At 36.8% G+C, this 144179-nt stretch overlaps 11 protein-coding genes and 1 pseudogene across 17 annotated transcripts; all 12 read right to left on the bottom strand.

Annotated features, from left to right (window-relative positions):
• Positions 1 to 3400: 3400 nt before the first annotated feature.
• Positions 3401 to 5786, bottom strand: LOC126715813 (uncharacterized). Its single transcript, XM_050416614.1, has one exon. The coding sequence runs from the start codon at positions 5533 to 5535 to the stop codon at positions 3589 to 3591; it is 1947 nt and encodes a 648-aa protein (XP_050272571.1). The 5' UTR covers positions 5536 to 5786; the 3' UTR covers positions 3401 to 3588.
• Positions 5787 to 25183: 19397 nt separating this feature from the next.
• On the bottom strand, positions 25184 to 25588 carry LOC126705384 (uncharacterized). The gene has a single exon (XM_050404384.1). The coding sequence runs from the start codon at positions 25586 to 25588 to the stop codon at positions 25184 to 25186; it is 405 nt and encodes a 134-aa protein (XP_050260341.1).
• Positions 25589 to 30033: 4445 nt separating this feature from the next.
• On the bottom strand, positions 30034 to 30375 carry LOC126707516 (histone H4-like; annotated as a pseudogene).
• A 2433-nt stretch (positions 30376 to 32808) lies between these two features.
• Positions 32809 to 43075, bottom strand: LOC126715812 (flavonol sulfotransferase-like). 3 transcript variants are annotated; one of them, XM_050416612.1, is made up of 2 exons: positions 42551 to 43075; positions 32809 to 33381 (listed from the first exon to the last, which is right to left on the bottom strand). In XM_050416612.1, the coding sequence occupies exons 1-2, from the start codon at positions 43017 to 43019 to the stop codon at positions 33086 to 33088; spliced, it is 765 nt and encodes a 254-aa protein (XP_050272569.1). In that variant the 5' UTR covers positions 43020 to 43075; the 3' UTR covers positions 32809 to 33085. The 3 variants fall into 3 exon arrangements, with proteins under 3 accessions (XP_050272569.1, XP_050272568.1, XP_050272567.1); XM_050416611.1 differs by lacking the exon at positions 42551 to 43075 and adding an exon at positions 35516 to 35744 and having other exon boundaries at positions 32809 to 34188; XM_050416610.1 differs by lacking the exon at positions 42551 to 43075 and adding an exon at positions 35516 to 35741 and having other exon boundaries at positions 32809 to 34200.
• Positions 43076 to 65993: 22918 nt separating this feature from the next.
• Positions 65994 to 67312, bottom strand: LOC126715811 (DNA repair protein XRCC3 homolog). Its single transcript, XM_050416609.1, has one exon. The coding sequence runs from the start codon at positions 67210 to 67212 to the stop codon at positions 66313 to 66315; it is 900 nt and encodes a 299-aa protein (XP_050272566.1). The 5' UTR covers positions 67213 to 67312; the 3' UTR covers positions 65994 to 66312.
• Positions 67313 to 69386: 2074 nt separating this feature from the next.
• Positions 69387 to 74543, bottom strand: LOC126715810 (uncharacterized). 3 transcript variants are annotated; one of them, XR_007651932.1, is made up of 7 exons: positions 74169 to 74543; positions 72984 to 73098; positions 71911 to 72585; positions 71531 to 71657; positions 71227 to 71290; positions 69917 to 69983; positions 69387 to 69807 (listed from the first exon to the last, which is right to left on the bottom strand). XR_007651932.1 is itself a non-coding variant. In XM_050416607.1 (6 exons), the coding sequence occupies exons 1-5, from the start codon at positions 74249 to 74251 to the stop codon at positions 71265 to 71267; spliced, it is 1026 nt and encodes a 341-aa protein (XP_050272564.1). In that variant the 5' UTR covers positions 74252 to 74543; the 3' UTR covers positions 69387 to 69807; positions 71227 to 71264. The 3 variants fall into 3 exon arrangements, 2 of the variants coding, with proteins under 2 accessions (XP_050272564.1, XP_050272565.1); XM_050416607.1 differs by lacking the exon at positions 69917 to 69983; XM_050416608.1 differs by lacking the exon at positions 69917 to 69983 and having other exon boundaries at positions 71531 to 71642; positions 74169 to 74540.
• A 3267-nt stretch (positions 74544 to 77810) lies between these two features.
• On the bottom strand, positions 77811 to 89919 carry LOC126715809 (uncharacterized). 3 transcript variants are annotated; one of them, XM_050416603.1, is made up of 12 exons: positions 89766 to 89919; positions 88750 to 88842; positions 88124 to 88252; positions 87527 to 87827; positions 87184 to 87302; positions 86182 to 86314; positions 83488 to 83564; positions 82595 to 82792; positions 79090 to 79279; positions 78764 to 78942; positions 78447 to 78547; positions 77811 to 78339 (listed from the first exon to the last, which is right to left on the bottom strand). In XM_050416603.1, the coding sequence occupies exons 1-12, from the start codon at positions 89778 to 89780 to the stop codon at positions 78189 to 78191; spliced, it is 1686 nt and encodes a 561-aa protein (XP_050272560.1). In that variant the 5' UTR covers positions 89781 to 89919; the 3' UTR covers positions 77811 to 78188. The 3 variants fall into 3 exon arrangements, with proteins under 3 accessions (XP_050272560.1, XP_050272562.1, XP_050272563.1); XM_050416605.1 differs by lacking the exon at positions 82595 to 82792; XM_050416606.1 differs by lacking the exon at positions 77811 to 78339 and having other exon boundaries at positions 78692 to 78942.
• A 9209-nt stretch (positions 89920 to 99128) lies between these two features.
• Positions 99129 to 101565, bottom strand: LOC126715808 (AAA-ATPase At5g57480-like). The gene has a single exon (XM_050416602.1). The coding sequence runs from the start codon at positions 100927 to 100929 to the stop codon at positions 99364 to 99366; it is 1566 nt and encodes a 521-aa protein (XP_050272559.1). The 5' UTR covers positions 100930 to 101565; the 3' UTR covers positions 99129 to 99363.
• Positions 101566 to 114456: 12891 nt separating this feature from the next.
• LOC126715807 (protein YIP4b-like) lies at positions 114457 to 118941 on the bottom strand. Its single transcript, XM_050416601.1, has 3 exons — positions 118220 to 118941; positions 115160 to 115234; positions 114457 to 114888 (listed from the first exon to the last, which is right to left on the bottom strand). The coding sequence occupies exons 1-3, from the start codon at positions 118730 to 118732 to the stop codon at positions 114628 to 114630; spliced, it is 849 nt and encodes a 282-aa protein (XP_050272558.1). The 5' UTR covers positions 118733 to 118941; the 3' UTR covers positions 114457 to 114627.
• A 1185-nt stretch (positions 118942 to 120126) lies between these two features.
• On the bottom strand, positions 120127 to 129327 carry LOC126715806 (mitochondrial outer membrane protein porin 4). The gene is made up of 7 exons (XM_050416600.1): positions 129161 to 129327; positions 127292 to 127372; positions 126432 to 126499; positions 124009 to 124119; positions 123767 to 123853; positions 121627 to 121835; positions 120127 to 120779 (listed from the first exon to the last, which is right to left on the bottom strand). Exons 2-7 carry the CDS (start codon positions 127338 to 127340, stop codon positions 120473 to 120475), a joined length of 831 nt encoding a protein of 276 aa, XP_050272557.1. The 5' UTR covers positions 127341 to 127372; positions 129161 to 129327; the 3' UTR covers positions 120127 to 120472.
• Positions 129328 to 132648: 3321 nt separating this feature from the next.
• On the bottom strand, positions 132649 to 134121 carry LOC126715805 (hydroxyproline O-galactosyltransferase GALT3). Its single transcript, XM_050416599.1, has one exon. The coding sequence runs from the start codon at positions 133958 to 133960 to the stop codon at positions 132911 to 132913; it is 1050 nt and encodes a 349-aa protein (XP_050272556.1). The 5' UTR covers positions 133961 to 134121; the 3' UTR covers positions 132649 to 132910.
• Positions 134122 to 136130: 2009 nt separating this feature from the next.
• Positions 136131 to 141584, bottom strand: LOC126715804 (dolichol-phosphate mannose synthase subunit 3-like). Its single transcript, XM_050416598.1, has 4 exons — positions 141419 to 141584; positions 139233 to 139370; positions 139025 to 139132; positions 136131 to 136460 (listed from the first exon to the last, which is right to left on the bottom strand). Exons 2-4 carry the CDS (start codon positions 139329 to 139331, stop codon positions 136401 to 136403), a joined length of 267 nt encoding a protein of 88 aa, XP_050272555.1. The 5' UTR covers positions 139332 to 139370; positions 141419 to 141584; the 3' UTR covers positions 136131 to 136400.
• Positions 141585 to 144179: the final 2595 nt, after the last annotated feature.

The following is a 144179-nucleotide window of genomic DNA, read 5'->3' as shown; positions in this document are numbered from 1 at the left end:
ATTAGGACTGAGTATATGAAAAACACGACTCCCCTGGCCCAGCCTGAATGATCACAGACAGTTTTGACTGGATGGTCAGCAGGCAGTCACAGGTCTTTAAAAGCGAGAGAGAAAAAGCTAGGTGTTCGAAGATCTCATCCAACAAACCCGATCCCATCGCGCATGTCGGACACCTGACAAACCTCCTGCATGTTCAAAGATCTCATCCAACAAACCCGACCCTAGAATCATCTCTCTTCATGTGTCCCAAGTATAGTTAGTTAGATCTATCTTGAATATTAGGACTTCTAATCCAAAAGAAATATGCAGGAAGGTGATTTTTATTTTTGGAAAAAAATATACAGGATGTTTTTGTTCTAACTTTGGCCAGAAAAGCACCTAAATAAGGGGTGCAAACACAAGTACGAAATCTGAGGCCCCAAAACACAAAAGTTAATCCTACTGGAGCATCAATCCAACCCAATCAAGCGATAAAGTAAGCGTCATAGAAGGGAGGAAAAAGTAGAAAGAGATGCCTCTTAACATTCCACTCAATGACATGTAACGATAAAAAGTACTGAGAACCTAGCTTACCAGATCTAACTCATGAATCAAAGGCACTGTTATACTTGTCAAATGGTGTAAATATATGCTTCTTAGAGTACACAGAGAATACTCTAATCATAGACTTCTATCCCTATTGGCCATTCATTGTATCAATGTGTGTGTGGGAATTAAAAAAAAGGGGGGGGGGGGGGGATCACTAGTTAGAGCATTCACAGCAAGCTCAGTGAAGTTTTAGGCTTTTTGCTAAATTAAACCTACATTTTCTATTTGAACTATACTATTCACATACACATGCATCACTCTCTATTTATTTCTCTATTATATTTATATTTTATTTTCTTCTCACTCCAAAATAAATAAATAAAATTAATAATAATTTTTTCTCTCTTCTCCACCTTCCATTTGACAGAAACAATTCACAAATCATGGTCTACCATCACAACAAGCAAATCCAAACCCACAAATCACACACTCAAATACACCAATCTAGACTTAGACTACACAAGCTCAGCCACCTCACACCGCCATACATGGTATGTCCAACAATTAAGCAACCCGATTAAACACATTTCCAGCCACAATCAAACCATTCACTCCCATAAATTCTTTACCAAGTCAAATCCTCAACCAAATAAGCCACGGCAACCACACAATCGCTGAGCCTCACCTGAACCGCCACAAGTTAAGGCCCATAGCCAACAAACCCCACAAGCTTCAATCAACTGTCACCAAAATCCAAACCCATCTTCGACCCAACCACTTTGAAATCCCAAAAACAAATCACCACCCTCATTGTCTATCTTCACAGATTTGAAAGAAATGAACATCATGTTCAAGATGATGGACACTGAACATGAAGCAAAAACCTATAATTCAAGAACTAAAGCTAACAGATTGTAGGAAATCAGAAATAGAAATACACTGCATAAAACCCGAAATACAAGCCCATTGAAACAAAGTACCAAAAGGAAGAGATTTTAAGAGATCTAAGGGTCTCTCAATATCTTCACAGGTAAGGGTATTATGTTCCTGCCAAACTAACCACATTAAACATGCCAGAACCATATTCCATGTAGTTGACAGGTGCTTCCTAAACCAATTCCTACATGCAAAAAGAAGAGAACTAACCGTCTTCTGCATTACTCACTTTATCCCAAATACGTTGAATACTTCACTCCATAAAGCATGAGCAAACTTGCGAAGAAGATGGTCCACAAATTCCCCATCACAACAACACAAGCAACACCTATTAACAAGGGACTAACCTCTCTTAACAAGATTATCAATGGTGAGTATCCCACCCCTAGCTGCTATCCATAAAAAGAAAGACACTTGTTTAGGCACCTTTACACACCAAATGCTCTTCCAAGGAAAAACATTAGTGAGAAGACCAGACAACAAATATATATATAACATTTGGTGAGCTATAGTACCTTAGTTGGGCGAGGTAATGTAGCAATTACAAATTTTGGCCAGTCACAAGCAAGTCTCATGCAGCATATTTTTATGCCGGTCTAGCTAAATGTTGGCAGGACAACCCATTTATCTAGCCTGTTGTGAATGCTTTATATTGAAACTATTGGCTCTTGAGCTTTAGTTAAGTGGTGAGGTGGCACTAGGGCAGGTATTAGCTTCAAGTTTTTCTAAACCAATAAACGTGCATGTGTGAGCGCAAACACACACAGAGATACATTTATGTAATGCCTTAGAAACCCACAATTTTTCCTGAAGTTTTGTAACTCAGAAAAAGAATGGATCATCCTCCCTTTGGTTTGCCTTATATTTCAACATACTCACTCCCTCAACCCATTTCATCACTATTGACTAAACTTCAGTCTGGAGATAAAGGTATTTAAAGTATTAAGTTAGTAAAATGTATTTGAAAGACCACTGAAGATTGATTCCATTTGATTCACCTAGGCAACATAACCAACAACTTTGTGGAAACTGAAAAGATTTATCATCTGATTAAATGATTGATTTGGATGCAAGGGATGGCATACAAGGATTTGACATAATTACAACCACAATCCATGTTCACATCAAACAACCTAAAAAGGCACCAGTATAGTCTGCTCTGCCTGGAAGACAGAAGGCTTCAAAAATGAAATGGCATTGCACCCTGAACATTCTCTTGTCCCCAAAACCCATCCTTGTGTCACTATATATTTTTGTCTCCCTCCACTCAGAACCATTTAAATCACAATCCAAACTCAATTTTATACTAGTTCGCAACAAGCACAAGGAACTGCAGTTACCCATAAAAGAATGCTCTTCCAGGGACCAAAAAAAAAAAGCATCAATATCTAGGCTAAAACAACAATGAAGACACTGGAACAGCACCGAAACCCAAAACAAGCACTTCAGTGACTGGAATACCATGGTGGAAGAAGCCTAGTAAAACCTCCATAGTAGGAAATTGGATCAAACATATCTGAACACCATCCAATCCTCAATACATCACAAAGAAAATTTTTAACCGATCTCTCAAAGTGAATTACCACTGTAAATATCATTTTCCAAAATCTAGTGCTAATAGATAACACTTGGTATATCAAACTTATTCGATGACCACTTGACAACATAATAAATTGTGATTTGAAAAGTTCTTCAGAAACAGAACTACCTAGTATTAATACCAGTATTTCAACCAGACTATAACTTTTTAATGATACTTCCACATCCAGATTTATGGTTTATCAAAGCATAGTTTAGTTAGTCACCATACCCTAAAATGTTGTACCTAGTGCACAAAGCTTCCACTTTTTGTGGAGTGCCATATGATATTGAAATTATGAACTTATATTAAGAACAGACCCAAAAAAAAAAAAAAAAAATCAACAAGACACACACATAATGAATAATATCCATTGAGAAAGCACAATAGCTTATAACACAAAAACACAAACAAATCACATAACTCTGAATCTAAGTTACAAGCTTGAAATCAAAGAATGATACACATGTTAAGACCATACACCCCCTTGAACAAAAGGCATCAAAAAAGAAGTACAACAATAGGTAACCAATTTCATTGATGGCTCAATTGCACAAATATATCCCACTCTCAAACTTGTGACTAACCTCGTAAAAGTCTGTCTTACCCTCAGAAGTAGGCCGTAGGCAAACCCCAGACAATGATCTAGCTCCTTGTACTGAAAACTTCACATAACAAACAACCTCAATCTCTTCATCTTCCTCAATAGAATCCACGGGCATCCTCACCCTCAACCGTCCAGGAGGAGCATTCACTGGAATCTCGGAAACATACCATTTCAATTCTCTCTCAGACCTATTCAACATAGCTTTTGGAGACACCTTCAACAATGTAGGGTCAACCGGTAGTTTCAAAACAAATGTTACATCACACAATGGTGTTAGCAATTCGGGACTTGAAACATATTGTATCATCACAGAAAGTAAAGTCCCGGTATGACGTTTTACAAGCCGAACCCTCAATGGCAATGGAGTCAACCTAGGTTGCAAACTATACTTCAAAATGGGTATAGGCTCATCCGAAGCCACTGTCCTTACATGAAACATCCCATTCCCGAGACTACTAACACGAGAACTCTGCATAACAAATCTCTTAACAGCATTTACACCCTCCACCCGGAATGAAAACTCGGTTTCTTTATCACCAGACACTTTGGTTGGCAATGTTTTCAAATAAACCACACCCATCAATCCTATTCTAGCAAGCAATGATTCTCTGAACTCAGCACTAATTTCTTCCACAATGTGCATCTCCGGACCCTTCTGTTCTGTTTTCGTCACCAAATCCTCAAGTGGAGTCTTAGCTCCACCAGCAGCACCAGCTGCCACTGGTGCATCACTAGTATGCAACAATTCAAGCCCACCAAGCCCTTGAGGCTTATCAACTTTTGTGGTAGCCAAAAACTCCGAGGCATCCAATCCTCCACCAAAAGGAGCATTGAATCCTTGAAATGCATCATCCAAACTTGCCTTCTCATTGCTATACTCAACTCCACCATAATCCCCTTCGAATCCCTCAACTCCAATGTATGTAGATTGTGTTGCCTCCGCCGGAGGCAATGTAGTAACCTCAAGACCCGACAATGCCAGCGTTAAATCCGTGGCGGACGGGTCTTTGTTCTTCTTAAACCCACTCACAAGCTCTTGCGGCTTGTTAATGGCTTCACTCGCCGCGAACGGGTCTTTCTCAGCCACAGGCGCCTCCTCCTGTGGCTGTTCTTGCTGCTGATCGGTCTGCGCCATTGGCACGAGGCTTGCCACGACCTCGTCCCCGGCCGCAAGCGTCTCCGGCGGCAATTCAAAGCGGGCGTTCGAAAACGATTCCACGCCCGCTTCGTGATCGATAGAATGCGGCTCCAGATTAGTCCAATTATCGGCGCCGCGGATCTTGCTCTCGGTGTCGAGTGCGGAGTGGACCATCTTAGCGAGACCATCGCTGTGCATCGATCCGAGCATCGCAGCGAGGCGGATACTGCTCACGCCGCGGAGGACGATGTCGAGAGCCATGTAGATCTCGGCGTACTTACGGCTGAGCTTCTCCGGAGTCACGTCGACGCCGCGGCAAGCCGTGACGACGACGCTGACGGCTTGGTTGACGATGTGGATGCACTCGAAGACGTTGACGGAGGACTTATCGTCGTCCTGATCGGCGGTGGTGATTCCGAGCACGTAGATCGAGTTCACGAGACGGTACACAACGCGGTACCGGCTTTCCACTCCGACGATGAGCTGGCCGCTCGAGGCGGCGAGAGGATCGTCGCCGAGAGAGGCGATGGAGTCGGCGTCAGCATCGGAGGAGGTCGTAGCTGACGTGGCGGAGGGGTGGTTGTTGTGGTGGTGGTGGTGGTGGTGTTTGGCAGCGGCGAAGGCTTGGCGGGTTTGGCGGAAGGAGGAGAGAGCTACGAGGGCGCGTGCGGGTGGGAACCACTCGCGGGTCTGGAGGAGGATATCGGATCCGTTAGCGGGTTGGAGAGAAAGAGCTAAGCAAGACATGGTGATCGATTCGGATCCGTGTAGGGTTTGGGTTTGGATCTAAGTGAAAAATGAGAGGAGTTGGGTGGGGGTTTTTGAAGGAAACGAGATTGAGATGATTTTAGTGTTTCATTTTGATAGATGATACTACTATTTCTGTTTGGTGTAGAGATATGAAATCATTTCAATTTTTTCAGTTGGGAATAGAGGAGAGAGAGAGAGAGAGAGTCGGTAACTCGGTTGCATTCAGTAGTGGAATGTGGAAACTCTGAAGGGATGACGAAAAGATTGTTATGGGCCGCTATAGGATAACAAGGCTTATCTATGATCAGGCCCACATTAAAAGCCCAGTAAGTTCTGTTCATATTGGAAAATAAAAATACAACCTTTTTATGGGAGCTTAAACAAAACATTGTTATATTAAATTTTATGACTTTTCCATTGAACTTCTAATTTCATATATTTTGCTAGTATTATTAAAACCTTTTTAAATACCTTTATTGAACTCAAAAATATTTTTAGGTACTGTATTAATATCAATTACACTTAAAAGAAATAGAATGCAATATCTTGTGTTGTTTTACTTAAAATAATTAGTTTTAAAATTTATGTAATTTGAATATACAATTACAACTATTCCTTGAAAAATTATATGGATTAAATATATAAAATTGAAAATTCGTGTTCAATTAATATATAAATTTGTGTACATTGTATGAAAAAAAAATTGTATGCATTTTGTAGGGACACGTTTCGCAACGAACCGCCGTAGTGTTGGGTTCGCACGTGAATGGGCCCAGACAATATCATTTGTAGAGAGTGGGTTCGAAAGGCTAGGCCTCGGTTACCCAGCGGTGGGTTTTTGTGGTGCTCATATGTGATTGAGGTGTCTTCACCCTTGGAGTCCTTCTCTTGGAGGTGGACTGGGAGGCCCTTCCTTTTTGGCTAGTCTTCCCAGCCTCCTCTCCAGATTACTTATTTTTTCTTTTATACTAGCCTGCGTTCACTTTCCTTCGTCCACGTGTAGGGTCGACCTTTCCAAGACTGATACTTGTCCCGTCAGTCCAAGACCAAAGTTGTTGGGAGTGGTTGATAAAGCTAAAGAGTACGGCTCTGTTAGGTGCAGAGCTATGTATGGGGAAGGTAATAAGGGCAGCCTTTCTTAGATATTTTAGATTTCCTTTCAAGTTTGTCCCTATACCGTTTTTGCCCCTCTTCTTGGTGGAGCTTTGGGTCAGCCGAGGACTGCACTGTCCTCGGCTGTTTCTCCGGGCCAATTTGTGCTTTACGTTATTGAGTTTGGACTATAACATTCTTCGGCTTGGGCCTTAAGGCTCCCCATGAATAAGTGGGCCTGGCCCATAAATTGTTGGGCCCCACAATAGCCCCTCAAAACCCTGCTGTCCAACATCCTGGTTGGAGAGGGGGGTTTTGGTAATACCGAGCCTTTATTATGGCTCATTTAATTCATCCCTTGACTGACGCTGGCGACTCTTCACCTGCCCAGGGAGTGTACCGGTCTACAAGATATTCCCCTTAATTTGCGCACGATGCGTTTATGCCGTTTGGTTATCCGAAGCGCGTCTTTAATATCTTCCCTTTACGAGACCTCCCAGATTCAACGGTTTTTGATGGCGTGGGGGAATGAAACAGGCGTATCTTTGTTTGCAGATTTCCTTAGAGATCTGAACACATTAAGTACTCTCCTCTTCGTCCCCTATATAAAGAGAAGAAACAAGAGTTGTTTCTCCCACAGATGAATCCCTTTAATCCCCCCAAAATTCGAAACCCTTAGATTCCTTCCGGAGTTTACTTTTACTCTACGGTTATACCTTAACCTGAAACACACTCACCGTAGTGATAAGCAATGAAAAAACCATTCCCCTCCTAGAAACACCATGTTCTAACGAAGCTCGAAATGGCTCGGTCAGGGCAAGGATGGCGGAGACTCAAGATTTGTCTCGCCTTTCTTTCAGCCAAAATCCGAAGCAAGGGCTCGTCACGTCACACTTTCGGCATGACTGAGCCGAGGACACACATTATCAGTACCACCCGCTCCCTCATGAGCATATCTAACATGACACCAGTCTGTTAGGAGTCAGGACTGGGGCAGGGACTAAGTGCCCTTGCTTCTTCCTCTCTTCGTTCACTAGCGCTTCCCTTTGCCTCTCTTTCTTCCTTCTCATCTTTTCCCTCTTCTTCTCCTCCTTCTTTTACTCATGTCCTCCATCTTCCTCATTCATCTCCTCCATCTTCCTCATTCATCTCCTCCATCTTCTTCTTCCTTCTCCTTCATCTTTTTCTAAAGAAGGTTCTTCTCTCAATATGAGCAATACTGAGGCAGAGATTGAAGAGACTTTGAAGACGAGTTTAAAAGACACCTGACTGTTTACTTATCTGTATTGCGGACATTATTGTTGCTTCGGCAGTTCACCTTTTGTATAGGCTTGTTTAAGCCCCTCTTTGTACATTGTAATAATTTTTCATATTAATAAAAATTGTTATTATTTTACTTCGCATGTTCTGTTTCTATGTTTACAAGTTTACAAGCGCTGCTCGGCACAATAATATAGCATTTGAATCAATGACAACTAAGGTCAAAATACTTGCTAATAAAAAGACGTCACCATAACTTTAATAGAATTATTTGACACAACAATGCCTATCTGTGAATAACGATACTTACCCAAAACAATGCCGAGATTAGAACTGGATGCTCTATGCGGTGTAGGAAGTAATCATCCGAAGACATATCACCCGCAAGAATGAACAGCCCCCGTAGGCTACCGAATAGTGGGGCGTCCCACCATCATCCTAACACTTTTATCGGCCTTAACATTTTACAGTATTTGAGCCGAGGGTTTTCCCCATCCGAGTAGTGGGCGTCCCAATAGGCTTGAGTCCGAGGACTTTGCAACGCCTTGGTTCTGTCCAAAACCTAGTTTTGTCATCCAGGTAGTTGGTTTCCCCATAGGCTTGAGTCCGAGGACTTTGCAACGCCTTGGTTCTGTCCAAAACCTAGTTTTGTCATCCAAGTAGTTGGTTTCCCCATAGGCTTGAGTCCGAAGGCTATAGTTCAGTTTCTCCCTTTCCTCAGGTATTCCGCGAGGTGCCGAGCAGTAGGTTGTCCTCGGCAACGGCTATTCCTCGGCGTGGGCCGTTGTCCCTTGGCCCCCATGCAGAACAGGCCTGGGCCGCGAATTCACTAGGCCCACAAGTTAAGAGGTATTTCTGTAGTCTTTGGTCACGCGGTATTTTTTGGCGTCCCAGTGTTCGAGGTGCACCTTCCCGAGACTCCTTTAATCCCATGGTCGCAGGTGGCGTTGGAGATTGAGCCGGAGCCATTTTGTCTGTAGCGTTCCTTGGGACGCTGCATGAATTAAATGCCACCACCTTATCTTTTTAAATAAATAGGAGAGAAAGTTGCTTCACCTACGCACCAATCCTTCAGTTTCCAGTGCTATCCCCCCTTAGCATAACATGTTTGAGGCGAGGGTTGGGGAGAAGGAACTCTCTCCGCCACAGAGGCGCCGTGTCCTCCTGAGACTCAGAATAGTGAGGTACGGGCAAAGGAAGCATAAATTCAAGAGAACATTCCGCTTCGACAGAGGGGGAAAGGGTGTTTCTCCCTCTTTTAGTCAAAATCCGAAGCAGGTTTTGTTCATGCCAGAATTTTGGTGTGTCAGAAGAAAGATTCTCCACCATCATTGCCTCTGCCCTGTCGCAGGCAAATTTTTGGTGAAGGCTCCTCGACTTCCGATTCCCTGCACCTTTCCTTCAGCGGTGTGAGGCTCAAGTTGGGTTTCTTTTGCTGCCTGAGTTATGGGCATGTAAAAGCATTGAGGAAGAACAAGGTCTTGGAGCAGTAGCCAACCTCTCCTCTGTGCCACTTCATCGGCTTTATCTTATTCTCTTGTATCTTTCTTTTTGGTTATGTGGTTAGCTTTAGAAGCCAACCTCTCGTCTGTACTGCCTTTTCGGCTTTGTCTTATTCTCTTGTATCTTCCTTTTCAATTATGTAGTGAGCTTTGACATAAGCTGATTCCAGCTTTTCATTGTACGCTGTACTATTTCTTTGTTTTAGTAAAAATGGAAATTTATTTACTTGTTTTGAATACTGTTCTTTTGGCAACACCACTTTGTGAATGGGTGTGCTCCATGTGTGTGTTTCTCCTCAGCGATATTTAGAGCAAGAACCCTTGAAACACAATCCAACTAATTCTAATTTACCGACACTACCAGGCATAATAATAACAATTCATAGTAAGTTAAACTTAGGAAACTAACCGAGATAACGGTTGAAAGTTCTGTAATAAGTGCGAGAATACTGTCCGAGAACGATAAATTCTAAATAATTCATCCGAGGGGGTGACCGGGCATTGAATGACTTCGATTATGCTTTTGGAAACATGTTGCTCCATTCCGTACTGGTCCCTTTGGTGTCGAGGATCCGAGGGCAAACTAGAGAATCCGTGTAGTTCAGGGATTAACCCAATTGTTAATGGAGAGTTTTCCTCGGGGAGATTCTAAGGTCTACGTAACGTAGTTTTTCCTTTTAAGTAGTTGGTTTCCCCAGAGGCTTGGGTCCGAGGATCATACAAGGCCTTGGTTCTGTCCAAAACTTGTATTGTCTTTGTAAGTAGTTGGTTTCCCCAGAGGCTTGGGTCCGAGGACCATACAAGGCCTTGGTTCTGTCCAAAACTTGTATTGTCTTTGTAAGTAGTTGGTTTCCCCAGAGGCTTGGGTCCGAGGACCATACAAGACCTTGGTTCTGTCCAAAACTTGTATTGTCTTTGTAAGTAGTTGGTTTCCCCAGAGGCTTGGGTCCGAGGACCATACAAGGCCTTGGTTCTGTCCAAAACTTGTATTCTCTTTGTAAGTAGTTGGTTTCCCCAGAGGCTTGGGTCCGAGGACCATACAAGGCCTTGGTTCTGTCCAAAACTTGTGTTCTCTTTGTAAGTAGTTGGTTTCCCCAGAGGCTTGGGTCCGAGGACCATACAAGGCCTTGGTTCTGTCCAAAACTTGTATTGTCTTTGTAAGTAGTTGGTTTCCCCAGAGGCTTGGGTCCGAGGACCATACAAGACCTTGGTTCTGTCCAAAACTTGTATTGTCTTTGTAAGTAGTTGGTTTCCCCAGAGGCTTGGGTCCGAGGACCATACAAGGCCTTGGTTCTGTCCAAAACTTGTATTGTCTTTGTAAGTAATTGGTTTCCCCAGAGGCTTGGGTCCGAAGACCATACAAGGCCTTGGTTCTATCCAAAACTTGTATTGTCTTTGTAAGTAGTTGGTTTCCCCAGAGGCTTGGGTCCGAGGACCATACAAGGCCTTGGTTCTGTCCAAAACTTGTATTGTCTTTGTAAGTAGTTGGTTTCCCCAGAGGCTTGGGTCCGAAGACCATACAAGGCCTTGGTTCTGTCCAAAACTTGTATTGTCTTTGTAAGTAGTTGGTTTCCCCAGAGGCTTGGGTCTGAGGACCATACAAGGCCTTGGTTCTGTCCAAAACTTGTATTGTCTTTGTAAGTAGTTGGTTTCCCTAGAGGCTTGGGTCCGAAGACCATACAAGGCCTTGGTTCTGTCCAAAACTTGTATTGTCTTTGTAAGTAGTTAGTTTCCCCAGAGGCTTGGGTCCGAGGACCATACAAGGCCTTGGTTCTGTCCAAAACTTGTATTGTCTTTGTAAGTAGTTGGTTTCCCCAGAGGCTTGGGTCCGAGGACCATACAAGGCCTTGGTTCTGTCCAAAACTTGTATTGTCTTTGTAAGTAGTTGGTTTCCCCAGAGGTTTGGGTCCGAAGACCATACAAGGCCTTGGTTCTGTCCAAAACTTGTATTGTCTTTGTAAGTAGTTGGTTTCCCCAGAGGCTTGTGTCTGAGGACCATACAAGGCCTTGGTTCTGTCCAAAACTTGTATTGTCTTTGTAAGTAGTTGGTTTCCCTAGAGGCTTGGGTCCGAAGACCATACAAGGCCTTGGTTCTGTCCAAAACTTGTATTGTCTTTGTAAGTAGTTGGTTTCCCCAGAGGCTTGAGTCCGAGGACCATACAAGGCCTTGGTTCTGTCCAAAACTTGTATTGTCTTTGTAAGTAGTTGGTTTCCCCAGAGGCTTGGTCCGAGGACCATACAAGGCCTTGGTTCTGTCCAAAACTTGTATTGTCTTTGTAAGTAGTTGGTTTCCCCAGAGGCTTGGGTCCGAAGATCATACAAGGCCTTGGTTCTGTCCAAAACTTGTATTGTCTTTGTAAGTAGTTGGTTTCCCCAGAGGCTTGGGTCCGAGGACCATACAAGGTCTTGGTTCTGTCCAAAACTTGTATTGTCTTTGTAAGTAGTTGGTTTCCCCAGAGGCTTGGGTCCGAGGACCATACAAGGCCTTGGTTCTGTCCAAAACTTGTATTCTGTTTTTTAATTTATCTACTTCCTAAAGGTTAGCTCCTCGAATAAGGTGGGGGAAGCTAGCTTGATGTTTAAAGCCCCTAGACTTGCCATGCCACTGGCATTACGAGGCATAGCCCCTAGTGGGAACTTGTGTCGGAATAACAACAATGTGTCGCCGGTCATAAAGGCATCGTCGTAGACCCTTGTTCGACAGAAGCTCAACTCCACCGCCGCTCGAGCTAACGCGCAAGCCTTTCCCACAGACGGCGCCAATTGTAGGGACACGTTCTGCAACGAACTGCCGTAGTGTTGGGTTCGCACGTGAATGGGCCCAGACAATATCATTTGTAGAGAGTGGGTTCGAAAGTCTAGGCCTCGGTTACCCAGCGGTGGGTTTTTGTGGTGCTCATATGTGATCGAGGTGTCTTCACCCTTGGAGTCCTTCTCCTGGAGGTGGACTGGGAGGCCCTTCCTTTTTGGCCAGTCTTCCTAGCCTCCTCTCCAGATTACTTATTTTTTCTTTTATACTAGCCTGCGTTCACTTTCCTTCGTCCACGTGTAGGGTCGACCTTTCCAAGACTGATACTTGTCCCGTCAGTCCAAGACCAAAGTTGTTGGGAGTGGTTGATAAAGCTAAAGAGTACGGCTCTGTTAGGTGCAGAGCTATGTATGGGGAAGGTAGTAAGGGCAGTCTTTCCTAGATATTTTAGATTTCCTTTCAAGTTTGTCCCTATACCGTTTTTGCCCCTCTTCTTGGTGGAGCTTTGGGTCAGCCGAGGACTGCACTGTTCTCGGCTGTTTCTCCGGGCCAATTTGTGCTTTACGTTATTGAGTTTGGACTATAACCTTCTTCGGCTTGGGCCTTAGGGCTCCCCATGAATAAGTGGGCCTGGCCCATAAATTGTTGGGCCCCACACATTTAATATATAAAATTTATATAAAATTGAAATTTTATGTACTTTGAATTACATAATTCTGTACATTCATTGAAAAATTGGTACAAAATTTTATACAACCTTATATGCTTTGAATATTAAATAATTGTGTACAAAATTGTGTTCCTTAAAATTTGTGTATTTTGAATTTGAACGTTTAGAATTGTGAACTTTCTTTGAAGTTGTGTATTTGCAAAATTGTGTAAACTATGTTTAGAATTGTGAACTTTCTTTAAAGTTCTGTGTGGGGCCAGAGAATTTATGACCTGGCCCACTTTCCATTAGGACTCAGGGCCCGTACCGAGGAGAGTAGTTGCCGAAGACCAGTAGTGAAAGACCAAATGGCCTAGAGATGCAGCCGAGGATGACCCTGTCCTCGGCATCCCAAGACTTCAAAGGGAAGAGCGACATGTCGTCAAAGGCAGCCTCCAAAGCGCCCCCAGAAGAAAAGGCGTGTAGAATGGGACTCACATGGGGGTACAGAGTGGGAGCGGTTCAAGGAAAAGAGTTAAAGACGTCACTTTCGCATTGAATGCGCCCACAAACGTCCTAGCCATTTTAATGGGAAAAGACTCCTGAACAGTGTGGTTTCGGTTATTGCAACTAACAGAAAGTAGGGGGAGGCGGCTGATGGGACAGGTACTCGAATAGGTATCTGCCTGATCAACAAATGGAGGGTCAGGATCAACCGAGAAGGGCTATATAATGTAAAGGCTTATGCGCCAAGAAGAAGGAGGCCAAAAAACCAGGGTACCCAAAAAAGGGAAAGGAAGAATAAGAACATTAAGCTTCATGGACAAGATCCACGGACAACCTTAGCTCGTCTTTACGTGTCTATCATGAGTACCATGGCTAACCATCGTCCGGTGACCAAGGCCTAGCCTTTCAAACCCACGCTTTACAAATTATATTGTTTGGGCCCTTAATGTGCGAACCCAATATCATTTTGGGGTCGTTACAAATTGAGTCCTTACAATTGGCGCCGTCTGTGGGAAAGGCTTGTGCGTTGGTACATGTGGTGGTAGGATCAAGCTCCTGTCAAATAAGGGCCTGCGAAAGCCCCTCCATCACTTCTAACAACCTGTTGTTGTTGCCTTAATATAAAGTTCCACTAGGGGCTACGCTTCGAAGCACCAATGGCACGAGCAGTTTTAGGGGCTTCCATCGTCAGGTCAACGCCCCACACCTTGGCCGAGGGCTAATCCTCGAAACTTAAAAAAAATTCTAAGTTTTGGATAGAACCAAGGTATTGCATGGTCCTCGGACTCAAACCTATGGGGAAACCAACTATTTAAAGAAAATTCTAAGTTTTGGACAGAACCAAGGTATTGCATGGTCCTCGGACTCAAACCTATGGGGAAACCAACTACTTAAAGGAAATCTAAGTTTTGGACAGAACCAAGGTATTGCATGGTCCTCGGACTCAAACCTATGGGGAAACCAACTACTTAAAGGAAATCTAAGTTTTTGACAGAACCAAGGTATTGCATGGTCCTCGGACTCAAACCTATGGGGAAGCTAACTACTTAAAGAAAATTCTAAGTTTTGGACAGAACCAAGGTATTGCATGGTTCTCGGACTCAAACCTATTGGGAAACCAACTACTTAAAGGAAATCTAAGTTTTGGACAGAACCAAGGTATTGCATGGTCCTTGGACTCAAACCTATGGGGCAACCAACTACTTAAAGGAAATCTAAATTTTGGACAGAACCAAGGTATTGCATTGTCCTCGGACTCAAACCTATGGGAAAACCAACTACTTAAAGGAAATCTAAGTTTTGGACAGAATCAAGGTATTGCATGGTCCTCGAACTCAAGCCTATGGGGAAACCGACTACTTAAAGGAAATCTAGATACCAGGCTCGGCCTAACAATATACATGACATCTCGGATGATGCCTATATCTCCCCAGAAGTATGTTCAGACACAAGTTTAACGCCCTATTGGCACGGGTAAGTTAGAATTCCGGGATATGATCCCAAATATATCATATGCACAATCATTCACACATGTTAAGATAACTAGTTCAAAAATCATGAGATTCGTAGCAATAGTAAGTATCGGCAAGGGCAACTAACATGTAATTTAAAGGAAAAAGAAAGAAAAGAATTTCATAGATGTGGTCAATAAGTTCAACTACAAGCAAACTATAAAGTTTTCAAAACAAAAGGGAAACTAGTTAATAATTAAGTTAGAAACAAATACAAAGATTGGCCAGGGCTCCTACTTCTTCAATTTCGTTTTGGCCACATCATGGGAAGGCTGAGCAGGACTAGCTTCGGGGCCCTGGGAGACATCCCTTTCTCGGGAAGGCTGGGCAAGATCAGTTTTGATGCTCTTGGGGACATCAGTGAGGGGAATGGTTTGTAGGGGCTGAACATAGATGGCTGGCTCCTCGGCACCAGAGATCTGAGCACTGACCGTAGGCTCGGCACCCTCTTTAGCCATTTCGGGATTCAGACCTCCAGGTGCTTCCGTCGCATCATGAGGCTCTCTTCCTTCAGTCGACTCGCTAGGAGGGATGGTGATTTGAGTAGCTTCTGACTGAGCAACCCTTGCCTCGTGTGGATCGCTCATAGCCTCGGAGCTGGCGGAGGCGGTCTCACGAATGGCTGGAGGATAAAATATGCTCTCCGCCTTCCACAAGTCGAACGAAGCTTCCACCCTAGCTCGTTTGAAGGCCTCTTCCCAAACCTGGGAGCAGTATAACTTGCATACTTCAGGGATTTGAACTTTAAGGGAGGCCTGGGTTTCAGCCACCCCCGCCTCGTAACCCTCCTCCTCGGCCTTGTCCCTAGCAACTTTGGCCTCAGTTATGGCAAACTCAGCCTCCTGCTTGGCCCTTACGGTTTCGTCCTTGGCAAATTCCACCACGCCTTTAGAATTATTTGCCTCGATCAGTTGCTTCTTTAAATCGCTGATCTGCTCCTTAGCAATCTGCAATTGCTCCTCGGCAGCAAGTAGGCGCTTTGTCTGTTCCTCGGCCTGTTTTTGGGCACCAGTCAAACCTGTCCCGGCACTATCCCTAGCTCGGGCAGCCTCCTTTAAGTCCTCCCTAGCCTTCGCGAGGTCAGCCTTAGACTTTTTAAGGGTTCGCGCAGTATCAATACGTTTATCGCGCTCAAGCTCTGCGGTCTTGCTCTGCCCCTTAACTTCTTCCTCCATCCTATAGGTGGCCTGGATAGCCTGTCGAGTGAGACAAATACATTGTGAATGAAAATCTGGGAGCAAGAGTTGATAGAGTCTTAGGTTTCAAGAGTCTTACCATACCCAAGTACCTCTTCGCGCTGAGGAAAACCTCCTGCATCCTCATATTCTTCAACTCTTCCACATCAGTAGGAAGCAGCATGGTTCTCCCTAACGCGTCGGCCACATAACCGCCATCGCCGTCTCCAAGGTCCCTCATAGACGCGTTTTCCAGCAATGGCTCCTCGTGGAGTATTGGGGCGGGAAGCTAAGCACTCGGCGTGGATTAGGTTTTGGTCCCTTTCCCTTTGCTTTGGGTGGATTGGGTTTCGATCCCTTTCCCCTTGCTTTGGTGCCCAAGCTTTAACTGTTTCTGAACTCACGGGGCTTCATCCCTCTCCTGAGAGGATTAGGACTTTCCCCCATCCATGGGCTCCTTACCCTTGGGACTCCTCTTTCTCTTTGAGTCAATGGGCTCCGACCGAGGAGGCAGAGCTGATTGGGAAGGAGCAGGAAGTTTGGGATAGGGAGATTGTGGTTGCGACTTAGTAGAGGAGGACCTGGTTTGGACGGGTTGGGGCTGAGGTGGTGGAGTTGGAGCGTTGGATTACGGTTTTCCTTGTGCACCCTTCCCCAGCTGACCCTCGATGAGGTCGAATAAGCCGGTTGGGGGCTTTCTCTTAAGACCCATCTCGGTTCGGGAGGATGTTCCTACTGACAATAGTTCTGCTTCGGACAAGTCAGGGTCACCCAGATCACCAGAAGGATCCTCAGATGGGTCAACTTGGTCAAATGCCCCAAAACCCTCCTCGGACAGACCCAAATTACCTTCATCCTCCGTTGCCTGATGAGACGACGAAGAGTCCACCAATGGGATGCCCTCTTGGATAGGAGATCCTTCGGAGATCAAAAACCCTTGTTCGACTATAGTAATTTTCGGAAGCCGATGATGGTTAGCGCTGACCACGTGCTTTGGGTCGGCAAATGACTTCTGAATGGGATCGTACCGTAAGATTTTTTGAACGGCTCTGACTTGACCATCCTCGTCATTTACAAAAACTGCCGCTTGAAGAACAGTCTCCAAATCAACCCGGTTAACCAGATGAAAGTGTCGGTGAAAGGTGTTTGGATCTGCAAAAAGAGGCATGTACATGGTTAGTAACCGAACCACACCAAATTAAAATGGCGCAAAGGATTGGCAACCGTCTACTCTCTATACCCCACCTGGTTCTCCCTTCACCATTGGGCATGAAAGGCCATCATGCCATTCTCCGAATACGATAAAAAAGTCCTTATTCAACCTCTTGTTGGAGTCGGGGAGGCACTGGATTAGTCGAACCCTATCATCTCTCGTCTTCATGTAGTAGGATTTGTCCTTCAAATTTTGGAGATTGTAGCACCAATTTATGTCATGATGGGTTAGTCTTAGCCCCATTTTTTCGTTTAAGGCATTCACACAACCCAGAATCCTAAACATGTTGGCAGCGCACTGGGTGGGAGCTAATCGGAAATGCCTAAGGTAACTCTTCATTACCGGCCCCATGGGAATTCTCATACCCCCCTCTACGAAGACGAGAATGAGAATTACCACCTCCCCCGTCCTTCTCAGAAGATGCCACTCCCCCATCTTACAGTGCCTTAGACTTACGTTGGGGGGAATCCTATAATTGACGATGAACTTTTCCATCGCCTCTTCAGTATTAACCAATTTTCTTAATTTAACCATATCTAAGAGCTACTAAACAAACTCAATGGATGACGGGAGAAGGAGAGGAACAAGAGAAAAATAAACCCAGAAAAGAAAAAGCACAAGTTAGTGAAGGTAGAGAGCTTACAGAAAAGAGGAAAGGTGCCTCGGACAGGCTTTTTGTGCTGGAGATAGACTTGAATTTGGATGAAAGTTTGGATGAACCCAGGATATATGCGCTAGAACTCTTAAGTACAAAAGTGAAGAGACAAATCAGTTCCAAAAATCATTTATACCTCCCATCGAAAGTAACTACACAAATTTTCCTGCCCATAAAGGCAAGGAAATCTCCACTGTTAGATCACTATCGCGCCATTGAACGTGGGAAGCACAGAGCCGCCCGCATTTAATGAAGACACGTTTCACCTTCCAAAGGCTCCAAGAACGTGTCTCGGGCAGACGAAGAATCTCGGAAACCGATAGGTGACAAGGATTGACAAGTTTTGACAGAGACCTGATGTCATCAAAACCCTCATATCCGTCCGAGGATCCGGACAGCAGGATTTTGAGGGGCTATTGTGGGGCCAGAAAACTTATGACCCGGCCCACTTTCCATTAGGACCCAGGGCCCGTGCCGAGGAGAGTAGTTGCCGAGAACCAGTAGTGAAAGACCAAATGGCCTAGAGATGCAGTCGAGGATGACCCTATCCTCGGCATCCCAAGACTTCAAAGGGAAGAGCGACATGTCGTCAAAGGCAGCCTCCAAAGCGCCCCCAGAAGAAAAGGCGAGTAGAATGAGACTCACATGGGGGTACGGAGTGGGAGTGGTTCAAGGAAAAGACGTCACCTCCGCATTGAATGCGCTCACAAACGTCCTAGCCATATTAATGGGAAAAGACTCCTGAATAGTGTGGCTTCGGTTATTACAACTAACAGAAAGTAGAGGGAGGCAGCTGATGAGACAGGTACTCGAATAGGTACCTGCCTGATTAACAGATGGAGGGTCAGGATCAACTGAGAAGGGCAATATAATGTAAAGGCTTATGCGCCAAGAAGAAGGAGGCCAAAAAACCAGGGTACCCAAAAAAGGTAGAGGAAGAATAAGAACATTAAGCTTCATGGACAAGATCCACGGACAACCTTAGCTCGTCTCTACGCGTCCATCATGAGTACCATGGCTAACCACCGTCCGGTGACCAAAGCCTAGCCTTTCAAACCCACGCTCTACAAATTATATTGTTTGGACCCTTAACGTGCGAACCCAATATCATTTTGGGGTCGTTACAAATTGAGTCCTTACATTCTGTATTTGCACAATTGTGTTAATTAAATATAAAAAATTTGTATACTTCGAATCTACATACACATAATTGCGTACCTTAAAAAAAAAGTGTGTTCTTTAATATAAAGACTAATTCAATACGCTTCACTATTTATAATTGGTGGCATTCTAGCTCTTAATCCTGATCATGTGAGCAAGGCATTAAAAGGGGCGAGACGAACCAAGAACTCAACTATGATTACCACTTGCAGCATGTTGTAATTATTTCTCAAAAAAAAAAATAATAATAAGGAGCCATCGATTCTACAATTCCATGTTCTTGGGAAATCAATTCTTTAGCTTAAAATTTAATTCTCAAACCAGAGATTCAATTCAAGCAAAAACAAACATTAAAATCAACAAGAATAACAAAATTGATTATAAGAATTTAACTTCTTTTGATGATGTGTAAATCATCAATCAAGTTGGTTCGTCCAGATGAAACTGAATCCTCCTCACTATTCCTGCAAAATGCAAGACAAAATCTCTCCTAAGGTGGTTATCGGTGTGGTACCTGCCACAACGCCTCTGATGCCAAAGTTAGTGTATAGAAGTTTTTTGAGAGAAATAAGAAAGTTCTAAATATCAGAGTATCTATGTAAGAGTATTTTTGGGTGAATCTATGTACCTTGTTTGTCTCTGATGAGTGTGTATATATAGCTTCATAGTTTCTAGCTGTTGGGGCCTTAATTGTGGTTTTAGTGCTCTTCCTGTAACGCCTTAGGGCTTATTAATGCGAGTTTTGATGAGCCTCCAACGGTCTGACAGCTAGTTGGTATTTGCCTAAGGTATTAAATCCTCTTACTAATGACTCGCCTACCTTCGTCCATGCCGTGTTGAGGTGGACAAATGTATTTGATGAGGTCGTCCAAGGAAAGAGAGTTCGTTAGTCCCATCAGTTGCCCCCCAAGTTCTGTGGTCGTCGTGGTGTGTCAAGACGACCATCAGAAGATGAAAGGTTTTCTGACCAAACATGGCTCTTGGGGTTTTGTTCCACATTTAATGCGTAGTGGCAGTGCCACGCACATCATGGCCACGTGGCGTGTTCTAACCAGTAGAGTTAATGCCCCATTTGTGTAACTCTTGGGTTTTCCATTGACTTTCAGTTTTTTGTGCTTAGTTTTTAAACTTCCTTTATTTCCTCTTTTCCCTTCACTTTTTCCAACTCTCAATCATTACTCCATGCTTCTTCTTCTCCAATCTGTTCTTGTGATTTTCTTCGAGCTTTTGCACTCTGTGGTTGCTTCCTTTGAGGTATGTCTCGCTTTTCCCTTTCCTTCGCTTTTTTATGGCATAGATAGATTGTACTTGGTTTCTGATTTCTTTTCTGTTTTGGGGCTTTTAGGATTGTCTTCTCTTTTCCTCTGTTTTCTGGTTTTCCATGGTTAGTAGCTTTGAAGTTAGGATAGCTTGCCCCTCAATTTCATTCCCCTTTGCGCGTTTGGGGGCTTCTTTAGGTGTTTCCTGTAGCTTTTTCCATTTAGTTGAAAAATTTGTCTTTGAGGGTAGTAGTTTAAGCATTGCATTGGCTGATTTGCTCCCCTTGCTCTGTCAATCAATTGATTGGTTCGAGGGTTTAGTGAGTGAGTGAGGAGTAATGTCTGAGGTGAGATCGAGTGAGCCTGAAACTGGGTTGTTGTCTAGTGACAATCTTGTGGAGGTGGAGGAAGACACCGCAGTCTCCATCCCTTGGGAGGTTAGGGCTTTCCATGCCCTTGGGGAGGTGTGTAGTCTAGACGATGATACATTCTCCAGGTTCAAGGGTAGGTTCCAATTTCCTGATAGGATTAGGGTTCATCTTCTTCACGGGGAGGAACGAGCTTGTCACTTTTCGCCCGGGGAGGTATGCTTCTACGAGGTTGCTTTCCTGAGCGGGCTTAGATTCTCCGTTCACCCTTTTATTATGGAGCTTTTAGGCCATTTCGACATTGCTCCCAGGCAACTTATGCCCAATTCGTGAAGGATAGTGGTCAGTTGTATGGAGATATGGCTGGCTACTACTGAAGGAGATATGATTAAGGTGGACGAACTTGTTTATTTGTATCGTTTAAAGGAGTCCAAGGAACATGGGTACTACGAACTGATGCCTTAGGAGAGAAAAACTGGGATCGTCCGGGACCTGCCCTCGTCATTCAGATACTGAAAGTCCTGATTCTTTTTTATGTCCAAGGATGAATGGGAGACTCCCTTTAACGAGGTTTGGGGTGATCTGCCTAGGTTGCTCCGTTGGTGGAACCCCGAGTCTAGGTGCATTGTTATTTCTACTAGTCCTTTGTACTTCACTCTTTTCGTGTTCATTCTGTCGTTACTAATTCTTCTGTTCGTTGTCTTGTGCAGTTAAGAGATGGTCCAAACTTAAAAGCAGGTACAAGCAATGTGTTGAGGCTGCTATTGAGTACGCGAAGTCAATGGACGATTTCGACGATTTGGTCGATCCTTGCACTTTGGCTCTGTATTGCCTTGGCTCGGAGCCTTTCGCTTTTATCCTACGCATTATTGAGATTGAAGAGAAGAAAAGTAAGCACTTTATTTAATTTGTCATTGATCCTACCTTTTTTTTTTTTTTTTTTTTTTTTTAACAAGTGTTTCCTTTTTGCAGGAATGATGACTAAATTTAATCAGGACATGTATGCGAAAATGAGGACCAAGAAGAACGAGCCTTTGTCCGATCTCGAGAAGAGGACAGTGCGCGTCATAGAGAAGGGGGTCTCTGTCACCCTAGTTGCCTCCAGCACTAAGACGACAAGGACAGCTTCTCTAGCTACCTCGGTCAAAGAGATTACTCCCATCCGGAAGAAGCCACGTGTGGCCGACAAGGGGAAGGAGAAGGCTGCTTCTCGCTCGTCCAGCATTTGGGACGACGCTAGATTCGCAGTGGCGAGGGCACACGAAGTCATCACTACCGAGGAATTGAAGATCTTTTCTGGCACGCCCCCCAACGAGGTTGTGGGTCATCATATCCACAAACTCATCTAAGTAATGTACTTGTGCAATTTCATCCTTTTCTTTCTCTTCTTTTTGCATCGTCCTGAGAATTTTAATTTTCTTTTTAGGTACTGGGGGAGAGTCTTCATATCACTTCGGAGTACCTCACCCAGGAGACGAAGGTTGCATCCGCGGTGTCCAAGGTGGAGGCTTTGGAGGCAGAGAACTCCAAATTGAAGAAGGATCTGATCATTGCCATGGACAAGGCCAACACCATTAGGGAAAAGGCTAGGGTCCTCTTCGATGATTTGAGGGCAGAAAGGCAGCTGACTCTTGAGAAGGACGAGCAGCTTTTGGCCGTAAAAGAAAAAATCAAGACGATTGTTGCGAAGCCCGTGGAAGCCTTCCATATGACAAAGGAGTACAACACTGTGCTCTTCAGCTGGTACTTCAAAGGTTTCGAGCTCCTGAGGCGATACCTCGCCAAGCATCCTATCGGAGTGGATTTTGAGAACCTGGATCTTGAAGAGGTGGACAAAGAAATGGCAGCTGACGAAGCCTCTCAGTCCACAGCTCCTGAAGGTGATGCTTCTGGGGATGCTCCTTCGCCTCCTGTTGGTGATGATGCGGCTGCTAATGCTTGAACTTGTTTATTTACTTGCTTCATGTTTTGGCCTTTTTTTTTTGTAATCTTCTCTTTGGGTGCCCGCTGCGTTTTAGGCTTTTTGGGTCTACTTTTAGAACAATATTTTCATACTAATTTAAGAACAATGTTTTTGCCCAGTGTTTATGGGCTTTTAATTATTATATTGAAACAATGTTGGTTGCCCGTTCTTTTCGGGCCTTCAATTATATCAGTAATTCTATACCTACTTATTTACATTCATGCCTTGCATAATATTGAAACAATGTTGGTTGCATGTGATCTCTGTCTGCTTCGTTCCTTTAGTTATTTCTTTTGTGTCAGTAACTTGCATTGTTGTTGCTTAGTTAAAATTTTTGTTTTGACTCATACTCATTGACGGGGTCTTGCTCCATCAGTAACTTACATCTGTCGAGGAGGAATTTTGTTATTTAGCCAATTTTTTGTTACTTATACCCATTGAAGGGATTTTGTAATTTTTGACATCGTCAGTAACTTACATCCATCTAGACGGAATTTTGTTACTTAGCCAATTTTTTGTAACTTACACCCATTGAAGGGATTTTGTCACTTTCGACTTCGTCAGTAACTTACATCCGTCTAGGCGGAATCTTGTTACTTAGCAAATTTTTTTTTTGACTTATACCCATTGAAGGGATTTTGTAATTTTTGGTTTCGTCAGTAACTTACATCCATCTAGGTGAAATCTTGTTACTTAGCCAATTTTTATTTTTTTATTTTTTTTTTGTGACTTACACCCATTGAAAGGATTTTGTAATTTTTGGCTTCTTCAGTAACTTACATCCGTCTAGGCGGAATTTTGTTACTTAGCCAATTTTTTTGTTTTTTGTTTTATATGCAACACACTGGCTGAATAGTTCTTTTATTGCTTTATTTCAAACATGAATACATTCGTCCATTACATCTACTGATGGTACTGCTTCAAATGCTCGATATTCCATGGTTGCAGCTAGGGGTATCCAACAGAAACTGAGACTCGACCCACCCGCCCAATCCGTCTGATCTGGCCGACCCGATGCTGGTGATGGTCGGTGGCGGGTCTCCGCCTCCAAAACCCGAAAACGGCGGGTCGGTTGGTGGGTTTTCTCCCCAAAACCCGAAGAAACCCGACCGAACCGAGATATGACCAAGTCTCAGTCTCACGATCTGCTCTTTGCCGATGTCTACCCTCCGCCGATGCTGCTCGTCGTCGATCTCGGCCTCTCCATCGTCGATCTCTGCCTCTTTGTCGTTGATCTGTGCTCTTCGTCGTCGACGTTCGCTCTTCGTCCTCAACGTCCCTAGCTCACCTTCGCCTCCATCTCTCAGATTCGTCTTCGCCTCTTTGAAATTTTCATCTCTTAGGTTCGGTTATCTATGAAATTGCTGTCTATTATTGTTGTTTTTGTTCTTTGGATTTGTGGATCTGTTCTTTGGGTTTGTAGATCTTCTCTTTGGGTTTGTAGATCTGTTGATTTTGTTCTTCAAGAATCAAAGTTCAGTGTTTGATCTCTGTATTTCGGTCGAAATCAAAACCGACCGCCGCCCACCCGAGCCCGATTCGACTCGACCGGTGGCTTTTGGCGGTCGGCGGCGGGTCTAGAACTTCTCCACCCGTTCAGATCGGGTCGATTGCGGGTTGGGCACAAACTCGACCCGGACCGACCCATGGACAGCCCTAGTTGCAGCTGCTTCCTTCCATCCAACGTCTCTAGGTGATAGCTGCCTTGCTTGGAATAATGGGTGACTTTGTAAGGTCTTTCCCAGGTTGGGTTGAGCTTCCCCTGAGTTGGGTCATTGGTGGCAAGTGTGACTCTGCGTAGGACGAAGTCTCTAATGTTGAGTCGTCTGAGCTTCACCCTCTTGTTGTTGTATTCAGACATCTTTTCTTGGTACTCCACCATCTTGTGGGATGCTCCATCTCTAGATTTGTCCAAGCAATCCAAGTTGATTCTTAGTTGATCGTTATTGTTGTCTTCGTGGAAAGCTTCTCGTCTCAAGCTAGTGATTCCTACTTCGACTGGAATTACTCCTTCAGTGCCATAGGTGAAACTGAAGGGGGTCCCTCCTATTGAGGTTCTTGCTGTAGTCTTGTATGCCCACAAAACATTGGGCAACTCTTCTGGCCATGCGCCTTTTGCCTTGTCCAGCCAAGCCTTGATGATCTTGAGTAGGGTCCAATTCATCACTTCCGTTTGGTCATTAGCTTGGGGGTGACCAGGGGATTAGAATTGATTCTTGATTCCTAGCCCCGAGCATAATTCCTTGAAACCTTGACTGTCAAACTACCGCCCGTTATCTGATATGATCGTCTGTGGTATCCCGAATTGGCAAACTATGTTCTTCCACACAAAGTTCCAGATCTTCGCCTCTGTTATGGTTGATAGTGCTACTGTTTCAACACATTTTGTGAAATAATCAATGGCAATTAGTAAAAATTTTACCTACCTTTTACCTTAGGGTAATGGGCCAATGATGTCAAGTCCCCACTGAGCAAACGACCACGGGGAGGATATTGTTGTCAATTTCTCAAATGGGATACGTTGGACGTTTCCAAACCTCTGGCATTTATCGCACTTCTTGACCAACTCTTTTGCATCCTTCTACAGAGTAGGCCAGAAGTAACCTATTCGGATAACTTTGCCAATCAGGGATCTTGGGCCTGCATGATCTCTGCAAATTCCTTCGTGGATCTCCATTAGAATATATTTGGCTTCCTTGTTGACACACCTCAGGTAGGGCATGGAGAAGCCTTTCTTGTACGAGGTATCGTTCAAAATCCTGAACCTTGCTGCCCTTTTCCTGACCTTCCTTGCCTCTTCAACGTCTTGCAGGAGCAATCCTTCTTGAAGGAATGATAAGATCGAGGTCATCCAGTTGCTTTCTCTCTGGATTATGAAGGTGTGGACTTCTTCGATATTGGGGCATCTCTGGATTTCAATCTTAAGATCTTTACTTATTGGTCCTGCTTCTGTCGATGACTGTTTTGCCAGCTCGTCTGCCCCCATATTCTGGCTTCTGGGGATTTATATGAACTCCACCTGATAAAACTCTTGTGTCAATAGCTTCCTCAACCTTAGGTATTTTTGCATCCTTTCCTCCTTTGCTTCGAATTCTTCCTTTATCTGGCCTATGACGAGCTTTGAATCGCTTTGGAGAAGCAACTTCTTGACCCTTAGTGCCTTCCCGACCCCTAGTCCTGTCAGTATTCCTTCGTATTCAGCTTCGTTGTTGGTGGCCGGGAATGCTAACTGAACTCCATACTTGAGTGTCTTTCCTTCAAGGGTGATGATTATAACTCCTACTGCCCCCTTCTTTCGGACTGACGAACCGTCAGTCTGAATCGTCCATCTTTCCACCTCGTTTGTGGCCCCTTCCTTGTTGGGAATTGTAAATTCGATGATGAAATCTGCTAGTGCCTGCGCCTTGATAGCTGTCCTAGGGTGGTAATCAATGTCGAATTGGCTAAGCTCAATAACCCACTGAATCATCCTTCCTGCAGCCTCGGGCTTGTTCATTGACTTCTTTATAGGTTGGTCCATCATCACGAGGATAGGGTTCGCTTGGAAGTAGGGGCGTAGCTTGCATGAAGCTACAATCAAAGTGAATGCAATCTTTTCTATGCGTGGGTATTTGGCTTCTGCCCCTTGGAAGGCCTGGCTGACATAGTAGACTGGGTGTTGTCTCTTGTCTTCTTCTCGAATCAAGGTAGCGCTCACGAATGTAACTGATATTGCCAAGTATAAAAATAGGTTTTCTCCTTCCTTGGATGGGTTCAAGAGGGGTGGATGGCTCAGGTATTGCTTGAGTTCCTAGAAAGCATTCTCACACTCGTCCATCTAGACGAAGGCCTACTTTACTGTCTTGAAAAAGGGCAAACATTTGTCTGTTGTTTTTTAGACGAACCTGTTAAGCGCTGCTATTCTTCCTGTAAGCTTTTGAACTTCTTTCACGTTTTTGGGTGACACCATCTCTAGTATAACCCGTACTTCTTTGGGTTTGCTTTTATTCTTCTCTGGGACACCATGAACCCTAAGAACTTCCCTGACGCTACACCAAAGGCGCATTTGCTAGGGTTTAACTTCATTTGATATCATCTGAGAGTTATAAACATCTCTTAGAGGTCGTCCAGGAGAGCAGACTCTTCTTTACTTTTGACGAGCATGTCGACCACGTACACCTCTATGTTTCTCTCGATCTGTTTACTGAATATCTTGTTTACCAACCTTTGGTAGGTTGCTCTTGCATTTTTCAGTCCAAAGGGCATCACCTTGTAGCAGTAGAGCCCTTAACTTGTGATCAAGGCGGTTTTCTCCTAGTCTTTCTTTGCTATTTTTATCTGGTTGTACCTCGAGAATGCGTCCATAAAGGTCAAGAGCTTATGCCCTGCTATGGAATCCACCATCTGATCTATCCTCGGCAGGGGGAAGCTGTCCTTTGGGCAGGCCTTGTTCAAGTCTGTGAAGTCCACGCACATCCTCCATTTCCCGTTCATCTTCTTTACAAGGACGACGTTGGCCAGCTAGTCCGAGTAGTAGACCTCACGGATGAAGCCTGTTGCTAGTAATTTGTTTACTTCATCCATGATCGCCTGGTTTCGTTTTGAAGCATACACTCGTCGCCTTTGCTGGACGGGCTTCTTCTTAGAGTCCACATCTAACTTGTGTTGGATAACCTCTGTGGATATGCCTGGCATGTCCTCGTGGCTCCAGACAAAAATATCCAAGTTCTCCTTAAGGAATTGGACTAGCTTCTTCTTCGGGTCTGCACTCATGGTCGTCCCTACTCTGGTAGTCTTCATTGGCTCCCCGTCTACCAGCTGCATAGTTTCTAAAGCTTCCACCTTCTCTTCTTCTTTTTCCTTGATCATCCACGTTTGGTTTTCCTTGGCTGCCAACATTGCTTGGTAGCACTCCTTAGTTAGTACTTGGTCTCCTTTTACTTTATCTACACCATTTTTCATTGGAAATTTCACCTTCAAGCAATAGGTGGAGTGGCTACCTTCCAACGGTTGAGTATGAGCCTCCCAATGATCACATTGTATGAAGAGGGACAATCTACCACCAAGAAATCCAACTGATGAGTCAGCTATCGCGGATAAGATCCTACTGTGACCGTTAATGTCACTATGCCTGTGGGGTACACCCTATCCCCACTGAAGCTGACAAGGGGGGGCTCAAAAGGACGTAGCCTTCCTGGATCTAGCTTTAACTATTGAAAAGTGGAGAGGTAGATGATGTCTGAGGAACTACCATTATCCACAAGAATTCTCCCGGTATTGAACCCTTCTATCATGAGCATTATGACCAAGTGGTCATCATGAGGCTGCTTCACTCCCCTGGTATCTTCTTCCGAGAAAAACATGTCCCTGTCCGTTCGTCTTTGCTTCAAAAGGGTATTCTATAGACGCTGTTCACCTGCCTCTGATATGCTTTCTTGAGGGATCTGAATGACCCTCTTGTAGATGGCTCGCCTGTGATTGTCTTTATCTCCTCATTCACATTTGGTGGACGTTGGGACGTGTGGTCCTCATCTCTTGGTGAGGCTTCAAATTTGTCCTTGTTATCGTCTCTAGACCTACTAGGCTCCCCCTTCTTCACAAACCTCAGTAGTTTTCCTTTTCGTATGAGTTCCTCTATCTGCTCCTTTAGGTCCTTGCAGTCCTCTGTGTAGTGGCCGTGATCCTTGTGGAAACGACAATACTTCTTCTTGTCATGCACATTGAGTGATGAATGTAATGGCCTTGGCCATTTGAGGGAGTGCTCATCTTTAATCTGCGCCAAAATTTTGTCAACAGGCAAAACTAAAGGGGTGAATTTTAGCATTCGAGGGGCTTCTTCGTCTTTCCTTTTACCCCCGTCGTTAGTCTGACGATTTGAGCGCTCCCTTTTTCGCCCTCTTCGGTCGTCTTCCTTCCTTCCTTTTTCACTGGACTTCTCTATGTCCTTTATCGCGACTAAGGCGTCCTCCGCGTTCATGTACTTCTGTGCCTTCAGGAGTATTACTGCCATCATCTTTGGAGGATTCTTCACGAGTAAAACCATGAACTCCTTGGATTTCAATCCAGCTTTAAAGGTTGTTATCTGTACCTTGTTCATCAGCTTTATCTACCTCTAAAGTTTCTCGAGTGAAGCGCTTCATGTACGACCTCAGGGTCTCTTTCTCTCCTTGTCTGATGGTGAGTAAGTGGTTTGCTGGCCTCCTCGGGTGCTATCCTTCGATGAAGTGGCGTAGAAAGGAATTGCCCAACTGCTCAAAGTTGTCAATGGATGATGTTGGTAACTTTGTAAACCACTCCCTTGTAGCTCCTTTGAGAGTGGTGGGGAAAGAGCCTAGTGTCGTCTTGAACGTGTTAAAGTGGTCTAGGGGGTCCTTAAGTCCGTTAAACGGTTCAAGCTGAGGCAGGCGAAATTTTGACGGCACTAGGCATTCCAGGACTGCCGCCGTAAAAGGTGAATCCGTCGTCCTGACCATTCTATCTAGGCTTCGATCTGTCTTCCCTTTAATGGCGTTCCTCAACTTGTCCATCTCCTTTCTCATTTCCCAGAGAAGATCTGAGTTAGGTTCATCTAGAGTAGTTGGTCTTCGACGGTCGCTCCTTTTATGACTATCTCCCTCGTCTTCTTGATTGGTCCTAGACCGGCTCTCCTCTTGTTGAAGCCGCAACCTCATCTCCTGGTTTTGCCTGGTAAGTTCTTCCATGATAGCTGCAAGTGTCTAGATTTGCAGGGCTAATATTGTAGGATCTTGGTTTGACTCCATCTGAATTTGGGAAGAGATTGGAACTACGCTTTCGAACCTAAGTGCGAAAATGTCGTTCCCATAGTTGGCGCCAAACTAATGATGCGTAAATCGTCAGTCAAGTTGGTTCGTCTAGATGAAGCTGAATCCTCGTCACTATTCTCGCAAAACGTAGGACAAAAGCTCTCCTAAGGTGGTCACCGGTGTGGTGTCAGCCATAACGCCTTCGATGCCAAAGTTAGTGTATAGAAGCTTTTTGAGAGAAATAAAAAAGTTTTGAATATCAGAGTATTTGTGTAAGAGTATTTTTGGGTGAATCTATGTACCTTGTTTGTCTCTGATGAGTGTGTATATATAGCTTCATAGTTTCTAGCCGTTGGGGCCTTAATTGTGGTTTTAGTGCTATTCCTGTAACGCCTTAGGGCTAATTAATGCGAGTTTTGATGAGCCTCCAACGCTCTGATAGCTAGTTGGTAACTGTCCGAGGTATTGAATCATCTTACTAATGACTTGCATGCCTTCGTCTATGCCGTGTCGAGGTGGACGAATGTATTTGATGAGGTCATCCAAGGAAAGAGAGTTTTTCAATCCCATCATCTTTCATATCAGAAATATGATTACATCTCTAATAAACCCTCAGAAATTAAGGAGATAGACTAAAAAACAAACCTATCTGAAACTAAAAAGAAACAAAATAAACCAAACCCTAACCCTAACCCCCAAAACCATAGAGAATCCTACCCTGCCTCTTCAAAGCATAAACAACATCCATAGCAGTAACAGTCTTACGACGGGCGTGCTCAGTGTAGGTCACAAAATTGCGAATCATGTTCTCCAAGAAGATCTTAAGGACGCCACGTGTCTCCAAGAAGATCTTGAAGACGCCACGTGTCTCCTCCTAGATGAGCCTGCTGATACGCTTGACTCCGCCACGCCTGGCCAAATGCTGTATGGCAGGCTTCGTAATTCCCTGGATGTTATCCCTCAAAACCTTACGGTGCCATTTCACACCACCCTTTCCCAAACCCTTGTCTCCTTTTCCTCTTCCTGACATTTTCTTTCTCTCTCTGGTTCTTTGTTTTTGAAAGACCGTTTTGTTGTTTTTGTTTTTGATGGGGAAATGGGAAAGAAGGTTGGTGGGTTTATATAAAGGAGGGAGGTGGTGGTGTGGCCGTTCAATGAGGGAGCGATCCATGTGAATTATAAGTATAGGGTTTATAGCCGTTGGATTTTCAGTGATTGGATTTTATGGGTGGAAATTTGAAGGTGCAGATTAAGGAGTTTGTTTTTTTTTTTAAGTTTTGGGGAGTGTAGGCACTTTTGCTTTTAGTGGGAATTTTTTCTCTGTGAGAAAACACACTTTTTGAGAACCGAAGGAACACATAAAATTGAAAATTGAGCAAAAATACCACGTTTGGTTTTGCTGCAATTTTGCATTTTGAACACCACCAAAATAAGTAAAAATAATCAGTTTTGAATAGAAAAGGGGAGCGATGCGTCCGTATCATTTTCCCAATATTTTTTCTAAACTAGAATTGGCAATTTGAATGATTTTTTTCTCATTCATTGTAGCTAGTAAATATGACACTTAATTTTTTCACATCCATAATAATAAGTAACAATGACACTTAAAATTTATTATAATAGTGTAGTGAAAAAATTATAATGGATAAATTTTGTATATCCAACTCCAAAAATCACTAACATCAACCCATATAAACTTGTGTAAAATGCTATATGAATTACTATGACCATGTAAATATACATATCTATTATTTACATGCAAATATATTTTTTAATACTTTTTTTCTCTCATATATACAAAAAGAGATAAATGATCTAAGAAGTAATACAAATTTGATAAAAAACAATATAAAGGAAAATGGTGACAGTAAAAGTACTATGAGAAATTAAGAAACAAGCTTTTTTTTGGAAATTATAATGCAATATGTATAAAAAAATTTATTATAACTAAAATATGTAATAAAAAAGAAGAAAATCGAATAAAGAAAGGGAGAAAAAAAAGTAATCAACTTTTTTGTTGTAGCAAGAATATGAAATGAATGGGAGATAAGGGTAGAGTAAGTGATATGAAATTTAGAGAATAGAAGACAAGGAGAAGAATGGTAAAAAAGAGGAGATAATGAGTTAGATGAAGATTAGCACTAAGGTGAAAAATTAGGGAGCCGCTCCTCTCCTGTTTCAAAGTCTCCAATTCTTTCCTTTTTTTTTTTAGATTAAAGACACGTGGAAACTAAACAATCTAAGGGTCTAAACAATTTCATAGCATTATTTTTCTTTCTTTCTCTCTTTTTTGCCCCTCTCTCTTCCTCTATCTCTCTCACTGGTCACCAAGTTATTATGCAAATGAAGAAGAAGAAGGAGGAGGTTACAAGGTAAATTCCTTGGCTCTAGCAAGTGTGGACAGAATCTTTGGAATTTCTGCACATTGGAATTGTTGCAAATTTTGCTTTAACTCCCCCACTAACCCTAGAATTAGATTTTGTTTTTCCTTCAAAAAGAAGGGAAAAAAAAAAAGCTTAAATCAAAACTTTAGCTAGCTAGCAAGAGTCCCAATCATGGTGGAGAAGATCAAAACCACACAGAAGAGAGGCCAATTGATCTCAGTTCTTCATCCTCTCCTTCTCTGCCTTCTTCTTCGTCTTTGCCTAAATCCTGGCTGATTCGTTTCACTCAAAAATCCACCAGATTGATCTCAGTTCTTCTTCCTCTCCTTCGTCTTCTTCTTGTGCCTTCGTTTGTACAATAGTTTGGTGTCTCATGTAAGAGAGACAGAGAAAGAGGAGAGAGGGGCGAAGAAGACAGAGGAAAAAAAAATTAGATGAAAATTGTATTTGATGTGTCTATGTTATGACCCTTAGATTATTTAGTTTCCACGTGTCTTTAAAATGAAAAAAAAAAAAAAAAAAAAAAAAAAAAAAAAAAAAAAAGGAGAGAACTGGAGACTTTGAAACAGGAGAGGAGCCGCACCCGAAAAATTATGGGGAAGAAGAAGTAATGAGCAAGAAGGATTGGAATTTTGAATAATAATAGAGAAGAAAGGTCAAGAAACCAAAATTAGTTACAATCTTTATTATTATATATTATACAAATTTAATATTATAAAAAAGATGAGAATTTGTGGAAAAATAAGTGATGTGGTGCAATAGAAGTTTTGTAAAGTTAAATGCAACATTTAATTATTATACATAGTATAGTTGTCAAACGAAAGACATTGAGGTTTCAGTGTTTCATAATAATTTTGACATTAATATTTTAAGTGTCAAGTTAAGAGAATAAGAGCCTTGTAGCTTAATTAGTTTTTTTTTTTTTGAGAGATAATTACAATATGTTGCTAACCTTGCAACTTGAACCCTTTTCCCCGTAGACCCCCAAGCACTTTGTGCATAGGGAGATGTCAATTCAGCTACAAGGCCTTTGGCTTGTAGCTTAATTAGTTGATATCTCTTAGTGTGGTCATCATATCTAAGGTTCAAATCCTTCCTTCGTGTTGTAACTATCAATTTATTAAATTAAAATAAAATAAAATAAAATCAAGTTTCAACTCTTACAAGACACTAGAAAATATATTAATAATGTAGTCACCTGCAAGTGACTAAATTATCCATACAACCTACAAATGAAAAATAATTTTTTTTTTAAAAATGGTGCCATACATATCCTTCAAATAATGAAAACAAAATAGAAACAGCCACAGTGCTAGAATATATTTAGTCGTCGGATTGTGATGGAAGTGGCGTTGCTCATCTACTAGATGGGGGTGGGACGTTGAATGTCAAACCCGAACCAGTTAGCTTTTGCTCGAATATTTGATCGAGTTGCATTGCCATTTCATGTGTGAGATGATTCTTCCAGTCTCCAACCTTACCTTTCCTAAAAAATGTATTGTTTTTAATCTCCATCGTATTGACTCCATTTTTCTCCAACCATATCATTCCATTTTTACTCACCTCCAAACTAGACATGTTCTCAAAATTGCATAGGTCTATAATCTTTTGCACCACACCTTTATCTTCTTCCTCTAAAGAGAAAGGGTAACCTATGAATTGGGCAATTTTCTTTATCCAATATCCAGTTTCATTCTTCAAATCTTCATACTTTAAAAACAATATCATCTCTGGTGATTCAGAGCTTGCTCTCCAGTACCCTAATAAATGATCCCAATATGGTCCACAAAAAGATAATCCTTGACAAAAGAACTCAAATGCATCCTCCAAAGGAATATCTCTCATGGTTGGGAATTCCTTATTAACTAGTACCTTGTGAATAAAGTGCCATGTAGACACAAGTACATCCTTTGGATCCCTGCCTATGTAAATAATTTTACAACCAGAATCTATAATAGATTTTGGTAAGGAAGTATAGGACATGTGTGTAGCCATAAGTGGAACATCTAGATTCAATTTTGGTGAGTTTGAGCGAAAATCAGTCTCAATGAAGGGTACACACTCATGTGATAATCTTGTGAGTAAAGGGTTAGTAGGCTCACTAACTTGGGATTGTGTCATAATGGCAAAGATCAAAGCCTTAAGCCAAGTTGTGCCAGATTTTGGAAAACTGCTCAAGATCACTTGGTTGGGTTGAGGCTTGAAATGTTTTTCAGCCCGTAACATCCCTTCTAACCAGGCTAAAGAGTACCAAAAACCTTCATATTGGTAAAGATCAGTCAAGGCAACACCCTTTTTTCTTGGGACGCTTGACATGATCTCTTTGAGTTTGTTATCGATTTCTGAATCAAATTGATACTCTTCTCTCTCATTACTTTCTGGAGCATGGCTCATTTTGGAAGAGGAGGATTCCATTGGTTGAAAATATAGCTAGCTCGAAATATATTGGAAATGTATACCTGAAGTGAAAACTGAATGAAAAAAACACCATTATAAGAGCATCCACATTGGTGGAGTCATAAATTTAGCTATTTTGCATCACAAAAAGTTACTTTATTGATTTTACCTTCTCACTTTACAGAACACCTAGCATCAGTAGTTTTATTTTAGCTTTCAACATAATAAAATAATATAAACAACACAATAAAATAATATATCTACTACAATAAACAACCATCACAACCATTATTGAAGTTATTTATTTTACCTTTTCACTTTACAAAACACCCAGCATCAGTAGTTTAATTTTAGTTTTCAACACAATAAAATAATGTAAATAACACAATAAAATAATATATCAACTATAATAAACAACCATCACAACCACTATTGTAGTGGGTTTGACCTGCTATTTTTCTTCAGATTTGAACACACTAACATGCAAATTTGCAAAAAAAAAAAAAAATCAAAAAATTGACAAAATTCCAATTTGCAAAACCCATAAAACAACCCAACATACAAATCTAAAACTGAAGAGAGCTGAGAGTCATTAAAATAGCGTGAAAGAGAGAAAAAGGCAAAAAAAAAAAAAAAATGGTGAACGTGTAAAAGGGAGAAAATATATGGAAGTATAATAAAATAAAATTTTTTGCTTTAGCTTTTTGCTACAACGCACATCTATAGATAGATGTGCACTGTAGTAAGAAGCTAAAAAAAATTGCAGCATGCTTTTCAAATATTAGTGGTACTAAAAGTGGTGCTAAAAATACCAATATAACTTTTAACACCACCAATATTAAGAGTATCCACAATAATAGAGCTAAATTTTAGTTATTTAACATCTACAAAAATCACTTCATCTATTTTACCTCTTTGCATCCAACATCAATGAATCTATATTTTTAACTATTTGATTAAAATAATACAAATATCTGATTAGAATAATAATAAAATCTTCCACCACAAACTTTATCAACCAACCACAACCACCTCCACCATCAGCCACAACCACAACCACAACCACAACCACCACCAATCAAAAAAAAAAAAAAAAAAAAAAAACAGTAGCCAAGCAGCCAACAAAATACAAATCACAACCACGATCACTACAAATATTATTGTATATCATTCAATAACAAATTTCATGAACTATAAATATATAAATTATATAACACTGCAACAATATACCTCAGACCCAACCAGCCAACAAAAAAGAAGAAGTCACAGACCCATTCTCAGCAATATATCACGTTCTACAACAATATATCACATACCCACAATGATTCCGATTCAAAATCGAGGCAAGCGAGAGGTGAGGTAGAGACAGTGAGAGTTTGAGAGACTTACCGACTGCAAGGAGGAGGAGCTCTTGTCGTGGGTCTGTGACGACAAGGTCAGAGCAGAGACTTCGAGAGTGAGTGAGATGGGTCTGCGGCGTGGGTCGGCGGAGTGGGTCAACGGCTTGGTTCGACGGAGTGGATCAAGGGCGTAGGCCGGTGACGTTGAGCTTCGAGTGGGCCGGTGACGGTGAGAGAGAGAGATGAGAGTTAAGTGAAAACTGAATAAAAAGAACAGCATTATAAATAGTTAAATTGCAAAGTAGAGTCCAAATCAAGTTCTTAATTTCCCGGCCCCAAAATTTAAGATCCAAGTCCACCCAGTTAGGTCGTCCGCCAAGACAATGATAACTCCATTATTTCTTCTTCACGATTTTACTTGGCCACCAAGAGCTCCCTCTCTTAGGCGTCCCCAAAATTTAAGATCCAGGTCCACCCAGTTAGGTCATCCGCCAAGACAATGACAACTCCATTATTTCTTCTTCACGATTTTACTTGGCCACCAAGAGCTCCCTCTCTTAGGCGTCCGTTAACATATTTTTACTGAAACGGAAAACTGTAACTAAATAATTTTTAAATGTGTGAAAAGTGTTGTGGAACCCATTAATAATCTTGCATAATGAATTCATGTGATATTACTATTCACATGCTGGAAAAAAAGAAAAAAGAAAAAAAAAGCTGAAATTGTGATCATGGAAACGCAAACGCGGATCCAAATACTCACCAAGTCCAATACCTAGAGAAACAGCATGCTTAAAAGCAACATCTAGGACACTGCCATTCATTTAATAAACAGCATGCTTAAACACATTTATATCATTGATTTCATATACTTTGATTAAAAATTTTCAACTTAATTTAGATTCTGGACAATCAGATTATTGTAAAGAACCTTTGTTGACTCAACATAGTAAATGTACTAACCCTTCTATTTAATTACCAGTGCACTTAAGCTTACTAAATTTCATATCGTTGTCTGCATTTTAAGCCATTCTTTTCAAAATTATTGGACAAGATTAAGAGCAAGTTTAGACGTCATTTTCAATACTATTATTGGATAAGGTCACTAAAGTTTCCTGTCATTATTGTACATAACGAAGGGTCATTCTACTGTTTCTTTAGAATCAAGCTTGTCCACAAGTAATGTGTTTCCTGGAGCCAAAAGTTCAGATCTGAGCAGATCGGTGACCCCCTTTGTCTTGCGTTGATTATACACCATGGCCGAAACAGATCTGAGTTGTCTAATGAGAGAAGTGAGAACTCCAAATTTATTGGTCTTGCTGGTTGCATCTCTTCTCATCTGTGATCTGTCCAAACAGCCAACCTTTTGCAGCTCACTCACAGCAAAAAGTGGAAGCCTCATTTTGGGATTGATGTATGTTTTGACACATGATTGATGTTATTAAAACGGAACCTTACCTATCCAGATTGATTGTGAAAATATAATGCCCTTGAGAAAGATCTCCAGACAAATGGAACTAAGAAAGCTGAAAGAAAAATAAACAAGCATCACTAAGAATTTACACAGTTAGGCCTTTGGCCTAAGTCCAGAACCCCAAGACACTCAAATAGCTCTCAATCATAGATGCAAAGAAAACACTAAAATTTCTGTACAGCACCTTAAAATAGATTTCTCTCTAAAGCAAAACCAACAAACCAAGCCACGGCACCATAAAGAGATCTAAGGTTACAGCACCCAAACTTACTAAGGACAAACAAATTAAGGGGCACTCACGAACAAATAGATCGATGAGCATAGGGATGACAAAGGAGATGAGCAAACTGATTAAAAGGCAAACATAGAAAATAACGGAGATTCTGGCATTTTACCCTTAATTTAAAAAAAAAAAATTGGCAATATGCCCCTGTTTGCAAACTATATAGGAGCGTGCCCCTGTTTTGATACTCGATTATCCTAAAATCGAGTTCAATTAAATACTCGATTTGTAGAAAATCAAGTTATGCACGATCAAACTTAAAAAAAAATATTAAAAAAAAAATTCCATGGAACTCGAGTTTCAGGAAATCGAGTTCCATACAAAAAAAAATTTTATAAGTGCGATTGCCCCATATTGAGGGAGCTATATAGTGGCGTTTCTAAGCCCTATAGTGACGTTTTAAGGCCCTATAGCGGCGTTTTCCTGCAAATTTTTTATATGTGTAATTGGCCCATATTCATGATGCCCTATAGTGGCGTTTTTAAGACCTATAGTGACGTTTTAAGACCCTATAGCGGCGTTTTCTTGCAAAAATTTTTTATTAAGTGTAATCGCCCTGTTCTGGGTGCCATATAGTGACGTTTTAGAGCCCTATAGCAGCGTTTTCCTGCAAAAATTTTTTATAAGTCCCATACCAGCTTCAAGGGGCCCTATAGTGGCGTTTTTAAGCCCTATAGTGACGTTTTTAAGCCCTATAGCGGCGTTTTGGAACTCGACTTCCTTAAAATCGAGTTCCATGCTCTTTTTTTTTATTTTTTTTTATTTTTTTATTTTTTATTTTTTTTACTTTTATTCGATATAACTCGATTTTTTACGAATCGAGTATTTCATTGAAACTCGATTTTAAGGTAATCGAGTATCGAAACAGGGGCATATCCCTATATAGTTTCAAAATAGGGGCATATTGCTAAATTTTTTAAAAATTAAGGGCAAAAGGCTAGAATCTCCAGAAAATAACCCAGTAAATAAAAAATCCAAAGTAAAACTGACATAAAATCATAATTAACCCAGCAATCATACATGCAGTTATACTTTGGTAATAATATATGCAACTCTGTTTTGGTCAAATCCGTCCCAGAAGTTTAACAAATCAGTGCTTAATGCCATGAAAAAATCTCCACACAATAACTGATGAACTCGTAAATGGGTCACTGAATTTTTCCACAATCAAAGGGTTTTACTAACATATGCCCTCATGACATACATTTTAAAACTATTTTAGGAAAAATTTTATGAGAAAATGAAAAAGTTAGTAACTTTTTTAACGGTTTTTTCAATTTCTCACCAAAAGTTTCCTAAAATGGATGATTAGTGTATGCCAGCAAAAATGGGTAACTAGACATAACTTTCCAACTATATAGTTAGTAGTCAATGTTTGCAAACTATATTTTTTACTAGCATCTCGAGCATAAGAGGCTCGATTTTGGCCTATAAATCGAGTTTTAATGACTCGATTTTCATGGTTTACTCATCTCTGATGTGGCATATTTTTCCACGTGTTGAGTACTTGGAAATCGAGTCTTTAAGACTCGATTTATAAACCAAAAAAGTTTTAAAAAAATTTAAGTTTCAAGTCGCCCATGTTCAAGCCGAAATACCCAAAAAAAAATTCAATCAGATCAGAGAGAGGGAAAAAGAATCTAAAGCTCACCTCACCGGAATCAGATGCTCACCTCACCGACGCGGCCTGTGTGGGCTCGCGGGCGGCCAGATTAGAGAGAGGGAGAAAGAATCTAAAGCTCACCTCACCGGAATCAGATGCTCACCTCACCAGTGTAGCCTGGGCTCGCGCGGCCTGGGTTGCGCGGTGTACCTGAGGGCGGCGCCGGTGTTCTGTTTCAGGGTTTTTTTTTTTTTTTCTCCTCTCTTTTTGTTCTGATGAGAAGAGCTCGCGCAGCCTGGGCTTCGTGCGGCCTCCTGGGCTCGCGTGGCTTAGGCTTCGCGCGGCCTCCTAGGCTCGCGCGGCTTGGGTTGCGCTGGCCTGGGCTGCGCGGTTTAGCTGAGGGCGGCGCCGGTGTTCTGTTTCTGAATTCTGTTTCTGTTTTTTTTTCCTCTCTCTTTTTGTTCTGATGACAAGATGAGAAGAAGATGCAGGATTTTTACATGTAATAGGGTTTTCTTATAAATCGAGTCTTAAAGACTCGATTTTCAAGCATTTGCCACATGAAAAAAATGCCACATCAGACGATGGAAATCGAGTCTTAAAGACTCGATTTATAGCCAAAATTGAGTCTAAAACACTTGAGATGCTAGTAAAAAATATAGTTTACAAACATTGACTACTAACTATATAGTTGGAAAGTTATGTATAGTTACCTATTTTGGCATAGGGACATAAATTGACCGGACCCATACTCAAATACCCACAAACAAAAAATGGAGGAAAACACACTACCCAAACGAATTCAAAAGCTTAAAAAATTGGAGTTGATGGATCATAGAGCCATACAAAGAGATACGGTATCAGAGATGAGTATGGACATTTGAATAGAGCCATACAAAGAGGTAGAAAAAGGGAGAGGGAAAGAGATGAGTATGGACATTTGAAAAGAGAGTGATATCTTACCTTGAACTTGAAGAGTGAATGAGTCCTAGGAACAACTGGAAATAAAAGAAATGAGCATGAAATAGAGAAATAGCGTGTGTAGGTTTCTGATTCATTGGCACACCCGGCAAAAAGAAAATCCCACATAACATTGCCTGAAATTGTAAAATTGCACCTATTTAGCTGGGATTTAGAGTTGATTTTTGAGATCTCCAAATTCCAGCTACAAATCCCACATGTAAATTAGAAATTTCCTCTTTTATGACACCAAATAAAGGAATTGATACTCCAAATACTCTATCCTGGTAAATGGCAAGTCTTAAGACTTGGAAGTTCCTTGCTCCTGGTGACTACCTATCTTATAAGAAAATAGGAACTCAGCTTAATAACTTTTCTTTAATCAATAAATTTCTGTCTTTTGTCTAAGAAAAAAAAGAAGCAATGAAAAGTTTTTTGGCATGGGCAGAATCTTAAAATTGGACATTCAAATATCAGAACGAAGATTGTGAGCTATATGGTTTAAGCACCTTTCATAAGTAAACAATGCAGTAACATTCTATGTGCAACCAGAAGTTGAATCATGCTAGTTTTCTCCCTCTAATCAACCTAGTCTAATCTATCAGTTCAAACACCATGCAATATGAAAGAAAAATAATAAATAAATAAGAGAAGAAAATTTCAATTGATCTAAAAGGAACTTTTCACCATGTAAAGTACACAACACCAAAGTTCACATAGTTTACAAATTTACACTTGTTTATAAAATCTAAACAAAATCACCTCCACTGTTATCAATGAAGTAAAAGACTAAAATTTTAAACATAGTTCTTATATTGCTCTAAATTGCTTTTACATGAGACAATCTTTATGATAAATTAATAATATTGTTATATAATGAATGATAATTGTTTAGGGGAATTGCATTTGTTGGCAGATACATTATACAGATACTGTGTGCGCAGTGATGATATATTATGCAGATACATTATACGTTATATAGATACCTATATAAGGATGAGACCCATTGCTTTTTATGTGCTATGTATGCAGGGGTGGCATAATGTATTTGGGTACTTGAGGTGAAAACTAAAATTGAGGCATTTTATATATTTAAATATGATTTTTTAAAATTAAACTTTATTATCTTGTTTTAGATGCAAAATTACTACTAATTAACATGAACCATGTAAATTTTTTTACAAAGTCTATACACAAAAAATTTGACAAAACGTTTCACACATGTTGATGTGACAGATTGATAGTAGTAAGTAAAAAAGTGATGTTAGTAAAGGACTTAGAGAAGAACTAGTAAAATTTTGCCAACTCAACTTATGAAAAATATTGCGAATTTTTTTGTGTATTGCTTTTTTTTTTTTTTTTTTGAAAAGTGCTACATTCACAATATTTTTACAACAAATTCTAGGTGTTAAGCTGTAACTGATTCTAATTTGAATTCATCATTGAAATTAAAATTTTGTCATTGATAATAGCTTGTAACAACTTACCACTTAGGATTTATTGTGAAAGTATTGTGAAAAATGTCGTAAACATAGCATTTCTCTCTCTCTCTCTCTCTCTCTCTCTCTCTCTTCTTATTTTCATTTGATAAAAAGATATTATTTTATATATTGACTAATATTTGGGCTTAATTAAACCATTATAATAATAAAAAATAACACTATTGATTAAAATTTGGGGGCCTTTTTTCTACTTGGGCCCTTAGGTGACCCTAATCTTTGCTTTTAGTATAGAGCTGGCTCCGTATGTATGTATGGTTCATATATAAATATGTGTGTGTGTGTGTGTGTGTGTGTACACACATTACTGTCCATATATATGAGCAAAATGAGTGGTAGAGATCATAAAAATCGAACAACTAATTTTGATTGTATCTATTGTCGAAATTTTAATACGAAAATCAAATTCATTCTTGGTTTTTTATTTATATTGTTTACATGAGTTGGTTTACATAATACACATGTTTTAAATTATACAAGAAATAAAAAATTAAAAAAAAAAAAAAAAAAAAAAAAAACTGCATACTAAACATCAGAAAACATTCTCAAGCTAATTTTCAAGATCATTACCAAAGATTGGAAAATGAAATCGTTTTCTAGAAAATGTTATTTGGAAAATGACCAATTTTATAGAAAACGTTAATACCGAAACAAACAGCGCGCAAATCTTAATTGATTGATTGGTATCTCTTAATTTGTTCATGACATCTAGGGTTCAAATCTTTCCTTCGTGCTATAACTATCAATTTATTAAAATAAAATTCAAGTCTCAATTCTTACACTAGAAAATATATTAATAATGTAGTCACCTGCAAGTGACTAAATTATCCGTACAACCTACAAATGAAAAATAAAATTTTTTTTTTTTAAATGGTGCCATACATATCCTTCAAATAATGAAAACAAAATATAAACAGCCACAGTGCTAGAATATATTTAGTCGCCGGATTGTGATGGAAGTGGCATTGCTCATCTACTAAGTGGGAGTGGGACGTTGAATGTCAAACCCGAACCAGTTAGCTTTTGCTTGAATATTTGATCGAGTTGCATTGCCATTTCATGTGTGAGACGATTTTTCCAGTCTCCAACCTTACCTTTGCTAAAAAATGTATTGTTTTTAATCTCCATTGTATTGACTCCATTTTTCTCCAACCATATCATTCCATTTTTACTCACCTCCAAACTAGACATGTTCTCAAAATTGCATAGGTCTATAATCTTTTGCACTACACCTTTATCTTCTTCCTCGAAAGAGAAAGGGTAACCTATGAATTGGGCAATTTTCTTTATCCAATATCCAGTTTCATTCTTCAAATCTTCATACTTTAAAAACAATATCCTCTCTGGTGATTCAGAGCTTGCTCTCCAGTACCCTAATAAATGATCCCAATATGGTCCACAAAAAGATAATCCTTGACAAAAGAACTCAAATGCATCCTCCAAAGAGATATCTTCCATGGCTGAGACTTCCGCATTAACTAGTACCTTGCGAATATAGTGCCATGCAGACACAAGTACATCCTTTGGATCCCTGCATAGGTAAACAATTTTACAACCAGAATTTATAATAGATTTTGGTAAGGAAGTATAGGATATGTGTGTAGCCACAAGTGGAACATCTAAATTCAATTTTGGTGAGTTTGAGCGAAAATCAATCTCAATGAAGGGTACACACTCATGTGATAATCTTGTGAGCAAAGGGTTAGTAGAGTCACTAACATTGGAATGTGTCATAATGGCAAAGATCAAAGCCTTAAGCCAAGTTGTGCCAGTTTTTGGAAAACTGCTCAAAATCACCTGGTTGGGTTCAGGGCCGGCTCTATAGGTGATGCAATTGATGCAATCGCCTAAGGCCCCCAAATAAAAGAAGGCCCCACTTGTAAAAAAAAAAATATATATATATATATATATATATATTTATCTATATATTTTAATTAAAAAAAAATTTAAGCACTTATATTGGTCAATAAAATGCATTAAAAAGGTCCCATTGTATCCTAAAATGCAAAAATTAAAAAGGAAAAAATAAATATAGTCACCGATAGCTTTTCTGCCCCAGCAGCCCCTCTTTGTACCCTTTTCTGCCATGATAATTGATAGAAGTAGAACACGTTTTTTCTTTAAAACTTAGCCATAGGCATAGGATGATAGGACTTAGGAGTAGTGGAGTACAAGCTGTTGGTTTCTCACACTTTTTTTTTTTTAAATTTTTTATCTGACACTTTATCTATTATTATAAATTATTATACTAATTAATAAACTGATGTGTATCATATCAACTTATTTGTATTATAGTGATACAAATTTATTAAACCATGTATTAAATTAATTTTTATTTGTGCAGGTTTAAACTTTAAAGTGGTCACGGTTTCAAAAAAATTGCAATAACTAGGTTCTGTTATTCTATACTTTAAATTTTATTTTTAGTTAAATTATCAATTTTAATTATAAATTGTGTTTTATTTAATCTTGAAAGTTTTCTCAAACATGATGTTTATTATGATATTGATGGCTTAGATTTATGTTAAGAACTAATAGTTTTAAAAGAAGTTGAGCAAATAGATGAAAATACTCCAATTAATGTACTTAATTATTTAAAAAGACTAGATTCTTTTCCAAAAGCATATATTGCTTATAGAATATTACTAACAATACCTGTTACGGTTGCATCTATAGAAAAAAGTTTTTCAAAATTAAAATTAATAAAATCTTATTTAAGATCTACTATGTCACAAGAAAGATTAAGTGGATTAGCTATATTATCAATTGAAAAAGAAATGTTAGAGAAACTTAAATACAAAAACTTGCATCTCAAAAAGTAAGAAAAATAGATTTTAAATAAAAAAATTTAATATATATATTATTTGATTAATATTTAATTATAAAAAAGACCCCATTTAAAATTTTCGCCTAAGATCCCAAAAGTTGTTGAGCCGGCCCTGGTTGGGTTGAGGCTTGAAATGTTTCTGAACCCGTAATGCCCTTCTAACCCGGCTAAAGGGCACCAAAAACCTTCATATTGGTAAAGATCAGTCACGGCAGCACCCTTTTTTCCTGGGACGCTTGACATGATCCCTTTGAGTTTGTTATCGATTTCTGAATCAGACCGATACTCTTCTCTCTCATTACTTTTGGGAGCATGGCTCATTTTGGAAGAGGAGGATTCCATTGGTTGAAAATATAGCTAGCTAGAAATGTATACCTGAAAAGTTTTCTTTAGCACACAGGCCCAAGGATCCTGGGCCAAATAGTTGTATTTTGGTGGACTGGGCTTGGTTCACCGCAGCTAAATGGGGGCTGATTACGAACCAAGTTGTGCGCAAGTCACATAAATCTCCTCAAGGTAAAAATGCGATTCCTCCCCGGGCGTACTGTTGTGGGATCCCGGGACGTACTGTCGTGGGATCCCGGGGCGTATTAGGCCTGTAAGAACCCATAATCTCTGGTTCTCTACACTATACAATCTTTCTCCATGCTTGTTATGCAATGGAGTTTTGTCCTTTCCTTTTACCTCTATAGGTCCTACACAAGAACAACTATACAAGGCACATATCTTCAAATAATTGTTAGTTTCTTAGATTAGGATATATATATATATATATATATATTAATATACATATACGTAAATGAATTTTATGAGAATGATTCAGCCACGAGGATCTTGGCCCCAATTCTCACAGATTTAGTGCTTTTGCACAAGACTTGTGGGATTTGGAACTCAAGTCTGAGTGGCTTTACTTGGGCAAAAGACTCAGCTTTACAAGCAAGAATATATGTATTGAGCAGCAAGAAGCAGTAAAGGAAGATAATATAATAAAGAAATATGCAAAGTAATTGTTAGAAATTCTCAAATCAATATGAGATATTTCATTATTTTTCTTGATTGTGGATTACAAATGTACTCACTAAGACGTGATACAAGGTTCAAATAAACTCAAAAATTACAGACTTTGATGGCTATTCAAGCCTCTAAGACTTGTAAAGTTTGAATCCTTTTAAATCCAAGTATGTGCTATAGTGGCTGTTTCTGGGATACCGGGAGACATTCCTCTATTTTTCTTATATTTTACAGAGTTCTAATGACTCTGTTATGATATTCTTCCTACTGAAAATCCCCCCCCCCCCTCTTCAACATGGGTTTTCTCTTCCTTTTATAGTGTGTTTTCTAGGGCTTCATGGTACTAGTGATTTCTCTCTTTTGCCCCTCAGAGCTCGTGCTGTGACAGTTGCTCAAGGGCTGGTCTCTTCCCTTTTTTCTCATAGTTTTCATCTTTTATTGCTGTTTCTCTAAAAGTCATTTGCTGACTTTCCATTCCGGGGCGTCCTCAGCAATTAGCCTTCAATCTCTCTTCTTTCAAGGTTTCTCATTTTTCAGACTTAGCTGTCGGTGTTATTTCCTTGTTGTCATTATTCCCAAATAGTTGGAATTTTTTACTGCTGGGTTGAAAGTTCTCTTCCAGTTGCTTCTACGTATGATTTTCTCATTCTTGGTTCCTTGTGGTACAGCTCCTTTGTTCATGAATGTTTGCTTTATACTTTTTGATTCTTTGCTGCACCAGTAGGTACTTGAGAAGGACATCTCTGTTCTTCATTTCTTGTATTTCGTGGTACCTTTCTTGAGTTGTCTCAATCCTACAGTAGCTGTCCTGCATTACCTGAGGATCCCGGGCGTCTGGCAGCCTCTGGGTATCCCGGCCCTCTGGCAGCCTCTGGGTATCCCGGCCTAGTTCTTTCACTGAATTTTGCTGGAATTTTTAATGACCTTTTTGCTAGAAATCTGAACATAAATAGGGCCTTAATGTTGATTCTTCTTGCTGCCTGAATTGGGTCTTCTTTACTTTTCATGGAATGAGCATTCTTGTGAAATTTTGGCCTTCAACATTAGCCCCCCGAGCTCGTGGGTTACCTGTAGCCCACGCGAGAAAATAAATTGTTTTTGGACACTTTTCTGGTTTGTAGAATCAATATGTAGATCAAATAATTCTTTGAGGGAAACTCCAAAGGAATTGCTACACTTCCTTCATGGGATGTACTAACATGTTGCGAAAGATTAGAATTCACCTTCATATTAGTATTAGGCTGTAGATTGGTATTCAATAAATCAACTTTGTCAAACTATCAATAATATATGCAGATATATATGTATAACCAAATTATATTGGTATCACATTTGATACTAAGAGTATATTTCTAGCACTAACGTTTTTTGCTAGCAATTCTAGGATTTTTTTTTTTTTTTTTTGAAAGTAGCATACAAAAATCATGTTGAATGCATATTAAATCTTAATATAAGATAGCACAGCTTTGTCAACAAGATTTTGTTTGTTTTACAAAATAGGTTGAATGAGGGGATCCCCCATGAACTTTGCCAAAGATATTCTATGCATTGTAGTACATGCTTGCTATGGCTAAGGTGAATAACACCAAGATGTTTGCCCCATGGGATTTTTAGTCCATGAATAGTGACTTACCAATGGGACCGTGATATCATAAATCATTGAATCATAAAAATATATTGATTTAGAGTCTAATCAAGGTTAGCTATTCTTCTCAAAATGTATTAAGAGATAGAAACTTCCCTGAGGACATGACTTAGAAGGCTTAGGAACATCTCCACACCTTGCTTTAGCTAAAGACCTTGCTCTTCTAGTGGATGCTCTTGATCTTTGCCTCATTCTTTTTCCAAATTGTGAGAGATTATATAATATTTCAGATTGCAGCAGATTATTCACATACCATACCACCAATTATATTGTTGTTTGAATTGCTATATTCCGTATAGTTCATAAGCCAAAGAAAATAACAGTGGCTGAACTTATGCATAGTGAAGTTTGCACTAGACTTCTTAATTTTCATCAAGTGAAAGATATATCTAAGGAAAATTTTTAATCTTGTCTTAGCCCCCAGTGTATGCACTGGAAAAGCCAATTGCCAAATAAGATATGGCAATAAAATTACTTCATGTATATGAAACCATGTGAGGATCTCAACCACACAAGAATTCCAAATTTGATTTTTGATAATCGGTCAAGTAAGAAGACCAAAAATTTTTAGAATATTTCGTTTTAATCTATATGAATAAAATATTAGTGCATGGGTGATACCTCTTGCACAACATTTTGCAGTGTTTTGATATATTCAAACATAGTATTAATGAGTGGGCTTACCGAAAGGGTACCTTTCTTTTGTTGAGTCGAAATACCTCCAAGCCTTTGGTGAGTTTGCACCTTGTTGGAGGAGGGAAATGTCGCTAGCTGGTTTGCAATGTCATTGACTAATCTCTTTGTATAGAGACTTGCAAAAGTATCCATGCTTGTGCGGCTTCAAGTGATGTACTCTTAGAATTTTTTTTTTTTTTTTTTTTAAGTTACGCCTTCCTTGCTTCTTTAGGCTCTCTTGAACCAATTCCTTTCAAGGAGGTCAATCTTGTGCACTTTACACATCCACTTTTGGGTTTTCATACCCACTCAAGGCTCTTTCTCTTTGTACCCCTCGTTGGGCTTTGCTTACAATTTGCATCCTTTGCTAGGACGTGCTATGGCTTGTACCTATTGCTAGTACGTGCTACAGTTTGTACCCAGTGCTAGTATGTGCTACAAGTTGTAGCCAAGACTGGGATATGCTTACAATCTGCACTGGTATGTGCTACAGCTTGTACCCATAAACTTTTGCTTTTGACCATTTTCTTGGTCGTACTTGGAAACTTTTGCTCTCGGCCAATTTCTGGGTCATGTATTTAGAAAAATTGTTCTAGGCCAAGTCTTGGGCCAGGTACATGGAAAATTTGCTATTACCAAGTCCTAGGCCATGTTGCTTGGAAAAATCTGTTTTGGTCAAGTCCTGGGCTAGGTACATGGAAAATTTTTCCTTTCCCAAGTCCTAGGCCATGCCACTTGGAAAAATTCTGTTTTGCTCAAGTCCTGGGCTAGGTACATGGAAAATTTTCCTTTTCCCAAGTCCTAGGCCATGCCACTTGGAAAATTTCTGTTTTGCTCAAGTCCTGAGCTAGGTACATGGAAAATTTGCCTTTTCCCAAGTCCTAGGCCATGCCACTTGGAAAATTTCTATTTTGCTCAAGTCCTGGGCTAGGTACATGAAAAATTTGCCTTTTCCCAAGTCCTAGGCCATGCCACTTGGAAAATTTGTGTTTTGCTCAAGTCCTGGGCTAGGTACATGGAAAATTTGCCTTTTCCCAAGTCCTAGGCCATGCCAATTGGAAAATTTGTTCATGACCATTGAATTTTTCGATCTTCAGAAAAAGTTCCTTCATAGCCCCTCGTTTTCAAGTGGGCTCACTGAACTGATTTCTTTTTCTTTTCTTTAAAGGGTTGAGGATTTGTTTTCTTCTCTGAAGATCTTCTAAAATATCCTCTCTTAGTTGTGAACAAATCCTTTATGAAAATAATCTTCTTTTATGAGTCATCTAAGGTTGCTCTCACTGGTGGACTGATGGCCAGGAGCTCCACCAAGATGATTCTATCATGGTGTTTTCTTCAAGTGGGGGATCTTCTTACGGGGATCCTAGAAGAGGATGGCTTCCTCTAGGCATGCTCGTTGAAGGCTGTCTTCACAAACCTCATAGTCTGTTTCTTTACAAGGATCTCTGCCGCTACTACTTTTTCAGAGATCTTCTCATTTAATAGGTATTTCTCATCTTCAGGGAACTGGGTCAGTGAATTTGTTACAGCTTAGCTCTTGATAGCTCTGGGGATCCTTCAGACCTATGTTGTATTGGGAAATTAATATTAACCACCGGGCTACTCTTCAAGATTGTAGGAGTTGATTGAGGAGGGCTTTTATTGGATGAGAGCTTTTCACCAATAGGATTTGGTGGGATGAAAAGTAATGATTCAGTTGTTGAGATGCATGACTGCCATACACGCCCTTTCTATGTTGGGATACCTCATTTCAGTGTCCTTCAATGCTTTGTATGCTTGGGATCAAGATCCCAGGTACAACAATAGTGATTTTGCCATGGACTAGTACCCATATAGTAGGCAAATGACTCATGATCTGTTGAAGTTTTATGAAAGACATTTGGTTGCTCAACTCCCCATATAAAAACATTCTCCTTTTTCAACAGTTTGGATAGTCCACTAATGACCAAGGTTGGTCTTGGTGTGAACTTCCTAATGTAAGAAACTCTTTTTAAGAAGCTCTTGAGTTCCCTGATCGTGGTATGCCTCTTCATGGTTGATATTGTTGTTGCCTTAGTTGGATCTATGAGGAGATCGATGTTAGGCAAAGGAAATTTATCCTTTGGACATGCCTTATTTAATTTGAAGGAGTTCACACCAATAAATCTTCATATTTTTTCAATAGCTCCACCAGTTGCTCTTTTTTCTGTACTGACTGCTGATTAGGATGGGCCCTGGGTTCCTTGCGTCAGCCCCCAAGTTCACCTCTTCTAGTTTTTCCTTTGGTAGGATTTATGTCTTTCTTTCCATATCTGTAAGTTTCTCTAGGATCTTCGTAAACAGTATATTAGCCTTCCTCCTTCTTTCTTTTTCTGTCCAAGGGATCCCTCAAACCATGGGCATTGCTTCCTTCTTCTAGGATGGGAATCCCTCGGGATCCTGGAGATGGGAAATTCTGACTCATCGTATCTCCAGGTTCCTCCAGGATCTCTTCCTGGGCTATCATGTAAGATGGTGGTCCGAGATCCTCTTGTAGGCTACATTCAGGTCCCGCGTGCCTTCATAAGCAATATTCTACTTTCCCTCCAGGTTTCTTCTTCTTCTGCGATAGGAACCCCCGGGATCCCAAATATGGGAGCTCCCCGGGATCCTAACAATGAGATATTCTTCAGCTGGAGCCGATTCATCATAAATTATATTTTCCACAAAGTTTACTTTGTGCTGGATGAAATGACTAAGATTGGCAGTGACTTTTGTGGGCTTCCCATTCAATCCCTCTTTCACGTACTAGTGATACATTAAGAGGATTAGACAATAGTTGTGATGTCATGGTTGGCCTTTAGAGCTAGTTGTAGGTGTCTTCCAGTGGTCTCTGTATCTCCTCCAAATCTTGTTATTTCCATAGGTGAGCCCAATTATTGAGCTGTAAGAAATGATAGATGTATTGTATAGTTGTTGAGCTTTCAATAATGTTGATTTTGCTACTGACTTGCAATATAGTGTTTCTATTGATTTTTTTCAAAATATATTTAAGGTCCACTGCATAATAGGCTTTAACCCCCAAGACATGAGGCGGTTGTTGAATCATGCTTGATCCACCTTCTCTTGATGCTATTATGGAACTTCTATCCATTTTCCGGATGCCTCCATTTTTTATTTTTCACAACCATTTTAATTTGCTGGATTCGTGGAAATACTTCGCCTTTGCTGGAACTAACGATCTTTTAGGCTTTGTTGAAATTGAGGGTGTACTTAGCCTTGCTGGAATTAAGGATCTCCTCAACTTTGTTGGGATCAAGGATCTCCCAGGCTTTGTTGGGATCAAGGATCTCCCAAGCTTTGCTTTCCTGGAGTCAAGGATCTCCTAGACTTTGCTGGAATTAAGGATGTGCTCAGCCTTGCTGGAATAAAGGATCTCCTCAGATTTGTTGGAACCAAGGATTTCTTAGGCTTTGCTGGGATCAAGGATCTCCCAGGCTTTGCTTTCCTGGAGTCAAGGATCTCTTAGACTTTGCTGAAATTAAGAATGTACTCAGCCTTGCTGGAATAAAGGATCTCCTCAGCTTTGTTGGAACTAAGGATTTCTTAGGCTTTGCTGGGATCAAGGATCTTCCAGGCTTTGCTTTCCTGGAGTCAAGGATCTCTTAGACTTTGCTGGAATTAAGAATGTACTCAGCCTTGCTGGAATAAAGGATCTCCTCAGTTTTGTTGGAACCAAGGATTTCTTAGGCTTTGCTGGGATCAAGGATCTCCCAGGCTTTGCTTTCTTGGAGTCAAGGATCTCATAGACTTTGCTAGAATTAAGAATGTACTCAGCCTTGCTGGAATAAAGGATCTCCTCAGCTTTGTTGGGATCAAGGATCTCCTAGGCTTTGCTGGGATCATGGAACTACTCCATTTTGCTAAACCCGTGGGTGGAGCCAAGGAACTTGTCCATTTTGTTAACCTGCGCCATATGATATTATTATCAAGTTGCTGCAAAATTATTTAGCCCCACAACGTGAGGAAATTGCTTTGCTGTGTAATTTACACTTCATCAAATCTCTTTGATTCACTTATTTCTCTTTCTTCTTTTTCTTTTTAAACAAATGAAACAATATCATGAATTTTTTTTAAAAGAAAGAATACATTAGCCCCCAAATGTGGGGCCATTTCTCTATTATGTAGCTCATACAATCTTCATTTCATCAATATATTTTATTTGTTCACTTCTCCATTTTTCTTTAAAGCAATGAGACAATATTATAATTGTTTAAATATTATTACATAGCCCCCTGTTTTTCTTTTAAAAAGCAGTGCAATGATCTATTATGTTCAAATTGTAAAGCAAAGAAAATAATAACGCATAAAACTTATCTTGTGTTGGGAAATTCCCCAAAATTCCATATAGAGTCTCTTGGTAGAACGTTCTTTGGAGGAACCCACACTTTTGGGATCTTGATGTTGAATGCACTAAGAGGAACTTTCCTTCCTCTAGGTGTTTCCTAGCTTTGGAGCCATGCTTGCGAAGGGACTACTTTTTCCCTCTCCTTTTTCCCAGTCCCCAGCAGAGTCGCCAAAATGTGAGAGTGCTTTTATCTTTAGCACACAGGCCCAAGGATCCTGGGCCAAATAGTTGTATTTTGGTGGACTGGGCTTGGTTCACTGTAGCTAAATGGGGGCTGATTACGAACCAAGTTGTGCGCAAGTCACATAAATCTTCTCAAGGCAAAAATGCGATTCCTCCCCGGGCGTACTGTTGTGGGATCCCGGGACGTACTGTCGTGGGATCCCGGGGCGTATTAGGCCTGTAAGAACCCAGAATCTCTGGTTCTCTGCACTATACAATCTTTCTCCATGCTTGTTATGCAATGGAGTTTTGTCCTTTCCTTTTACCTCTATAAGTCCTACACAAGAACAACTATACAAGGCACATATCTTCAAATAATTGTTAGTTTCTTAGATTAGGATATATATATATATATATATATATTAATATACATATACGTAAATGAATTTTATGAGAATGATTTAGCCACGAGGATCCTGACCCCAATTCTCACAGATTTAGTGCTTTTGCACAAGACTTGTGGGATTTGGAACTCAAGTCTGAGTGGCTTTACTTGGGCAAAAGACTCAGCTTTACAAGCAAGAATATATGTATTGAGCAGCAAGAAGCAATAAAGGAAGATAATATAATAAAGAAATATGCAAAGTAATTGTTAGAAATTTTCAAATCAATATGAGATATTTCATTATTTTTCTTTATTGTGGATTACAAATGTGCTCACTAAGACGTGATACAAGGTTCAAATAAACTCAAAAATTACAGACTTTGATGGCTATTCAAGCCTCTAAGACTTGTAAAGTTTGAATCCTTTTGAATCCAAGTATGTGCTATAGTGGCTGTTTCTGGGATACCAGGAGACATTCCTCTGTTTTTCTTATATTTTACAGAGTTCTAATGACTCTGTTATGATATTCTTCCTACTGAAAATCCCCCCCCCCTCTTCAACATGGGTTTTCTCTTCCTTTTATAGTGTGTTTTCTAGGGCTCCATGGTACTAGTGATTTCTCTCTTTTGCCCCTCAGAGCTTGTGCTGTGACAGTTGCTCAAGGGCTGGTCTCTTCCCTTTTTTCTCATAGTTTTCATCTTTTATTGTTGTTTCTCTAAAAGTCATTTGCTGACTTTCCATTCCGGGGCGTCCTCAACAATTAGCCTTCAATCTCTCTTCTTTCAAGGTTTCTCATTTTTCAGACTTAGCTGTCGGTGTTATTTCCTTGTTGTAATTATTCCCAAATAGTTGGAATCTTTTACTGCTGGGTTGAAAGTTCTCTTCCAGTTGCTTCTACGTATGATTTTCTCATTCTTGGTTACTTGTGGTACAGCTCCTTTGTTCATGAATGTTTGCTTTATACTTTCTGATTCTTTGCTGCACCAGTGGGTACTTGAGAAGGACATCTCTGTTCTTCATTTCTTGTATTTCGTGGTACCTTTCTTGAGTTGTCTCAATCCTACAGTAGCTGTCCTGCATTACCTGAGGATCCCGGGCGTCTGGCAGCCTCTGGGTATCCCGGCCCTCTGGCAGCCTCTGGGTATCCCGACCCAGTTCTTTCACTGAATTTTGCTGGACTTTTTAATGACCTTTTTGCAGGAAATCTGAACATAAATAGGGCCTTAATGTTGATTCTTCTTGCTGCCTGAATTGGGCCTTCTTTACTTTTCATGGAATGGGCATTCTTGTGAAATTTTGGCCTTCAACAACACCAAACTCGATTTTGTTAAAATTGAGTTTCAAAAACAGGGACATAGACCTAAATAGTTTCAAAATAGAGACATATTGCTGTTATTTTTGCAAAATAAGGGCAAAAACTCAATATCCCCGAAAATATGTAAGATCTTACAATCTACGATCCAATCCTATGATCCACTATCTCACTTACTTCTCACGATCCTATGTAAGATTCTAATTTTGACAACCTTGTTGTGGTGGTCTGATCCCAATAACCTTGGGCTGATTGGGTCCGATCCCAATTTCTTCTCCCCAAGACAAAGTTCTCTCTCTCTTCTCTTGTGTGTGTCTCCCCTATTTTTGTTCCAACCCCTTTTCCTTATCCCTCCATCCCTATTTATACCCTTCTTTGAATGTGGTAGTCATGATGGGGGAATATTCAGCGTGTCAGTGGGCCCCTTCACTTACGGAGCTTGGGCGGTTCCTTCAGTCTTGGCTACTGTTCCTCCGTATCATATCATGTGTTAGAGGGGGACCCACCTCCTGCTGTTGAGGTGATCCCTTAGTAACTTGTGCCTAACGCTAGGTTTTATTGCCCAGCAGGCGGATTCCCCTAAGGCATTATCTCTTGTTCTTGGTATATCTTGGATACTTCCCTAGCTGCTCGGTTATTTGGGCCCATTTTGGGCCGAGATCGTCCCAGTGGACATGGGGCCCAACACGGCCTAAAGGGTGGGCCTGTTATTCTCGATTCATACACATACCTAACACACAATTGTGTTTTTTTTTTCACATTTTATAATATGTTATTTGAAATATGGTGCCAAACATATTGTTTGTATTATGAATATTTTAAACATGTTTTTTCACAACACTTTTGAAACCACGTTTTTCACATAATTTTAAACACCAATATTTAAACACTGCTACCGAATGGGTTAATCTCAATGAATTACACATCACTAGTTTTCCAATGACCTCTCAAACAGTATCAAGAGTCTCAACTGGTTCCAAAAGACTCTAGGAAACCAAGTGAGCATAGAGCCACCAAATTTCTTCTCTTTTAAGTTTTAACCATTGACATAATCATTTTCAAAAGAAGACATTAAAATGGTAATTCAACATTTAAAAAAAAAAAATAGCACAGATTTTAATAACGTGAAAGGTAGGGGTCAAAGTGTCAAACATTTTACCTACTACTAAATCAATATTTTCTTACGCCCACAATACCTTTATTCATATTTTACGTTTTTATATAATTTTTTATTAAGAGAACTAGAGTTCCAATTTCCCTCTTTCATTATTGTAATTATCGAGAAAAAAAAAGTGTTGCAATTCCAGATAAGTGAAACTTCTCTTTGTTTTAGCTGCAACCTCAACTTTGTATTTGAGGGAGGGAACTTTGTATTTGTATGAGATTTATAGAACTTTGTTTTGGCCAAATCTATACATGCAACTCTACTTTGGTAACAGCCTATGCAACTTTGTTTTGGTCATATCTGTCCCATAAGTTCAACAAATCAGTGCTAAATTCCATGGAACAATCTGCACACACAATACCTAGAAGAAACAGCATGCTTAAAAGCAACATCTAGGACACTGCCATGCATTTATGAAACAGCATGCTTAAACACATTTATATCATTGATTTCATATACTGTGATTAAAATTTTTCAACTTAATTTAGATTCTGGACAATCAGATTATTGTAAAGAACTATTGTTGACTCAACATAGTTGATGTACTAACCCTGCTATTTATTACCAGTGCACTTAAGCTTACTAAATTTCATATCACTGTATGCATTTTGAGAGTTCAAATAGTGTAAAAACACCCTTGAACATTTAGACCCCCAATTTACAAATTACCAATTCAAGCTTTATATCAAACAATTAATGTGCGGAACATGAACAAAAGCTTAATATAGAATTGGTAAACAATCTAAGCCAATTAAAATCACATCTACAGCAGAAAATAAAAGGCAAAGATAAAGGGAAGAGAGATGCAAACACAAGGACAACACACTGTGTTATCGAAGAGGAAACCGAAGCCTTTGGTGTAAAACCTCTCCACCGCCCTCCAAGCGGTCAATAATCCACTAGAAAATGTTGTTGGGATACATGAACAGCAATAGACCCTCCAAACCTAATCTACCTGATGTATCTAAGCCCTTCAAGCTTCTTACTCCAACGAGGTTGCGCCGAACCTTTTTTTTTTTCTAGCTTACCGGATTCCGACATAATCCATAGCATCCACCATCCTTGGCATCTTCCAATGCTTCCTAAAGCTCCAAAAACACTCAACACTCTAAATGGGTGTGGGTAGTGTTTGGATAGAAATCTTCTCTCAATAGGTATTACAATGAGAGAGGGAATGAGAAGAGACTACAAAGATTTCTCTCTAAGAATGAGTAGCTCTCTCTAATTGGGTGGGTGTTTTGAAGAAACCTCTTTTAGAGTTTTTCTTTCTGAATAGCCACACATATTTTGTGGGAATGAGGGGTATTTATACTGGTGTGAGAATGGAATGCAAAGAGTCAGTTTTACCAAAACAGGGTTGGCTGGCAACTTGACCTCGCGACTTAACTGAGTCGCGAGTTCAAGCCACGAGCTAACTGAATGGCCAGTCTAGATTTTTGTCCTGTAGTGCTCCAGCTAGCATGACTGTTTAGCTCCCCTGCATGCTCTGCGCGTGTGCAACTTTTGGCGGCTTACAAGCCGCGAGCCTCTTATGAGATCCAACCGCGAGTCCTTGCTTCACTGCACAGTCTTGAGCATTTCTTCACATTCTCTCACACACTACCCTTACATGATTCCCACCTAAATACAGGGTTTCTAAGTGCTGTATTACAAGCAAATTTGTCACGGAATAAAGCCAACACATGGTTGATTAAATTCAACCTTACAATCTCCCCCTTTGGCTATTCCGTGACAAAACACCCTAAAACAAACTCTAGACTTAAACGTGAGTTTGGGAACAATGGCAAAACTCATTCACACCTAAATCTAGAAGTTGTGAAGCACTTGAATCATATGAACATGAAACTCCTTAAACACAACAATACACCATGATCATTGTATGCAGAAAAGCATAAAATGCATATGAAACAGGCAATATGTGATCAAGCAAAGATGAAGTTAAGAAACAAACCATGACTTGATCAACCAAGCAATCACTACAAGGTAGTGACCACAATGCTTATTCACACTTGGAATGAACACTTGAACAAACATGCTAACAAGCTCAATGCAAGTCACTTGTATGCCCAACACTCAACCAATGCACAATACACTAAGTATATGCATCTAGGAACAATCTTACAAGGGCACAAGAGTGACAGTACTTAACAAGAAAATGCATGACATTTAGTTAACAGTACTGATTTAACAAAGTATAAAAGGCTGCATAAAAGCATAGTATAGACCATAAAGCCTACAAATATAAACCCTAAAAGCTTACAAAAGTAACATGGGTACAAACCACAAAATACTGCATATAAACTTAAACAATATAAACTAAAAATGTTTAAAGTTTCTCCCCTTCAAAGTGATGAGAAGCTGTGATGGACTTGGAACATATATACTTGTAACCTGAAACACTTGCACAAAACACATTAGACCCTCAAGGTAAAGCAAGTAATAAAAGGACAAGTATAATGTAACAAGTAAATTGCGATCAAGTAAACATGATGTGAAACATGTGAACAACTTGATCACACACCAAAACAGTCATATAGAAATGACTACAATGATCACATAGCAAAGCAAATGATCATCCGAACATGCATTCAATGGAGCACAATAGCATAGGGATATATGCGTGTCCAAAACACAAACATGATGCAATACAAGAAAACAAATATAAAGAGAAACAAACAAAACAAAGTTTTCTTATTATCTCAATGTCTTCTCCCCCTTGGTATATGCATCTCTCCTATGGAATATCTCTCCCCCTACAAATGTGCATGAGAAATAGAATTTCTCCCCCTAAGGATGTGCACAGGAGTCATACAGAAATGACAAAATACTCCGGTATACTCTCTAGAGTATACTCTCCCCCTTTTTGTCAGGAATAGACAAAGGGTCAAGAAGAAACGAAGGCAAGAGATGAAGGTACGAACAATGCTAATGATGCATGAGGGGTACGAGAAGAATGAGAAAATGAAGCTCAAACCTAAGACAATGTAAAATGCTACAAAGCATAAGGTAGACATGACATGCTAGGATGAAGAAGCAAGGTCTAGACCAATACATGACAAGGGTAGCAAATGTGTGTGCAAGAGGTGGCTAAGTGCAATGCATGACCAATGCATGAAAAATGCACATGTGGAGCAAAGTGTGTTAAATACACAACCAATGAACCAAACATGTTCTTAATGAGGAAACATGAGAAACCCTAAAGTTTGGTACTCGTCGGAGTCCAAACAAGCGAGAAAATGTCTAAGAGGCATTTTATCAAACACCTAGCATGCACACTATGAACAATAATGTGAAACAATGCATAAATATCATGAAATCCACCCTTAATACATGTTATTTTTGCCACAAGGGGCCAACATCTAATGTAAATCAACAAAAGAAACCAATCCCATGAAGAAATTTGACAAAAATTAAGTTTTCCCAACCCATAAAAATCCCAACCAATAGCACAAAACTCTCCAAAACATAATCTAAGGATCAAAATCAATGAAAAGAGTTTATAATTACCTTAGAGATGTTAATGGAATGAAAAAGCATTCAAATTGATTGGGTTTAGATGTAAAAATAGTGAAAGAGGGGTTTAAGAGAGGATGTGAGAGGTTTAAAACAGGTTTCCCATAAAAAGCCCTTTAAAAAGCTATTTCTGGGCGTTTCGCGACTGGGCGAGTCGTGAGGTTCAGTCACGAAAATTTTCGCGAGTCGCGAGCAAGCTGCGAATGAGTCGCCAAAGCTTCTGGATGAACTCACGACTGGGGTTTCACGAATGGCGAGTCGCCAGCTGAGTCGCGAAAAACTTTGACACCTGTTTTTCAACATAGAACATGTTTAAACAATGAAAAACAAAGTAAACACTAAACATGAACATAAAGAGTGATAAAAATCACTTCCAAAAACATATAAAATGATCAAAAATCTTTTGGATTAATCTATATAAGATTGAGCACACACACATCACATTTAGACAAGTACAATCTAACAAATGAATAAGACATTCATTGAACATTAGGCATGTGTGTTGTGTGTGTGTATCAAATGTGGAATAGTCCTTAGTCTAAAGTGAAGTTTCAATGATCAATTCAATCAAGTCATACACAACTAGTACTAAATCAAGTGGTCTATCTCAATTATAGAAATGAACATATATGACCTCCCACAAGAAAATGATTACATACGATGAAGCTTTTCATTTGGCTTCTTTACAATTCATAACATTTGATCATTTTGAATCAAAACATCTCATTTTGAGATCGATGCCTGAAATTTGTGATATTTACAATTGATGAACAAGCCTTTGGCTTTTGGGGCATCATACATTTTCATATAAGTCGCTTTCCATTTTTCCTAGTCGAATACTAGTATGTGCGACGGTTTTTACAGCTCATTATTTCTTTTCATTTTGAGATTTACATTTATTGAGCTCTTTAAGCAATAAAAATAAAAGAGTGAGAAGAGATATAAGCACAAGTCTACACATGTATTAAAACCAACATGACTATTGACTAATCATTCATGACAAGCGTGAAGATCGATTTACAACAATCATACAAAGATGTCAAGATTTTTCCCACAAAGATATAAGTGCAAAAATAACAAGCTAAGCTCGAAAATGCACAAAGCCATTTGTACAAAAGTACAAGGCCAAACTCACATGTGATATGTGCTCAAACAAATACTATCAAACTTTTTGAATTTTTCACTTTTTATGTGGTTTTGGATTTTTACTCACACAAACTGAAATATAAAAGTAAGATAAAAAATAAAACAATGCATACAAATAAATGCATGATGCACAAAATGCATGAAGATATGACATTTAATGCATGAAGGGTCCAACAAAGATCGAAAGAATTAGATCAAGGACCAAAAGAGCAAAAGCTCAACCATAGGAACTCTACCTCATCCAAACAAAACGATTGTTTGGAATGAGTGTCTTAAGAAAAGTGAGACGAGGGTTGGAAGAATGAGAACTGGAGATGCACATAGTCAAGGAGGTAAGAGCATTAACTACTTTCTTCAACAACTTACCATTTTCCATCCAATTCGGTTTAACTTTTAAAGCACAACTTCCAAAAAGCTCAAGTTTCTCTTTTCTTTTGATTATCTTAAGAGCTTGAAATTTAGAGCAATGAGGTCTTAGATGACCAAAGGCACCACAATGGTAACAAACAATGTGTTTAGGTCCATTAGGGTTTTTAGGAAGGGATCCAACAACAAAAGTTTGTTCTCTTTTTAACTTGGGGCATTGGGGTCTTATGTGACCGATCACACCGCAATGGTGGCAAGTAAGAACAAACTTAGATCCACTCAATTCCCTAGAATGGGACCTAAACAGAGGCTTAGGCTTAAGAGCCTTTCTCTCCACTTTTTGATTTATTTTGTGTGGAGGAATGTACACCGATTTGTCCTTTGAGGTAGAACACACAATAGGCACAAAATTGGGTACCACAACATGATTGCAACATATATTTTCTTCCATTTTAACAACAGGTTCAGCAATCAAACACTTGGCATGCATCTTAAAAGATTCATTTTCAGATTTAAGATTATCAACAAGTTTGTTAGACAAAACAAGTTTAACATCCAAGTCCCTATTTAAACATTCAAATTCTTTCAGTTTTTCAAGAGAAATTTCAGCAAGATTCTTATATTTCTCAACCAATTTGTTAGATTCATTGAGTTTAGCAATCAAATCATCCTTTTCACAAACTAACTTGCTCAAATTCTTTTGAAACTTCTTAGCTCCTTTCTTCAAGAGTTTGTCAACAACACCCATAGATTCAAGTAACATGTTGTGAGAGTGCTTTTTTTCTTTAGCACACAGGCCCAAGGATCCTGGGCCAAATAGTTGTATTTAGGTGGACTGGGTTTGGTTCACCGCAGCTAAATGGGGGCTGATTACGAACCAAGTTGTGCGCAAGTCACATAAATCTCCTCAAGGCAAAAATGCGATTCCTCCTAAGCAATAAAATACCATTATAAGTGTTTTAATATCATAAAATAACCCTTTACTCTTACAAAATAAGTAAAATAGATGTTCATAATATTCACAATGAGAAAGAGATTGAAGTAGAATATTTAAGGATTATCTTTTATCGTATAAACATTTTAAAGAATTCCTTCACTTGGTACCCCGGGTGTACTGTCGTGGGATCCCGGAACGTACTGTCGTGGGATCCCGGGGAGTATTAGGCCTGTAAGAACCCAGAATCTCTGGTTCTCTGCACTATACAATCTTTCTCCATGCTTGTTATGCAATGGAGTTTTGTCCTTTCCTTTTACCTCTATAGGTCCTACACAAGACCAACTATATAATGCACATATCTTCAAATAATTGTTAGTTTCTTAGATTAGGATATATATATATATATATATATATATATTAATACATATACATATATGTAAATGAATTTCATGAGAATGATTCAGCCACGAGGATCCTAGCCCCAATTCTCACAGACTTAGTGCTTTTGCACAAGACTTGTGGGATTTGGAACTCAAGTCTGAGTGGCTTTGCTTGGACAGGGACTTTGCTTGGACAGGGACTTAGCTTTACAAGCAAGAATATATATGTATTGAGCAGCAAGAAGCAGTAAAGGAAGATAATATGATAAATAAATATGCAAAGTAATTGTTAGAAATCCTCAAATCAATATGAGATATTTCATTATTTTTCTTGATTGTGGATTACAAATGTGCTCACTAAGACGTGATACAAGGTTCAAATAAGCTCAAAAATTACAGACTTTGATGGCTATTCAAGCCTCTAAGACTTGCAAAGTTTGAATCCTTTTGAATCCAAGTATGTGCTATAGTGGCTGTTTCTGGGATATCGGGAGACAAATATATGCTATAGTGGCTGTTTCTGGGATACCGGGAGACGTTCCTCTGTTGTTCTTAAATTTTACAAAGTTCTCATGGCTCTGTTATGATATCCTTCTTACTGAAAATCCTCCCCCTTCAACATGGGTTTTCTCTTCCTTTTATAGCGTGTTTTCTAGGGCTCTGAGGTACTAGTGATTTCTCTCTTTTGCCCCTCAGAGTTCGTGCTGTGACATTTTCTTAGGACTGGTCTCTTCCTTTTTTTCTCATGGTTTTCATCTTTTAATACTGTTTCTCTAAAAGTCACTTGCTGACTTTCCATTCCGGGGCGTCCTTAGGCAACTAGCCTTTAATCTCTCTTCCTTCAAGATTTCTCACTTTTCAGACTCAGCTGCGGTTGTATTTCCTTGCTGTCATTATTCCCAAATAGTTGGAATCTTTTACTGCTGGGTTGAAAGTTCTCTTCCAGTTGTTTTTACGTACGGTTTTCTCATTCTTGGTTCCTTGTGGTACAGCTCCTTTGTTCATAAATGTTTGCTTTATATTTTCTGATTCTTTGCTGCACCACTGGATACTTGAGAAGGATATCTCTATTCTTCATTTCTTGTATTTCGTGGTACCTCTCTTGAGCTGTCTCAATCCCACAGTAACTGTGCTGCATTACCTGAGGATCCCGGGCCTCTGGCAGTCTCTGGGTATCCCGGCCCAGTTCTTTCACTGGATTTTGCTGGACTTTTTGATGATCTTTTTACTGGAAATCTGAACATAAATTGGGCCTTAATGTTGATTCTTCTTGCTGCTTGAATTGGGCCTTTTTTACTTTTCATGGAATGGGCTTTCTTGTGAAATTTTAGCCTTCAACACATGTCATCACAATTATGAGGATTAACACTCATAGAGGCATTTTCTCAAACGCATGGCATGTTACAATCAACAATATCCATAGAAGCATATAAAGCATTATCTATGGCAAAACACACAAGGGGTCAAGGATCACACTTAGGTAATAAAACCAAAACAAGTGTACCCGCTCTGATACCAATTGAAAGTTCAAATAGTGTAAAAACACCCTTGAATGTTTAGACCCTCAATTTACAAATTACCAATTCAAGCTTTATATCAAACAATTAATGTGTAGAACATGAACAAAAGTTTAATACAGAATTGGTAAACAATCTAAGCTAATTAAAATCACATCCACAGCAAAAAATAAAAGGCAAAGATAAAGGGAAGAGAGATGCAAATACAAGGACAACACACGATGTGTTATCGAAGAGGAAACCGAAACCCTCGGCGTAAAACATCTCCACCGCCCTCTAAACGATCAATAATCCACTAGAAAATGTAGTTGGGATACATGAACAGCAATAGACCCTCCAAGCCTATTCTACCCGATGTACCTAAGCCCTCCAAGCTTCTTGTTCCAATGAGGTTGTGTCGAACCTTTTTTTTTTCTAGCTTACCGGATTCCGCTATAATCCATAGCATCCGCCATCCTTAGCATCTTCCAATGCTTCCCAAAAATCTAAAAACACTCAACACTCTAAATGGGTGTGGGTAGTGTTTGGATAGAAATTTCCTCTCAATAGGTATTACAATGAGAGAGGGAATGAGAAGAGATTACAAAGATTTCTCTCTAAGAATGAGTAGCTCTTTCTAATTGGGTGGGTGTTTTGAAGAAATCTCTCTTAGGGTTTTTCTTTCTGAACATATTTTGTGGGAATGAGGGATATTTATACTGGTGTGAGAATGGAATGCAAAGAGTCAGTTTTACCAAAACAGGGTTGGCTGGTGATTTGACCTTGCGACTTGACTGAGTCACGAGTTCAAGTCGCGAGCTAACTGAATGGCCAATCTGGATTTTTGTCCTATAGTGCTCCAGCTGGCATGATTGTTCAGCTCCCCTGCATGCTCTGCATGTGTACAACTTTTGGCGGCTTGCAAGCCGCAAGCCTTCCGCGAGATCTAGCCGCGAGTCCCTGCTTTACTGCACAGTCTTGAGCATTTCTTCACATTCTCTCACACACTACCCTTACATGATTCTCACCTAAATATAGGGTTTCTAAGTGCTGTATTACAAGCAAATTTGTCACGGAATAAAGCCAACACATGGTTGATTAAATTCAACCTTACACATTTTAAGCCATTCATTTCAAAATTATTGGACAAGATTAAAAGCAAGTTTAGACTTTATTTTCAATACTATTATAGGATAAGGTCACTAAAGTTTCCTGTCATTATTGTACCTGAACTGAAGAACGGCCTCTTAGACATAACGAAGGGTCATTCTACTGTTTCTTTAGAATCAAGCTTGTCCACAAGTAATGAGTTTCCTGGAGCCAAAAGTTCAGATCTAAGCAAATCGATGACCCCCTTTGTCTTGCTTTGATTATACACTATGGCCAAAACAGATCTGAGTCATCTAATGAGAGAAGTGAGAACTCCAAATTTATTGGTCTTGCTGGTTGCATCTCTTCTCATCTGTGATCTGTCCAAACAGCCAACCTTTTGCAGCTCACACACACCAAAAATTAGAAGCCTCATTTTGGGATTGATATGTGTTTTGACACATGATTGATGTTATTAAAATGGAACCTTACATATCAAGATTGATTGTGAAAATATAATTCCCTTGAGAAAGATCTCCAAACAAATGGAACAAAGAAAGCTGAAAGAAAAATAAACAAGTATCACTAAGAATTTACGCGGTTAGGCCTTTGGCTAAGTCCACGGGAGGTGATGAGAAGAAAGTTTCATTAACAAATTTGGAGATACAAAGATGGTGTAAAATCACTCTCACAAAATCCAGAACCCCAAGACACTCAAATAGCTCTCAATCATAGATGCAAAGAAAACACTAAAATTTCTGTACAGCACCTTAAAAGAGATTTCTCTCTAAAGCAAAACCAACAAACCAAGCCACGGCACCACAAAGAGACTAAGGTTACGGCACCCAAACTTACTAAGGACAAACAAATTAAGGGGCACTCACGAACAAATAGATAGATGAGCATAGGGATGACAGAGGAGATGAGTAAACAGATTAAAAGGCAAACATAGAAAATAACCCAGTAAATAAAAAATCCAAAGTAAAACTGACATAAAATCATAATTAACCCAGCAATCATACATGCAGTTATACTTTGGTAATAATATATGCAACTCTATTTTGGTCAAATCCGTCCCAGAAGTTTAACAAATCAGTGCTTAATGCCATTAAAAAATCTCCACAGAATAACTAGATGAACTCATAAATGGGTCACTAAATTTTTCCACAATCAAAGGGTTTTACTAACATATGCCCTCTTGACATACATTCTAAAACCATTTTAGGAAAAATTTTATGAGAAAATGAAAAAGTGAACAATTTTTTTGACAGCATTTTCAATTTCCCACAAAAAGTTTCTTAAAATGGATGATTAATATATACCCTAAGGGCATAAATTAACCGGACCCATAATCAAATGCCCACAAAACAAAAAATAGAGGAAAACACACTACCCAAATGAATTCAAAAGCTTAAAAAATTGGAGTTGATGGATCATAGAGCCATATAAAGAGATACAGTATCAGATTGAGAGGTAGAAAAAGGGAGAGGGAAAGAGATGAGTATGGAAATTTGAATAGAGAGTGATATCTTACCAACTTGAAGAGTGAATGAGTCCTAGGAGCAACTGGAAATAAAAGAAATGAGCATGAAATAGAGAAATAGCGTGTGTAGGTTTCTGATTCATTGGCACACCCAGCAAAAAGAAAATCCCACATAACATTGCCTGAAATTGTAAAATTGCACCTATTTAGCTGGGATTTAGAGCTGATTTTTGTGATCTCCAAATTCCAGCTACAAATCCCACATGTAAATTAGAAATTTCCTCTTTTATGACACCAAATAAAGGAATTGATACTCCAAATACTCTATCCAGGTAAATGGAAAGCCTTAAGACTTGGAAGTTCCTTGCTCCTTTTTTTTTGATAGGTAATTTGGAAGTTCCTTGCTCCTAGTGACTAGCTATCTTATAAGAAAATAGGAACTCAGCTTAATAACTTCTCTTTAATCAATAAATTTGTCTTTTGTCTAAGGAAAAAAAGAAGCAATGAAAAGTTTTTTGGCATGGGCAGAATCTTAAAATTGGACATTCAAATATCAGAACGAAGACATCATTCAATCAAATTAAAAAACCAAGATTGTGAGCTATATGGTTTAAGCACCTTTCATAAGTAAACAATGCAGTAACATTCTATGTGCAACCAGAAGTTGAATCACGCTAGTTTTCTCCCTCTGATCAACCTAGTCTAATCTATCAGTTCAAACACCATGCAATATGAAAGAAAAATAATAAATAAATAAAAAAAAGAGAAGAAAATTTCAATTGATCTAAAAAGAACTTTTCACCATGTAAAGTACACAACACCAAAGTTCACATAGTTTACAAATTTACACTTGTTTATAAAATCTAAACAAAATCACCTCCACTGTTATCAATCTTTAGCAACTCGTAATAAACACAAAAATTGAGAACTGAAAATTTAAGAGGAATGAAAATTACCATGCATGCTGCTATTCTGTTTGTAACTCACCGCTTAAATAAGCGTACAAAAACTCAAAACTATACATGTCTAGCTAGCTTGAAGTAATGCCATTCCTCTTAGAAGCATATTGCTATCCTTCAACTCCAAAAACCCCTTCTCTTCTGATCACAAACTCACAAGAAGAATCAGGCAAATGAGGCGCGAAAACAACATGAAGTCGCCGCCTTGTTTGCCTAGGGAGAAAATCACCACCTCCACAAGCACTCACATCCACCGACCCATTTTCTTCTCCAACGACTTCCTCATTCCTCGACAAGAAAAGCCTCGAATTCACACAATTAGCCCACGCTAGTCCCAAAGCGGGACACACCCGTCTTCCAGACGAAACCAAAGAACCCAAATTCCCAACCTTCAGCCCATTCATCCCCTCCGAATGCCCCATCAAATCCACCACCTGGTTCGTCACCACAACAGCCAAACCAAACCTCTTCGCCAACGACTTCAATTTCCCCGAAATCTTAAAAAACAGCGACGACCTCCGCTTAAGCTCAATTGGGGTGTTCTCAAATTCGGAACGAAACAATGCCGCAATGGAATCGATCACAATGAGCTTAACCGGTAACTGGGTATTCATGTTTTCAAGGAAAGACTCTATCTTAGGCATTATATCAAACAGTTGGTCTGCAGAATATACAGCATGAACAAATATACGATCACAGGGATCGTTATTGAAAATTCTTGGGTGTGAAGAGATAAAGGCATGGGAAAGTTGGTGGAGGCGGCGAGAAGGGAAAGAGAACTCGGTGTGGATGTAGAGAGAAGAGGCGGATAGGCCGCCGAGTGAGGGTGGGAGCTGGGCGGAGAGGGCTAGTTGGAGACAGAGTTGGGTCTTGCCACAACCGCTCTCGGCGACGAGCTCGGTTATTGAGTTGCAAGGGATGCCACCGCCGAGGCAGCGGTCTAGGACTGGGCAGCCGAAGGTGCATTTCTGGGTTGATGGAAGACGACGAAGCAGGTTTTCTGGGGTCATGTTTGAATTTTGTGACTTTATGTGGGAACTGGGAAGTAGAAAGGACAGTGGTTTGAGGGGGAAGATGGGGGTTTTAAATTTAGGTTCATTCTAAGAGTGTCTTTAGTTAACGATCCATTTGTAGAAAATGTTGACACTACTTTCATAAAAAATAAAAAAGTTATTAAAATATTAATTAATTTTTTTATAAATTTTAAAAAAGGAATAAATTGTTAATCAATACTCTAAAAATATTCGTTAGCATTTTCCTTAAATTTGATTCAGCATATTTGTATTTTATTTTTTATTTTTGGAAAAAAATTTACTGCATACAAAGATATATCATATGTGATGCAAAAAAAAATAGACAAGTATCTAAGTTTCATCCGACACATAACCCTTAAACACATGTCCTTTTCTTTTTATTGTCACATGCCCTTGAATGCAATAAAACTTTTCGCTATTATTTTTAGAGGATGGAGGAAATGATTTGAGATGAGGGAGTCCAATTAGGAAAAAGTTTACCTTGAGAAAAATTCTTCCAACCCCCATTACAAGATATTTAATAAGATCATCCACATGTATTTTTAAATTTATTTTTACATGTAAATAGTTTTATGAGTCACTAAGTAATAAAATGGAGGAGATTCTTCTAAGTTGGTTCCAAGGAAAATGTAGGGACACGATTTCTTTAACAGCCCAATAATGATGTTGGGCTCGTACGTGAAAGATCCCTCACAATATGATTTGTAGAGAGTGGGCTTGAAAGGCTTGCCTATGATCACAGGGCGATGGTCCGGTCTTGATTTAAGAGGAATTCATGTAGAAAAAAGGAGTTGGATTTGAACATTTAAGCCCTATGGCATCATATCCTGAGGGGTTGGACTCCTCGGACTCGGTCTGAGGATCATTAAGGTATTCCTCCGGTTATCCGGCGGTGGTTTTTCTTTCTATGGTGAGCATATACCGTTAAGTGGTTCTTACCCCTGGAGTTTTTCTCCTCGAGGTGGGATGGGAGTCCTTGGTTTTTTGTCCATTGTTCCCAGCCCCCTTTATTCAGATTACTTACTTTCTCTTTTATACTAGCCTGCGTTTGCTGTCCTTCGTTCACGTGTAGGGTCAACTTTTACAAGACTGATATTTGTCCCGTCAGTCTAATCCCAGAATTGTTGGGGATGGTTGATAAAGCCGAAGAATCCGGCTCTGCTGGATGCAGAGTCTTATCTGGGAAGGGTAATGAGGGCAGCTTTCCCGAGATATTTTAGATCTCCTTTCCAGTCTGGTCCTATACCATTTTTGCCCATCTTCTTTGGTGGAATTTTGGGTCTGCCGAGGACTGAACTGTTCTCGGCAACATCTCCGGGCCATTTGGGCTTTATGTTATTGAGCTTGGGCCGTAGCTTTCTTTGGCTTGGGCCTTTGGACTTCCCACGAGCAAATGGACCTGACCCATAAATTATTGGGCCCCACAGAAAACTTCATCCTTCCAATTATATCAAAAGATTTAAAATTCTCAATGCCCCCTCTCCCAACTATCAATTCACTCAATCACACCCTAATTTAGGAGAACCAACCCCTATCTAAGTCAATATTTAAATTTAGGCAAACTTTGGGATTTTTCATTGCAACTAATGAGAGTATGTTTTTAATTATACCCAATTTGCAACTCAGTTACTGCCTAATTAGGCTAATTTAGATTGCTGGGAATGTTATACAATTCTTTCAAATAGGGGTGTCTATCATGCAAATTAAAGACGTCTATGTAATAAAATAGTCCAAAATTTAAGGTGGAATATTTTAATTTTCCTTAATGTAATAACACTAATCTAAGATGTTTATGTAACAAAATCATCTAAAATTTCCACACACACATATACATAATTGAAGTGTAGTATTTATTGTTATTATACTTTTATTGAGCCACATCAGTATAGCATTTCGGTTCATTCAGTTCATTTAGGTCCATTCAATATATTCAATACACTTCGATCCATTTTGGTCCATTCGGTTCACTTTGATCTATTCGGTCCATTTTAGTCCATTTGGTCTATCCGGTCAATTTCAATCCATTTAGTTCACTTTGGACCATTTTGATGATGCTCTAGGAGGAGAGATTTGTGTAGATTTCGGTACTTTGGACCATTTCAGTACATTTTGGCACATAAAATGTTCCCAAACAAAGACGAAATTCATGCTTAGCCAAAAATCAGATTATCGATAATTGAACAGACCAGAAAACATTCAGTGCAAAGGGATTTAAAGATGAGTTATTTACAAGCATTATTAACCAAAGATCAAGGGTAGTACATTAAAAGCCATGGATTTGGACCCTTAACAAGCAGCCATGTTTAAAGTTTAAGGCTTAAATTGAAATGGGATTGTCTACACTACCAGATATAACTGGGAGCATACATTTAAGACAACATGAATGTATTTACAATTTGTAGCATCAAGAAGTCTAAAAAGATATCCCATTCCTGTTGCTGTTTTACTTCTCAAACTTTAAAGAGGAGGAGGCCTGGCCTACTCCAAAATGTCATACATGCTGGGACAATGCCTAGACTTGAGAATCACAAGCGTTCCCTTTTCAAACTTGCTTTAGAATCACCTCAGTACCTGCAGCAGTAAACACGTTGCTATACATCAAAGGTGACCTCAACCTTTTCATTTTGAAAACATAAAGAAATGTTACAACTATGATTCTACTTCATTGACAAAAAGTTACATATGTTGAAGTCAAGATCTGTATGCTTGTGCATTAGGCACTGTTTAACTAGAATCTTGAAGTTTGCCTGTCAATTGTAAAAGAAAAAAAAATTGCCTAAGAAAAAAATTGTGAAAGCAAGACAATTATACGCATGCTTTCTGAGGCAATGTAAATTCCACCTATATTTATAAAAGAAAAAAAAAAAAAAAAAATCCCCACCTATCTTGACCAAAGTATGCCTTCATATTAGTCTTCTACCTATGCTTTGTTCGCTCAGTTACAAAATTCATGAAGTACTTCTCTGACTGGTTTAACTCTTAAGGATATATCCCAAAATAATTTCAAAAAAAAAAAAAAAAAAAAAAACCCTTAAAATATGAATAACCTTCAACAAATGTGTTAAATTGAAATACTTTTATCCTACAATGAAAAGTTTGAGGTCTTGATCATTATAAGAGGAGGAAAACATGAGCAATATTGAGTATTGTTGCCAATTTTTGAATTATTATGATTAGATCATGGACCATCTAATCATCACTAAATAGACAACAGTGATGCTGATATGTTGTAACATAATGGTTATGTTTTCATTTTGCAACACCTGGGTATTTGTGAATTGCTAAATTTTGTCAAGCTAGACAGCAGACTGATTACAATAGTCAAAACCGTCCTCCCTAACTAGCAACAAGAATAAGTTAACTCTCACTTTGTCCAAGACTGCAAGAAATAATTGAGCATTTTAAGCTAAATCAGTATGGAATTAACTTTCCACCATAATAATTACTATAATCTAGCTTATACAGAGTTTTACTTCCTTTTTAATTTAATTTAATATAATTTGTATAGTATGCAATAGTAATTATTCCTACAGACAATGTTCCCTAAGCATCAGATAAACTGTGGTGAGAGAGAGCATTGCATCAGTTTTAAATGGCATGACTGAAATTAGCATGGTAAAGTCATGGGCCTCTTGGCAAGAGATCAAAATACGACAACAATCCCGTCGATTATATATTGACTTTTTCTATTATCCTGCAAAGGTCTCTATTAAAAGAGAGGTATTATTCTAACATTTGAATGCCCAATGCATCTCTAGGAACATCCAAGAAGTGACATATACATTTCCAGTAAGTAATTATATATGCTCAAGACTTGAAAAAATTTAACAAGTATTGGATTGGTATCAGGAGTTTCAGTAAAGTATTGTTATGCTTATAGATAAACATAGACAGGGATATCCATGCTGCATAGCTGAACACCAATGCTCCACCCCTTTCCAAGTATATATATTGCAATAGAAAAAAGGGCTTTTAAGGTAATAGAAATACCTCTCATCTTGATCTTCTGCCGTAAAAATACCACTTTATCAAGCTGAATAAAATAAAAAAGGTACTGCAGGAGAAAAAAGCAAAACAATACATGAGATTCCTTTGTTAACCAGTTTCCTCATAAGAAACAATAGCATTGATCCTTAAAACATTTTCACTAAGATATAAGATAGGCGAAGTATTAGAGCATACACTTGACAAAAAATTTCACAAATATACAAACAATAGCATTCTTAGTGAGTATGCAGTACTCAACTCCTTGGTGATAGAGAATGCTTACAGTTCAAGCAAATCAAGAGCTTACCAATCAAAAAGATAGTTAGCATAAAAGCAAGTGTAACTTGTACAGAACAACGGAATGGCAAGTGTATTGGACTCTGCAATTGTCTCTGCAACCCACCAGCCCGACCAAAGAGCTGCAACACATTGAACTGATAAATTTTCATGGGATTATAGCCAAAGAAAATCATGTTTGACTGTAACCACGTAAAATCAATATATAAAAGAAATATGAATTTTTACTAACTGCATGCATAGCAAAAAGAAGGGATGAATCTGAGAATTCATGATTTTTTCCCCTTTCTTTTAATGCTTAATTACTTTTCTCTCTATGTACCTTCTAAATTACATTTTAAAATGATAAGATAAAATAAGTTTGCCTTTTAAAATGCATAATGAACAGACCTGATTGAACAAATTAACTGCTCCCTGCACCTGAAAAAATTCCACACGCCTTTGCTTCCAAAAGAAAGGTTTTGACCTTTTTTCCTTAGGAGTGTCGTCGACCCTCAGCACTAGTTTGTCTACCTGTTCATCTTCATCAGGAATTATTATCTTCAATTCACCAAAATTTGGTGAGCTCCACGTTCTCCTTGTATTAGTTGTTCTATCTGCTTGACAAATTATATCATCCCTCCCTAAGGGAATTTCATTTGCTTCTATATTTATGACATTATTTTTGTCCTTACTAACACTACTAACATCTTTAAAACTTTTCATTTCATCAGAAAATCCTCTGCTGCAGGAAGCATTGAGATTAAGGTCTGCATCTTTTCTCTGAGTGTTATCCAGAGGAGAGCTTTTCTTGGAAGGTCTGAGCTCTAAACAATCATCTTTTGCACTTTGCAAGCTTTGGGAGGTTCCAGAGAGAAATGCGGCCAAGTCATCACATTCATCTTCATCCAGATTCACCCACCGAAGGGGTTGCTTTCCTTCCTCACTAAAAGATTCCCTTAATGCTGCTTCAACATGTGATATTTGGTTTTCAATGGCAGAAATAAATTGTCTATGCCTAGCCATTGTACTGTCATCACTACGATGTCCATAGCTCAACCTGACAGCCCTCTCGAACTCTTCCAACTAATTCAAAATTCACATTTCAATGATACATTAGGGCATCACCAACTTAACAGATTAGAGGCAAAAAACTGTAACAAGGTCTTTAAATGCAGTTTAATTGAAGAGAAAATGTAGAATGAGAAACCAAATGAGCATTTTGAAGCTACATATGGCGAGCTGACAATGATTGAAACCCATGAAAGCACAAGTCCACACTTAAAAAATAAAAGATTCAACGACCTTTTACTGACCCAACTAACAAGAAACATAAGATTTGAAGTTGTAGTTATTTCACTGACCCAACTAACAAAAATGTAAAGATCAGTTATAGATTCTGATAAAAATAAACAAAGTGAACTAAAGAAGATGTGAAAAGAAGAAATGAGAAAAATAGAGAAAGAAAAAAAAAAGTAATTTACCTGCCATTTAGCAGTTCCTAAAGCAGTTTGCAGCTCCCTACAGAGTTCATCCAAACACTCTGGTGATAGTGTTTCTCTCTTCTGTCTCATCCATGTCCTGTATGCTGATTCCAGTCTGGACAAACCAAGTGAAGGAAAAAGATGTCCTTAAAACAATTTTCAACTGTACAACTGAAACCAATAAATTAAACCAACATTTCAACTGCAGTAAATTCCACTAAAAGGATTAGGCCCATCTTGTTCTTTGGGAAAAGTTAATAAGGCCAAAAGTATGTAAACCCTTTATTATTAATTTTGCAGTAGGGATAAATCTTCTGAACTTCTTGATAAATCACAATAGCTTGCATTTGTTTTCCCTTTCCATATTTTGAGAGAAAAATGAAAGATTGGAACCAATGTTGTGTAAGTTTTCTTTTTCAATTGCATGAACTTCCAAAATATGTTACGCTAATAACCATCCATTTATTCCAATCCCAATGAGCTGTCTACTTTATACGCATGCTAGATTATAACAACTATGCCAATGACAAATTGGCGAGTCCAACTATAACAGGAAAATAGTAGTTACAAAGACAACCTTGCCATTTGAGAAATGCAACATGGAAATGCATATCAATTCCAAGCACTTCCAATCCAACCAAAAATAGACCATACCACATCAATAAAACCAAAGGGGCAGATATATGGAACATATATATAACCAGAGACCACCAACCCCAACAAACTTGTAGAAAAACAACAACACAATCAATGAAAAAAGTGCAACAATTTATGCAAATTCTGAAGCACTATTAAGGTAAAAACCAATAACTACATTTCAATGCTAGCAATACAGTCCAAAATAATCCAAGCCTCACCAAATAATGAATTTTGTTAGAATAATGGTTAAATAATTAAATCCATAATTTCTCATCAGCTTAAGCTTTTAGTACAGGCGTTAATTTATCAAATTTAGTACACAAATCCTTGAACTCTTATTGCAAAGTTCCATACCCACATCACCAAACCCTGTAAAGTGAGAACTTTAACACACAAATCCTGAAACTTCCATTGCAAAGTCGCATACCCAGTTCACCAAAACCAATAAAAAATGAAGAATTTGGCACTAAAATCCTCAAAACTCTTGCATACCCAAATCACAAAATCCCATAAAGCAACCGAGAAATATGGAGGAAAAAAACATACATATCTGTAGATTCCTGAACCTCCTCGGCAGCACAAAAAAATGAGTCCTTTTGCCATAGATCAAAGCTATTTGCCACCAACATCTTCAACAACAGCAACAACAGTAATAACCCAAAAACAAAGAACACAAAGCTCTGGCAACAAACTCAACCCCGTCCCAGCACAAATAAAAAGCAAAAGAAAGCTTTTACAAATTCCTTACACGCATAAATGGTGCTCGGAAAGACGGATTGGACATGTTTCTCTCTTTCTCTCTCTCTCTCTTCTGTGCTAAGGTGAAGCAAAGAAGGTGGAGAGAGAAAGAAAGCTCAGGAGAGAGATGAAGCGAGAGATACTTCTAAGCGTTTTTCTTTTTCATTTCTTTCTTTCTTTCTTTCTTTCTTTTTTTAATTTTTAATTTTTAATTTCTTTGGACAATTATAAAACTATTTTCTCCAAAAAGAAATTCCCGTTGCTGGTGACAATGTAAAACAAAGATTTTGATCTTCTGCTAACACTCCCATCTTTTCATGGAGTCTTGCCCAATAAAATTTTAGGACACAATATCTTGATGTTGTAAATATTATAAATTCTGCTAAAAATAAATTTTACAAAACAAATGTTACCAATTTCTAAAAGTTATTGATAAAAATACTATCTATATATTCTAGAAATTTGATGAATTGCTATTTTAGTTTCCTAAGTTTAAAACTTGTCACTTTATTTATAGTCTAGTCATTTTCATCTAGTTGTTATTATAATCTTTCTATTCATTGTTGCTTGAAAAATATTGTTAACTAATAGCATTCGCATTGTGTAAGAATTCTTATTTATTTTTGCATAAGAACTTACTTTTTTATTTATTTTATATATTCTGTAATAAACTTGAGACCCGATTATTTTTGACACGGTTATTGTAATAAACTTGAAAATTTACACAATTATACACGGGCTGACGTAGATTATTTTTAGACAAAATTGTGTAAATTCTGCTTCTTTTTATATTATACATGGACTAATGTGAACACTCTTAGTTTACTAAGTTTAAAACTTGTCATCTTATTTTTAGTCTAGTAATTTTCATCATGTTGTTATTTTAGTCTTTCTATTCATTGTTGTTTAGAAAATATTGTCAACTAACTCTATTAAAACCTATTTAAGCCAATTTTTTTAAAAAAAATTAAAATTAAAATTTGTCTTAAAATCATTTTTTACTACTACAAACATGGAATGGGTAAAAAAGGCATTACCCACTATTCCTAAAATTTTGCCACATGATCTAGGGAATTAGGTTTTGTATACTAAATCCGATACTACATAAACGTGTTTAATGGTTACTTGTCTACATTGTGTCTTGATAAGTGCACTGAATCCGATACTACATGAACGTGTTTAATGGTTACTTGTCTGCATTGTGTCTTGATAAGTGCATTGAAACATTAGATGGAAGCTTTATCTTGATTGCACTATTTCACATTTGACATGTGGATAATATTTAGTGGTTGGTAAGGTGTATAGATATTTCTGTGTACACTGGATTGGGACACGGTTAGAAAACTAGCTAAGAGAAAAGAAAGGAGTCGGTGGTGGTTGGAGAGTAGGAAAGGACAAAGAGTGGGGGCTAAGGCTTACCCATCTTGCTACTTGACAGTGTGTATATATGTTTCTCATTAATTGGCTATCAATTTTATTCTTTTTTTTAATAATAAATACTGTATATTTATGTGGTGTGGGTCTTGTTTCAGTCAATAAAGTAGGTTTAAATGTCATGTTTAATTTAATAATCATTGATTATTTTTCACGGGTTCTTTGTGTATTTGATGACTAATATCTCGAGGATGGGGAATTTGTTCGCTGAAATAATAGAGTTCAGAGATAGACTAAACTAGTGATGACTGATGATGATGACTCTCTAGCTCTTTTGATTTTTGTTTGGCTTAGAAATAAAGAAGCTGTGAATGAGTGACGTAGACATATGGATTGAATAATTGAAAAATGGGAAGGAAACACGTAAACGTCGGTCCTATTAGTCACTACCTTACTTTTTTTTTTGCTGAATAGTCACTACCTTACTTAACCACCGCTTTAACTACCATTTCAAAACTCCTTTTTTTTTTTTCTTTTTTCTTTTTAATTTTATTTACAGAGTTTCAACACTTCCAATTCTGATAAATGTGTTCTTATCATCAAACTAAGATATCAAAACTTGTCTTTCTCTATTTGGTGAAATTCCGGTCTTTCTCTCTTTATAATTATGCTCTATATATCATTCATTATAGGTGTAATATAGTTGAAGTTCAATTATAGTTTCTTCTTTATGTTTTATTTTTATAGGACTTTACTGTATTAAATTTGGGTTACTGTGAGTGGCAACTTCCAAATGGAAGTTTCTTTATTTTTATTGTTATTATTTCTTGGCTATTAGCGTGGGGCATGCTACAGTTTTCCTTGTTGTATTGGCAAAACTTTTTTTTCTTTTTATTAAATAAAGATTTTTTTTTGACTGTTTTTATTTGTATACAGAGTATTAATAAACCTAGAATATGATTGACATTTAAATTATGCGTAGAGCAGTGGACGACCCATCAATTTATAATTTTTTTGAGAAGGCATCAATTTATAATTGATTAACTTGTAGATTCTTTTATTCTCAAGAAAAATAAAATAATAATAAAACTTTTGGATTCTTTATAAATGTCAAGACTACCTTTATTGTATTACTATTAATCTAATGTCAAGTAAAACAATGTTATTGATCGGTTTATAAACAACTGGGGTAATGAAACCCTTGTCAATAAGAGTAGGTACAAAGTGCATAAAAATTCTTTACTAAATACTATTGGAGAAGACCAGTTTTTCTTATCTGCACAATTGACAAAGAACATGATCTTCACCCTTTGAAATGTATTTACTTTATAGATTTAATTAAATATTACATATCTAAAGAATATTCAATATGAGAGGACACTCCATCTTATAGGTTTAATTTTAAATGATATGACACAATATAAATTATTAGATTCAAGAAATAAAATTTTACTTGTGAAATTGGTTTAAATTGAGAGGATCTTATTCCGTCATTCCAAATTGAGGGTGTAGTGACCTTTGACTAGTTTTAGCTTTTGATGATCATCTTGACCTCTTCCATCTCACCTCTTTCTACTCTGGAAGAAAAGTGAGTTTATTACTCTTTTAACATTTTATTATAGACGCAGAGTTACTTACCAAAAGAGATATATATATATATATATATATGGAGAGAGAGAGAGAGAGAGAGAGAGCCCACTTATGCTCTCTTGTAACATGGTCAGCAAGCAATATAGGAGCCACCCACTGAAATAATTTAGATCCTTCAATTATGGACCAACCACCGACTTTTTAGGTATATATGTATATAATATAGTATTTCATAAGCCACATAGTTTTGGTCACCTTGATCAAGATCAGAAAATTCCAAAATCATACAGCAATTAACAGATAACAGTTTACAAAGATTCTGCACAACACATACAATATTATACGGGCTGGCACAACAAAGCCAATTTGTATCTTAAGTCAAATGTGGGCATCCAAACCTTATCCCCAAAATGAGCTCTCTTTTTTTTTTTTTTTTTCTTTTCCACGGAACAATTTAAAATTGATTTGGAGCATATTGACCACACATTTAAAAAGTAATGCGCATGCTTTTCTTGAGGCCAATCCTACTAATGTCACACCACAAAAAGTTAGATTTAAGTTGAGTAGGTCACTACAACACTATAACCGAAGAATATAGGCACAAAATTTGATTGAGAATCTAATGTATCATCACTAAGATAATATTCCACGCTTGTGCTACTAATATCTCATCAGTACAAACAAAACTTTTTTGCCACTTCGTAGGGCAGTGATAGGTCAATGACCGAGTGGCCTAATTTTGATAAGAACAAGACTAGCGTTACAGACTTACAGTCACAATTGGCTTGCTCCACCAGGACAGAGCAATGTGCGTCATGCTAGTTTTTCTTCTTTGGTTTACATAAATGCCTCCAGCCAGCTCATCTAACCACGGGTGTCCTCGTTCATGCATTTGCGCAATTCATTTTCCACCAACCTGAGACCCTTATGACATGAGGTTAAAACTGAAGAAACAATTCTTCTTTGTTGATCTTTGAACTCCTCTGCCAGCCTTACATCCCAACTGGCGTTTTCTCTGCAAATATGAAGATTAAAAGTAAAACTACTATATCCGATAAAGAAAATTTTCTTCTGTTTTCAGTTCCAAATTATGTGTTCAATCCTTGATATTGACTTCTTTACCTGTCATTAAGATCTGTTTCACCAAGATTTTCCATCATGCCATCAAAGGTCGAGAGAAGGTCTCCAAGAACTTCCATTTCATTTTCCAAGTTAGATTGTAGCTATAAAAGAAAAGTATAAGAATCATATAAGAGCATTATGAAGAAAACTTCAAAGCATGAAATTAGTTAGTACTCAAGCCTACTCAAGTTAGAGGAAAAACACAATGCAACTCGAGGTCAAACTGAGAATTCTGAAGTACCAACCTTTGAATCAAATACTAAAAGATAAAAGCCAGATCAATTCACCAAACTAAAAAAATAAAGAAGGAAAATTACAAGGGACTTGGTCTGCAGCATAGGATTTTTAGCTCTCCGTAGATAGTCCAATAATGGCGGTGGCAAGCCATAATAAAAGATATTGTGGTTGTTTGAGAGCCACGTACCCCGCACCATGTGAGTGGTCCAGTCTAATCTGGGGTTACCCTCCATACAATCTTCCTGTTCAGCCTCAAACTCTGGGCTAGAACAAATATTTATGTATCATCCAACTGAGCACTTTGAAGAGTTCCAAAACAGAAACATTTTGACAGGAATTTGTCTTGTGAACAGTTAAAAACTTGGATAGATATCTATTGACATAATGGTAATAGTAAGAAAGTTACCCATTGGAATAACATCATATGGGTTGTCTCCTTGTGGTAAAAAGCCATAGAAAGTCAATAGATGAGAACTAGAGAAGTTCCCATAACTAAGAAAGCATTGTTCTCCTTCACTGCATGGTCTTGATAGACAGAATTTCAAGGAATTTGTTGCAGGATCTACTTTGCCATAGTGCCAAATGTGTGGGTATATCTGTAAAAGGGAACAAAATGTGAGCAAGAGCAAGAAATATACCTCACTGAGGTTCCAAAAATACATGGGAAAAAAAACTTTGTATTTGTCAATAAGACATTCTAACAGCAATCAAATGCTCTGTATAAGCCCCATCAAACTGGGTACAACAAGGCAGATAATGTCCGGACCAAAATTAGTCAACCATCTGAATTTTTTAAAAGTACAAGAATCATTCTGAGCAGAAGGTGTTATTATGAGTGATAGTGTTGACTGTAAGTAGCGAATGGGCTCAACTTTAATGACATCTCCTTCCCTTGTAAGATCAAGGTGGAGGATGAGTGATTGAGGTCATGGATTTACCAATGAAATAATAAATTTGACCAATGGGGAGCAATAAGCTGGTGAGCTTAGCTTAGGAAATGCTAAGAAGCACGAACGCAGACACAGACACAATGATACGCAATATTATCAGGATTGTGACATCTAGCAATCTTGGATCGTAAGATCCTACGATCCTAGACTGTAGAATCGATCCGGATCATACCAGGATCAGCTGTGAAGTAGAATTGATGTGGGACCGTGAGTTAGATCATGGGGCAATTTAGAATTGTTATCCCTCATCGATCCTATAAGATATCGCCACACATGCTTAAGCTGAGCTTTTTCTTGTTATTGGGGTCCCCATTTGAGAGAGGCAGAGAGCTGCTGCTTCCACAGTGCCACCTGCCATGCTGAGACGCCACGACATTGATAATCCAAAAAAAGAACTGATTCGATCCTTTTTTGGTTCATTCCCCAATCATTCTAGGTAAATTATTTTAGCTTTTAATTGTTATGAATTGCTATCTTGTTGTAATGGGTCTGACTTTGGCTCCAGAAATCTTAAATATAGCTTTGTTGAGTTCTTTTGCCTACTATACTTGATGAGTGACTTGAGACTATGTCGTTTTTGGTGAAGTTGGTCACTTGCCTATTAGGTTCTGTTTATGGTGTTTTTTTGGTGGTGAAAGGAGGGGCTATTGTATTTTTTTTTTAAAAACCTTATGTTAATTTCTTTATGTTTGCTTAAGGTTGGATGCGGAAAACTCGATGCTAACTCTTATCCATATGGCCATATGAGATCAATTGTGGAGAGCAATATACCCATAACTCCATTTGAGAATCACAAATAAGATTTATTATTTATATATATATAAATTTAAATAAAATAAAAAAAACACTAATCCAACTCTATGCCAATTCAGGCACATGGCAACTAAAATTTACCCATAAGAGAATAACAACTAATATGTATTTGTTTGTTAATCAATTTATTGTCAATCCTTCTTACTTGCTATTTTTTCCCCTTTTCTATATAATAAATTTTAAACTTGCTTTTCTCTTTCTCAATAGCAATACCTTAAGGTGATATAGGTATGTATTGCTGGTACTAGTATTGCTGGTTCTACTGCAAAGTGTAAGAAAAGAAATGCACTGGGCAGTAGGTTAGACCTAGGATGGGAATATGTAGTTGAAATAACAGTAAAGTAATTCAAAGAAGGTTAACTGTAGGTATTGTAGAGCTGCTAAGAGCCTTGTAGCTCAACGACATTGCTTGGCCTCCTTTATAAGGGGAACAAAAGATTAAATCTCCCCTCCTCCATTTGTTGTAACAATTGAAATACAACAACAGTAACAAAACCTTAGTTTGTAGGTCTATCTCTTCTAGGGGAATTTAGCAGCTTAAACATCATTTAGCTGGCTCTAGTTTAAATGTTTGAGCCATGTCAGAAAGTGCTTGAGTCAGGATTTTTTTTTTTTTTTTTGGAAAAAAAAAATCAGTAAGAATAATCCTTTAAGGAGAAGAAGATATTAATGCATGAAAAAGGAAAGGCATCATGGATACGTTTGTTATAAAAGCAACGCAAAGAATTATGAATAAACTATTTTTTATAAGAAAACAAAAGGAATGTGAATGAATTTGTCTACAGATAACTATTCTACACTAGTGTCATTCCCTTTAATTGTGTGAACAATCCTAAATTTGGGAAGATGGTTTACATGATTACAAGATTTAAAAATGGGCTTAAGCCACCTTCCTAGCATGAAATTAGGAAGAAATACCGGAAGAAGCACACGAATTTGACATAAGATATGCTAGAAGAATATATGGAAAAGAACTGAGTAAAATGTGATGTTCAATTGTGACAAATGGTTTGATGGATAGGAGAAGAGGGTCCGTATGCAATTTTTTAGTGAATTGTCCTCAAGGAACCTACCTTTTTTTTTTTTTTTTTTTTGGTATTTTTGTACATAGACACCTCTGAATTTTCTAAACAGCTGATTTTTATTTTTGTGTTATTTTTTGAGATGTTGGATAATGTTGTAGAGACGGTTGGAGAGAAAAAAGTTGTGCAAGTAATAACTGATAATGCTTCTAATTACAAAACATCTAGAGAAATGTTAATCGAAAAGAGAAAATTGTTATTCTGGACTCCTTGAACAACACATTGCCTAGATTTGATCCTTGAAGATTTTGAAAAAAGATTAAAAACTCATCAAGAAACAATTGCAAATACCAGTCACTTCCCCCTTTTTTTTTCTACCTTTTCTTGTCTTTGGCATTCTATCACTATTCATGATACTGTTCACATGCACTATTCAAGGATTGTGGGCTGATTTAACCCTAATTTCTCTCATCTTTCCAAACCTAAATAAAAAATTCTCCCTTCCCTACCAACTCTCCAATAATTCTTGACTACTAATCCTTTTTTTCTAACCCTAGATTCTCTAACATTATACCCATCATAAACACAAGTAGACAGATTCCCCAATATATACTATGTCATAGAACCATTAGTTAATTGGCTTACTTGGTGTTCAGAGTGTATCCAGATTTTCTTTTTTTGATAATTCAATAGTTGGGGGTGGGGGGATTTGAACCATGTATGTCTCCATTGGAAACACCAGGAAGGTGCCATTTGAGCTCCAATGCTCTTGACAATGTTTAGATTGTGTCCAGATTATGTTTAATCAATGCTTTCTGTGTTCAACTTCGTAATTTTATACATTTTATTTGAAGCCATGTCTGAGATTTCTCTGACAAGTGTCAAATACAGGAGATGGCACCTCTGTGAATTGTCTGTGCTTCACAAGCATAATATGGTATGCTTGGCATCCAACTTTGAGTACCTTAAGTTTTAGTTGAATTCAGTAGTATAGTCAACTATACTGAAATCTAAAGTTATATCTTAACCATGAAGAGAAAAAAAAAAAAAAAAAAAAAAAAAAAAAAAAAAAAAAAAAACATAGGAGCAAAATGAAAAAGAAAGGTGAACAAAAAGAATGGCATACCGAATGGTTTAGAAATCCAGCAATAGGAATTAAGCACGTCCTTAGCTTTCCATCAGGGAACATTACTTGCATACTATTTGAGTACCAGAGTTCACAAGCCCATAAGAATTGCTCCCAGGTGTATACCTCCCGTGGAAATATATCAGGATGATCATTACACAATGTGGGAAATAACGAATCATATTGAGTTTGTAAGTGCTGTGACAAAAAGAAAAAGGATGCATTGAATTTGAAAATAGTCCCACATTTAAGCAAGTGGGAAAGAGAAAAATAAAGTTCAACTGAACGCGAATAGAAACAATCTAAGTAATGCATAATAACAAAAAATGAAGGGAGCTAAAAGAGTGCAGGATAGGTGGGATTAAAGTTTAAGTGAAAGGAAGTAGAGCAAATCTTGATTGTGCTCAATCTTCCAATGATTTAGATTATAACTGTCCCTCTAATTGGCGAGGATGGAGTAGAGTAGCATGTTTATATATTTGATGGCATTTAAGAGGTTGTATAATAAATAGGGGAATTAGTACATGTGATCGGGTGGGATGGAGTTCCCTTATACATGTACCTTCTTAGTTATTGATTACTAAATCAATTATTTAAAAAGTGCAATCCCTAGTACACTGGATACATAGAAGAGAAAGCAGCCTACAAGAACGAAATCCGGATCAAGTTCTAGATCTATTTTCTATTGCTATCCCATCTTTTTAAATCCAAATCCATTCCAATGGGGACAGGGCAAGGTGGGGGGCCCACTTAAATAGGCCAAATTGCCATTTCCAGATGCTTGGCTCACATTAATATATCCTTTTTCACAACTCTTTTGTCCCTTGAAGTAATCAGAGCCTAAATATTTGAACAAATTAATCTAATAATAGTGTATTAGAAGGCCTGATAACCTGTTTTGCTTGCACTATCTCTTCCAACAGCATGGTTCCATCCAAAGCCATGATTGCCTCAATGCCAAAGCTCAACCCTGTCACATAGAATCATGAAAAAAAAAAAATCCTGTTAAACCAAAATGATCAGTGTTAGAACATTATTATTGGCAAATAATTCTTGCATACAAAATGCACATACATATCTATATGCTTTAACACCATTTTTTGTCGGATCATATACAAACAATATAAACTAGGGAAAAATAAATAAATAAATAAGACTGACATAATTGGACACCATTTTTTCCCCCAATTTGATCTATAGAATTCTATAACATCATCATTATATCATCACTTACTACTATGAAAAACAATGTAGTAATTAGTAACTATGAGTTTGCAAATTGAATGTCACGATGTTTGGACTAAAACCAACGTAAAATTCCATTCAAATGTCAGAGAGGGACCAAAAGGTAATACCATTTGGGATGTACCAACTCCTTATACTCTAAATCCTCCATAATTTTAACTAGCAGGAAACCAGGGTGATGCAGGAAGTGCAAAGAAATAGCATAAAGAATATTTATTTTAATTTACTCATAGAATTTTGGAGTCAATTGTATTTTTATTGCTAAATTGTATTTTTATTTTAGGTATTAGTAGTTAATTAGGGCACTCCCCTCTTAATTTCATAATTGTTTTGGTTCTTTTATTAAAATAAATTGTATTCTACTTTTTCTACATAAAGTATTTGATTGTTTCATAAGATATGCAAATTAGTGCAAACCCATAATGGGTGAAATAACCAAATGGTGCATGCCTTATATTTAACAGAAAAATTCCAAAAGCTAGGATGGTAGCAAAGCATATAATTGCAAAGGAATTATACACCCTATTTACCCATTTCTTCAGGCAACAACTGATGCTAAAAATCATCAAACAACTCCCTAGTTAAAATTTGGTAAAATTGTAGAACAAATGGGAATTAAAATAGCATTGACCTTCTTAAAGGTTAAGGTATATATAATTTCTCACTTCCATGCTCCAAAATTTTTATGATTCAGTCAATCTTTTTTGGGCAAAGGAGAGGATGTCTCGATCAGGGAGAGAAAATGGAGAAATCCCACGTGACCCAATATATATGACAAGTTGCACTATATGTCAACCCAAGATTGGTCATCCTCTCGAGGACTTTGAAAAGGTACTTTTGGAACACCAATAGGCATTAATTGAACAAAAAAGAATTAAGTACTATATCTTACATTGATGTGGAAGCGTAAAAACGGGTTTCTTGTCTTAATAAGATTAAAATTTTAAACTTTTCAGTGACTGAAACATTGCCGCATAGTTTTAATCTGAATCACTGAAAGTTAATATATTGACAGCGGCTTTGGGGAAAATCTTAACTACCGATAATTTGCCAAAGCGTAGAGTAGTTGGTGATGGATTGGTGTTGCATGTGTAAGAAGGATGGGGAGACTACTAATCATTTACTTTTACACTGCCCTGTAGCTAGATAGTTGTGAAATATGGTATTTCCATTATTTGGGTTATATTGGTGTTTTGGATACTCTAGCTAGCTGGTCGAGCAAGTTTAACAGACGTAAGCATGCAATTTGGAGTATGATCCCTCATTGCCTTATGTGGGGTATTTGGTGGGAGAGGAATGCTCGTAATTTTGAAGAAGTGAGAGATTGACAATAATTTGAGCTTTGGGTGTTTTTAACTTTAATTCTTCGGCTGATCTGCTTGATAGTTATACTTTCTATGCATTATAGTTTTGATGTTTTGCTGGTTCCTTAATCCTTAGTACACTGCCTGTGTGCTTTGGTTCCTTGTATGGTTTCTTTTTTCAATGAAGTTTCATTACTTATAAAAAAAAATAAAAAAAAGAGGTTAAAATATTGACCATGGCAGAAATGATTTTACTGAGAATAACTTTTTTTGATGAGTAATAAAATTTTATTTAAGCAAAAGAACTACCTCATGTACACAAGATATACACAAAATGTTATTAAAATTTTACTTAGAATGATGGTCAAATATTATGCATGCTTTAACTTGAAATTTTTTTAAAAAAATATGGGTAAATTTGGTATACATCTTAGGTCCAAATTTACCAGGACAAAAAAGAACAGAATGGAATAAAAAGTAAAAGAAACAAGTGCTTAGCTCAAAGTAAAATTGAAATTTCCACAAAAAAAAAAAAAAAAAAAAAAAAAAAAAGGAAAAAAGTCTCGATCAATCAATTGTTCAGAATGGTAAGTGATGGAACCCAGCTGAATGATTACTAACATGTTACATCCTTTCAAAGTTAGATATTAGAATATAATATTTTATTTCAAGTTCATACTTACTATCTTACCAGCAACATTTTTTGATAAGTACAATATCTTTTATTGCAAAAAGGCTACACCATGTAGAAAGGATCAGGAAAATTATCGAACTGTGTCAAACATATGATAATAAACAGGTCAGCAAAAAATTTTCAAACCCTAATGGATAATTTTTCAGCTTGCAAAGAAAGAGCATTCATTGACCATATAAAAGATTGCAAAATGTTCTAACCTAACATCAAGTTCTTGCTAATAGTTGAATCATTTAATCCTCAAAAGTAATAAGATGTCAAATTACAATAATGCTTCCTCATTATGTACACAAAATAACAGAGTAGATATCATTGACAAAGCAGGTGACAAAAAGTGAGAGTACCTGTATTGAATTCTTCTGGAAGGGTATTGAAGTAGATCTTGAATATTGAATTACAATCGTGCTTCTCCTTCATGCTCCACAACAATAACATTGTCTCAGAAGAGATGCCATCAATCTTTTCTAATATATGAAACTGCAATAAAAAGAAAAAATAGTAAGTCATATTGACCCACTTTACTTCCACATAGGCTGCGCAGATTCAAATTACTGATTATGTAAGAGTGCCGTCTCTAAATGTAATTGACCATCGGCATGAATGGAAAACAAAGCATCATGTGCAATTTTTATTGCAGGGCAAGATTTGAACCTATGATCCCCCCATTTTACACCCAAACATAAACCATGTACTCCACTATAGAGATTATCCAACTTGACAATGTAGAAACAGAAGCATAGAGATGAGAAGGGCCTAAAACACTGAAACGGCACCTTGTGCGAAGGTAAAGCAGCATTGGCATAGTACCTGATACCTGGTTCCAGAATCCATCTTAATGCTAATCTACTACCATTAACCATTGGCATAGACACCTTATAACCATGTCTCTCATGGGCACCTCAAACCGTGTCTTTGATGCACAGAGTGAACAGATTTTTTTATCCACACATGGTGACTGGTGAGGAATTACACTTAACCCTTCTCTTATATGTTATGTAAGTTTGTTTAACTGAATTAATAGTTTTCTGAATATTTCCTAGTGATCAGTTTAGTTGTTTACTTAGAAATGGCTTCCTTTTACCTCCACATAGCTCATTTTGTGAAACATAAACGACTGCAAGGAATTTTCTCTACATATTGCAGGGATAATTAGAAATTCATGTAGGCAAGAATACATTTTTCTTACTAATCATCACCCATCTATTGTTTTCTGTGTGACAAGTTTTTTAGATATGTGATCCATGTTCCCACACAAATGAAGATTCATTTCATTTAACTTCATTTCCTTGTCTCTCATAGAAGTTCAAACTCATAGTAGGAATCATTTATGGAAGTATGAAACGTACCATGTTGGATTCACGGATTAGCTCCTCAGAAATGACAGTAGATACAGGGATCTCCACAGCAATGTCTCCAACATTTAGATTTTCTCTTGCTATGGCTCCTCTACCAGCACCTTCGACATCTACATGATGAATGAAGCACAATACAATAAAGACTAGGTGTCCTTTTTTCTATACATAGCTTTGCAAAATTGTAAAGAAATAGTGTTCCAACCCTCCTGAGTTTCCAACTCCACCTCAAAGAAAAAGGAAAAATCCTCTGACACCAAGAAAGGGGGCAAAATTTTTACATGCCTTATAAGCAAGGAAAAAAAGAACAGCAGCAGTCATATTTGTGAAGACTTACAAGCTATCTGCAACCTTGTCCTTATGCCATTGTTTTCACCCCATTGCAACAAACATTCTTCTTTACCACAGCTGTGGTTTTCTAAAATTGTAGTCTTCACACTGTTTTTGTCCCCAAAGTCACGGATCATACCAATAATTGCTTCCCGAAGTTCTTGCAGGACATTCATTTGCATGCACATACCACTTGACAGTGAAATGTCAAGAAGCGAAAGGATTGAATTAAGAGCCTCTACCTCATTCCTGGGGCTGTAATATTCCACTGATGAACAAGCATCATCCTCCCCAAAATAGAGTTCTACCTGCATCCCAATGAACCCCTTATAATAAATATCATCATGAGTTAATCATCCATAAAATGCCAGGGATCAGGCTATCATGCTATTCATGCTCCACTTTTGAGTTTTGTGCCAAAACAAACCAGGAAAACACTGAAGCTACAACTTGCAAGAACCTAAAAGGGATCAAACCTACGTGGAAAAACTATTTTGTTTCCTATTGTTCATACAGGAAATTAGTCTATCTCTCTCATTTTCCTCCAAGCATGTCCCTACACTGAAATACCAAGTAGTTTAAAGAGAAGAATTGGAATTTTTACCTCATCTAATTGTATGATTCTTGCTATTTGAAGCATTACTTTCAAGGTGGTACTTATCCAATCAGGACCTGAAGAGCTCTTAAGATAAACCTGTTCCTTGGGGTTAAAACCGTTATTCTGAAGTAATTTCTGCCAACGAGATGTGAAAATAATAAGAATAATGGTAGCAACATAACAACTCAATTAAATTAGGAGAAATTAGGTTTCTTTACCAAAAACTAGATAGTATTAAAGCATAACTGTAATAAACTGAAAATACTAATGAAAATTTATGAACATAATTTTCATGCTAACAAAAATGGAACAATTATTGTCAGTATTTACAGTCACAATTTCTTTTGTATACATCTTAATTAAAAAGAATTTGACACAATCATATGTATAAAATTATAAATGTAAATATTTTTTAATTTAGTAGTTGGTATGCAACAGGAGTCCAGTATCAATCCCCTGCACTTCAGTGTATAGAATAGAGTAAACAATAAATAGTGACTTACTAAAGTTATATATATCCTTCAATTACATAATATTTCATCCTTACATTTCTGAACATTAACCAACTATTCAATAAAAATTTGTGAAGAATAAAAGAGAGCTCGAAGGCAATCAATTATGCCATTTCTTACCTTCTTTTTATCAAAATGCGGGTCATCTTCAGATAGCTCAAGAACTATTGCAAAGTTGTCATCAGTTTCTTTGGCTTTATCAGATGACGGTGGCTGCAATGAACAAATACATTATCAATACTAAGATTCTTACTCATTTGACAACATAAAAAATCAAGTCAACAATATTATGGAAATAGCAATAAAACAGTATAAGCTGTGATTGCAGGACATAGGTGGAATTCCCACAATCACAGAACATATGAGCGAATGCACTCACACAAAGAGAACAAATTTTAAAAACAGAAATTAGATTACTAGTAGTTTATATAACATGGCAGCATTCATATCATCTTTCATATGCTACTTTCTTTCTTCCATTCTGATAAATAATTAATTCTGAATTATTTTGCAAACAAGTATCACAAAAAGGAGTTTAAAGATGCAATGGAAACAATTACCTTATGGACCTATATATTAGCTTCAAATCTTGAATTTACAAAAATCACTTCAAACAAGAATCAAAACAAATGCGTGTGTATAATGTAGGAAACCTTTCTAAAGAATAGCCCTTTGGAGCATTTACCCCTGATGGGCTAAGCAGTTTAAGCTCATGCCCAGGAGCATATGCACATACACAGGCATAAAGAAGGTTCTTTCTCATACTTCTCTACTTCAGCACTCTCTTTTCTACATGTTGTCAAAAAGAAATTGATGCAATAAAAAGTGAGTGATATATATATATATATATATGAAATGTCAAAAAGAATGATCAAGTATAAATTCTTTAAACATAAATGTAATTTCTATCAAACCTAAAACGTAAAGAACTGTATCAAGATAAAATAAAGAATGGTCTGCTTGGTTGCTGGGAAAATTGTAGGGAAATTTGGAATCTTGGAAGAAATTCAAATAGAAAAAAATCTCAAATTTGAGTTGAAATAAGCATTTTCTTAGACTTTCCAACAGTTTCCCAGCAAATTAGAGTCCAAGAAAATGAAATTAAAAGCATAGAGTAGAAGAGAGTTTGAGCTTACGTTATCAATCTCCATTAAAGCCCGAGTTGAAGCAGAACCTAGAGAGAGAGAGAGAGAGAGAGTGTGTGTTTGGGCGGCAAGCTAGTGAAGTGAAGGAAGTGTTTGTTTAACTGATACCTGAGATTCTCAGTGTTCAGGGATTCGAAATGGGCCGGTTTGGGCTGGACTTGGATCACCACGGGTCAGCCCATTTTTTTTGGAGGAAGGAAAGAAAAATTAGAATTCAACTATTTCTAATTTCAAGCAAAGAAATCATTTATAAAAGCTTTGGAAGCATTGGGTCAGCCCAATTTCTTAAATTATCAAAGCCCCTTGTTCCCAATTCGGGCCAGATGAAAGCCTTTTAGAGGTTGAAGAAGGGAAAAAAAAAATTTGGGCTAATTGTGGATAACCATTCTAAAATGTCATAACCCGAATTCCATATATATAATTTTGATTTTATATGAAGTATGAACCCAAATCCATACCTTTAAAGGCTTTAAGACTTTAAAATACATGACCAAAAATATTGTACAATCTACATAAACCTATACATAGCATGGCTAAACCTTAAAAAAAAAAAACAAGGCAAAAAGTACTTCCATTGTGATGCCTCAACTGCACAAATTCAAACCTTAATAATTCCAATTAGTAGATAACATAACAGAAATATATGATGATGAAGGGTCCTCCAATGTACAAGAAATTCCTAAGGATTTCTTAAGGGATTGATCCCCATCTCTTCCATGACCAACGAATAAACAAGGGATTGATATCATTTACAAATTACTTTATGATGTTATAAAATATATTGTGAGGGTGCCAATGCACACTGTGCAAATTCAAGTTGGTATCAACTTAGATTAAGTTCTAGATGATGGTTTTCTTTTATCTGGGACAAAAAGTAAAATGAATAATATAATAATTGTAATGCCTTCATTTTTATAAGGTATCATTTTAAATAGCTCAATAAAAAATATTATTGTTTTTCTATATAAAATGGATTGATGTAGAAAGATATATAATAATAATTGTGATGTATTCACTTTAATAAGGTTTCATTTTAACTAATTTATTTAATCTCTTTTTTTGTGATATATAAAATAAAATAAATAGAGAAATTATTTAAAATCAATAATTATTAATTTTTTTAATAAATGGATGGATAAAAAATAAAATAATAAAGTAAGAGTGATGTGTTAGCTTTTATAAAATGTCATATTTACTATTAATTTAATTGATAATTTTTTTTTCTTATATAACAATAGAAAACATTACTTCTTATATACTATTGAAAAAATTAGTTTTGTTTTTTTTTGGCTAAAACAATCGGTTCTTATTTAATAGAGGCATCTATGTAATACTTAAAAATTAAAGCGAAGCATATTGGTCCATTTCGGTTCATTTGGTCAACCTCGATCTACTTCAGTCCATTTCGGTCATTTTAGTCCATTTCGGTCCACTTCTGTCCATTTCGATCCCATTCAGTCCATAATTTCACTTAGGCCAGTTCGGTCCATTTCGGTCCATTCAGTTCATTTTGGTACATCCATCCACTTTAATGCTTTGGGATGAGAAGTTTGTGTAGAATTGTAAGGAGTATTATAAATAAATTTCAACTACACATTACTTTATTTATAAAATATCTCTCGCCTTATATAATAATTGAATATAAAATGCAGTATGTTTCCTTGAAAAAAAAACTTACAAAATTTAAAACACTTTCAACTAAAAAATATAGATAGCTTAATTTAGAAAATTTAATATATTTATATCAACTATACATTGTTAGAAATTAATCATATCATTTTAAAAATAACTTAAGACTAACACATATAAATCACATCTACTATTTCCATTTTTTACTTAATAAAAAAAAAATCATCAAATTTTTCCGCTAGTGATAGTAAATTTGAATAATCTATATTTTTCATCTTCCTATTTTTCTTCCTAATTAAACAAAAATAAAAAAAGTTATACTTATTATATTCTTCCAGTTGACTATCTTCTATAGCAAACACAAATGGTAAAAAAGAAAACCAAAATCTTTTTATTCTACAATTTTGTATCCCACTACGAAAATTATGAGTTTTGGTGTGAAGATGGAGGTTTTGGCCATTTTAAGGACCTGGGTGGACTGAGAAATAAAAGGCTAAAGAATAGAAAACAAATTAGGCTGGATTTGAGCTATGAGTCTATGGTCACTCTTTGTATTTTTTCGGTGAATTCGAAAGGTGATTTCGCCTAGGGGGATCATTGTCAACTCCTATCAGCGTTTGTTTTGATAGGAAGTGTAGAAAATCAAAATCGATCTTTTTCCAGAGAGCCCGATCAGTTACTGCTCTAGAGTCTAGAGTGCTCAACTCAAAATCGATCTTTTAATTTCAAGCATGAATAAACTAGTACTCTAGGAACTAGGGTTCGGATACTTGGAGTACTGAAGTAGGGGGAGTCTACCTTTTTTTCAAGATTCTTGAAAACTGAAACTACTTAAGGATCCAGGAGCTCATGATCATGCTAGTCTTAAAAGTCTAACCCTAAAGATCATGCGCTAATGTGCTAAAAGGGACTGCTAGATAATCCAACTAATGAAAAATTGGTGGGGAAAACAAGAGGAAAAAGGAAATTTTATAGATATAATAGAATTTTAATCTCTGACATTAATTATAAGATGATTGTTTTTTATTAGGTTAAAACATGAATTGATTTTTGGTATAGACAGTGTTTGAACTTTAGAATTTTTATTCAACAATAAGAAATTTTAGTAGTTAAATTAATTGGAATCTATAAAAAAAATAAGTTCTTTAAGAGGCCACATTACAAAAGAATGGAAATTTAAAGTTAAAAAAAAATCCTAGAGTTTGTTATCCATAAATTAAACCCTGATTTAAAAAAAAAAAATCATTTTTTGTCATTTTAAAACCTAAATCTTATAACTCATAAGAATTTAAATATTTCATTTATATTTGTTAAAAACTGCTAATGGAGCAATCTATATGTTGTAATGGAAATTTTCCATTAGCAGATATTACATTAAAACGATACCATTTGCTGTGAATGGTTGTTTTCTTTTCCACACTAGAGAGAGAAAAATGGTTTTTAGTAGATATATAGACATGATATTTAACTTGTTATGATTTATAAACTCAAGGTTTAAAATGAAAATAAATAATTAAAAAGAACCAAATTTTAGGAATTTCACCACGAATGTTTTATAATAATATACCAACTCAATGGCGTATCCAAAACAACATAACAATAGCATTTTGCTTTTGTATGCAAGAATTGCTTTTTCTTTTTTTAGTGATAGTTTACCAAAATACTAATTAGTTTTTTGTGTAGACGAGAATTAAATCTCAGATTTTTTATTTAGCAACATAAGACTTTACCAGTTGAGCTAACATAAACCCCTACAAAAATTGTTATTTTGATTGAATTGCTTTACCATGATTTTTTACAGTATCAATTTATATGATAAAGTGCATCACTTTAAGAAGGTTCATACGTAAGGCATATCCGATAAGAGACTAGTTAATCCATAAACGATAATTATGCTTAAGATTTAGTAAAATATATATATAAATTGATTATTCCTACTTTGCAACACAAGTACTTCCTAATAACAAAAATTATTGCTAAAACATACAGAGTTCCCACAACTTGGGAGTTTTTGGAACTTTATTTTTTAAAATTTGGAGAAAACAAAAGAGAATATACATAATACAGATGCTTCAAGATATGCTTGCAATTATGGCTCATCCATTTGCTGATTGGACAAAAGAATCCAATCTTTGACAGCTTGATCAAATTCATAGCCATCGCTCGTTGTATTCAATGCATTGCACCTTGTCGGTCTTCAGATACTTGGGCCTTTTTTGACGATGAGAAAAGTAGTGGTCAACCTTTGTTATAGCACGTTAGTATCAGATTCTTGTTTTTTTGGGTAATTGAATGAGCAAACATATTGTAGAGAAGGCATGCCCTTTGGATCTCAATCCTGCTGAAGACTTGAAAACGAATTATACTTTTATTCGATTTTTGTTTTTGATAATTTGATTATTACAAGAAGTGAGGGAGGGAAATCAGGCTTATGATTTTATAAAAAAGACCAAATAATGTCATTGAGTTACAATACTTTAGTCCTTGAACACAATCCCATAGAAAAGAAAAAAGAAAAAAGAGTCCTTGAACACAAAATACACTCATAACATTACGGAATTTAAAACAACATGGTACTAGATGCAGATTTAAATTTGCAATATTTAATATTAATTATGAAATTAACCATGAAATAGATCCATTTATATATGACAGTTTTGACCCTGTGTTCTAATTACTCTAATACCAATTGAAAATTTTATTTTTGACGCCAAACAATTTATGCTGTGGAACAAAAAGATTAATTCAAAAAGTTTATACATACACCAGACCTTAAAGCAATAAAATAAAAAGCAATAAAACACAAGACACAGAATTTGGCAACAAAGTGAAAAACAAAATCAATCAATCAATCAATCGAAAAACCACTCTAGAGACACAAAAAATCACGTAGAAAATTCACTTAGTAAAAACACTTGCAATAATCTTCTTGCAAGACCCTTTAACAAGCTAGACTTTTTATTGTAACCTTTGCAAACATTCCATTTGCTTTCCTACCACAATAGCTCAAAACCAATGAAATCTTCCTAAGCAAACTTCTTACACAATCTCATCGTTTGCTTAAACTAGAACCTTAGGCACTCCAAGGAATCTCCTTAAAGATTCAATGGTAATAAAACTCTCTGTAAAATAACTATGTGATTTCAAACTCTTAAGACACTGTTTTTTTTTTTTTTGGAATCACTGTGTGGGTCAAGAAGAAGGTTTTTATAAAGTAAAAAGAGAAAAGGTTTGAGATTTTCTTTCTAAGTAGCATAGTGTAACCATTTTTTCTCTATTGAAAAATTATGCAAAAGTAAGGTTTACATAAGTGTACAAATAGACCACCGTACACCTTTGGTGCAATAGTCACTCATAGATATACGTGCTTGTTGGGTCTAGGGGGCAAGGGTTGGGTTTCAAGTTTTCAGGAGGAAATTTCACACACATATACACATAAATTAGACTAGAGTAGAATTTCTATTTTGTATAAAATAAATAAATAAATAAAAGTGTACAAATTGAGTTCTAAACGACAAACAAAAATCTAGTCAAAGAGGGAATTGAAAAACAAATTTTTGCGATCTCGCTTGAGAAAGCCTTGAGTGAGATTTTCCTTCTGTTGAGTGAGCTTCTTCAGTAAGCACTTCTTTGAAAATCTTCTAAGCAGATTTTACCAAACTATTACATTGAATGCAATACATCAACACTTGGAAATTCCATTATAAACAAGGTCATGGAATAGGCCTACAAAAATCCTAACAATTTCTCATGGAGATTTAAAAAAAAAAAAAAAAATACCAGTTCATCCCTTTAAAAAGATGAAGATGTTTAATTCAAGAAATTAGAGGGAAATTGTTACAAATTCTTGATTAGGCCCATCGTCCTGCCTGAATTTGAGACAGTTTGTTTTGAAAGTAACCTAAACTTGTCCAAGATAATAAACCTTATAGTTCTGTATAATTGCATACCATATAATCATATTAGAACTTAATGCAGAAGAATCATACTATAACCTTTTTTTTTTATAGGAATCATACTATAACCTTTTATTGTTCATATTAATCATTTTAAAATTTGAACTAGCATAAACTTGTTGGAGGGCTTCTCCTAGATTTCATATCATTTGCTTTCCAATAATTTCTTCACTAATAATAATAAGAGCAAACAGGGCCTCAATCTGTGTGTTTTCAATAGGTAAAAGATGGAATAAAAGATTGGATTCTTATTTGGAAATTTTCTGCAAAGAAAGGTGACAATTTTTCCTAGCTTGCTTATCAAAGGATTTATATTTTAGTATCAATAAACTTTAGACCATCAAATGCACCTGAAATTGCCGGCAATTATGGATTTACCAACTGGTCCAAGATCCCCAGGACCTTAAGTATGAAACAACTGCAAGTAAGCCACACCATTGAAATTATTCTCTCTTTAAATTGGTATTACGACAATGAGCACCATTGGACTTCTTGTTGGAAGAGCATGCCAAAATTTTGCTATATGTTGTTTGTGGGACATGTGACATGCCTTAGTGGGGAACCGTAGGAATAAAAATCTTTTTTATTGATCTTGAAGCAAGATTGCAAAGGAATTGCATTGTTTGTTGCTTAGTATGGATTGTGATGTGTGGGATTGGATTCAATGGATTGTACCTCTCGGAATAGAGAGGTTCTATCTTTCTCTGCATATTATGGGTATTTCTACTAGGACTAAAAACCATTGATTCAAAAAAAAAAAAAAAAAAAGGAAAATACTTTGCTCAAGGTATAGCGAAAGGAATGAGATTTTTGTACTTGTACACTGGATATAAGCCGTGTCCTATGCCAAAAGCATATGGATTTGCATATTTATCTATTTGGCTTTTGCTTTTTCTCACGAATTTTTGAGTTCACTACCACCTAATTGGAGTGGAGCAACTCCTAGTTAAGACCCATTTGTGTGGTTCTGTGTATATGTCTAATCTATTAAGTTAAGACCCTTTGGTGTGGTTGTGTGTACGTGTGTCTAATCTATCGTGTGTCTAATCTATCGATAAGATATGAATAGAGACCCATTCCAATGTCAACTATTACCCAAGGCCACTTTTAACAATGCATGGTGATTTTTACTATTGAGTGACAAATTGTCTCCAACCAGGTCTTCAATGCTATGATGGTAAAAATATTCTTCTGTAGCAAGATGAGTGGCAAGCCTATTTTACATGCTCCTAATGATAAAGCCATCTTCCTAGCGCACCTATTTGGATGGTCACCAAGTCATTTTTACTCTGAGTGACAAATCATCCTTTGCGAAAGTGTTGTGTTGGGGAGGATTGCCTAGTTTGGCATTTCCCACAAAGGGCAGAGGCTTTATCATGACTGAGGGCAACGGCTTCTCATTTTTTTCTCACGCAACTAAGAACTCCAACATGGTGGCAATGGAATTGGTTATGGCAATCAACCCAACTTGTCTCTTTTTTTTTTTTTTTTTTTCTTTTTCATTGGAAATGCACACATAACTGACTCCCTTCCCACACCAGCCTTTATCATAATAGAGTCGGGCATCGGAGCATGGCCTAGGCTACCCCGGCCCTGATGTGGTGAACCAGAGACCCTTATACAATTACACCTGTTACCGTGTTTTTTTTTTTTTTTTTTTTTTGAGAAACACACGCACTCATATATAGGGAAAGAGAGATGAGATGATAGAAGTGGAAGTTATGATAAAAATGGAAATTGTGTATACTAATTACAACCGTGTTACGACATTATTTTTGTACCTGACATATTTAATGTCACATCTTACCACTACATATAACTCGTTCTTTTGTGGTTGTCGGTAAGATATTACTTTTAAACTCTCAACATAGCTCAATCTTTTACTTTTTGCAATTTCTAAGATGCTTCTTATCTTTTTATAAGTAGTTTGCGTGTCAAAATTTGATTTTATAACTGAACTCTTAAGGCAATGTGAAATCGAATATGAGCATTCAAGAGGTTGTCTTGTTTGGTACACCTATTCAAATACAAGTTTTCAGTTTTTAAACAATATTATACGTATTTTCACACATTTTTAACAATTTGAACTTGCATAAAAAAATCCACCATTATGCAGATTCTTCAGATATGGCATATAATTAAAGTCAATAGCGTCTTAGACAGACAAAAAAAAAAAAAAAAAAAAAAAAAAAAAAAAAAAAAAAAACCAAACAGACAAACAAACAACGGGGACTTCTTACTTTTCAAAGTTTTTTTTCCCTCTTTTAGATGACATTTTGTTATTATTAGTGTTAATGATAAATATACATAAAAATAATTTTTCACAAATCACATTTAATTGGAAAAAGTTTCAAAAAGAATTATAAAAAGAATTATGTCATTTTAAGGGTTTTTTTTGTTACAATTATCAAATTAATTAGATTCATAAAAAAAAAAAATTACCAAATTAATTAGGTGATTGAAGAATTCTGAACATTCACGACGACCAAAAAAACAAAAAACAAAAATCTCTTACATATTTCAATGACAATTTCAGCCGCCACATTAGCATCTTGATCACTTTATGCCAAAAAAATAAATAAATAAAAGGAAAAAAAATTGTTAGTAATATTAAAATGCTCACCAAAAAAAAAAGTCCTCTTTTTCAAGCTCCCCACAAACGCAAATGCATGTTTTCCATGTAAAAAAAATAAAAAAGTTGTTGATAGTCATTTCAGAACCACGTGGGCTGAGTTTTTACTGTTGGCTTGACAACCCAATGCCTTTCCAACTCAATATCAAAATCATCAAACAGAAATGTCAACTTTTTCTCATTATAAGTGGTGACTTTCCAGCTGCCTTTTGCAACTCAAATCCTACTTTTCCGAACACAAAATCTGGGACTTGTTTAGTTGTTTCACATTTTGATGTGTCTTATTTCCAATCACATTTTAATCCTATCCAGTAATACAGTACTCTCCAAGAATAGCTAGCTAGTTTCAACTCTTTTCCTAAGAGGAAGAAGGTTCATGAAAAGAAAAGAAAAGAAAATCCAGCTAGAAAGAGACAGCAAAGCTGCAAAGTACTCGAGAGGCTTTGAGAAAATAAGAGCTACCACTTCCAAATACAACCTAGTGAAACACTTTTTCTATAATTCATGTTTCCTTAATCAATATCCTCAAGACTTTTATGCCTATGGCATCAGTAAAAAAGAGACCCCATTTCTCTCAAACGGTTGCATTACTCTTGGGCTCCCAAAGTAACAGAAGTAAAGGACTGAAACCATTGTTTATTCTTGGGCTCCCAAAATTTCATTGTTTACTTGAAACGATTTTGTAATTTTTGCTTGTTTGAATGTCACCTTTTCTGTACCATATTATTAACACTGCAAACAACAAAGCATATAGCCAGAATGTACGTTGAGATGCATTTCTTTTGGTCCCATAACTTATATAATTGTAAAGTCCCAACATGTATGTCGCATCAAGATACAGATTTTGCCCATGTGCTTCCCAGGTGGTCACAAAAAAAGGCCCAGCTAGCAGAAGCAACGTATCATGTATGTCTAAAATAATTTCAAATATCTAATACCTCATAACAAGTACTACCAACCATTAACCACCGCCAATGATCTATATTGTAACATGCGCAAAGTAAATAAAGATCTTGAGAAGGGACATATGCATGCCATTTTAGATCATAAAATCACATAAATTAAATAACTACAAATATGGCCATGTATAGCAGCCCACGCCACATAAATAAGCTTATCTATGGATCATTCATCATATCATTTTTGTTTTTTCTCATCTCAATTATTTAAATTAACAATACAGACATATTACATGTTTTTAAATTTGGATCTTTCCCTCTCTCTCCCTCTAGTTGTGTCACCCCCACAAACCCACCCAAAAAAAAAATTTAAGCTCTAATAATTCCAACGAGCAATATGCCATAATTAAAACTTAAAAAGAAAAAAACGAAAAAAAAAAAGAAAAAAAAAAAACCCAAATCCTTCATAATAATCATTTCTCTATTGTAGTAGTATTACTCTCTTGTTTCTCATCATTTCCTTTCTTGCAATCACTCTCTTCTTCTTTCTCAAACTCACACCCTTCTTTAGGACTCTCCAATGCCCTCTTTTCTTGCTCCTCTTCCAAATACTCTGAACCCTTCTCTCTCAACCTCACAATATTCTTCTCACTAATCCTTGCTCTCACTTTCAAAGCCTCCAACAATTCCCTCACTGCTTTCCCTTTATCCCTCCTATTCTTAATCAAAACCTCACTAACATCAGCAGGAGTCATCTCAGCCTTATCAACCACACCTTCCAATTCCTTCAAAACCACACCATCCAAATCACTCTCATCCAACCCCAAATAATTCTTCAAAAGTATCTTCAATGCCGGGAAAGAACAATAATTCATGAAAATATGCATATCCATCCTTCCACTCCTTAACAATGCCGGGTCAAGCTTCTCAATGTGATTAGTAGTAAACACAAAAATTCTCTCACTCCCACAACATGACCATAACCCATCAGTAAAATTCAACAACCCTGAAAGTGTAATGCTTGTATTCCCACCATCCTCGCCGCCACCACCACCGCGCATTTCACCCATATCGCCATAACTACTCCTTATACCATTAGTACTAACATTATTACTCTTGGCTCTATTCGATAAAGTCAGTGAGCAATCAATATCTTCGATCACAATAATAGACTTAGAACTAGTCTTCATTAGCAATTTCCGCAGCTCAGAATTAGTATGCACCTCAGTCAGCTCCAAATCATAAATGTCATAACCAAGATAATTAGCCATAGCAGCAATCATGCTAGACTTTCCAGTCCCAGGTGGACCAAAAAGCAGGTACCCTCTTTTCCAAGCTCGCCCTGTTTTCTGATAAAAACCTTGGCCATTCGCAAAATCCTTAAGATCATCCATGATCTCCTGCTTTTTTATAGGATCCATGGCTAAAGTATCGAATGTGCTTGGATGTTTAAACGGTACAGACTCCCAAGGATGGCCTCTCGAGTCCAACGAACCACCTCTCGAGTTAGTATACAAAAGACGATCCTGGTTTTTTCTTCGAATGTCGTTGGCTTTTTCCATGATGTAGTCCATGTAAGAATCGAGAATGAGAGACTTGTCTCGCTTCCTGATTCGAAGAGTGAACCCACGTTTCTCTTCGGGTAGTGGTCGCCATGAGAAGGTTTGGGATTGTCTTTGAGTGACAACGTGTTCCCAGAGAACTGAGACGCCATTGAAAGTGTCGACTATGCTGTCATTGTTGGAGAGTCCAAAGGTGATGGCGCTTGAGTTGAGTGCGCGTGTGAGGCTGAGTCTACTGCCAGTGATGGAGGCTGATGAGCTTAAGTAGAGTTGGACAGCGTTGTAGAGCTCGTTTGTGTTGACACCGTCGATCTCTGTTATGTCAAAGTAGCAGTGGGAGGAGACCCAGTGGAACATTCGGTAGAAGAGTTTGACAGTGGCGAAACGGAGTTCAGGTGGGAACACTACTTGGAGGAGGCTTTGGCAAAAGGCCAAAACGCCAAGAAGGGAAGCCAAGGAGGTCCAATATTCCTTCATTTTCTACTTATTTTGTTTTAGGTTTTGGGAATGGTCTTTTGGATGTATATGGATAAGAAAGATTGGTTTTTGTTGGGTATAGCGTGGCTTTTGAGGACAAAGAACTAGAGTTGTATAGGTTCTAGCAAATGGGCGTTGAGAAAAATTGGTTTTTGAGTAGGTGTTGTGCGGCTTTGAGGACAAGGAATTAGAGTTGAACAGGATTGAGCAAGTGGGTGTTGAGAAAGATTGGTTTTTGAGGAGGTGTGGTGTGGTTTTGAGGACAAAGGGTTAGAGTTTTATAGGTTTTAGCAAGTGGGTGTTGGAGAATATGGTCATCTGGGGGGACTATAGAACTGGGAAAATTGTGGAAGAGAGAGAGAGAGGGGGCATAAAGGAGAAGTGAAAAGCTCAAAAAGAGAACAGGAAATTGGAGATGGGCAGGATTGGCTGGCTAGAGAGAGAGTTAAAAGTACAAGGAAAACAGAAAAGGATGAAGGGAAAATAAAACAAAAAGGATTTTGGAGCTTTTGAGTTGGGAGGGGATGGGGCCTATTGGGTATGGGTTGGGGTTGGATACAGAGGTTTTTGTTGGACCCTTTATTGAGTTTTTTCCTGTGTACTATTATGGACGTTTTGAACAAGTTGCTTGCTTTGCTTGGTTGCTATTTGTTAATGAATGAAGGACAGAGGAGGATTGTGAAATGAGAGAAGATGATGATATATTTCAAGATCTCGGAGGAAAAGGACAATGAATGGGGTTAAAAAGAGGATTTTGTTACTACTGCTGAGCTACAGAGATAGCTGGAAACAATTATACACACATACACAAGGGATATAAAAATAAAAAAATAAAAAAAACCAAAAACCTCACTTTGAGTGAACATATAAACAAAGCAGTGTGTGTGTGTGTCAACAATCTAAGAACACTGACAGGGGATTTGTCATGTGAATATTGCAGATTTTATATCCCAACAAAATCATTTACCAACTTAAACAGACAAAACTAACAGATGAGAGAGTAAAAACAGAAGGAATATTAGCTAAGCATAGATGGAAGGTAATAATAGGTCCCACTTTAACCCCTTTTTTTTGCTTACCTGTCAAACATATAATTTCTAAATTCAAACATTTGAAGATTGAAAAAAAAAACTTTGTTCAGATTTCTTATTTCCAGATCCTTGGTTTTATTTATTGGTAATTGCAACCCGTATCAACCAAGTTGCGTCATTTAGTTGATAAAATCTTTAGAAGATTGACAGTGCTTTTTGGGATTAATTTTTCTACCTCCTTTGTTTGAGGCAATTCTTGTGGCTTTTTTTAAAGCTGGGAATGGAATAGACCCAAAGATCTTACTGGGTTTATCTTAAAGCCATAGCTCATAATACAGGTGTCCCATTCTTAATGGTCCCATGGTGCTGACCCCTCATGTTGTTGAATCCCATCAATGTAGGTTTGTTATGATGCACTGTTCACAAGGTCTGGTCCTGTCTGATACGTATGAGGCAGATCAATTAATGACCTTGGTTTTTTCTATTAATTTTTCTGAAGCCAAATCCATATTAAAATAGTTTTTAATTGAATGAACCATTTAAAAAAAAATTAATACTAAAATATATAAAATTGTTAAAAAAAAATCACTTATTTATTTATTTATTTATTTGATTAATGGGTTTCTTTAATAAATCATTCCAAAAAAATTAGATACCACGTTTATATAAAATATAAAAAATTTATCAAAGAATGAGTTTCTTTTTTCTTTTCTCATAATTTTTTTTTAAGTATGTTCTAAACTAATGTGTTTAACTTTAAAGCATTTTGTCTCAAAAAAAAAAACTTTAAAGTATAAGTTCTTTCTCAAAAAAAAAAAAAAAAAACTTTAAAGCATAAGTTAATAAATTTCTATTCTTTTTTTCTAAAATATATCCATAATTAACTTTTCTTTTTGTTACACAGGCAAATATTTATGATGATGATAATTAATTAAGAGGTATAAGTAATAAGTATAACCACTATAGCGTTTAATGAGATAGCGTTTAATGAGATGCTATTGCCAAAAGTACATACAGAGACGTGGTCACATTTGTTGACAAGATTCTTTTCCTCTTCTATAAAATATTTCTTAAACAAACGTCTTTCTTCACAATTAACCTTTCCCTTTAAGAGAAGGATCTTCACAATTAACCTTTCCCCTTAAGAGAAGGAGGTAGATTTTTTTTTGAGATAATTTCAACCTATAACATCTATTTTTATTAATAATTTTTTATTATCAGATTAAAATATTAATTGATTTTTTATGTAAACAGAGATTAAAACTCAAATCACTTATCCAATCATAAATTTTTTTATCAATTAAATTAATTGAAACCCTAAATGTTAATGATGATGTTTAATTAAGAGGTACAACTACGACGGCATTCAATTAGATGCTATTCCATAAATAAATAAATAAAGAGATAAGGAATTTATATTAAAAAAAAAAAAAAAAAATTAACATGCTGCCTGGAACAGCGTGCTGCATATTGCTTGGGCTGAACTTCTGAATTACTATTATTTTTCTCATTAAAGAAAGGTCAGAGCTATTATTTGGATCAGACAGGGGCCCATTTGAAAAGAAAGCCTAATTAATAATTATGCACTGTCAAAATGAATTATGAAGCAAACCAATTTGTTTACCCACTTATGGAGGTTAAAATTACATGAAGTTTGAATGGAAGACAATGTATAAAGTCAATCAAATCATTTCATCCAAAAAAAGAAAAGTCAAATTACATGATAAAGGAGTTCAAGAGGTCGAGGCGAGCATTAGCATTCTTGAACTCCGAGACGAGCATTAGCATTGAAGAATGTTAATGCCATATGTAAGGTGTATTTAATATTTTAAGCTTAAAAACCCACTGCATCAGAGAATGCTAAAGATAGTTATTGCAAATTTTTTTGCAATACTGATACAGTGCAATTCTATCTTTAGAATTGCACTGTAGCAGTATTGTAAAAATAATAATAATATTTTAAGCTCAAAATTTCTCTCTCCTCTCTCATTATTTTTGTTATCTTCTCTCTCTTCATTCTCTCTTTCTCATCTGCTCTCTCCTCTCTTCAAACCCAAATATCATCCTCCTCCCAACATCAACATCACACATCACAGTGGAGGAAACGTTGGTCTGGGTTGATCAACGATGGAGGAAACGTTGATCTAGCGACGGCAGTGGCGGCGGTGTCTGGATTTTGATCGGGGTTGATATGGGGTTTTTTTTTTTTCCTGTTGTGATCGGGGTCAATTGGCGATGTCTGGGTTTTTGTTCCGATGGAATTTTGGTGGTTGATCTGGGTTGATCAACGATGGAGGAAACATTGATCTAGCGACGGCGGTGTCTGGGTTTTGATCGGGGTTGATCTGGGTTTTTTTTTTTTGCTGTGACCAGTTCTTAAAGGAAGAGGTGGGTATGGCTGAAGTGGATTGTGGGTCGTGGATCGTGGTTGGGTCCGGTGTTTGGGTTGTGGCTGAAGTGGGTTGTTGGTTGTCAAAGATCGCCAGTGTTTGGGTCTGGCGAGGTCATGGTGAGATCGGTGTGGGTCATGGTGATGGGTTTGGTGGAGATCAACGTGGGTCATCGCATGGTTGGCTGGTTCTTCTGGGTTTTCGATGGGTTTTTTTTTTTTTTTTTAATATTGGTTTTTGTTCCGGTGGGATTTTGGTGAGCAATGGGCAGTGGTGGCTTGGGTTTTTCTGGGTTTTTGTTCCGCTGGGTTTTTCTGGGTTGATCATCGGCGTTTTCTGGGTATTTTTGACGGTTGGGTTTTTCTGGTTGATCGTTGGCTCCAACTGGTTTGATGCAGTGTGTGTTGGCTCTGTTTAAGGTTTGATGGTTTGTGTTTGTGTGTGTGGTGATGGGTTTGGAAAAGCCCAGGAAAACCAAAAGTTACGGTTAGAAAAAAAAAAAAAGAAATATTTAAAAATAATATTTTAATAAAAATAGAGTTTTAGGATGTGGGAGGTATTGTAAAATGGTATGGTATAAGTAATAAAGTGGCTTTTTGAGATGGTAAAATAAAATAGGATAGCATCCTTTGATGCTGATGCTCTAAATAGTCTATAATTCAAAGTCAGATGCCAAAAATTTTATTTTTCAAAGAAAAAATTCCATGTACCAATATTACATGAAGGAGTTCAAGAGTTCTAGTGTGATAATGATATATTTGATATTTCATTTATGTAGTTGGAACTCGCTTCTCATTCCTCCAATATTTATTTATATAAAAAAAAATATTAAGTATATTTAATATAGTACTCAATTTTTTTAATTTGGTGATTACAACAATGAGATTTGTATCTTAGTTCTCTATTTAAAGGAGAATAGGTAATTTTATTGACTTACAAGTCTCTTAGCATAGAGATATCCAATTTCAAATTCAATTAATTGAGATTGAATCGTAATTTATGGTTTAAAGATGAAACATTGGAACAATTAGATTTGATAATGTATTTTCAATGGCACCTCTCTCTCTCTCTCTCTCTCTCTCTCCTTTTGTTTAGAGCTTTGTAGCTCAATTGACAATTCTTGATGTTTCTAAATGAATATGTTCAAGTTTTTAATTTTCCCTCCCCCAACTATCAAATTATATAAAAAAAATTAAAAATTAAAAAAAGGTCTTTTACTTGTTTTTTGATAAATTATTATAATAAGTGAGACATAAAATATTTGAACTCTAGTTCCTCTTATAAAAAAAATACCAGTTAATGTCATTAAGGTACATGACCCTCTTAACTAATTTCAAATCTAAGTGGGTTCTAGTTAGGGTAATTGGTAAAATTTCTGATAATTCAATAAGAGATTCGGGGTTCAATCACCGCCTATACTAAAAACTGATTGATGTCTTGATCTAATAATAAATAGCTATGATCAGAAACAAACGTCATAGATTGAAACTCTCACAATTTTTTTTTTTTTTCAAATCTAATTCAATTGAGATTGAATCATAGAATGTGGTTAAATATGAAAAGTTATAAATATATATATATATATATATATATATGAAATATTGGTAGAACAATTACATATGATAGTCTAATATCCATGGCACTAAATATTCTCTCTCTCATAAATTTTTTATAATCTCTTAATCAATATAAAATTCAATTAAATTGAGATTGAATCATAATAATACAATTTATTATATAGGAAACTACGGCAATTTTTTTATTACTAAGCTAAGTCTTTATAAGTAAAAGGAAACAAATCTGTATATATATATATATATATATATAAAATAATAATAATAATAATAATAGGTAAAGTTGAGAGAAAATCCAATTAGATTTTAAATTGGAATTCAATTAGAGTCTAATTTTGAGTCACATGTCCCATATAATCTTAGTTTTTAAATTTTTGTGTCAAGTGAGTTTATTCAATATAAAAATTGGATTTCAATTAGAATTTAATTTTGCGACATGTGTTCCATCTAATATAATTTTTTTTTATTTTTGTACCAAATGAGTTAATTTAGTGTAAAATAACGAGGAATGCAATACAAATTATGATTTCTTCTTAATAGGTCACCCCCCATCTTGCTCGGCCACCGAAAGTATGACTCATTCTTTATTCAGTCCAAAATTTTGTGCACGGGTTCCTTAAACGTCACACTGACTTCCCCTGCCCGAGCACTGGGTTCTTGGATCCTTAAATCCCTTATAGGTCTTGGCTGAAAACCCCCTTGTCGGGACTCTTTCGAATATTGCAGCACGGTCGGTGCCTTACCCTTACTCTGCTGCTGATCATCCTCTAAGCTTTTTATACTCCTTAACGTGCCTTAAAAGTTGCCTCATATTTGGAGGTCTCCTCGTCAGCGACTCTCGTAATTCAGAGTCTTCAGGCAATTCCAGCCTAAAAGTGCTTGCTACGATTTTTTCATTACCCCCACCGATCTCATTGTACAGTTCCCAATACCTACTAGTGTAACTCTGAAGGGTTTCCCTGACTCCCATCTTCATAGACAACAACGCGTCCATTGGTTGTGGTACCCGGCTACAGGTTATAAACCGGACCCCGAACTCTTGAATTAGCTTTGCAAAATTATGAATCAAGTCATTCCTTAACTTGTTGAACCACCTCAAAGCAGTGGGCTCGAGACTAGAGGGAAACACCCTACACATCAATGCATCGTTATGATTATGAAGGGGCATCATATGGATATAATGGCTTACATGTTGTACTGGGTCTATTTTCCCATCATAAGAAATAAATGGGGGTCTAGTAAATCTGCTCTGCATAGGTGCTCGTTTGATCTTTGTCGAAAACGGTGACTGAGCAGCTTTATGTAATGCCTAGCTCATAGCGCCCAACGCGGCATTTTGGGGCCTTCGCCCTTCAGGGGAAACCGAGCCTCTGTCGACGTAATCCCTAGACTGATCCCTAGAACAATGGGAACCAGACTGACGGGATGCTTCTCTATGACTGCCCTTCACACTTACAGACCCTTTAGCATGTTCATCACGGTTTCTTCATCGACGCCTTCCTCGTACTTCTAACTCCAAGTCCCTCACCATCCTACACAGGCGTTCTAGCTCTTGATCCCTCCTATCATGATGCTCATGTTCGGGGATGTCCGACATTGACCGGTACGTGTGGGACGATCCCTCCTTCGAAACACAATGTTCCCTACCTCGTTCACGTCTTCAATCCTCATTTCTCTTATACCTTTTTTCCCGCCAGCTAAAACCCCAATAAGAGCCTCTAGACCTATTAGCGGCGTAACTTGTTGAGTGCCATTTAGACATCCCCCTCACTTGAACCTCGGTAGAGCTACAGCTATGTAGGAGATTCCCACAAACGGCGCCAATTGTGCGTACCCAATGTTCCTTGTTAGATCGAACCTTGGGCTGGACACATAATTTACTTATATAGTGGGTAATGGGTTTTCTACTTTAGGTAGCTCCTAGCCGAACTTTAAGAAAGAACTGCCTTGCACAACCTAGCCTCCCTCCTTAAGCTCTCACAAGCTAAAGATGTGTTTTTCTCTCTCTTCTCTCTCTCCCTCATATCCAACCCCATTACCTCCTTGCTTTCTCTTGCTTATAGCTTTAGGTTAGTGGGGGAATCATGATTACCTTTGATTCCACTCGTGTGGGTGGGGCCCAAATTGATTATTCTTGACAAGGAATATGCTTTATTGGGAATGGTGTCAAGGATGTTGGAACTGGCGCTAGCCTCCAAAAGATTGCTTGGCAGCGTGATTCCCCGTGACACTCCCAAGCTACTGAGGCATTTTTGCCCATCACATGGATACCTATCGACCATCCTACACGTGGGTGGCATTCACGTGCCAAGCTTATGAAAAATGAGCTGGTCATGACACTGGGCTTGGGCTTGACAATATTTATGGTCCTATTTTGGCCTGGGCCCAAGATAAATGGGCTTGTGGTCGTATGCCGTATACACACACACACACACACACACACACACATATATATATATATATAAGTAAAGATGATAGAAAATCTAATTAGATTTTAAATTGAAATTCAATTAGAGTTTAATTTTGCGCCACATGTTCCATCTAATCAAAATTTTAAAAATTTTGAATCAAGTTAGTTAGTTTAGTGTAAAAATTGGATTTCAATTAGAGTTTAATTTTACGGCACGTGTTCTATCTAATTGAAATTTTTTAATTTTTGTGTCAAATGAGTTAATTTAGAGTAGAAAACGACGAGTCCAATATAAATAAATCATAAGAAACATAATCATATATCTAACACTATATATAAAATTAGAGTAATAGAGAGTTTGAATGATTTTATATTTATGAGCCTTTTTTTTATAACTAAAAACAATTCATTTAGCACAAAAATTATATATATTAATAGGTAAAGTTTAGAAAAAATCCAATTAGATTCTACAATTAAAGTCCAATTTTGTGCCATGTGTCCTAAATTATTTATTTTTTAGAGAGAGTTTTATTTCTTAATTTTGGAATCAAATATGAGATCATATCATAAATATCCATTCAAGTGATTTATTGTGTACAAAAACCAAAGAGTCTAGAATTAATGAATATAAAAATATTTAAAAATTGACAATTTACATTTTCTACCTAATAACATTCTTACCAAACTTTTTAAAAAGTTAAAAAAAAATATAAGAATGACTATCAATAATATTTAAATTATATATGTAAGATTATACTATGCATCTTAATGTGTATCTTTTAAATATATCAATGTATATGTATAGTGTTACAAGCTAATATATATAATAGGAAAAAAAATCCAATGTTCTCCCCAAATCCATATCAAAGCTATCAATCGGAGACTCCAAATGAGTAAGAACATTGGTTTAAGAAATATATTTTTTGAAATTTTATAATTAAAGAAAAAAGTAACTAACTTTTTTGACAATTTTTTATATTAATTTCTCATAGAAGTGATATTATCGCTTTTTAAAAATTGTCTATCAACAGATTTCTTAAAGACACCTGTTAACCAAACTAATTAATATAAGGGTTCAGTTAATATATGTCTTAAGGGCATATGTTAATTATCCACTCTGAGAAAGTTTTTATGGGGAATTGAAAACCTATCAAAACAATTAATCACTTTTTCATTTTTCCATAAAAAGTTTCATAAATTGATTTACTAATATATGCCATAAGGACATACATTAATAAAACCCTTAATATAATAATATATAATGATACCACTTAATTCAAAAGTTTAAACATATGAATTTAGGTCAATTAAGTTATAGTGGGTTCCAGTTAGCTCAACTGATAAAGTTTCTGATGGTTGTATAAGAGATCTGGGGGCCTGATGATATAGAGCTATCAATTAAGTTAACCATCTACTCTTCTCTCATTATTATTTTATTTTATATGAAACTTTACTCTCTCTCTCTCTCTCTCTCTCTCTCTCTCACACACACACACACACACACACACACATATGTGTGTGGAGGAGAAAAAGAAGAAAAAAAGAAAAAAGTAAAACGTATGGATGAAATGAAGGCTGGGAAAAGGGGAAATAATATAATGAATAAAAAATCTTAATTGAGTAATGTCATCACAATATTTTTACAATAAATTTTAAGGAACAGATTGTTATTAGTTAATATTGGTGAGTAAAAAAATAATTTCAATGGTGGGTTCAAATTAGAACTAGTAACAATTTTTCATATAAATTTTGTTGTGAAAGTATTGCGAAAAATGTTATGGACGTAATACTTCTCATTGAAAAATATAATTGTTGGTAAATTTTATATTATTTAATGAGTATAAATAAATCTATTTTTTACCTATTATGTAACAAGTGTATAATAATCAATTTATATAAATTACATTTTCTATCATCTCACTTTTATTTTCAACAAAACAAAAGAGTTTTCCACCCTTCTACTTTTTCACCCCTCCAACCAAACACACACGACAAAAAACTAAATATTTTCTATCTTCCTACTAATTTTTCATCTTTCTACTTTTTCACCATTCTAATCAAACATACCCTAATGTTAAAGGGAATCATTTTGGGACTTGTTTCTCTGACTCTTTATGCATGCATTATTTGGTCACCCGCGTGCGGCATGCCCAATAACTCAACTACCCACTTACAAGAAAGACTCACCCATTACGTAAAAAAGCATTTAAAAATCTCTGTCTCTATCTCTTTCTATCTTTGTTTTTTAGCTTCAGAATCTGTATGGCCGTACAAATTCCAAGCTCACGTAAACCAAGCGATAGTTACAATATTGTATATGCACAGACTGCCCAGTAATAACTCAGCAAAGATCCAACAGGCTTGACCGTACGACTCCCTGTCTACGCGTAAACGCAACAACAACAACAATAGTTACGATAAAACTGTGTCATGTTTTGCAGGTCACAATTTGGTTCTGTTCTAATTCTGTGCACTTCTGCATTTACTGCTCATTTGTGTACCGCCACGGTAAAAATTATATGAAATTTACCGTGTACTTTTAATATGATAGTTATTTTATAAGTATAAGTGTTTGTGAAGTATGGAGAATAACGGATAGAGTTCTAGTTTTTAAGAAGAAGCTTCACATATATATACACAAATTAGACTAGAGTAAAATTTTTATCTTGTATAAAAAAAAATTATATGAAATTTGGGTCCTAGTAATTAATAATTAAATGTTTTTTTAATTACTGTTAATATGATATATTGTTTTACTTTTACCATGGATGAGTTAAGCCAATTCCAAAATTTTACTTTTTTTTAGTGCATGAGGTATCATAGGGCCTCGTTCAAGTTCTAGAGGAGAAGGGGTATGGTATTTATGTAATAATATTTCTAATTTGTTAAAAAAAATATGATTGTTTTATTATAAAAATGATTTCAAATGATAAATTCGTAGGAAAATTATGTCAATTTACAACAAATAAATTATGTAACCATTAACAACAAATTATGAAAAGTGAAGTGTCACATTACTCGAAAAATAAACGTTGTCATAGGGGAATAAAAAAGGCAATGACTAGAAAATGATATGCAGCTATGGTGGAAGGTGTGGAATTGGAAACAGTATGAAAGCAATGGGAAGACACGAGTGATAATGTCTCTCCCATTTTCATACTCAAAACTTTTCTCATGAAATATGCACATGCATTTTACTTATGAGGCTATGACTACAGGAAGAAGATAGAGTACAATGTGCATGACCAGTAATCTCTCTACCCTAACCCAGTGGAGTTGGTCGAGTGGTTGGACACTCAGTCTCAAAGTAGCTGTCTGGGGTTTGACTAGGTGCTCCTTAGTTCAAGTCCAGGTACTAGCACTTTGAAAAAACTCCTAAGGCCAGCGATTTATCCCGCTATTGACCCATCTGTCGCAAACAGTGATTAATCTTTAATTGAAAGTTTTAAGAAAATAGAATGGAAAAAAAAAGAAAAAAAAAGTAATCTCTCTACCCCAAATAAAAATCATATATGTATTAAAAGGTCCTTGAAGTTCAAAGAACCATTACTAGAACAGTTTCTTATTTATTTATTTATTTTTATACCCATCCTCAACATTATACACACAAGGAAAATCCCACTTGAGTGAAGATATAAACAAAGTAGTGTGTCAACACTCAACAGTCTAGAACACTGACAGGGATTTGTCACGTGAATTTGCAGATTTGATATCCAAGAAAATCATTTAACAACTTAAACAGACAGACTTGTTTCTCCAAAAAAAAAAAAAAAAAAAAACTTAAACAGACAAAATAACAGATGAAAGAGTAAAAACAAAAGCAAAGTTAGCTAAGCATAGATGGAAGGTTATGATTAGTTTTACTGATACATTATAGAAATGCAGTGTTTATCTTTTAAACTAGTTGGAATTTAGATGTGGACAGAACATAAAGAGACTAGTCCTGTTTCCCAAATAGAAATGATGATTAACTACTTTTAAGTTTTAATCTAAATATTCGTTTAGATACCGCTTATTTTAATAAAAATTGAAAACTGAAAACACTGAAACAAAATAATTTTTAAATGAATGAATATTACCATGAGACCCATTTAATTTTTTTTTGAATAAAGTACTTGTGGGTCCCGTAAATAATGCACGGGACCCACTGAACAGTGCATAGTGTCTCCTAAAACGCGTGCATAAAAAAAAAAAAAAAAAAAAAAATTGCCCAAACGCAGAGGTTATCCAAACAGGTATTAAGTTTTCCTTTTCAGGAAAACTTCATATTCTCATTTCTATTAATGAAAATAGAGAAAAGAAGAGAATTATCTAGAAAAATCAAACAAACTTCATCGATTACTTGATTGTTATTGCTTGTAACACATGGATCCATGTGCTACCATAGAAAGAGTTTTGTTTTGTTTTCTTCCATCTTTTTTTCTTTGGTGTAATGAGCAAAATACATTACTAACAAATAGTAAATTTACAGGTTAATGGCACTTCAACCTTTTCTTCTGACCAATGGCTTCTAGGTAGTTCCTTACAATTCGCGAAGGAACAACTAAGTAGCCACCACTCTATACATAGGGGGAGACAATGATGTCCCTAGTGTCCTATCATAACAACTACGTAGTTATGTTTTTATTTCTGTTTCGGCTATGCCTATCCAGAATGCATATGTAATTGTTGGTTTTGTTGGCATTGACTATATATGACTATGATGATTGAAGGATCACAAGGTTGGGATTTGCCAATATGTAAAGTTAATTGGTCCAGAAGCGCCATGAAATGAAGCATTAACAATATTGGAGCAAAAACTTCAACGGAGAAATCAACTACTTACTAATATCTATGCCATGCCCCACAACCAGAGACAAATTTCGTGTTACATGCATGTACCTTGGCTTTCTTAAATTCCACCAATTGAAATCAATTCATAACACAAAAAATAAGTTCCAGCTATTGATATGTCTGAAGTTTATGTAGTAGCTGATGCGCGACAATAACAAGTGGATGTAGGTCAATTATATAGTTGTGTCAACATTCTCTAATTAGAATACACTGATGGAAAAAAAAATTTGCAGACAAATTTAACTTTGATCCCCTCATATTTGGTCTATCTATGCATGCCAAAGATGCAAGCTCCGTTAGATCCACAGATGGGGCTTCCATGCATGCCAAAAATGAAAGTTCCATTTGCTGGCTTATCTATATTCTTTATATTTTCCATTACAGGCTTGGCAAAATAGAAAACGCATTATTAAGCAGGTTTTAAGATAAAAGTTATTGGTGTGTTTAGTTGTTTATTAAGGGTGAGTTTGTTTCAGCCTTTTATTTTTGGGCTTTTTGAGAAAGTAGTTATTTGCTGCTTCGGGCTTTTTGAAGAAGTAGTTATTTGCCTTTACTTTTGGGCTTTTTGAAGAAGTAGTTATTTGCCTTTACTTTTGTACTTTTTCATTTGCTGCTTCAGAGATGTAACACAAAAATGTACTTTTTTCATGTCTAGGGACGGAAGCATGATTTCAAAATTTTACCAAATGCCCTATGGGCATGTTTTCGAATTGTCAATGTGATTCTGGCCCAAAAAGCTTTTAACTAGACGGGCACTAAGAAGTATAGGAAACATTTTGGAGCAGTAATATAAGACTCGCCGAAAATTCCAGACAAAACTCCACTCCTTAGCCATATTACCCGCAATTTCGTCTATGAATGAATGGATGGGTTGAAGTTGAGCACTTAAACGGCTCAATTCCAGGACTAAGGGGTGCTACTTTTTCATTTTGGATCTGGCTTTGACTAATTTGACTACTATTTTTAATAATACGTAGAAACGTGGCGAATCTTGTACTCAGAAAAACTAATAATGGCATTATTAATCTAAAAAAACTATTTTACAATTGTAATTACCAACTAAAGGAGATCTGTAAATATAAATTACCTTTTAACTCAAATCTTCACTTTCAAAATGCATGAAATAATACGTAGAAACGTGGCGAATCTTGTACTCAGAAAAACTAATAATGGCATTGTTAATCTAAAAAAACCATTTTACAATTGTAATTACCAACTAAAGGAGATCTGTAAATATAAATTACCTTTTAACTCAAATCTTCACTTTCAAAATGCATGACACAGAAGGATAAAGAATCACATAGACTGTTTCATACAACTAGTATATAATATCGGCAGAATTGTCAACAAACACATCAACTCAGAAGTCAAAAATTACAGTAACATGAGAGAATTTAACATGACATGAAATTCCTATTATAATACTTATGGGAGTCTCTATAATGAGCATTGCTAATGTTTTAATCAATGGCAATGATGAGAAAACCAACAGATACATACATGAGAAAAACAGGATAGAGTGCAAGGGCTTTTCTCCTAGGGTTGACTGCTGAACTCATGAAAGGGTATGCAGCCCAGGAGCTCCATGCCAACGTCACAGATACCACAATCACTTTCAATATCACATTGTCCTTCAACATGCAGATTATAGCTCCAACATCCAGAGGGAACAAGCAATAACCCAGCAAACTTAGACTTTGGAAGAAGATTATGTGTCCACCCTGAAATAAGGATTGTAAACAAATGACAGCCAAAGTCAACCTCTTACTATGTATGAAGACTAACTTTTTTCTTTCTACTCTAAATAAAAAATAAAAATTACAGGACATATGCATGCTGTCATATCTCCTAGATTCAATTTATCGACATTTGGGTACTATCATAATCTTTTTGCACACAATCATAGACTACATTTCAAGAATTTGGATGTCTAACAGGAAGGAAGCTGATAATCTAATACCCAAAAAAGAAGTTAATGAGAGAGAAACTTACCAGTAGTAGTACATTCAATGTCAGAATTACAGCACCAGCGGCAAGAAGCGCAAACGCAACAGCAAAAACCTCAGACTGGAGATTATAGAAAAGAATGTTGGTAACAAGCCAAGTATAACATATTAGATTTAACTGAGAAATAAAATGATGAGAGGGATAAATTAAACAAGTATGGCCACCCCCTATTGGGATGTACTATCAAACCTACATTGGAAATGATATCCTAAGGAAAAGGTAAGAAGCACAGCCACAAAAAGGTAAAAGGAAAGAGCAAAAAGATTGAAAAGGAATGAAATATGAAGTACTTCAATTGTAGAGAAAAAAAAAATGCCTCTTTATTGGAAAGAAATACATATTTCGTCATTCACTTTCTGCATCTCCAAGTTTTTTACTTTAAAAAAAAAAAAAAATTTTATGTGAATTTAAACACACACGACGCACTAAAAGTTGGTTTTGATCCCAAGACCTTACCCTCCACCCTTTCTTATGGGGGAGGAGGTGCCTTTTGAGCTAGAGCTAAATAACCACACGTTTAATTTAAGTAGAAATTACTACGGAAAACGTAATCGATGGTAGAGTATGAAGATGATTAAATTAATAGCATAATTACAGGCTCCATAATCAAATAAGCCAGAAATCTTTCTTCATTAGAACAAATACAGAAAAGAAGTATTGAATGCAAACAGGCAACTGTGCAATTCAGGCCAACAGTAATCTTCAATGACAAAAATATGTCTGGCTTTGACCAATGTATATTGAAAAATTTGTGATACATCTAGAAAAAAAAAAAAGTAATTTTAATAATGAGTTATAGAAAATGATAGAGATACAGTTTTCGACAAGAAGTCAACCAATTGGTTAGAAGTTTTAGTCATTGAAATTTGAAAAGTACATTTTTTTTTTTTTTTTTGCTAGTAGTAAGTTTTATTGATGAGAACTTATACATCAAGAATACAGGGGGTACGATAGATGAATAACACATTTAGGTTCTAAGATTACAAAAATTCAAAATGTTACCATTACATACCTAAAATATTTCATATGTGACAATTACTCCTTTCATCTATCTACCATTGCTTTTCTAGCAGAAGTGGCTAACAGAAGGGTTTGGCTTACCTCCAGTACTTTTTTACTGTAGGTCTCGTTTTGTTTTAAATGCACAATAGCAAGTGGTAGTGGGCTTTAAGCTCCACCTTTTATTTAGTTAGTAGGTGATGTGGTAGTTTCTCATTAAAACAAAAGGAGATTTCAGTTAAAAAAGTATTGGAGGTAAGTCAAACCCCTAACAGAAAGCGTGCCATTTTTTATCTGACGTGGCAATCCCCTTTTTATTCTCTCCTCTCTTCTATTTCTTCTCCAGCTGTCAGCCACATCCCTCTCTCTCTCCCCCTTCCCCTTTTTTTGGTAAATAAAAAATAGTTCTCTCCCTTTCTTCTCTCCACAAATAAAACCCAAACTACCACCCAAAACAATCAATTCCATAACAAAGACAACAACCACCAACAAGGCAGTAACAGTCATGATAGGAAATCAACATGCAGCAGCAGAAGAAAAAACACAACAATAAAGTAGTTAGCTGCTCAGAAACCAGTAAACCCCTCTCCACATTCAAATAATCATCACCAAGCCATACACAGCAAAAAGACCCACTACACATGTGACCAAAAGCCCCCAGAAGCCAACCCCACCCCTATCAAACTCTCACCCAGAAAAAGGCCCCAATCACCATTAAAGAGCTATGCTATTACCCATAGCACAACCGCCACCAGCAATGGCCTCAAAAATTCCAAACCACTACTCACAACCCACCCAACTCCCAATATCTGCTTGGACGAACAAAACAAACCCATGCCAAAGCCAAGCCCTTGCTAACAACAAAACCCATCCCTCAAGTCAAAGCTGCCATTACATTAAGCCCCAGGCAGGCCAGGCCACAAAACCTAATGATATTCCCTTTGCTGACCCACATCAGTAAACCTACACTGCCACCACAATCCTGAGCATCATTTTCTAATATTGTCCTACTTTTATATCAGTAATAACACAAGCAACCAGTAGGTTTTGAACCCACAATTTCACCCTCCACCTTGCTGAATTAGGGTAGGAGATTTCATTTAAACTAGAGCTTACTTAATAAGTTTTTACTTGTTGATATCTATCTCATCTCCCAAATGCATTCATTTCTAATTCTTATGTAGATTAAGTATCATAAAATACCAATTACCAAGATGGCAAGATGTAACACAATACGGAACATGATGAGCACAATTTGGATAGTATAATACAAAAGACACTCTCTCTGTCAATCTGACTCAAAAACCTGATGAAGAGTTCCACATCTAGCAACACAAATTACTAAGTTTAATATGAAAGAAACTACAAATGCTGAGTAACAAGCAAAGAACTCAATGCCCCAAAATTGTTTCCATAGAAAAAAGAAAAAGAAGATCAATAACAAAAATTGCAATGCCATTTATCACTTGAAATATAAGCAAGCTCCTTAATAGGACAACTGGAAAACATAGTTGGTCAAAGGATTTTAGGGTTCTAAAGTGAAACAACAGAGACACAGAACAGAATACTTCTTTTCAAAACAAATTGTACGTTTACATCGGGTCACTGAAGAAAGAAAACGACCATCAATCATAAAGTTGAAGAACAAGCAAAGTAGTAACGATTAAATTTATCATCTCCTAACAACTTAAACTTTTAGGACAATTGGTAATTTATCGTGGTATCAAAGCAAGCAAGTGATCCTGAGTTCAAACCCTACTCCGCTCTACCTCCCATTTAAAATATCAAAAACCCGTTCCACACATTACAAAAGACTATTAGAATAACCACTGCATGATCAAATATCCCATTTCCTAACTGCTTAAGCTCTCGAGACAATCGATAATTTATCAGCGAACAAGTAAGCTACATTAGCGACCATCAAATTTTAAGATGAAGTAAGCCACAAAGGCGAAAAGCAGCATTGAATAGCAAATAATACGCGATCTATTGGTAATTTAATGACTAAATTTATAGCATAATAAGAGTAGAGAAAGGAATGAAAACCTTTTTGACGGAGGCAGACCAAGAAAGAGCGAGGCCCAAGAAGACAATGAAGAAGAAAGGACCCCAAAGATCCCAATCACGCAACGCCTTTCCAGGATCCTCTCTATAGGGATTCGGAAACACCACCAGCTTCAAATTGCTCACGATCCTCGACAGATCCCGCTTCACCGTGTCCCACACGGGCTCGGTGAGGGTGTTCGGGGCAGGTCCGAACCCGGTGGGAGCGACGCCGCGCGAGGAGGAAGAGGGAGGGGGAGGCGGGGGAGGGGCGGTGGGGACAGATGGCACCTTGTGATTGGTCGGGGGAAGAGGAGGGAGGTTGGAGGAGATGAAGGGGGAGGGAGAAGGAGAAGGAGAGGATGAGATTGGGATGGAAGCGCGCGGCGGACTTGGGGGACGGGCGGGGAGGACGGTGGCGGAGCTGGATTGGACGCTGGCGTGGATTAGGTTCTCGATCTCGTCAATGTCCGATTGGGAAGATTGGTGGAGAGGTATGGTGTCGCTGTGTGACATTTTGGCTTTTTGGTTTTAGAGAATGGGATCTGAGGGAGTGAGGAATGGGTGAGGAGATCTATCTATCTAGTGAGAGAGAGAATTCGCATTGTTGATTCCGTTGGGATTGGATTGGATTGGATTGGACAATGGTATCGGTAATTTTCTTGGTACGCGACTCTCTTGCGCTCTCAAGTCTGAAACTTCCTTTTTCTTTTTTTCTTTTCTTTTTTTAATTGTTACTTTTTATTATTTAATTCTGTTGCTGTTAGCTTAAACGTGTTAATCACTTTGAAACGTCGTCGTCAAGGGGTTGACAGGTATTGAAGGCGTCACAAAGAAGTTGGGTCGGGTATCCGGTGAGAATATGGATCCTTCAATTTAACACTTTGATTTAGATCCTTTCGATTGAAATTGAAAGGGAGAGAATTCATTTAAGAGTAAGTGCATTGTCTCAAATTTTTTCACAACTTTTTTATATAGCAACTTATGAGTGATGAAATCATGGACTCATTATTTTATTTCCATCACTTATAAATCGCCACGTAATAAAGTTGTGGAAAAATTTGTGACACTAGATTTACTCTTCATTTAAACGTCATGATTTAAAGTAGAATAAATAAACTAAACTAGAGTTAATGAGTTAGTAAAATCTAAATGCTCATATTTTAGTAGAATAAATAAATTAAACTAGAGTTAATGAGTTAGCAAAATCTAAATGCTCATATTTTTTCCACATTGAATCATGGCCTTTAAATGAACACTTTTTAGAGGCTCTAAAACTTTCTAAAACTTCCAAGTGATAGTCCAGTGATAAATGATAGTATTTTTTTAATGTCCCTCCCTCACCTTTTTTTTTTTTTATTATTTTATTTTTAAATTTTTAAGTTGGATTAATAATGGTGACAGAAATATTAGGTTATGAAATTTAGGTCGATTTGGGTAAAAGTTTGCATTTATTGGAGAATGGATTAGAACTAACTGGACATAGACAAAGGTAAGAGAACTGCATTAAAAATTCAAAGACAACATTACCTATTAGGGATGCATGCAACATGCCACTCACAATGGATAGGGCCCACCCATTGTGAGAGAGCTCATTGCATATATCTAAAGCAAGTGAAAATCATGTCCCCAGGTTAGGTTTAAACAAATTTCTATTGCCCGCTACCATCTAACCTGAAGGGTTCGGATTTAGTAAGTGCTAACTCCTTGCCTATTGTCAAGGCATGGGTGTTCCACCGGCCAGTAACCTGTGATGAGCAATCAGATCCAGCTGATTTCGTGGGTTTGCTGCAGTGTTGATGAGTAGCAAATTAACGACATCGTGATCATTGCCATGACCCGCGCAAATACACTTATCATTCACGCAGTAAAATAGCTAGAAATTAGATAGTAGTAATTGACCAAATCAGTTATTAAATTGTGCCAGAAAACTCCGGCACCAACATTATACTCAAAATGGGATTTAAAGCTGAGATCCCCGTGAGAGTCACCAATTCTGTCTGAGTATGCACTACATTCTATTGCATTCTCAAAAATCAGAACAAAAAAATGTAAATATCATTGTAATTTTCCTTTTTCCCAAAAATGGGTCCACCTTCCCTAACATTGCTTCAAAGCACATTTCATCCTTACAGCAAATAATCTTTGGTATTTAAATAAAATTTGGGTAAAACATACCCTCTTGGAACTTGAGAAGGAAATACGCCACATTGAAAGGTATTAATTTCAAATTGCCGAACATGATCAATCCAGTACTCAAGGCTTGAGACTAAGGGCAAGACCCAACTTCGGGGCTGCATTACTGGCCTTTGAATCATACTCAGCTGATAAAGTAACCAGTGACTTAGGCCTCCATTCACGCTGACATAGCATCGCAACTTTCCCATTGTCAGAGAATCTTGTTTTTACCACAGTTAACTGATCAAGTGCATAAGAGCTTCCAATTGCAAAACTGTTTTCATTGGTGTTTAATCTGTGAGACATTTCAGCACCAACTGTTGTCCCATTGACAGGATTCACAAGATGAACATAAGATGCCTTCAGTACCTGTCCTTTGTCCGTCCTGCATAAACAATCACATATTCCAGGTTACAAGCAAGACTAACCTTGCATTTGTAATTAAAATATATCCATCCAGAAACTGTTGTTAGGGAAGAAAAGAAACTAGTATGTCAGCAGGAAACAGACAAAACTCAAAAGGACCTTCTAAGATTTATTGAAATTCCATTTATCTAACTTTACTCAGCATCAGTTTAGAACATTTAATAAGCTTCTAGAAAAGACACAGTAAAAAGCTTTAATCTAAGCTGATAAATACTTTTGAATTTTATCTGCCAAATTAGTCCTTGTTGAAACAAAGAAGTGCACACGCACATACACATACACTCATTTCCTTTTCTGGCCTTGTGTAGGTTACCTAAAATGCAAGCATGAATCCAGAAAAGGTCCTTGTTGAAACAAATTAGTGTGCACACACACATTTTGACTATCCACCTAGCCATGGGGTCATTTGTTATGTCCACCCTAAATTATAAACGTTTGCAATCGACATGCTAATTTGAGAATAATTTGCAATGTCCAGTGTCCACCAGACTATCCAAAATAAATGTTAAAATTAACATACAAGTAGGCTAATTGGGTGGACATGCAAATTAATGAAACCAATATGTAAACTTTGACATTAGTGGATCTCACCACCCAACCAGCCCCCTAATTTGTAATCTTACCACTAAATTTGGATGGTGGGGTAGACATTCTAAATAAACCTCGAATTATGGTGTTGATTGCAAAATTATGTAATTTAGAGTGAAAATTGCAAATGAACTTATAATTTAGCATGGAGAGATGCAATTAACCCTAAGAATAAATATACTTTAAAACAAGGAAAGTGAGGTTTGATCTAAACTTACAGTAAAACTGATGCAGAGTAATCTGGCCTGTTCATGCCAATCCCAGCATTGTACTTGGTGAAGTTAGCAGAAGCGGTATCAAATCCTACTTCAGCACCCAAACTGAGATCCTTGCTCCCAATTGCAGCTGAAAGCTCCAAAAGAGGAGTTGGGTTCAGGCCAATACTGGAATCAATTGCTGCATGAGGATGAATGTACTGCACATCCAGCTGAGATACAAAGTAGAGAAAATGTCAGATATTTTCAGGATGCCAGAATGTGACATTTTACCATTAAGAATCAAAACTTGAGATTATCCCAAATTAGGAGCTTCCAGAACAATAAAAGCATTGGACGTTCATTACTCTTTTCACAATGTCATCTGTACTTTGAAATCTTTTTTGATTGATTTTTCCATAAACTCCTTCAGCATTTCAAATCTTTTTTTGATTGGTAAGTTACACATGCACCCACCTGCCTCTTACAAGGGAAGGAGGTACCATTTGAACTAGAGCTCACTGAAAACAACTTTTCAATGTAAAACAATCCCTTATTGACATATCATGGTATATTGGAAAGTGGTTGGTTAGGTAAGTTAAAAAAAAAAAAAAAAAAAACCTATACACTCTTGCGTCCAGTCCTTACATCCACATACACATGCTAGTAATACAGTGACAAATAAGGAAACCCTCTGTTCAACCATTAACCCAATCTCATAATTGACTATTTGCATATGTAACTTCAATGTAGATGCACATTTCAAACACTAGCTGAACTAATTCAGAAGTTTCTCTCCCAACAGGCTCCCACCCCACCCCACCCCACCGCATCATATTTTATACTTTTTACTGCCCATGATCATCTCATGGCTATTGAGAACGAATCAAATCAGATGGTTCTATTTCTCAATCTTTCTGACTTGCTCCTATGGAACCAAGGTCGAAAAGATTGAGAAAAATAGGTCATTCACAACCATTGATAAAGGATTCCTCGAAAAGTTAAGGATTAGTAATCCTTTGTAGAAATCGAATGGATTCGATCTTATACATACGCAAGGAAGGTAATCAAAAAAGGAAAGAAGACAAGTTCTTCTTTCTTTTATAACTTAGGAGCCGTGTGAGATGAAAGTCTCATGCCCTCTTCTAATCACAAATTATGATGAATATGGAGTCTGGGGTAGGGCTTCTCATCTTAGACTGCCTGCTAGCATCTCAAACTAGTTATCTAATGATACTTAGACATCATAATGCCTAGATTAGAACCCAAAGATCTAATGATCCTATATCAGAGTTCCCACAAATCACCACTGCCCTAGCAAATTGACATCCAGAATTGCCAATAATGTTTCAACTCATTGATTTTAGCAATCCAAAATCTTCTCACATTTATTCACTTTCTTGCCTTTTTTGCACCCAGTGGGTCTTGAACCCAAGACCTTATCCTCACCTTGCCCTTACAAGGAAAGAAGGTGTCATTTGAGGTAGAGCTCATTGGCCATATTCTTGCCTTGTTTGCAAGGAACAAAAGCAAGAAGAAACCATTATAGATTACAAAGTTTTTGCAAAAAGAGGATACTGTTTATAATTATCTTAACTACAGTCAACCACCTTACAACATTCTAGCTTCAAATTAAGCACTGTATATAAAATGTAAAATAAGCCTGCCTGACCCAATATATATCATAACCTTATTTTTTATTCTTTATAATCTCAGAGAACCAGCAAATTGGTCTTCCCTAATTCATGAATTTGTGGCAACCAATTCCCTTATTCCTTTATCTGTTCCTTATTTCTTTATTACCATCCATACCATGCCAACCCCAAACAAATGCCCATAAGAATTCTGGTAATGGGGAATACACTTAGACAACAGCACATAGCCACATACTGATTTTGGCACTCTTCCCAAATTAAGAATCTTGGTTGGGCATGATGACTTCTAAAAAGATTAAAAATTGTTGGGAGCTCAAGCTGGAAAGAACTCAATGTAAACAAACATTTCATGGAAAAAATAGAGAACAAACAATATCCCAAAGATTACCACTTAAAAAAAAAAAAAAAAAATCATTATTCTACAATGAGATTATCATCCTTTTTTTTCTTTTATATTTTTTGTTCATAATTTTTACCAATTTCATTTCCGTTAATTGCATCTTACTGACCTTTCCAGACTTATGATCTGGTATCTTGAAGCTAAAGGCAGCTTTGGTGCTTGGCAAGATATCACTCAAGATCACTTTTGTAGACACCTGTTAAATGAAATACTTTAAATCTGTCAAGATCACAAATGCAAATCATGGGGCATGCCCAGTTTCTTGAAAACAGTACCATGGGTATGGATTACACTATAAACATTACAAGACACCACAAAAATTTGTATAAAGGACAGAATCTCCTCACTTACATTAGAATAGGTATCAACTTTCACATCCACTGTAGTCTTCCCACTCTTGTACAAGGTATTTATGTCACCAACAAATATTTGATCCCTCTTCAAACCTGTAGCTGTTAGTCCCTGCCATAAAAAAATTAAGCATATGGGTACATTACACAACATCATAAGCAAGAGGAAGGAAGATTAAACTTTATTTTATTAGCATAAAAACAAATTCTGGATTAAGTATTTACTGTATACATAGAGCATGCCTTGGATGAAGATCTAAACATCCACCTTGTTCTTAAAAGGGAAGGAAGTGCCATTTGAGCTAGAGCTCATTGGCTTTCTGTATTTCTAATACAGGAAATGGAGGAATATTTCTAATTACATTTTGCCCATTTCCTTCCATACCACTTATTTCAAAGCTGCTTTAGAAAGAAATGCATGTGCAGAATACAGAAGTGCCAGCAATTATGGCCAACATTGATTGAGGGAGAAAAAAGAAGAAGAAAGGAACATGTAGAGAGAAAAAGAAAAATCACAACAGCAAAGAAATGAAAACATGAGACAAACAGTCAGAAGAGACCAATACTCTTAGCAATGAAGGCCATTGACAAGACAAATACTGATATGAACTTCATTCTTGAAATGAATTTGCTTTACTAATCAAGACTTAGCAGATAAAAATGCAAATACATTGACTGGAGTACATAAATCCTTTTGGATTGTAAGTAACTAATGCACCAGTGGGTTTTGAAACCATGACCTAACCCTCGTCCACCCATTCATATGGGAGGAAGAACAACCATTTGTGGCAGAGCTCATTGACATACACAAATTCTTCCCTTTGAGGAAACCAGAATCCTGACTTGCATCCTCTAGTCATGTGAGAACTTCCAAATTGAAAAATAATTTATCCAAACATTTCAACACTGCTAAATCATGTTAACAAATGTGCTAATCATAGAAAATTAGAAGATCAATAACAAACATGGTCAGGAAAGGTACATGGGGTAGAATTAGAAGATTAATAATCGGGAATTGGAATAGATGGACTCCGTGTTTGATACATTGTATTCCAATATACCAATTTGTGAAGGTACTGATCGTATGAGGTGGAGGTTGAATAGCAATAGTAAGTTTGATGTTTGATCATATTACGTGGCTTTTAGAGATTCCAATGGAGTGAGTCTTTCTTGGAAAAGTATTTGATGCAATAAGGCTCCGAAAAGGATTGCCTTTTTTGTGTGTGTGTGTGTGTTGTGGGGAGGGGGGGGGGGGGGGGGTGATTTTGACAGGGGATGCATTACATTAGTGGAGTGGTGTTGTATGTGCAAATGCAATGGTGATATTATTGATCAGTTGTTGTCATCTTTTGTTTATTTTAATTTTAATTTTTTTATCATTTTTGTCGTCTTTTGTTTATTATATGTTTCAGGTTGATTTGGTGATGCCTAAAAGAGTAGTGGATTTACTATTTGGATGAAGGAGTTGAATTGGTAAACATGGAAGCTTTTTGCTTGGAGTTTCACCCCTGATGTTTAATGTAGGTAATTTGAAGGGAGAGGAACAACTGCACATTTAATGGGGTGTAGGTTTCAGTTATTGAGCTGAAGTCCTTATTTTTGAGATCATTGTTCAAGTGGTTATGCACTCTTGGAACTAGTTATATGAATTCAATTGTAGATTTTACAGACTCTCTTTAGAATGTAATTCTTTGGGAGTACTTTGACATGAGATATCTCCTCTAAAATTTTTTATTCTTTTTATTAGTAATTACACATGCTCCCAGGAACCCACGACCTCACCTCCACCTTGCTCTTACAAAGGATGATGATTGCTTTTGAACTAGAACTCGTTGGCCATAAGGTATCTCTTCCATATCAATCAAAGTTATTATTATTTTTATATTATTTATCAAAAAGAAAATTCACCTCACCATAAAGAGGAAGAATATGAAGTGAAGAATTTACAGATAACTCAATATCTAGAGATACATCAGAAGCCAATTCATACTAGACTTAATTATCCCAACTGTCCACTCGTTGGCTGTCTTGGATTCATATACCTCTGAAACTGATGAACACAGATTGTCATAACTGAACTGTCTGTTAAAGATTTTTGACTTGAGGATTGACACTTTATTAAAAAAATTTCCTGAGATTCATCATTTAATTTTAATTGATTTATTACCTTTAAAATTGAGAGTGGAGAAGGGTGGGGGGTAGAAATAGAAAACACATTACAAATAATCAATCTTAGCTGATTCCTAAGACCTACATAAACTCAAAAGCCTATAGCACAATCATTGTTTAAAAGAATCAGATATAATAGCAAATTAAAGCAGAGAGTTTCAATCTCCCCAGTAAACCAGTCAAACTGCCCTAAAGAAAAACAAAGTTCTGCAGAACAAAGAATTTAAGAGCAGAAAGTAGGATCAGACACAATACCAGCCCAGACGAGCCCTGCAATGACAGAGTATACTTGTGATCGAAGTTGTAATCCTTGGTCAAGAGGTCTGCATAAAAGTGAAGATTTAAACACAACCAAAATAAGCATGTTACAGCAAAGTTTGAATACTAAATGTTAAACCATGATAGCATCTAACAATTCAAAATCATAACTGCAAAATTAGCTAGGGCTCAGACCTTTTTAGATACATCTAACTATTATACCAGTTTAGCTCAAGTACTGCAGATTTAAATATATCCCTTTTCTTTTAATTTCTATGCACTTAAAGGACCTTGTCCATTGGAAACTCAATGAAATCTAACCCAATGTCAAAACATCCTAAATCTACCAATTATGTAACAATCATCAATCACTCTCCCTCTTATAAGGGCACAGCCCATCTGCTAGAATAAAAAACTTCATAGACAAACTCAACTATATTAATCACTTTATTTCAAGGACAGATACATCACATTTGTCAGTAGATCAAATCCACGCAGATTTACTTAGCTGTGACAAGCCAGGTCTTGCTAATCAGAACTTGAAAAATAAAATCATTAGTTGGTGCACTAGATGTCATGCAACTAACAATATACCTGGTAAAAGAATATGTAGCATATGTTGCCAACTTTGTGAATGTTACTTAGTGCTACCCCAAATTGTTACATCCTACTGTCACCTTTGCTCAAGTGTGCTTGCACTATTTGAATTGGCTAAACTTCTGGTTAACTTGCAGGGGTGTCAAAAAAAAAAACAGAAACTACAACAATTTTGTATTCTACAACCCATGTTATCCAAATACACAGCCCAATATGCAGACAAGAATATGGCATATGTAAATGTTTCAAATCGGGGATACCTTTTGCTCTTTTGCCTATATCCGAAAATGATGCTGGACTGGTAGCCATGTCTAACCAGAATAAACGATTTGTACCACAATCTGCCACAAATATGATAAATACCATAAGTTGTAGATTTACACAACATCATTATATCTTGCATGGGGATAAAAATAACAAATGAGAAAAAAAGACAGGACTCAGTTCATAAGAATGCGTCCACCAGCACATACAGTTATATGTTTTGTGTAAAAATATATGTGAGCACGGTATCCTTAAGTTAAACTAGCCAAGGAAAAATGTCAACCCCAAAGCGAATAGACAGAAAATAACCTAACATGACTACAAATAACTTAAGGAAGACTCTAATGAAACTATACACTGTAAAATAATATATATATATATATATATATATATATTGTAGAATAAAATGAGCTGGAGACTAATGCAGAGTCTGGCTTATGTGGTTAACTGGGTAATGAGTCCCAGTGCTACCAAAATTAGGATTTATAAACAGTTTCTCATACAGCATAAAAGCATACCACATTCTGCCCGTCACTGGCAATGTAGACAGGGAAAAGGCATGTGACCACTTTGGTATGAAGTATCCAAGAAAAACTGAATAACAAAAAAAAGGAAGCATATCTGCCTCTGATCTTTTTGATAGCATCTTATTAGTCAATGGTATCTTATAAAGCAGCTCTATCTGTGAAAGCTATTCGGACCTTCAAACACAAGAAAGAAGAAACTTCTTAGAAGATAACTATTCCAGAACCTACTTTTGACTAATGTCGGAGATTTATAAGAATATTTACCTCAGGAAAGGTTATCAGTCTAACATAATAAGTAGAAACACACTCAGAATTGAAGTAATATTTGAAAGACTTAATTTCAGTAAGAAGTGATATCCATGCACAAGATGCCGAAGTTACACTAGAAAATACTCACAATATCTAGAAGGACACAAAATTATGATCAGAGGACTGGTCTTTATAAATCTTTTACAATTATCAAATAGTCCACAATAAAGCAAAGGGGGGAAAGAAATTCCCAGATGAAACTGTATATGTAAAGTTGATTTTTTTCAACCCAAAATATGCCAATGAGCTATAGCTTAACTAGCACTTCTTTCTCCATAATAATTGGTTGGAGGGTAAGGTCATGAGTTAAAGACCCATTGAGCGCGTGCTTAATACACTAGTATAATAGTATGTCACGGGCACGCCTTCATCACAAACATAGCAGAGGATATAAATACATCTACTTGATTTAAAGGAAATGGTACCATGTCCAAGTCTACACGGCCCATGAAAAATACATTTCATCAACCAGGTAGTATGCTCTTTTTTTCCAAATTCAACGACCAATGCTCCAATCTTTCCATACATCTAAAACTTTCACATTTGTTACACATATAATGAAAAAATCAGGGCATCAATGTTTCATTGGCATAACTCCGCTAACGTAAAAGTAGGAGGATTGTGGTAGGTAGGCTGACAGCCAGAGTAAAAAAATCTAGTCACTGTATCATGAATGGATCCAATACAGACCCCTAACTAATCTTGTTGGGAATCCATACCCGACTCCAAAAAATTTGGGATTAAGGCTTTGTTACTGTTGTTTTTGTAATGTTATCATTGGCATTTAAATGGTATTTCAATTGAACTCATTATTAAGAAGAATGTGCACCAATGATTGGCATTTCTAAACAACTAAACCTATAAATTTAAGCTCAAGTTTTCACAGTTAGATTTGAAGCATAGTCTAAAACTATAAACTCTAATAAAGCCATAACACATTAACAAACTTTTTCACCAAAATCAACAAGCAAATCTCATCAATCCAAAAATTAAAAAAAAAAGCTGTAGAAGTTGAATAAAAGGACTCACAGAGAAAAGAAGTATCGTAGTCGGAGTTGGAAGAGAATCGATCGCCGACAAAACCCTGATGCGGCGCTTAACGGACCGCTTCAGGAGAAAGAGAAGAGAGAGCTGTGAAATTTATACGCCAAGGAAAATATAGCAGAGAGTCTATATGAGTGTGTGTGTGTGTGTGGTGCTCAAGAAAAAAACAAAGGGTCAAATTGGCTGACTCAAGGTCACGGCAACGTGAGCGAAAAGTTGGGTTTTGATTGGAGAGTTGGAATTCGAGGAACGGTGTTGATTGGTCCGTGAGGGTGTTACGTCACTGTGAAGTGAGGTGGAGATTTTGATGATTTTTTTTTTAGTTTTTTGGGTGAATCTAAAATTACCGGAAAGACAGTGTGGAAAGTTTGAAATGACGTTTGTGTCCTGGAATCGGTGGCTGGAGACTTTTCTGGGTGTTTTTTTTTAGCAAATACTCTGGATTCGCTTGCCGAAGCTTGGCTGGCCTTGCTAGTCAGTTGTCTCCAAAACCCATTTTTGTTTTTATTTGCACGTGGAATTGCCTATCATATTTTTCTCTCACCTTCGCAATTATTATTGGGATAAATTGTAATTTTTGCCCTTTAAATTCGGGATTTATTTGTCTAAGCTCCTTGTAGCTTCATTGACATCTTTTAGTATTTTTAATTAAAATTTTAGGGATTAAATCTCTTTATTTCCATTGTAACTATTGAAATATAAAATTTTTTTAAAAAAAATTAGAATTTACTTCATTTTGGTCTCTTAATTTTAAAATATTCAATTTTGGTATATGGTTAATGAGATGTTGATTTAGAGAAAAAAAAAAAAAAAAAAAAAAGGAAAATAGTATTGTGAATTCGTGAAGCATGCGAAATTGTGCCAAAGGTATTTATTTAATAAAATCAAGGGGAAAAAGGAAATAGCTTTTATTTTTTATTTTTTTATGGGGAAATAGTTTTTAATTTTGAAAACATTTAAAAAAAATAGTGGGTCAACATGAGGTTACTGCTAAGATGTATTCAAAAACTCGAGGTAACTTACTGCAACTATACATAATTTTAACAGTCATCATCTAGACCCCATGATTTGGTTAAGATTGATGTGGTTCGTCATTTGATAATGGTTTTATATTTCGTAAGTATTTTTCCATGGTTTTTGTTTGTCGAAACAATAGAACTCTTTTTTTTTAAAAAAGTTTAGTTACCATTGCATATTCTTAGTGTAATGGTCACTCTATAAATATAAATTTGTGGGGTATGGAGAGTAAGAGCCAAGATTCAAGTATTCAGGAAGAAACTTCACATATATATATATATATATATATATATATACTTACTCACAGAGTTTAATGTTATAAAACTAATTTTTTTTTTTAATTTTAAATAAGAGTTACAAAGCTCCTTGTGTCTATGGAATTCACCAAGTGCGTTTCTTTTTTTTGGTATGCAATGTGTTATGTGTGCACAATCAACGATAGGTGGGTGCCATTCACATTTGCAGGCGTGAACAGTGGACACATGTCTCCATCTTCTTAGCGTATTGGAATACTGTGGGAATGAAAATCAAGAAACTTGCTCATAGTCATAGACTATAATAAGCCATCCCAATGACCAACTGACCAAGACCCCATCTTTTGGACCTTAACAAGGTATCAAGGGCATGCCAAAATGATTACTCCATCATCACAAAAGCGAAGAGATTTGGAGGTGAATGCATATTGGTAGCTAGGGTTTTAGAGTTTTTGACAAAAGGAACTCGCGAACAGAGTTCCAAAGGAGGGTTTTTAGTGAAGAAAATGAGAGGAAAGAGGTTTAACTAATGGTCTGTTTAGATACCGTTTATTTTACTGAAAACTGAAAACATTATAGCAAATAATTTTAAAATAAGACTAAACAGTGCACACGTGGGTCCTAGCAAAGATGGACAAACTGTTTACGCAACTAAATGTTGAGATGTGCTTAGTGCACAATGATTGAACTGCGTGAATGGACAAACACATGCACAGTGGTTAAACTGCGTGAATGGACAAACTGCACAATACACGTGGGTCCTAGTAAGGATGGACAAACTGCGTAAATGGATGAACGTGCACAGTGTAAGCGAGTCCCACTTCAAATGCAGAAACACAGATGTGAGGGTGAGATGTTATATCCAAACGTTACCTAAATGCTAAATTAGCATTTAACACACCAAACACAAAAAATCACCTTCATGAGATGTGTCAAATGCCAAATAAATTTGGCATTTGCTACAAGTTGGTCTAATAATAAGATGATACGGTTATATGTGCTAAAAATATTTTGGTAATTTTTATTGAATTTTCTCTCTCCAACATCACATCCCCATGTCCTCTCTCTCTCTCTCTCCCTCTCTTTTTATACCTCTCTTCATCATATGGGACCGAAAAATGATAAAATATATTTGTTTTGTTAAATTTTGAATATAGATGAGGTTTGTTTCAAATTATTTTAATGTGTTGTAATCTTAAAATAAAAGATATGATGTAGAATATATTGTAAAGTGATGTGTTAAAATAGATAAAATAACTTTTTGATGTGTTAAAATAATAATTTTTTTAATAACATTTGATGCTAACTCGAAGGTTGTTTGTTGGTAGCAAAGGAAAATAATGGGGGTATTTATAGATGGGTGAGTGATGCTTTAGCTTGTGATGCTCATATGTCTTGTGAACATCACAAGCCAAAAAATCCCACTCTTTTTTTTAGCAAATTTGTAGCACTTTTTACTTTTTCCACAGCCTTTGAGAAGCTTGTTGGCACATTTGGAAATTTGCTTTGTGAAATTTTAGTTTATTGTATATGAAATGACCTTTCAAACGATACTAAGTTTGCGCCAATCAAACTTTCGGAGTCAATTTTATGGCCTCGGAAAGCTAGGTACCTTGCAATAAAATTTGATATGTTTGTGTTGAAAGCTTTCATGGTACAACTTTAAGAGCGCGAAAGTGATGAATTTTAAGAAGGTGGGTGCCTTTTTGGACCATCAAAGTGTCAATTAATCAGGATTCACAAGCAAAGTTGGTCCCTTAAATAGCTTTGCTTAGCTTCCATTATGGGTGCCATTTTGTGCTCGATTTTTCTCAACCTCAAGTACCAGGAGACATTTTGCTTAAAGTGTCAACCTTTTTATATCAACTACGCATGGATCGAGAGCTTTGTGTGCATCCCAATTGGTTTAATTTGGCACTTTAATATTACTAGGGTCTACTCTGGATGCCTTAAAGTTCAAGATTTAAGGTATAGAAATTGTCAAATCACTTGGATCATGTATGAAAATAACTAACATTTGAACACCTTTTTGGTCCAAGATGCATGTGCGTCTTCTATTATGTGTTGGGTTTGGTATTCGTAGAATTTTCTCCAGCATAAGTATGGAGGCACATGCAGCTCATATAATATTTTTCCCCATTAAACATGGTAAACAGTTTGCGAAAGTCATAATGATGAAATGCCAAAAATCTTGAGTATTACTTACACATCTTAATCCCCAGCATTGGAATAAGCAAAATCTCAATAGAATCATATGGTTTCTTATTACAAGACCTCAAGATGTATCTTTTTTTTTTATAACAACCTCAAGATGTATCTTCAAATGTTCAAATTTGGAACCCTTAATCGCTAAAATCTAAAGGGTAAAACAGAAACTATAAATCCCAAAATCAGATTGTATCAATTAAATTGTCCAAAGAAAATAATTAACAAATAAAAATAAAAATTGTGAGGTATTACCTAATTAAGGTATATGATACAATTTAGATGGTTTCAAATTATCTGTGACATTGAAATACTTCAATGTCCGAATCCACTTCTCTTGCGTCTTCAACAAATGAACACCAATCGTGTTTGGCCAAAGCTCATGTGTACATGTCGTGGGTGGCTCGGGAAAATTGTACATAGACCACTTAGCATTGTACCTATTCTTAGCACGATGCCCTTCTCGAATCCAATCGCCAAAAACCTTATCTTCAGGCCCTTCCAGGTGATTCTTTGGAATATCAGAATCCCTAATCCACTCCACTATATCCCAAGAAATCATATAACCCATTCCAGACATGTAATGCACAAAAGGGTCCATGCTACGACAAGGAATAACATAACCATAGTACAAATCTTCTCTAGGCAATGGCCTCAAAGACTCTACCAAGCTATTTAACCTAAAGTAAGTATCATCATCGGTTTTCATGACATAATGGTATGGAGGGTAAGGACTATTTGTATCATTTAGCATTTCTGGCAAGCTTGAAAAGTATGTGTAAGTCTTACCCTTGTTCATGTTCTCTTTGCAGTTGAGGATTATGATATCATCATAACGCATTATCTCTAGTGCAACGAGTACCTTTTGGTCTTCCTTTGTTAGGTTGCAAAAGACAAACTTCACGTCAACTTTGGCACCCAATGGAGACTGTGTTCCATAGATGAGTCGGAGGAAGTGGCGGCGTTGGTATTGATCCGGAAGTGTTAGAATGCCGATGAGTATTCGAATTTCATCCGAGGAAGAAGAAGAAGAATTTGAAGCTACAATATTGTTTTCTAACGATGAATTGTGTGAGGGCACGTTGGCTAGAGCACACTGACCAAACTTTAAGAAGCTATCAAATCGGACTTCATTGATAGAAGCTAAGACACAAAGGAACATGATGAAGAAGAAAGAAGAAATTATGAAACGATGTCGCCCATTCAGCCTTGCACTCTTCATCATTATTTGGTTCTTGAAGTTGAACCCTCTAGAGTTTATATGGATCTGAATATGGGTTGTGCTTTGCGAGAGGGTTTTGAAATCCATGTGTTATTCATAATAAAGTCCCAAACTTTCTTAAATGTAACGCATTAGTTGTGAATTTCGTGGTATTGGGGCTAGCATTTTTTGACTTTTCCTCTTGCAAGAAACGTGAGGGTGGAAAAAGCAAATGGAGTGAACGAATTTACCATGGTGTCCTTTTTCTTTTTGAGAAAAGTTTATATGTAACGTATATATTAATGCAAATATTCTAAATGTATAAAATAGTACAATAAGAATAGGTTAAATTAGGGTTAAAGTGATAACTAAGTGGTAATGGTATCCTTTGTGATATTTTATAATATATTGTTGTTTGAAGTTTGAATCCAACCTCTCTTATCCATGATCTACCTATCTCTAAAAAAAAAATTCCCCCAAACAACTTCATAATTTTGATAGGATTTCACTGATAGTGCTTAAATCAAATTATTGTCGAAGTTGTATTCAACTAGTTCCCTAAATTTAGATTACAATTTTTCACTTCATGTTATGCTCCATAATTTATAATTTGTCATGTATTCATATGAATTTTCTCATAAAATAACAAAACTATAAAATGAAAAAAAAAAAAAAAAATCAAACACATAGCATACTATGATTGGTGGAGGATAAGTGAAACTTAAATTATAAATCTTTTATCTTACTTTTTGTATAATTGCAAAAGCACTAATATAATTTCTTGTACCACCTAGTTTATTTTTTAATTTAAGGAGTTTTCGGTCTTTTTAATAGCTTCTTCTTTTCCTTAATAGAGGGCAATAATTAAGCAAATTTCATAATCAATGTCAAAAGTTAGGGAGACGCCTAGACGGTAGTGGAGCTGAGCCTAATGTTAGCTACGCTACACCTCTTGAAGTCAAGCTTTGCATATTGCCAAAACCCAAATAGTGAATTTGGTCAACTTTTCGTAATTTAGGTATCTTTGCATGAACATGGTGTGCTTCAAGTTCTTCAGCTTACTTGCTGCTCACCATACTTGAACATAAAGCAATGCCTTTGACCCAGAAAAAAAATGCTTTCTAATTATCCATAGAAAAATCATAGTGATCTAAGTAAATTTTGGTACTTTTAGCTCCATTATTGGGTTGTGACCTGTGCTAAAGGAAGAACATCAATCAATTTTTCTTTGTTGTTCTTCCTCCATTTATCATTATTAATTCAGCACCAAGCCAACTAAAAAGTCATTGAGATATTTGAGGAATAGCTCTCATATTATTATAAAATGAACTAGAAGTGTTTTGTTTTCAGACTTACTGCTTTAAGAAACGAGTTTCCCATACTTTACTTAAAGGATGGTGATGATGCATTTGCAAATACATTCGCGCTTTTAAAGGATTGGCTTTGGTACTTCCATTGGTACTGCAGCATCGCGAATTCACCGGATGTTTCTACATTTGTATGACAGAGATTGCAGGGGTGGGAAATAGTTATGAAACAAACTAATTGGTTTTGGCACGTCAATTGGTATTGCAGTGTCGTGAAATAGTGATGCAAATAGCCCTTATTACTTGTGAAAAGTATTGTGAAATTTGTTATGTCTCAAGACTTATTGATGAAAAATACCTATGAGAAGTAATAGATAGCACAGTTTCCTCATAAATGTGGGGTGGCTTGCTTTGAATATTCCACGTGATCACCGTTCCTTAATCATGCTTATTCCTAATGTCTCTTTTTATTCTTTATTGAACGAACTCTTCTTTATAATAAGTGCAAAGGAGTAGAAAGTTGAAACCCTATGAACATTAGCAAAATGTCAGCAACACAGACAGAGATTTGCAAAAACAAAACTAGCTATTTGAATGAATTTTCTGCATCTACAGTTTTTGCATGAGACTTGCAACATATGTAAATTTATTCAAATGAAATTTTACTAGTTTTTCCAATCCAAATATATTTGATATAATGTGCACTTTAGCCTGATTTTAACAGGACATAATGAAACTGCTCCCCTTCCAGATTTGTTTCTCTAACATTTTATGATAAATGTGACGATAATTGCTCCAAAATCTCCATGCGAGCACCAGTCATTAGTCATGCTCTCTCTCTCTCTCTAACACACACACACACACACACACTGCAGGCTACTTGTTGCATGGGGCAGCTTCTTCTTTGATGATGACCATACCAGTTGGTGGCAACTAATACCACATAATGTCCATCATTTTACTCAACCAAATTAAAGTTAATCAAATCAGTCATAAATTTCTCTTTAATGAACATCATACGTAAGTTATAATAACTTTTACATACGTTCATCCAACATATTCTGCATCTATAATTTTCATTTGCCGATCCAAATTTCAGAGACCTGTTAGCAAACTCTTACCTCATCAAATTTAACACTCCTCAACTTATAATCCAATTTGTACCTCAAGTTTTGATCATATAGAATTGAAACTGCCTGAAAATCACCCTGGTTCTTCAAAAGAGCCATAAGATAAAGTCTTCAATCATATTCCACATCAACCCCTCTCTGCTTCAAGAATTCTTTGGCCTCTGCAATGTCCTGTGCAAAAGAATTGAAAATGGTTATGCATACCAGAGCCCCATAAAACAGATTCAACCCAATACAAGTATCATTCCACTTAATATATTGCAGAGATATACTAGAAGAAAATTAAGGGTAGGTAACAGAGAGCGCACAAAACAAAAGAAAAAAATCCTGCCAGGGGCAAAAATGCTAAGTTGTGCATATTGGATAATTATAAGAATCCCTTCAGTTATGGATTCTAATGTTTAAATATTACAATTATAAGAGCATTGTTATGGACCAAGACGCTAAGACTACACAGAATACACATGGCGTTAGAGATATATTACTGACCGACACAAGCTAAGACTACCCAATCACCAAATACATATCAGAGATATATTACAAAGCAGCACTTTTATCAAATCTTGATCTGGAAAAACATTAGGGTTAGACTCAAAATGCTCTGGAAACACTTTGATTACCAATACTCTAAAAACTATAACTTAATTGCATTATCCTTAGAGCTTGGAACAGTCTGACCAAAAATCCTAACAATGCTACAGATCCAAAGTTTAAGTAATGCAAAATCCTGCGCTTGACACACTTATGTTTCAGAACACAGTGATCCAACACGCTTTAGAGTCATAAGTCAGTAAGCCAATTCAGTATCAGGAAATACAACAGAACAAAGACCAGGGCAATTGAGCGGCTTCACCGGAAGGAGAAAAAAGAAACTCAATTTTGATAGCCTTGTTCAAATTGACTAAGATAGCTATTTTTCTTTAAAAAGGGTAAGTTACACAATGGCTCTACCAGTTGTAACGGACATTGCTGAAAAGAATTTTATGAGTTTGCATATTATTAAATACCGACCAAGCTCCTAAATGGAAAATCAATGGATTAATGATCATTTGGTCTCATATATTGGGAAATAAATACACATACACAAAAGTATGTGTATACACTCACAATAGTTTTAAATATGAAAAAACCTCGAGTGTAACTGAGTAAATTGACATTAGGCATAAAAACAATAGATCACAGTTTCTATTTACATTATGTTTTACATGGCAAATAAATTATAATTTAATTAATTATTAATTATTTTACAACTTCAATATTTTTTTTTTGAATCAGTTATATATTTAACGTTATTTTTTTTCTTGCCCCACCAAATTAATATCCTGGCTCCATTAGTAACCTCATCTTCTACCTTGCTGTTATAAGAGAAGGTGTCATTTTATTTGAGCTGCAGCCCAATGACCAAATTGACTAAGAAGCTGTATTAAACAAGCTTCAGAATAGCACAAGTGAAATTGATCAATCACACATTGAACTACATGCAGAAATTAACATTGGAAATGGAATGTTGATGAGGATTGTACCTGCAGTATATTGTGAATCTGTAAACAGATGAGACTTTGACACTATAGATAATATTCCATAGCCAGGTTAAATTAGATAAGATTGTTTGTTTTTTACAAAAACTAAAAATTAACAATTTGAAGATATTTAAGATTTTAATGCAGATTACTTATAAAAAAAATTATTCTAATGCAAATCTTCCACATTTCCACCATTTAAGCTAGCTCTTAACACATGCAGTGTATATAAATAAATATAAATTTTCTGAGACAATCAAAGAAAAAACACAGTCAATTACAAGAGAGAGAGAGAGAGAGAGAGAGATATTTGCAGGAGGGGAAGAGAAAAAAGAGTGCTGGAAGTGAAGAGAGGTAGTGGAAAGGTGGTTACCAAAATTTATTTATTTAAAAAAACTGATTAAGTTAAATTAAAGAAATCATCATTGAAATAATGTAAGCATGTGGTCATCTGCGAAATAAAAGCCAAAAGGGGGGGGGGGGGGGGGGGGAGTATATATATTCTTGTGATTATATCCTTCAGAGTTCAGACAGATACATTGGCTTTTTTAATTATTCATATGAAATCAGTAACCACACTTCAGAGCATGATTTGCTTAAACATTCCAAGGAAAAGAACATGGTGTGGAAAGCAAATGCCTCGAATTTTTTGGTCTAGATTAATCACAGCACTGAATATGGAGAGATGCATATTCAAATATACCAAGGCTGGTGATCTGATTTCACAAGGGCAATGCTATTGATGATCCACCTTTAATTCTTCCATGTTCTCGAGGAGCTTAATAAACCCATTAGTGGGGACTGTATGGATCAAAAAATTGAGTTCATAAGGTATAGTCCTACCCTTTTAAAAATTGCAACCGCAGAGAAATTTGGGAGAACACATCTTAGATTTATTTCTCCAACAGTCCGGACAATCTAACTGAATTTGGAAATCCAATTTATCATTTTTTTTAATGATGTGGAACCTCACCAAGGGCCCTTTGGACCCACCCCTAGGGAGTAACCACGGATACACAACCCCACCCAAAGAAAGGTGGAAATCATTTAACCACGCAGATGACCATTAACATGCACTATTTCCCACGAGTTCCATTAACATGAGGCAATCATTACCTTCACATGAGGTTTTCTTCCTTGCAGAAACATGATTGATTGGCATAATTTAATAATATCAATGAGTCAAATTATTTACTAGGGAAAAGAATTGAGAACCTGTTGCAGCAACCCTGCTTCCTGAGGACATGTTGGAAAGTGCATCAAACCAACCCCAACCATCAAAAGACCATAGCATCCGAGTGACACAACGAAATATACTGGCAACTGAAGAGTAACAAGACATTTAATCAAAACTAAAAAGTAAAGTTGAAAACTACTAAATGCCTTCAACCACTACTCAGATCGTAAAGGATGAATTTCTCACCAACCAAGCATAAGAACGTGGGATCACTGTCTCAAGAAGACCGATCCAAAAGGCAGATACGGCCACCAACAATGCTAAAAGCTTTACGATGTGCTTCATATGGATGTTTCGATGAGATGATGCTTCTTAATTCCGCCCCTACACGAAACAATACCATAAGGTAAATGTGGAAATAAAATGTAAACTTCCATTATTTCTGAGAAATAAGATAGGTGAATATATGCATTAAGTTTGATAGTGTGTGTATATATATCATCTTAAGTCACATAGATGGGTAGCCCAAAATGCCCAGTGTCTAGGACATCAGCCATATCATGGTGAGCAGTAGCAGTTCTATGTGTCAAGAGCCTTGTAACTCAACTGGTTGGCACTTCTTGGTGTCTAAGGTTCAAAACCACCCCCTCCCCCATTGTAACTATTGAGTAGAAGCAGGTCTATGTATTAAATTATGTCACATAGATTAAATCACTCCATTGTCTCTTCTTAGCACCCAAAGTTACAATCCAACATTCAGATTACAGCTAACAGAGAAAATGAAACTCTTAATCCAAATCCAAATCCAAATCCAAATTAATGGCAAAGGAATTTTTTAAGGATTTCAGCTGATGATGTTGGCTCAATTTTTTCGTATTTATAGAAAAGAAAAATGTAATATAATGGAATGTAACTAGTTACTTTGCATGAGGTATTCTATTATGCCCATATATAGGATAAGAATAATCTGTACAAATCGTAATATCTCTACTAAAATGCATAGATAATTGAAATTGTTTCAAATAATTATAACTTAAAACACATGATATTTTTTGATTGATAAATAGAATTTACACACCACTCCCACAGAAATGAAAATGTGACCTCACCCTCCAGGCCTCTGCAAATTATTTATGGGGGGAGGAGATCCCATTTGGTCCAAGGCACATTTGCAGACACAACATATCAGATGATGCAACATAAATTATTAAAATATTGAAAAACTCTTAATTTCATAATCACATTGCAATATTGTGATTACAAAGATATGAAATGTAAAATGCCATGGCTTGGAAAGTCATGGGCACGTGTTTGTCCTCTGTTTGCACATCCGATTTGAAAGATTGGTTTAGACTATTTCCAATTAGCTCTAGCTCAACTCCTCCATCCCCATTGTGGGTTCAGAACCCATTGGATGCATGTGTAAACTTACCAATTAAAAATTAATAAAGAGAGATTAACTGAACCAACCCGAGTATCTTGTGCACCAGACAAGGAAAGAACCATCAGTAAATTTCCAAACCAACAAACTGAACCCACCCAGCAAACCACATTATCTCATATGTTGCTAGATGATCCAACACATGATGACACAAAAACATTTCTATTTTAATACATAGATGCAAATTCACTTTGATTCGGGTTGGTTTACTTCAGCCCAAATCCAAGCTAACCTTGGTGAACTTCTTAACCAGTCTTAACCACATTATCTCATATGTTGCTAGATGATCCAACACATGATGACACAAAAACATTTCTATTTTAATACATAGATGCAAATTCACTTTGATTCGGGTTGGTTTACTTCAGCCCAAATCCAAGCTAACCTTGGTGAACTTCTTAACCAGTCTAACAAATCCAGTATAACCCAATGTTCATGTCATGTCAAGCTCAAGGTTTATAATTCTTTGACCGGAAAACAAAGTGAATTCATCCTACAAGATTTGACTACTCAAGCTGTTGGTTGTACTCATATTGAGTTTGAGCATAACTTAAAGTTTATCAGAGAGCTCATGAATGTTGTTTGTAAACTTAACTCCGAATTATGACAACACTAATCTAAGGAAATTAAAAGAAAGTGAATTCATAAAATTTATGCTGTGTGGGTATTCCAAGAATAGTAAATTGGGTCAAATTTTTAGCATTAGGCTTTGGTTGAGTAAAGCTTTTGGTTCTCCAAATGACAAAACAATGAAATGTATCTCGTTTGTCTACGTTTTCCCAGAAACCAAATAGCCTACTCAAACGCTTTGAATTACAGCAACGTTCCATAAATCTTTACCCAAGTGATCAGTCAAAGTCATCAATTTCTAAATAGAACAGTAATACGCAGAGAGAGAGAGAGAGAGAGAGAGAGAAATGGGTTGAAATAAATATTAAATTAATGATGATGAAGAAGAAGAAGAAGAAGAAGAGAAGAGAGTCTGCCCTACCTATGGCTATGGGGTGGTGGACGAGGACCAATCTGTGTGCTGCCCCTTGATGTTCCCTTCACTCACGGATTCTGGATTTGTTTTTTCTTGTGATCTGCCGGAATTTGTTTTCAATCTTTTCTCCTTTTCCGCGTAGTGCACAAAAAGCACTCTCTCTCTCTCTCTCTTTTCTTTTCTTTTCTTTTTTTTTTTTTTTTTTTTTTTTTTTTTTTTTTTTAAATTAAAAAAAAAAAACAAAAACAAAAACAAAATGCAACCGAGGTTGTGGGCTGCATTTGTTTTGACATAAAACATTTTCCTAAGTCCGAGCTTAGCTGAAAATAATTTTGGGAAAACAATTTATTTTATGGTATTAATTATATATTTGTGAAATATTTTATTGGTAAAATTTGGCAACAAACTTGGTCTACAACTTCTACTAAAAAAACCTAATATGATTATATATTTTGAAAACTTGAATGTTAGATTGCATAATATTTATGTTCTTAACAGTTAACACTATCACACATGTCAAATTTCGTACCAATCGGATGTTATTTATTATTTGATTTATAAACTTATTTTTTATACATAATTTTATATTACAAAAATTTGAAATTTAAATATCTAATTGATAACATAGCTATTGATCTTTGATATACTAGAAATTATGTTAGCGTAGAGGATATAATATAAGAAGAAAATGTGCGTATATAATAGCTTGGTGATGAACTCAAACTTAGTTTGTTTTCAAAATAAAATTAAATAACCAAATCCTGAACTTTAAAAACTCAACTTCACTTGATTCATTTACAACCCTAGTTGTTAGACATGACGATAAATCGAATCATGTTTGAATTTAACTCAATTGAATTGGGATTGTAAATGGTTTCTGGGTCAAAATTACTTGGAGTAAATTTATCATTATTTTTTATAACTCATGGCAGGTTCAAGTAAGCCACTAGTCCTCTCTTTTTTTCCTTAAACATTCAAATTAAATTGATGAAACATTAGATATCCTAATTAGTGGATGGTCTATGATAAGATTAATACAACTTACAATCATTCAAGTCAAATAACTTCAACAAGCCATGTCTAAAACGGAAATAAGGTCTAAAATATCCACAAAAACATGGTTTTTAAAATACAACTCGATTTTAGAATCAATTTTCTTTCATGTAATGAATGGTTATATGGAAAATAAAAGTGTACGAAATAAGAAAAAGACCATTGATGCCATGTCATCACTCGGTACAAGATGACTTTATTAATCATCTAAAGAGCTCGTGCAAGAAAAGTTTCAACTAGAGAACAATCCAAGCTCAAAGTAGCATCCTAAGAGCACTCGCAGCAGATGTGCTAAATGTGCCAAATGTCAAATTTTTGGCACATTTAGCACACCAAACACAAAAACAGAGCTTTATCAAATGTTCCAAATGGTAAAAATTATACCACATATGAACAGTACCGTTGCAAATTTGCAACAGTACGGACGAAAATGGTATAAGTTTTATTATTTTTTTATTCTCTTTTCTCTCTCCTCTCTCTTCACTTTATTTTTTTTCTGTTCTCCCTTTCTCGTTCTCTCCGCCTCTCCATTTTTTTTCTGTTCTCTCTTTTTCTGTTCTCTCTTTCTCGTTCTCTCAACAAAAGGCACACTACTACCGGTACCAGGACTAACGGCGGCGGCGTTACTAGGGACATGGTTGTAAAGAAAGAGAAGGAAAAGAGAGCGTCGTTTATGACGTGGACGGCGGAGGACGTGGCGCACGTGGCGAAGTTCCATTGGGTGCCTTGTTTGTTCGCCATGGGTTTGCTGTTCTTCATGGGCGTGGAGTACACGCTCCGTATGGTCCCTTCGTCTTCTGAGCCTTTCGATTTGGGGTTCGTCGCCACGCGCTCCCTCCACCGCGTCCTCTCCGCTTCGCCTGAACTCAACACCTTCCTCGCTTTTCTTAACACTGTATGGTGCTTTTTTTTTTTTTTTTTTTTTTTTAATTTACATTATTATTTTTTAAAAAAATTTTAATTTTGATGCGTTAGGTTAGGCACGGTGGTGGGTGGGTTCGGGTTGTGGGTTATGGCGGTGGGCGAATCGGTGGTAGTGGGTGGGTGGACTGGTGGGCGAATCGGTGGTGGTGCCGATCTCTGTTCTGATCTGTTTTTGTCTTTGTTTTTCTGCTTTGGTGGTGGATTCGGCGGCGGTTGATTTTGGTGGTTGTGGTTTTTTTTTTTTTTTTCCTGGTGATTGTGGCCGCAACAATTTTTCTGGTTGTTGTTGTGGTTGTTGTTGTAGTGGTGATTGATGATGATGATGATTTCTGATCTATTTTTGTCTTTGTTTTTATGTTTTGGTGGTGGATTTGGCGGCGGTTGTGGGTTGATTTTGGTGGATGTGTTTTTTTTTTTTTTTTTTTTTTTCCTGGTGATTGTGGCGGCAACCATTTTTCTGGTGGTTGTTGATGATAATGATGAGGATGAGGGGAGGAATTTAATATATTATTTTAATGTGGTGTAAATATTATTTTAATGTATAAAATTGAAGTATAAAACATCTGATAAATGAGATGTTGTAAAATGATGTGGTAAAATAATAAAGTAGGTGTTTGATGTTGTAAAATGGCATTTTTTTTACAACGTCTGCTGTGGATGCTCTAAGCATCGAGTTTGAGTACCAATGCCCCATCATGAAAACCGATGGTTACATCACTTACATGATAATCACAAAAATACTGTCATAACTAAAAACCTAAAAAAGTTATACATGTGATACTATAAATTT

This window comes from Quercus robur, chromosome 2 (assembly GCF_932294415.1).
Source record: "Quercus robur chromosome 2, dhQueRobu3.1, whole genome shotgun sequence".
Classification (NCBI taxonomy): Eukaryota; Viridiplantae; Streptophyta; class Magnoliopsida; order Fagales; family Fagaceae; genus Quercus; species Quercus robur.
The sequence above is the reverse complement of the archived record's forward strand: the minus strand, read 5'-3'. Positions and strand labels throughout refer to the sequence as shown.

Coding starts and splice junctions, on each gene's coding strand:
- LOC126715811 (XM_050416609.1), bottom strand. CDS start 67,212: ATGACCCCAGAAAACCTGCTTCGTCGTCTTCCATCAACCCAGAAATGC.
- LOC126705384 (XM_050404384.1), bottom strand. CDS start 25,588: ATGGGGGCAGACGAGCTGGCAAAACAGTCATCGACAGAAGCAGGACCA.
- LOC126715808 (XM_050416602.1), bottom strand. CDS start 100,929: ATGAAGGAATATTGGACCTCCTTGGCTTCCCTTCTTGGCGTTTTGGCC.
- LOC126715812 (XM_050416611.1), bottom strand. CDS start 34,144: ATGGAATCCTCCTCTTCCAAAATGAGCCATGCTCCAGAAAGTAATGAG.
- LOC126715806 (XM_050416600.1), bottom strand. CDS start 127,340: ATGGCTACCAGTCCAGCATCATTTTCGGATATAGGCAAAAGAGCAAAA. Junction 126,500..127,291: donor TATAGGCAAAAGAGCAAAAG/GTATCCCCGATT, acceptor ACTTTTATGCAG/ACCTCTTGACCAAGGATTAC. Junction 120,780..121,626: donor TACTCTGCATCAGTTTTACT/GTAAGTTTAGAT, acceptor TTGTTTATGCAG/GACGGACAAAGGACAGGTAC.
- LOC126715804 (XM_050416598.1), bottom strand. CDS start 139,331: ATGAAGCACATCGTAAAGCTTTTAGCATTGTTGGTGGCCGTATCTGCC. Junction 139,133..139,232: donor CACGTTCTTATGCTTGGTTG/GTGAGAAATTCA, acceptor GTTACTCTTCAG/TTGCCAGTATATTTCGTTGT. Junction 136,461..139,024: donor AAGCAGGGTTGCTGCAACAG/GTTCTCAATTCT, acceptor TCTTTTGCACAG/GACATTGCAGAGGCCAAAGA.
- LOC126715813 (XM_050416614.1), bottom strand. CDS start 5,535: ATGTCTTGCTTAGCTCTTTCTCTCCAACCCGCTAACGGATCCGATATC.
- LOC126715807 (XM_050416601.1), bottom strand. CDS start 118,732: ATGTCACACAGCGACACCATACCTCTCCACCAATCTTCCCAATCGGAC. Junction 115,235..118,219: donor GGTCTGCCTCCGTCAAAAAG/GTTTTCATTCCT, acceptor TATAATCTCCAG/TCTGAGGTTTTTGCTGTTGC. Junction 114,889..115,159: donor CATTGAATGTACTACTACTG/GTAAGTTTCTCT, acceptor TCCTTATTTCAG/GGTGGACACATAATCTTCTT.
- LOC126715805 (XM_050416599.1), bottom strand. CDS start 133,960: ATGGATTTCAAAACCCTCTCGCAAAGCACAACCCATATTCAGATCCAT.
- LOC126715809 (XM_050416603.1), bottom strand. Junction 87,303..87,526: donor GACAAGGTTGCAGATAGCTT/GTAAGTCTTCAC, acceptor TTCATCATGTAG/ATGTCGAAGGTGCTGGTAGA. Junction 79,280..82,594: donor CTGGATTTCTAAACCATTCG/GTATGCCATTCT, acceptor TCCCTTTTACAG/ATATACCCACACATTTGGCA.
- LOC126715810 (XM_050416607.1), bottom strand. CDS start 74,251: ATGTTGGTGGCAAATAGCTTTGATCTATGGCAAAAGGACTCATTTTTT. Junction 73,099..74,168: donor GTTCAGGAATCTACAGATAT/GTATGTTTTTTT, acceptor TGGTTTGTCCAG/ACTGGAATCAGCATACAGGA. Junction 72,586..72,983: donor TAGGAACTGCTAAATGGCAG/GTAAATTACTTT, acceptor ATTTTGAATTAG/TTGGAAGAGTTCGAGAGGGC.